The sequence below is a fragment of the Lytechinus pictus genome, chromosome 18 (assembly GCF_037042905.1).
Source record: "Lytechinus pictus isolate F3 Inbred chromosome 18, Lp3.0, whole genome shotgun sequence".
NCBI lineage: Eukaryota > Metazoa > Echinodermata > Echinoidea > Temnopleuroida > Toxopneustidae > Lytechinus > Lytechinus pictus.
In genome coordinates, this window is record NC_087262.1 from 14713532 (window position 1) to 14857710 (window position 144179).

General features: G+C 36.8%; 4 protein-coding genes and 6 non-coding genes across 12 annotated transcripts; 4 read left to right on the top strand and 6 right to left on the bottom strand.

Moving 5' to 3' along the window:
- Positions 1–9979: 9979 nt before the first annotated feature.
- Positions 9980–10876, bottom strand: LOC135157539 (uncharacterized). Its single transcript, XM_064113466.1, has one exon. The coding sequence runs from the start codon at positions 10874–10876 to the stop codon at positions 9980–9982; it is 897 nt and encodes a 298-aa protein (XP_063969536.1).
- Positions 10877–15565: 4689 nt separating this feature from the next.
- Positions 15566–31132, top strand: LOC129282241 (carboxypeptidase D-like). Its single transcript, XM_064113549.1, has 7 exons — positions 15566–16120; positions 16855–17048; positions 20422–20601; positions 21214–21505; positions 23395–23537; positions 24714–24837; positions 26072–31132. The coding sequence occupies exons 1-7, from the start codon at positions 15871–15873 to the stop codon at positions 26299–26301; spliced, it is 1413 nt and encodes a 470-aa protein (XP_063969619.1). The 5' UTR covers positions 15566–15870; the 3' UTR covers positions 26302–31132.
- An 8815-nt stretch (positions 31133–39947) lies between these two features.
- Positions 39948–40019, top strand: TRNAE-UUC (transfer RNA glutamic acid (anticodon UUC)). The gene has a single exon. It is a non-coding gene; the product is annotated as a tRNA-Glu (tRNA).
- A 722-nt stretch (positions 40020–40741) lies between these two features.
- Positions 40742–40812, top strand: TRNAE-UUC (transfer RNA glutamic acid (anticodon UUC)). The gene has a single exon. It is a non-coding gene; the product is annotated as a tRNA-Glu (tRNA).
- A 5370-nt stretch (positions 40813–46182) lies between these two features.
- TRNAE-UUC (transfer RNA glutamic acid (anticodon UUC)) lies at positions 46183–46254 on the bottom strand. Its single transcript has one exon. It is a non-coding gene; the product is annotated as a tRNA-Glu (tRNA).
- A 4826-nt stretch (positions 46255–51080) lies between these two features.
- Positions 51081–51152, top strand: TRNAE-UUC (transfer RNA glutamic acid (anticodon UUC)). Its single transcript has one exon. It is a non-coding gene; the product is annotated as a tRNA-Glu (tRNA).
- A 576-nt stretch (positions 51153–51728) lies between these two features.
- On the bottom strand, positions 51729–51800 carry TRNAE-UUC (transfer RNA glutamic acid (anticodon UUC)). Its single transcript has one exon. It is a non-coding gene; the product is annotated as a tRNA-Glu (tRNA).
- A 7686-nt stretch (positions 51801–59486) lies between these two features.
- LOC129281339 (mitotic spindle assembly checkpoint protein MAD2A-like) lies at positions 59487–74137 on the bottom strand. Its single transcript, XM_054917278.2, has 6 exons — positions 73776–74137; positions 73200–73538; positions 71121–71267; positions 68442–68562; positions 65610–65713; positions 59487–62928 (listed from the first exon to the last, which is right to left on the bottom strand). The coding sequence occupies exons 2-6, from the start codon at positions 73273–73275 to the stop codon at positions 62756–62758; spliced, it is 621 nt and encodes a 206-aa protein (XP_054773253.1). The 5' UTR covers positions 73276–73538; positions 73776–74137; the 3' UTR covers positions 59487–62755.
- A 9290-nt stretch (positions 74138–83427) lies between these two features.
- Positions 83428–99102, bottom strand: LOC129281443 (uncharacterized). Of its 3 annotated transcripts, none has more exons than XM_064113269.1 (10): positions 98645–99102; positions 96061–96685; positions 93028–93096; positions 91007–91466; positions 90498–90834; positions 88545–89331; positions 88111–88320; positions 86998–87231; positions 86034–86196; positions 83428–85452 (listed from the first exon to the last, which is right to left on the bottom strand). In XM_064113269.1, the coding sequence occupies exons 2-10, from the start codon at positions 96548–96550 to the stop codon at positions 84828–84830; spliced, it is 3375 nt and encodes a 1124-aa protein (XP_063969339.1). In that variant the 5' UTR covers positions 96551–96685; positions 98645–99102; the 3' UTR covers positions 83428–84827. The 3 variants fall into 3 exon arrangements, with proteins under 3 accessions (XP_063969339.1, XP_063969342.1, XP_063969340.1); XM_064113272.1 differs by having other exon boundaries at positions 83430–85452; positions 96061–96573; positions 98645–98867; XM_064113270.1 differs by having other exon boundaries at positions 83430–85452; positions 96061–96573; positions 98732–98818.
- Positions 99103–135669: 36567 nt separating this feature from the next.
- On the bottom strand, positions 135670–135776 carry LOC129282314 (U6 spliceosomal RNA). The gene has a single exon (XR_008586583.1). It is a non-coding gene; the product is annotated as a U6 spliceosomal RNA (small nuclear RNA).
- Between the last annotated feature and the right edge of the window lie 8403 nt (positions 135777–144179).

Here is a 144179-nt window from a genome sequence, read left to right on the forward strand (position 1 = left end):
AGAGAAGAAATTCATAAAAAGGTGGTCATCTTTTACTTTATTACATTAAGTATATCAGATATCATTCTAAAGTACACACATATATATATATATATATATATATATATATTTTGTGTGGATTTTTTCTTTCCTTTGCACTTTGATTTTGCTTTTTGTATACAAATGTTACGACAATTTCATGGAATATTGTATTGTACATATTCAACTTGTGTGTCATATACTGTGTTAATTATTTAATCATGTATTGTCAAAAAATATGTATTATAGTGATTTCAATAAAGGACCCCTGTGGAAGGGTTTAAAAAAAAAAAAAAAAAAAAAAACTATCGGATAAAACCATATGGATTCAACAGACATCTCTGGTGATCTAATTACAGTGGCGTATCTAGGGGGCATATGCCCCGGGCGCCACTTTCAGAGGGGTGCAATATAAAAGGGAAAGGGAAGCGGCGCAAATAAAGAAAAGTAAAACAACAAATGGAGAGAAAGGACAAAGGAATACCATGCACTGTAGGTATTCAAATTCAAATTCAAATTTATTTATTTCACTTCCATCAAACAAAAACAAATTGTATACCATATATAAACATAAATATTTGTATCCGTTGCAAAAAAAAAATTATAATAATACATATGTTGTGAAGAAAAAAAAAACACTTAGACAATTTGGGCAACACATTGTAGGTTTTAAATATGTATACTATTTTTCAATAGAAATTCAATTAAGATGGAAATGGAGGGACCCACTAAAAAGCAATGCTTGTACAATGTGGGCCCCTCAAAAATAGATAACACAACAAATAACAAAGTACAAATACAGATATATGTAATCAAATGAGAATGAGGTAATACCCCCATTCTATGATATTCCATGGTAATGCAGTTTCCAGCACTTATAGAAAATTAATCTTGCATGTCTTTATGATGAATATTCGTGCCAACTTTTGATTATATACTGACAAACTTATTCTCTTCAAGAATTGAAACAAACAGTATTCCTTTTTTCAAACGCAAATATCGTAACTTTTCACTTCTAGCTGCGGATTTAGATTTTGATACGTTACTCTTTATTAATTCTTCCAGACAGTTCTGGAAGACATATTTTTTTTATCACGCACGCTCTGATTCGATAAGGGAGATACAAACCCTCTTCAATAATTTTTATAATCATTAGATTGTCCCTTTTTAGGTGACCGTGAGGATATGGCGAGTATCTTTTTCATATAAACTCCTACAATAGTCCTTAAAAAATTCCGTATTTCAGCGGGTAAGTATATCAACAATTTCAGCTCACCCCTATAGTGCTTGCATTAATTGCTTAGTTAGTTATGAATCGTATTTCTCCCTAAAATGTCATGATTTCAGGTTGAAATATCGTTTAAATGGTGCCAGGTAAAATGGCAGAGGTAAAAATGGCAGAGGTAATAATGTCGACGAAATGGGCTATAAGAACTGATTAAATATTATGTTGTTTTTTGTCATTTTAGGTCTATACTTTGTCATTTAGATGACTAAACTCAACCATTTTCTTGCCAAAATGATTTCAATTAGTGACTGATGAAAGGATCTTAAGTTTGTAAGCAGAACAGCGTGTCACATGCAAACCCAACGATTTTTTTAATGTAAACACAAATGTGTGCAGCCATTAACCCTCCGAAACAAACAAGTTCGGGTTTACTTTGAACTACTTTCATAGTTTAACCTGGATAACAAAAAATAACTGAACATTCTGTAATAAAGGTAATTTTCTTTATTTCCACATCATGATGGTTCATGATGAATAGATATTGATGTCACTGGCGGATCCATGGGGCACAGCCGGCCCGTGCCCCCCCCCCCCCTTGAGATGTACAATTAAAATCTTAGCAAATATGCGGTTCTAACTCAAGACTGTGCCCCCTTTTTAAAGCGAGGCCCTTTTCTGCTTGCTAATCATTTTTGTGGACGAATTACCTTAAGTTGTAGGTGGAAAACTATTTTGCGTGTCATTTACGATTATTGTTCAGTCTTTAGAGCAATACCTCATTGCAGCTATAGTCCAAGTGGATGTCAGGTTCCCAAACTAGTGTATGGTAACTGTTACCACATGAATTTTGAAATGTTTAGCGAATTAGGGATTCAAATTTATGGGTGTTTCTTATATAGGTTATAATATGTACCATTCTCTGCATGGGGGCTGTTTTGAAGACGTAGTTCGCCCTAATGAATAATAAAAATAGCAGAAAATATATTGGTGAAGGTTTGAGGAAAAATCCATAAAAGATCAAGAAAGTTATTAGAAGTTTAAGTTTTAGGGTGTGACGTCATAATATATGGAAAGCTGCCCCATGACATTTTATGCACTACAGAATGGTTCATAATTGTTTTTTAAAAATATGTCAGGAGCGTAAGTGAAATGATCTTTTGTCATTTCACCAGATCAAGCTGGTTCGTGGTCAGCCCTTTCCCATTCTTAGTATTCCTCCTTTTATAAAGTAGTTATCTTGTCTTGTACTGTCCTGTCTTTTGTTTTGTCTTGTCTTCTATGTCTTGTCATCCCCTCTCTCTCTTTCTGTTTTTTTTTTTCTTTCTTTCCTTTCTTCTGTCTTGCGCAACACATCCTTTACTACGAAGACCTCTTTGTGTGAAAAGCTTTGCATTAGTTCAGTAATTATATTTGCATCCGTATGATTTCTTTTGTTCTCTTTTTCTTTCCTGTAATACATATAATTATGTACGCATATCAGAATAAGTCTACTATACTTTTTTCATTTCCAAGGGGGATCCACACTTTACAAGCTTTGCTTTTTAGTGGATCCCCCTCATTTCCATTTATGCTCTATATTATACTGTTTTTTTCTGTTTTGTTTTTTTTACGAAGTAAGAATGCCCTTCTGTAAAATTGTACTTGATTTGTATTACTTTATATTACTTTGTATTGTGTTTTTTGAATGGAAATGAAATAAAAAGAATTGAATTGAATTGAATGATTTGTCTCTTAATATATACTGAAGATATACAATAAAAACCATTTTGATTTTTTTTCTAGAAAATTACATTTCATTAGTATTCTTTATACACCAAATATGGGAAAACTGCTCGCAAATGACGTCATCATTAAAACATAAAAGTATAGCTTTTTTAATCTTTGATGGATTTCCTAAAACCCTCTCCAACATCATTTTACTTTTTTTTCTGCTATTCTACAATGAATTTTATGTGAGGTTGAACTCCCCCTTAAATGAATTGCGATCTAGAGTGTGCTTCAAATTTGAATATTAATACAGCGATTTGACATGAGAAGGCCGTCCATGATAGTCCATAAAAAATAAGATATTCCAACCAAAAGATTATCAATTTTGTGCAGACGATCTATCTATGATTTTAAAAATGTTACCCTTTCCATTATTTTTATTTTCTTAGAACCTTTCTTAGTTAATCTATGTAGGGCTTACATGCGGTGGCTTTTTGATATTTTTTGCATGGGGTTTTAAGACCATTTTTACCTCTACCATTATGACCTCTGCCATTGTTATGTAGCGGCCGCCGCTCTCGCTTATTTCTTCCATTCCGACCTCTACGTCAGGATGGTGTTCAGTCTTTGGTGGATCACCTGAGCTTTCCTCTATTTCCATTCTTGTCTATCTCAATATCTTCCGAGCATGCAGTTTCCAAGAGAATTATTATAAGAGTGGAAGAAAATGCTAGAGCGGCTCGCTATAGATTATTTGCAATCAAGGGTCGTTTCGTCAAAATATATGACTACGGGGGTACACAGCAAAGAAAGACACAGGGGTTTGTGACTCAGATTTTAGTTTCAATGGCAAAAAGAAAAATAATGGTGCACTTTATTATTCAAATTGCATAAATATATATACATGTACTTTACTTGACTCGCCACTGTTACAGGTAAACAATGTCTAATATTTACAAATAAGCTCTAAGATGTATTTGTTATCAGAGAAATATAATGGATAATTATTAAACTTTTATTTTGGGCCTCCAAGTATAAGAATTTTCCAAATCTAACCGGCGTCTAGCTTGTTAAGAGAAAAATTCTATTTCCAGCTTCCCAGTCTCGACATTCGTTTCCACATCTGTTAATTCCGGCGTTGACATATACACTGTACGAAGAGATTGATTCCTGGACTATTTACTTCAGGTCGCTCGCCCAAAATAATTATTAAGAAAATTTATATCATAGCAAGATCTATACTCTAATTAATTTGGACCTCTATTGGGGAATTCTCATATTCATACATATGGGTTAATATAGGGGCTTAATCAAATTCATATCGAGGTTTCCAGCGTCTATAGGCCTTGGCTATAGGCTTGTTTCCTGCGTCTTTTTACCTTTCCAAGTTTTCCAACGTCTTCCCCGTGGCAAGTCTTCTGCAGTCAGATTTCCGTTGTTGTGCCCGCCCCGCGATTAAACGTCTCTTATTTATATGGACAAGTTGCGGACGTAGGTGAAAACGGTGCGCCGAGCGAGTTTGGATAGCACACACACGTCTACGCGCAGCGTATAATGTATGGCAGTGAGTCCAAACTTCGCGCGTGTCCATACTTCGCGGACGGTCATTATCTAAAAAACTAGCCAATATTCTTAAAATCTGACATCATCAACGTGAAAAGCGACCTAAAATTACCCTTTGGTGTAAGTTTCTTTAGGATGAGTTCAGTATTCATGAAAATATTGGCAAAAGATCGGCAAATTTGTCACTGTTGGCGCCCGTTTTGAAGAAATCTGATATTTTCAACAAGCATCACGATATCACCATTTTGCAAGCAGAAATTATCAAAAATGTGAGTTAAATGTGGTACTAACCGATTCTATAGCATTTTGCCATCAATCTGATATAAATATTTCATTTTTTGAGCTTGAGTTTTTGTTTAAATGTCCACAAAAACTTTGGTCCGCGAAGTTAGGTCACACTTTTCTGAACGGTTTTCCAGCACAGCGCGCATTCGCCGATCGGAATAGAATTTTGAGATCGCGATACCGGCGAATCCCCTTGACCTACTTTACATTTTCGTCCATGATTTTACAGTTTACGATCTTGCCGTAAATGTGGTAACTATTTCTTGAATTGGTTTTGTATAAATTATGAATATTTTGTGAACAAATTTAAGCCTGATAAATATTTTTGAAAAGTGCGCGAAGTTTGGACACCCCATCATACAGAGAACTCGAACTGTGTTTTATTGAAGCCGGTTTATTCACAATTTCTCGTTCATTACTACAAAACATTCAATAAGTCGATACGTTTCCAAAAGGATATATCTCTTTGCAATGAAATATATACAGAACCATTCATATCAGTACTTAAAAAGATATGAATTCGTCAAAAATCTATCAAAACCTGCCAGCGCTGCGATCGGACGTGTGCACTCCAAACGCTCATCCGCACTTATGCAAATACGCCGCGGCTGCGCTCTTATGCAAATTACCATGTACGTACATAAACACAGCCAGTGATGAATTACCGGTATTCAATCTATATCTACACCAATTCTGCAAAATAACTTATCTCCTAACATTTCTTCATTAAAAATAGAGGTCTCATATTAAAACCTAATACATTAATCATTTTGGAATATGAAATCTTAAGTAATTTCTAATAATAACCGAAAGACATAATACTCACGGTTGAATAAATTCTCGCAACAGCTATGAATAATGAGTAAACAATAGTCATGCGCAGGGCTGATTGTTTACGTCACGATCCTAGTTGCAGGATCGTTACACAGCCCTCCTCTCTACGAAATGCGTCGTCGCATTTTCAAAACCTACATGGATAACCAAGTCCTTTTTCCAAGTAAGATATTAAGCATTACATCAGTCATATTTATTTATCAACAGAAATAGTCACAAAGATTCAAACAAAAAAAAAGTTGGTATTTGGAAGATTGTCAGCAATTGCTTCTTAACTCTTAATACTCTGATAGCTCACCTCTTCTCTCATAAATCTTTTGTACTAAAATTGGCATCACCATACAATCACCATCATCATCCGATCAATCAAACATTACTTTAAATTTTCAGCACTTATACTTATAGTTCAAGAAGCAGCGTCTGACTCTGCCAAATAAAACCAATTTCACTCCACTCATTTCAGTGGTGAATCTTTCTGAATTAATTTTAGAACTTGGAAGAAATCATTGGTATCCAATTCCTACTATAAGTTTATTAATTACTCTACTCAGTGGCGTTACAAAAGTGAACATATTTACAAATTCATTTTTATACAGAAATAGAAGGATAGAGTAAAGAGAAAGAGAGTGGGAAAGTAGTAGAAGGAGAAAGAGAAAGAACATTAGGAATAGATGAAAGATGCAAGAGAAATATATAATATACAACGTGAATATACATAAAATCATTCCTCTGTTCCACGTCCAAGTTCTTCGTATGAGAAGCGGGTATATCTCGTCCCATCTGGGAGAACTAGAGTCTCTACGGTGTGTCGTACGTTGTGGTTTACAGCTCTATCCCAAGAGTGGCTCATCGTCGTGGCTCCACCTGCCGATCGGATGGTATGGGCCTCGGAGAAAAGGTAATCCACCTCAGTCTGTGTCGATTGGTTATTGGAGAGAATTTCCTCCCAGGTTTCTTCCACGATCGAGACTGATCCCGGCTCTTCATCCGAGACTGGTCCTGGCTCTTCATCCGAGACTGTTCCTGGCTCTTCATCCGAGACTGGTCCTGGCTCTTCATCCGAGACTGTTCCTGGCTCTTCATCCGGGACTGTTCCTGGCTCTTCATCCGAGACTGTTCCTGGCTCTTCATCCGAGACTGTTCCTGGCTCTTCATCCGAGACTGGTCCTGGCTCTTCATCCGAGACTGTTCCTGGCTCTTCATCCGAGACTGGTCCTGATCCCTCAGCCGAGACTGGCCCCAATTCCTCAGCCGAGACCGATTCCTCAGCCAAGACTGGCTTCAGTCCTTTAGTCGACACTGATTCGGGCTCATCAGCTCTATCCGTCCTCAAGGGCGAGGCAAGGGGAGAAATGATGGCTGGCATCTCGAGATCGGTATGGGTGAGCTCGATCCTTCTCACTGGGGACTTGCGTCGATCAGACCTTCTGGAAGTCGATGAGGAATGGTAGCGAGGAGGGATAGGCTTTGTTAATGGAGCTCTGTCCTGCCGATGTATATCCTTTTCATGGAACTTTACCATCTCTTGTATCGTACTTCGGTATTCACAGTAACGACATCGGAAGCTTAATGGCCTGCGTTGGAAGTTTACCAGGCGTCTCACGTGGCGGTTCATCTATGCAGGAAATGAAAAGAACATATTATCAGCGCTTCCAATAGTGCGGGTATTATTATTATTTATCTTTTTTTTTTTTTTTTTTTTTTTTAATATCTTGGTTGATTGGACTTTGAACAGAAAACTTCTACAATCAATAAAAATAATTAGGAGGGCGGCGACTTCGTCTTGGATAGCGACCAGATCCTTCCTCACTTCCATTTGGTTCTTCGTCATTTCCCTCGTCTCGTTCTGTACTCTGGTCTGTGGTTTCATCATCATTAGTCTAGTCGGTGACCTGGTTCCAGTTACATAGTTCATTTCCTTCATACTTCTTTAGTCTGTCGAAGTGGACCACCTTTGCACGACATCTAGGACTTTTCTGGATGCGAAACGTGACCTCCGACATCTTCCTCATCACACGAAATGGACCTTCCCATTTGTTTGCGAGTTTAGGGCTCACTCCCTTCTTCCTTACATCGTTCCGTAGCCAAACATATTGCCCAACGTTAAAGGTTTCCCCAAACATAGTTGCATCATAGTTCCTTTTCTGTCTTCTCAAGTTAGTTTCCCCTTCCTTCATCACAGAAGAATACATTTCCTCCATTCTGTCTCGAAGATTGGCTGCGTAGTCAGTTTCAAGTTCATTTTCCTTATGTCGATCAACATACAAGTCCATTGGGTGAGTAACCTCTCGCCCAAACATCATCATATTTGGCGTCTCTTGAGTGGTTTCATGTACCGCACTTCTATAAGCGGCTGTCGCAAAGGGAACATATTTGTCCCAATCTTTCTGATGTTTGTCAGGATCTATCATTGTTCCGATCATCCCTAGCAAGGTCCTGTTAAATCTTTCCACCATCCCATCAGACTTTGGGTTATAAGCGGTGGTTCTAGTCTTCTTAATACCAAGAATTTGGCAGACTTCCTTGAATAACTTAGACTCAAAATTGCGACCTTGATCTGAATGTATTTCCTTTGGTACCCCATAACGACAGATGAATTCCTCAACTAGCTTATTTGCCACAGTATGTGCTTGTTCATTGCGGATGGCGTATGCTTCCACAAATTTTGTGTAATAGTCTGCCACAACTAATATGTACTTGTTCTCATTTTCAGTAGTTGGTAAGGGTCCCATTATATCAAGTGCAATCCTCTCCAACGGACCACCAGATCGTCTCTGTTGTAACGGCGCTCTTTTCTTTCTTCCATGGGACTTCCTTTTCCCACACATCAAACATTGTCGAATGAAAGATCTCACATCTGCCTTCATTCCCACCCAGTAATAGCGAATTTGGACACTTCTCAAAGTTTTCATGGACCCTAAATGTCCACCCAACTTGCCACCATGAATTTCTTCCAGTACTTCTTGTACTCTTTGCTTGGGCAACACAAGTCTCCGTCTAGAAGTTTTTCCATCTCCTGACTCCCAGTTCCGATAAAGTACCCCATCTACCATCTCAAGCTGCCCCCAGTGCCCAAGTAATACCTTCGCTCTGAAAGACAAAGAAGACATCTGTTCCTTGGTAGGTTTCCTGACTTGTTCCAATGCTTCTATTACCGGCTTAATACCTGTATCTTCAAGCTGAGCCTTCCTCATCTCAGTTCTGTTATTACCTGTTACGTCTGACATCTGAATAACACAAGTGCGTCTGCAGTTAGTGTCTGAATGCTCAATCCCGCAATCATTCTCTCTTCCACACTGTCTACATGGACGCCTTGAAAGCGCATCAGCATTGCCATGACTTCTTCCAGCTCTATGAATTATTTCTGTGTCATAAGTGGATATAACCTCTAGCCATCTGGCTAACTGTCCCTCTGGTTGCTTAAAGTTTGTAAGCCATCTTAAAGCTCCATGGTCTGTCCTTACTTTAACATGTCTACCATACAGATATTGCTTGAAATGCTTCAAGTATGTAACAACCGCCAAAAGTTCTCTACGGGTGACACAATAATTGCGTTCCGCCTTGCTAAGAACTTTGCTTCCATAAGCGATCACTCTTTCCTTTCCGTCTTGTACTTGTGACAGCACCCCACCTATTCCCTCTTTGCTTGCATCAGTATCCAGTATGAACTCTCCTTCGGTACTTGGATATGCTAAGATTGGTGCTGAGATCAGTCTTTGCTTGAGTTCATCAAAAGCGGTCTGGCAGACAGAGCTCCAAATGAACTGTCCGGCACGACCCTTCTCTGTCAATTGATGAAGCGGTTTAGCAATGGTTGCAAAACCCTCAACAAATCGTCTATAATAGGATGCAAGTCCTAAGAAACTTCGAACTTCTTTCACATTCCGAGGTGTAGGCCATGATCGCACAGCATCAATCTTCTCGTTTTGTGTTGAAACACCTTCATCTGAGACTACATGTCCTAAGTAGTCGACTTTCCGTTTGAACAGATGGCATTTCTTCGGTTTTAACTTCAAGTTGGCTTGTCGTAGTCGGTGAAATACTTCTCGTAGTCGGCAGAGTTCTTCTTCTACGGACTTTCCAAATATGATCAAGTCATCCAAATATACAAGTAACGTCTGCCAGTGAAGTCCAGTTAGAACTTTGTCCATTAACCTCTCGAATGTTGCTGGGGCATTACAAAGACCAAAAGGCATCACATTCCATGAGTAGAGTCCGCCGTCAGCCAGGAAGGCGGACTTTGCCTTTGCATCTTTATCTAAGGCTACTTGCCAATACCCACTTGCCAAGTCCAGGGTTGAGAACCACTTTGCTCCTGACAGAGCGTCCAAAGTTTCGTCTATCCTATAGGTAAGGGATATATGCGTCTTTGATTGTGGCAGCATTCAGCTGTCGATAATCTACGCAGAATCGCTGGGATCCATCCTTTTTCTTGACGAGCACAATGTTTGAAGCCCAAGGGCTGTCAGTTGGTTCGATAAGTTCCTTTTCAAGTAGATCATCTACTTGCTTCTTGATTTCTTCTCTTTGTCCAAATGGGTGTTTGCGTGGGCGTTGTCTGATAGGTCTCTGAGTTCCAGTATCAATCTTGTGTTGAACCAGATTTGTTCTTCCAATGTCGTCATCTCCCTTGGAAAAGATATCTTGAAATTCTATCAACAACTTTTCTATTTCGTGGTGATACTCAGTTGCCACTCCTTCTGTACTTCTGTTTAATAGGTCTCTTAAGTGGTCTTGTACCTTTCCATCACTAACAGTGGTGTATTTGGGAACTTCTTGGATCTCATTCCTATCTATTTCTGTCATGGTAGCGATAGGTGTATTCTTCATTATGACTTTGTTTGATGAAGAAGGGTTAAATACTCTAACAGGCACCAAATCCTCGCCCATTGTGATTAATGCCCTTGCAGTAATGATACCTTTCTTCATAAGTTGATGTTGGGCGTTTCCAGCCTCTATTAAGCCCAATGTGTTTGGTTTGATTCTTTCTTTCGTTGTTCCAAGGATCACAGCTTCGTTACCAGCTGGGATAGTAGTGGTTTCTGACGCAACTATACGACAGAATAACTTCTTGCCAGTTTCATTACTGCATTCGACTTTTCCCCATTTTGTAGTTAGTTGGAAATTATTAAGATCAATGCTGGCTCCCATCTTAGTGAGATTATCCAAACCGAGTATGCCATCACTACTAACATCTGCTACCAATACAGTTATTATTCCTTTGTTAGGGCCTATCGTCATCTCGTGAGTTATTGCTCCATATATGGCTAATGGCGAACCATCTGCTAAAAATGCAATGACATCTCGACTTTGCAGTGGAGGCCTTTTCCTTTCATCTAATTGTTCATAGACTCGTCTTGAAATGTAAGAGTCTGACGCACCAGTATCAATTAAAAACTTGTATTCTTTATCCTGAATATGTATTGGTACATATAGACCATCAATGTTATGATTTATACTTGGTACGAAACTTGTCTTCTGATTTCTGTGGGTCTTGTCTAATTCTGGGCTTCTGGCCGACCCATGACCCGTTGGGACGACCACTGGTCGTTTGACCGGTGATAACGATTAGCTCATGTTTGTTTTGGCCAAGGCGAATCAACTTGGTTTAAGTTTTGTCTTTGTACATCTCTTTGTTTCTTGCGACATTCCCTCGCAAAGTGGCCAGGTTGATCACAATAGAAGCATCTCATCTTCTCATCACGCGTTGGTTGGTTTGGTATCTGTTTGGTTCTAATCTTCCTGACATCTTCCTCTACTCTCTCATTCCCAGGTCGGTTTTCCATAGCTTGTCCTATGGCTTTGGCAACCTCATCTTTGATTATCTTTTCTAGATCAACATCAGAGACGATCCCTCTATTATAGGCAGGCTTCTTCCACCCATTTCGCTCAGCTTCCGTCTGTAGAAACGTTTCACTTGTGATTGCTGCTCGAATCATTTCATCTAGGCTAGTTGCTTTAGCATGAAATATCCCCATGCGAATCTCACTACTGCGAATAGAATCCGTAAAATGAATTCTAGCCAACCTATCAATTCCCTGACTGTCGAAGTTTGGGTATGCTTTGGCAGTTAGTTCTCTAATGTGACGACCTAATTCTTGGAGTGATTCTCCCTGACGTCTCCTACGATTCCTGAGTTCCATCAAATAGCTTTCTGCTTGCTTTGCAGAAGAGAACCTGAATGATAATACATCCTTTATTTCTTCAAAGTTCCACTTTGTCCCCCTCTGTTCTCCTAAAAGTCTCAGGGCTGGTCCTCTTAAGCTTGCGGCAAGATACTTAGCTGATTCTTCATCATTCCAGTTGTTGATTCCACAACAAGATTCGAAATGCGAGCTGTAATCTTCCCAGTCCGTACTTCCATCATACTTGTCTGGCATGATCAGTGGACGGGTGTTAGTTTCCTGAGCTTTCATCTCCTTGAAGCTAGATTTGTTATTTGCCTGTGGTTTGTTAGTTTCTTCCAGTTCCGGCATTTTCTCGACATCTGATTTTCCTTCCTCGTGTTTGGTATCTAGTTTTTGGACGATTTCCGGTCGTCTATTTGGTTTGAAAACGAATTCCACTTCACTATCGTCCAAGGAGTCTGACATTTCCTCTGTGGTAGATTCTGGACCTGCACGTCTTCTTCTTCTTTTTGTCTTCTTACTCAGATTCATCATTTGGGCCATTAAGTTTGATAATTGCTTCATAATGCGACTCTGTGTTTTCTCTGTTCTATTATCTATCTTTGAGCTTATTGCATTAGACATTATTTCTTCAGAGGAACAACTTAGTTCATCTATTTCCCTCTCTCTGTGCGGTACCCCCTCCATGTTTATCCCACTTCTGACACCAATTTTGTAGCGGCCGCCGCTCTCGCTTATTTCTTCCATTCCGACCTCTACGTCAGGATGGTGTTCAGTCTTTGGTGGATCACCTGAGCTTTCCTCTATTTCCATTCTTGTCTATCTCAATATCTTCCGAGCATGCAGTTTCCAAGAGAATTATTATAAGAGTGGAAGAAAATGCTAGAGCGGCTCGCTATAGATTATTTGCAATCAAGGGTCGTTTCGTCAAAATATATGACTACGGGGGTACACAGCAAAGAAAGACACAGGGGTTTGTGACTCAGATTTTAGTTTCAATGGCAAAAAGAAAAATAATGGTGCACTTTATTATTCAAATTGCATAAATATATATACATGTACTTTACTTGACTCGCCACTGTTACAGGTAAACAATGTCTAATATTTACAAATAAGCTCTAAGATGTATTTGTTATCAGAGAAATATAATGGATAATTATTAAACTTTTATTTTGGGCCTCCAAGTATAAGAATTTTCCAAATCTAACCGGCGTCTAGCTTGTTAAGAGAAAAATTCTATTTCCAGCTTCCCAGTCTCGACATTCGTTTCCACATCTGTTAATTCCGGCGTTGACATATACACTGTACGAAGAGATTGATTCCTGGACTATTTACTTCAGGTCGCTCGCCCAAAATAATTATTAAGAAAATTTATATCATAGCAAGATCTATACTCTAATTAATTTGGACCTCTATTGGGGAATTCTCATATTCATACATATGGGTTAATATAGGGACTTAATCAAATTCATATCGAGGTTTCCAGCGTCTATAGGCCTTGGCTATAGGCTTGTTTCCTGCGTCTTTTTACCTTTCCAAGTTTTCCAACGTCTTCCCCGTGGCAAGTCTTCTGCAGTCAGATTTCCGTTGTTGTGCCCGCCCCGCGATTAAACGTCTCTTATTTATATGGACAAGTTGCGGACGTAGGTGAAAACGGTGCGCCGAGCGAGTTTGGATAGCACACACACGTCTACGCGCAGCGTATAATGTATGGCAGTGAGTCCAAACTTCGCGCGTGTCCATACTTCGCGGACGGTCATTATCTAAAAAACTAGCCAATATTCTTAAAATCTGACATCATCAACGTGAAAAGCGACCTAAAATTACCCTTTGGTGTAAGTTTCTTTAGGATGAGTTCAGTATTCATGAAAATATTGGCAAAAGATCGGCAAATTTGTCACTGTTGGCGCCCGTTTTGAAGAAATCTGATATTTTCAACAAGCATCACGATATCACCATTTTGCAAGCAGAAATTATCAAAAATGTGAGTTAAATGTGGTACTAACCGATTCTATAGCATTTTGCCATCAATCTGATATAAATATTTCATTTTTTGAGCTTGAGTTTTTGTTTAAATGTCCACAAAAACTTTGGTCCGCGAAGTTAGGTCACACTTTTCTGAACGGTTTTCCAGCACAGCGCGCATTCGCCGATCGGAATAGAATTTTGAGATCGCGATACCGGCGAATCCCCTTGACCTACTTTACATTTTCGTCCATGATTTTACAGTTTACGATCTTGCCGTAAATGTGGTAACTATTTCTTGAATTGGTTTTGTATAAATTATGAATATTTTGTGAACAAATTTAAGCCTGATAAATATTTTTGAAAAGTGCGCGAAGTTTGGACACCCCATCATACAGAGAACTCGAACTGTGTTTTATTGAAGCCGGTTTATTCACAATTTCTCGTTCATTACTACAAAACATTCAATAAGTCGATACGTTTCCAAAAGGATATATCTCTTTGCAATGAAATATATACAGAACCATTCATATCAGTACTTAAAAAGATATGAATTCGTCAAAAATCTATCAAAACCTGCCAGCGCTGCGATCGGACGTGTGCACTCCAAACGCTCATCCGCACTTATGCAAATACGCCGCGGCTGCGCTCTTATGCAAATTACCATGTACGTACATAAACACAGCCAGTGATGAATTACCGGTATTCAATCTATATCTACACCAATTCTGCAAAACAACTTATCTCCTAACATTTCTTCATTAAAAATAGAGGTCTCATATTAAAACCTAATACATTAATCATTTTGGAATATGAAATCTTAAGTAATTTCTAATAATAACCGAAAGACATAATACTCACGGTTGAATAAATTCTCGCAACAGCTATGAATAATGAGTAAACAATAGTCATGCGCAGGGCTGATTGTTTACGTCACGATCCTAGTTGCAGGATCGTTACAGTTAGCTCTGCCATTTTTACCTCTACCATTTTTACCTCTGCCATTGTAACCTCTGCCATTATTACCTTGCCATTATGACCTCTGCCATTTTTACACCGAGCCGTTTAAATAATGCATTATGTTAATGACTTAGGCCTATTCAGTTTTTAAGATCTTGTTTTTGAAAAAAAAAATGCCACACTTCGCGGCCCCTCGTATTAGGTTGATTCATTTAAATGGTATACCTTGTTATCATCTCTATATATTTCTAAAAGAAAGGGTCTTTTTAAGTCAAGTTCAAGTTCAATTAATTTATTTTCTCACCAATATAAAAAAACAATATACAATATGTACAAGAATGAAAATTACATGTACAAGAGAAAAACGGAAACTTCTGAAAAGTTCATAAGAAATTGTGAGTTGTAGCACCCAGTAATATTCCTTTTTCAGCTCTGAATGTAAATAATTTTCAGCCCGCGCTTCGCGCTCACATTCCGTCCTATATTCGCACTCGCATCGATGATATGTTTTATTTTGACTGGTCGTGTGATTGCTAAGTGTTGTTATATAATTATACCATACACTTTGAAAGGGGCCCGATTTTAGCACTTGCCCCAGGGCCAGGCGCCGTTTGTCAAACATCCGACATGAGTGCAACGTCAAAGAACTCCGAGAAAAGACTACAAAAAATTGCCTTGCACAAGGCAAAATGCATAAATCCCTATTTAAAAAATGTCAAATTAATTAAAGTAAAATCAAAACGATATAATAAGAAAAGACTATATAATTGATTCAATTGATATGATGGTTTGAAAGAAATTTTAAAGAATAATCTCATGAAAATATTATATTTGTATATTCCGTTTAATTAGAAATGTATTGAAAAAGACCAATTTATTTTGACGCAAGTACCGACGTCAGCATCAACTGTGCATCTCATTTCCGGATACCACAGATTCATACACCATACACAACACATGCTCCACCGCGGCGCCGTCCGCCTGGAGTTAAGTTAGCTTTCGCTCGCTACGTACGTATTCGTAAATGCGCAGCAGCAGCATCAGTCGATCCATGTTGTGTTCAATCATACACAACCTTTTGTAACCTTCGAAGCAGCTGTTAGTTCTAATCATTCTTTTTAAACAATTGTCGCCGTCAATAACGATCACTGCTGTTTCCGAAAGATTAACAAGTTTGCAACAATGACCTCGATATTGGCCTTATTGGCAGTCTTGCCAATTCTTGGGTTGGTTTCGGGAGAGGCGTCGAGCGATTTCCCGGGACCAGATTATCAGTGGAAGCATCACAGTCAACAGGATCTGGAACAGATATTGGAAGATACAAAGAGAGAATGTCCTGACATTACCAAAACTTATTCTGTCGGGGAAAGTGTTCTGGGGAGAAAATTATGGGTTATCGAAATATCTGATAATCCCGGAGAACATGAACTCGGTAAGTCAATAAATAAATGTCAAATGAGAACCATTTCTTCAAAAATTTAAAATGGAAAAAAAAAAAAAAGGCCAATGATGAAGAAGGGGGTGCCATGTCTGCGCACCTAAAAGTTGAACTGGGGAATAGACATGAACTACTATATTACTATTATTAGGCTATTAACTTCCACATAATTTTCAGTTGATGATGTTCCTTATATTCTTATGAGTAAGTGTGCCAAAATGGCAAAAATCTCATTAAAAATAGAGAAATAGGCCTATATATGATTTTCTAGACAAAATCAGAAAAACTTTTTATTTCAACAGCATAGACATGCTTGGTGCTTTGGAAAGGGTATTAAACTATTATCATCCTATATTTTCCTCAAGTGTGGAGAATACTGTAAGTGTTGAAATACTTGTTCAGGGTACTCTGTGATTGAAGCAAGATCAATATTCAGTTAACTATTTCTGGCCCTGGCATTTCTAGTGGTTAATTTCTATTCCTATTGTTCATTCTCTGATATTTGAATTGTACATGTATTCTTTCTATGTTCTTTTCATTTTGCCAAATAAATAATAATCATAAAAATCTACCTTTGTTAATATGGTCCTTTTTAAGTCCATGGCCTTGCACATATCGTGTCCACTTTGTAATAAGTTAGCAGTGGTCCTGCTCCGATGAGTGCAAATGAGCCTTCCATAACCAGTTGTATCAGCATGACACATTTTGCATATTTTTGCATCTATCAGGTGAACCTGAATTTAAATACATCGGCAACATGCACGGCAACGAGGTAGTAGGTCGGGAGGTGCTGCTCCTTTTGATCTCCTATCTGTGTAAGAATTATGGGACCGATCCTGACATCACATGGCTGGTTGACAACACTCGAATCCACATCATGCCCACCATGAATCCCGATGGTTATGCTGAGGCCCTTGAAGAGGTAATTATCATGATGATGATGATGATGATAGTGATGATTTTGTTTTGATGATGATTTTCAATGTTGATGAGAATTGATGATGATGTTTGTGTAACTGTGTTGATGATGATGTGGTGTTGATAATTTTGATTCTGATGATGGTAATTGGTAATGATGACAACAATGATCATGATGGTGTTAGTGATGATGATGATGATGATAATGAGGGTAATGGTGAGGATGATGAGAATGATGATGATGTTGATGTTGTTTTGGTAATTAACTATTAGGATTTTGATGATTTTGATGTTGCTAATGATGGTTTGTGATAGTGTCAATGATGATGAAGATAGTGATGGTGGTGAGATTTGATGACGCTGATGATGGTGATGATAATTAGTGATAATTGATGTTGATTGTGTTGGTGATGATTTTGATGCTGACAATGGTGGTGATGAATAGATGATAGTAATGGAGGTGATAATGTTGATGCCATGGTATTGTTTTGAGGATGCTATTGATGCTGATGATGATGATGATGGTGAATGTGATGGTGATGGTGATGGCAATTATGTTGATGATGATCTTGATGGTGACAACAGTGATGATGATAATGATGATTGATGATGAGGAGTTTAATGTTGATAATAAGATGATGTTTTATATTTTGTCTCAAGGAAAATATAACTTAAATGTGGTAAAGTAACGTTGATTCTATGTACTAGTCAGTACCCGGTATGCCCTAAATTTCTTAAAACTCTATCCATTTTCAAATTTTACAAACTTGGGTTTAATACAGATGGGGAAATAATTGTCTAATTTGTATCAATTGATATTGTTAGTTGATTTCCTTTAATACTTGATGCAATCCTATCTTTAAATCCTACTAATCTATTTGTTCACTACATGTAATTTTAATTACACTACATGTAATTACACTACATGTAATTTTCAATGAGATCGAAAATTTGCCCTTTTAGCTCTGCTGTTGCCTGCTGGCCAATATTTATATGTGTATACCAATAAATAAAATATATAATATCCTCAAAGTTTTGTCCTACTCTATGCTTCGGTAATGGTTTCATACTTGGAAGAAATCACAAACACTAAAAAAAATTAGGACAAATTTAAGATTTGTTACATATTGACTGTACTGGTATGTAAATTCTATTTGTGAATATTAGAGATAGGGCCTGTGAAATGTGACATGTTTCATGTTTTCTTGTCAGTGAAATCAAACTTTGAATAAAGAAAAGTTTCTAGAAATGTTCTGCTTAAAATGAACACTAAAAATAGAAGTATTACAAAATCAATTGGAAGGTCTATGATTAGTTTACTTTGAAATATTAACAAAATATCAATAGGAAATGTCAGTTCTTGCCTTGAGAGAAGCCCATATGACGTTCAACACCTGGTGCACATGTGTCAAGTTTGGCACTTGATCTTAGGGCTGATTTTTACGATTGATTTCTTACAAAGTATGTAAATTGTGCAATTGATCATTCAGTACAATTGAAAATAGAAATGGATTGTATTATCACAATAGATCCATAGATCCATGATATGATGAATTGTTTATCTTTGTGTAACTGGCCCCAAGTATCCTTTTGTATAAAGTCAAATCAAGCGGTATGTAGTGATTGATTTCTAAATAGAAAACCATCTGTTCTAGACCCATGACGTTGTTTTGTGCCAGTAGGCCTAATCAGTTTGTTATCCTTTAAAGGTCACTATGTCTTGTAGTTTAGTAAAGAACTGATTGCATCTTTAGACTTTAATGGATGATTGAAAGTGTGGGTGATGCAATATGAATGTTGCAGCAAACGCCATTTTCATTTTTTTTTTATTTAAAGGTCAGAAAGTTAGAAAAAAAATATAAATTTGAAATAAATGATTTACACAAGGTGTTGCAACTCGACAAGCTTCCGGTTGAACAAAATTATTCTTTTAATTGATATTATTTCTGTAAAGATGCGATAGATAAGTCGTACTAGGCTGCGTGCATGTTTATTGGAAAGTGCATATGTGTACAATACTATGTACATGTAGAATGAACATTTTGAAGTGCCTGTGAGCTCATCATAATTTGCCCCTTTGACAAAGGACCATTTGTACTTTTTTCAAGGCAAATTTGCATTGCTGCAGTGTGCTGCTACATTGACCTTGGAGGATAGGTCAAGTTCAGGGGCAAGCTTTTTTTTTTTTAAGTATTACATTATGTTGCAATCTAAATACTGGAAACATGTATATGTAATTGGTAGTCGTTTGCAATCCCCTTCAAATGTTGTTCTAGAGAAATGCCGATTATACATGTACATGTAAATGCACCTCTCGACAATCTGAGGTCTTCAGTGATTCTCAATTTTTATTTTGAAATTTCAAACTCTTGTTGCTCATGTCATAGTTGGGTTTGTGAACCTTTTTTATGATTTTTATCAGTACATGTAGGTATCATGGTAAAGGAATATAATTTGATTTTATAATGATGTGAATAAAAAAAGAATCAAAGCCATTTTGTCATTCTGGAAAACATGACTTAAAATCTCTCTATATATAAGCCTACACATTTTCTGGATGCACTTGTACATTGCTGTTAAAGGTTTGTGTGCACAGTATCAATCAAAAGTGAGTGCTTTCATGTATAACTCCATATGGTACATTCCTCAACAAAAACAACTACATTTAAGTGCAGCTCTTCATTAAAAAATATATCTTGAACAGTAATTGAAATGACAGGCATGACATTATACCCCATTTATTATGATCATTGTTTCTAGGGGAGCTGCCTACAGTAAATAATGAATGCATAATATGATCATGAATTATTTGTTTCTAAGGGAGCTGCCTACAGTAAATAATGAATACTTTAGCCTTATGAATGCAATGGACATAACATTTCATCTTTTAATATTGAATGAATTATTCTGTCCATTGCAGGAATGAAATAACACTCATTATTTGTTTTATATGGCACCTAAAAATAATCCTTTTCATTTGACATTAATGAATTTGGATGCAGAAGTGCATGCAGTATTGCAGTGTATGCAGCTGAGCAAGCACGATCTGTTAATTGTCGCATTCATACATGTACATGTAACAGTAATACACTCTGCAAACACAAGTGTTTATACATGTATGTAGTGCTGGTGGTCTCTGTGAGCATGCAATGGACAAAATCATATGGATCTAAAATTGCACGATGAATGATGATGCGATTGTAAACTGGCCTGAATGATTGATATCAAAGAACATTCTTATGACAATAGGTGTCATATAATTATGCATATGGGGTGTATGCACATATCTTTGATTCTCTGTATGAAACTTTTGTAATGTACAATATGACCTGTCTTTACTTATGCTCCATATACATGGCCATTTTATCTTTTACTAGGTGAAAAAGACTGGAGACAACAAATGGTCAACGGGAAGAGCAAATGCGAACGGCAAAGATTTGAATCGGGACTTTCCTGATTTGGACACTATTTACTTCGGATCGAGAATGGGCAACTTCCCAAGGAGACATGGCAAAAATAACCACATCAGTATGGCTCTCAAGGGCAATCTGAAACAGGTATGAATATGTATTAATGCATTTTAAAAATTGAGGTAATTGATCAACATTTAGGATTATGTAAATCAATCGAATATTTTCATGCATTTAAAACTTGTAGGTAATTGGTCATCATTTTAGATCATTCTGATATCTTCAATAACTTTGGAGTTGCACATTCAGTCTATGAAGAGGAGAAGGAGAAGGAAGAAAAAGAATTGTGGAAAAGGAGAAGGGAGAGGAAAAGGAAGGAGTAAGGGAAGGAAAAGGAAGAAGAGGGAGGAGGAGGAGTAGGACTTACCATATTTTTTTCTTCTCTTTTCTTCCTCTTCTTTTTGTTCTCCTTTCTTCATCTGTCTGTTTCAGATTCTCCTTTTCATTCATCTTCTTCCTCTTCTTTTTGTACTCCTTTCTTCATCTTTCTGTTTCAGATTCTCCTTTTCATTCATCTTTTTCCTCTTCTTTTTGTTCTCCTCCTTTCTCCCCCTTCTCCTTCTCCTCCTCCTCTTCTTCATTTTCTTCTTCCCATTCATTGTTATTGATAATGACCATCATCTGCAATTTGTGAGTATAGTTTGTGTTCATTGGACTAAAGAATAAACTGCTTGCCCGCTGATTGTGTTATTTTCTCAGTTCCAACCCGAGACGCTGGCCATCATTAGCTGGCTTCAGGAATACCCCTTCTGTCTCTCTGCAAACCTCCACGGTGGGGACGTCGTTGCCAACTATCCCTTCGACGCCAGCCACAACGGCAAAGCCGAGTACGAGGCCACGCCCGACGACAGTATCTTCAAGCAGGTGGCTCTCGCGTATGCCCGTGAAAATCCAGTAATGTCGGATCCTAACCGCGCATCTTGTGACATGGGAGATGATCATTTTGAGGATGGTGTCACCAACGGGGCTGATTGGTATCCACTTAATGGAGGTGAGAATTGGGGAGCGTTTCATGAAGTGACTTGGTGGGGAATTTCACTGATAACTGTTACAAGCTACTGAAATTGCAATTATTTTCCAGTGAAAAGTGCTGTGATGATGCTTTCTGAAAGACTTCCTCTGTGGTTTTAAAAACATGGTGCCATTCAAACTGAATGTGCATGCAACAATATATGGTTATTGTCCTTTAGTGATTAACCCTTTGCACGCTGATGTTGCAATCTTGCACATTCGTACAATAAATTCAACAATCGTAATAATTGTTTTTTCCCCTACCTTCAAACAAGATAAGCTAAGAAAGGGCAATAGTTGATGGATAACATCTATATGATAATAAGAAGTATCATTGGTGCAATATGGAAATCTTGAATGAAAGAAAATAACATGGAAACAATTGTCATTATTATCCCCCAGAAATTAATTCAGCATTCAAAAGAGGTAGCTGCAATCCTTTGCTGGGAATAGTTTTCCTGATATTACACCACATTTTGCCTCACTTTTTTTAACGACTACAACACAAAAGAGTCTTAAATGTGGCAGATTTTTACACAGGACTGTACAGAACTAAGTAGAAAGCTTATGGCCCGTATTCTGAAGTCGGGTTTAACTTAAACTCAGGTTGTGGTTTAAGTATGGACAGCCAATTGTTACATAATCACTAACAGTAGAGATATCATACTTCAGCTCATTCGGCTCTCAAATCATTCATAATTGTGTAGGAAGTATAAATAGATGATTGTCTTCACCATCGATGAAGCAGGAAAGAGCACAGTAAACATAAGAAACATACAACTTAATAAAAATTTTGATACTTTTGGCTTCCTATACTTAAACCACAACTTTAAACCTGAGTTTAAGTTAAACCCGACTTCAGAATACGGGCCTTTGTCTTCTGTCCACTGCTAATCAAATTTGTGAAGCAAAATTTTTACCTGCTTCATGTTACATGTCGGCCTACATAGCCCTTAATTGTTAAAGTTGTCATTCTTTACATTTGTTCCATGTCCTTCAATTATTTGTTTTACATTGAAATTTATTTAAAACACAAATTTCAAGCAGCTTGTACCCTTTTGATGCACAAATAAAAACAATTACTCTTTCAATCCCTGTTTCACTGCTCTGAAAGACACCTGAGAGTGTTTTGTAAATGCCTATTTCAGAAGAATCACTGTCACAACCTTTAGTTTATTTCAATCCTTTGGGAGTAATGAATAAGCAATTCGATTCAATTCAATTCAACTGCTTGAATGAATGAATGCGGTAATTCCATTGTGGAAGACTCCAATTGACATTGGGGGTCAAAGGTTAACAAAGTCAACATTATCTCGTTTCATGCTGTCAGTTCGAGATGCTCTGTTTTATTAGATCACTACAATTTGTTCTTCTCCAGTGCGATTGAAGGTCGTTCCAACTGTGTGTAAATAAAAAATGTTGTGCCAAGGTGTCTACCTCTGTTGTGAGCTGCTGTCTCAGGCCTAAACTCATCAATTTTCTTCGATGTTACCCAACCGACCCTGATGAAACCTGCCATTTTTTTTCTTTTTTATTCAGTTTGACCACCCCCCCCCCCCAAAAAAAAAATGTTGACTGATACTAATTTCCATAATTTTTCAGTCTTATTTTTTTTTTTTTTTACAAAATAAAAAAGACAGTTAAGAGAGAAAGTGGTAAATGGCATTGCATATTTATAGCAGAGTACACACCTATTTATTTGGAGTGTATTTTTTTTATCACTGAGATAGTTCTGGAAGATGTAATGAGTGGGTACATATTACTGGCAGGAATATTCATTCTGTGAATTTCTTGTGCTGCGGTTAACATTTGGGTAATTAGTGACTTGAGCACTTCTATATTCTGAATGCTTTGTGTTTAATGTTGCAGGTATGCAAGACTATAACTATCTCCACACCAACTGCTTTGAGATAACCGTCGAATTGAGCTGCAAGAAGTTCCCCACGAATCCTTCTGACTACGATAAGTTCTGGAAAGAAAACAAAGAGTCTTTGCTTGCGTACATCCGACAGGTAAAACAAAACGGGTTCCTTTACGCCCAATCGCCGCCCCTTGTTGCATCTGTATACGCCGCACATTACATGATCTGTACTCTGTAAAGAATGTAATTTCTAACTGATTGTTTGAGAGTTTGATGAATGAATACCATTATTACAGTATCTGTTATTTTTTCAAAGACATACAGTACTAGCATCATGTAATTTGAAGTTCTTACCGACTTATTGTGTAAACATTGCAACAATCCGGAATATGTGGTCATTAATATGTAATCTATTATTACTTTATCATTTTTCTTACAAGTACTTTGTAAAGAATGTAATTTCTGATTGTTTGAGATATTGATGAATGAATACCATTATTATAGTTTATTATTTTCAAAGACACACAGTACTAGCATCATGTAATTTGAAGTTCTTACCGACTTATTGTGTAAACATTGCAACAATCCGGAATATGTGGTCATTAATATGTAATCTATTATTACTTTATCATTTTTCTTACAAGTACTCTGTAAAGAATGTAATTTCTGACTGTTTGAGATATTGATAAATTATGAATACCATTATTATAGGCTATTATTTTCAAAGGCACACAGTATCAGCATCATATAATTTGAAGTTCTTACCGACTTATTGTGTAAAAATTGCAACAATCCAGAATATGTGGTCATTAATATGTTATCTATTACTTTATCATTTTTCTTACAAGTACTTTGTAAAGAATGTAATTTCTGGTTGTTTGAGATATTGATGAATGAATACCATTATTATAGGCTATTATTTTCAAAGGCACATAGTGGCATCATGTATTTTGAAGTTCTTACCGACTATCTATTGGGTAAACATTGCAACAATCCAGACTGTGCTATCATTAATATGTGATCTATTACTTTATAATTGTTCTTGTACTCTTTAAAGAATGTAATTTCTGATTGTTTAGAGATTTTGATGAATGAATACCATTATATGTTATTATTTTCTAAGATACACAGTACTAGCATCATGTAATTTGAAGTTCTTACCAACTTATTGTGTAAACATTGCAACAATCCAGAATATGTGCTATCATTAATATGTGATCTATTACTTTATAATTGTTCTTGTACTCTGTAAAGAATGTAATTTCTAACTGATTGTTTAGAGATTTTGATGAATGAATACCATTATTATATGTTATTACTTTCAAAGGTACACAGTGGCATCAAGGGAGTCATAACAGACAAGGACGATAATGGAATCGAAGATGCCGTTATTAAAGTTTCTAAGAAAGTAGGAGATACTGGAGAGTACATAGATCACGACATCACCACAGGTAATTCCAGATAGAGGTCTGTAGCACGAAATCTAACAATTGATCATATGGTTGATTTTTATGATTGATCGTTCATAAATTCAGCCCTGTGATCGATCACTAGGTTTTGTGTTACAGGGCCAGAAGTGACTGAACAATTCAACTAATTTCTATGTTTGCATTTAAGAAACTGTTTGTTAAATCCGGTGGGGGGGGAGACAAAGATTTCACTCATGAGAAAGTGGCAATGTGTACTTTTTTGTCTGTTGGATAATCTCATTGAGCATTTACTTTCTAATCATAATCTGACTAGCAGAATTTTTTGTCAGACCTATTATCTGTGAAAAAGCCCACAGAAGCATTGTTTTAATTACACAATTGATGCCCCATTACACCTGTTTTGGGGTCGTCCATCCAACTGTTGATGGCATTTTCATGGACTTCCAACTCAGTCCAAGTATGCATATAAGAGGGACATTGAGCTGAAAAGATTTTGCAATCAAAAGGTGAAAGGTGACCGATTTCAAGAGGTCATTTTAACCTAAAATATCTTGGTTTAGCAAGAAATGTAGAACTGTTTGAGGTTTCAACTTCAAACTTGGCGCATATAGGCATATGGGAATGACAATGATCTGATTTGATTATGGGGTCATGAGGTCAAAGGTCGCAGAGGTTATTACCTACATTGAGTTATCTTGTTCTTGCTACAACTGGAGAATGTTTGCATGATCAGTTTCAAATGTATTTGCAGCTAATGTATGCATATGACAGTGATGTGATTGATTTGGGGGTCATGAGGACAAAGGTTAGAGGTCAATGTATGCTTTGAAATATATTTTTCTAGTGAAAGTTGAAGGACAGTTTGTTGGATCAATCTCAAACTTGGCTCATGTATGCATATGTGAGTGGCAAAGATCTTAATATGTTTTGGTGTCACAAGGTCAAAGATCACAGATGTCATATACAATGAAATACCTCATTCTTGAAGTAGCATTTGAAGAGTCATATTTTGTCTTAGTTTCATGCATGTATATTGGATGGACATTGACCTGATTAGATTTATGGGTCAGAAGGGTAAAGGTCACAGAGGTCATCTGAAGAAATTCAGAAGTTCGGTGTGTAATATTGGTCTTAACAATAGAGGAGGCATGCATATCAATTGCATGCAGTCAAGAACCACCATGGTATTTAATCTAGCTCGACCCGCTTGAGCTTATTCCTCCGTTTCCAATTTTCATCTTCTTTGCATCCACAGCCGAAGGGGGAGACTATTGGAGACTACTCGTACCGGGAACCTACTACGTGCGGGTAGAGAAATGTGGCTTTGAACCAGCATACAAGGAGTGTGTTGTCCCCGAAGGAAACGAAAATGAAGAGGCTAGTGACTGCAGCTTCCAACTTGAAGAAAATAATGAGATCTGCTCACAGAAAGAAGTCAAGATGGAGGAGGACCTCTTAAACATAATTTCCAGATACTTACAGTAATCCTTTATCTCATTCAATCTTGACTTAAAGCCATTACTGGGGGGAAGAGGGGGGGGGGCACTGTCATTACATGGTGGAAACCATGCTCATACATGGGACTTTCAACATGGACTCTAAAAAAAAAAAATCAGCCTTCAATCTGGGGGCCCTCTAAACAAGTATTTATGTCATGTTTTCCCTTCACGCAAATAAGACCTCAAATATGATTTTCATGATTAGGTTGAAAAGTATACAAATTTTCCTGATTTTGGCAATTTCGAACACTTTTTTTTTTCAATCTAAGGCATACATCGCCTGACCATGAAATGATCATGGTGTGGTGTCTGCATAGTAATGTAAGGATTACTTTTCTTGTCATAAATAGCACAAATGATTATCCCTGGAATTTGAAATGCAAGATTTAGTTACCTTGGTTATGTACCATGTACAGTAATGAAGAATGGGAATATCCAATTCATGTATCAGAGTTCCATTCAATGAAAGTCAACCTTTATCATAAAAATTATATTTTTATGGTTTGATAAAAGAAAAAGATTGCTTCTTTCTCTTTTTATTTTACAATTATTTTGGGGGGCCAGAGATGAAAGAAAGCAATAATCTATTTAAGGTGTGTTCAGTGTCAATTTTCAAAAAATAGTGACATGAATCATGATGCAAAATGCAATAATTACGAAACACAGTACACAAAAATGATTAGCGATGCACCTTTCAGTGTCAAAACTAACAAATTTTAAGCTAATTATACGTTGATCATTTTTAAATGCTCTGCTCTCAAAAACTTACATAATCATCACAAGAAGTGTCAACTCTGGCATGCACTTTCCTAAATGAGTAAGCTTCCACTGCAAGAGCACATTTAAAGTCGTTTGAAAACTCAGAACTCAGTTGCGTTCAGTGTCGCATTTCATTGCATTTCTGATGCTGGGGGTGGTGAAATAGAAGCTGATCGTCTTTCAAAAGGCACCTTTTCAGTGTTTAAATTTTCCTCCGAATCGAGATCTGAAAGACGTTTACGACCAAGAATGATGATTATCCTTTCCAACCTGTTTACAATGAATGTACTCTTTTGCTCGTTAAACTTAATACGTTTTGTAAATTTGTGTTTTGTATCTTGATTCAATTTGCTGTTGCAAATGAACATATCGACATTCAACACTCCCTGAGACCTATATTTATATATATTGATTATTTTCAATATCGTGTCACTATTTTTATGAAGAAAGTGCATTCCAATAGTATGATACCTCTCTTGACATGTGATGACTATCCTCACAGTATTTCATCTATCAATTTCTATTTCTCTCCAACGTTTCCTCTCCACTCTGTTTGCATCCTCTCACCCCCCCCCCTTGCATTGCACTTCATGCTGAAATTTTTTTTTCCACTTGTCGTCTTTGAAAAAACACTTTTCAGTCTTTTCTGTCCTTTTACTTTCAATATCGGTTATCCTCAGAGCAACAAGCAAGTAAAAATGCTTCTGTGCTTTGACACATACTAGTATTATGACTCCATTGCCGTAGATGCCTCTTTAATTAAAAATTATCAATCAAATGAAAATCAAATTTGAAAATTCCACTTCTGTATTCTGTATGTGGGCATTTTGATTGTACAAAATATTGGCCAAAATATTGACATTTTTAGTACTCGGTCTTTGATAATTGTATTTTCTTTTCCTTTATTTCAACTTGGTCCTTACGAACATTCCTGTATATTACTGGGACTATATTAGCTTGCCCTAATTATTTTGGCTATTTATATTAATTTGTATTCGAGTATGTTCAGCTGCGGATTATTCTTTCATTTTCTTTCAAGCAATCAGGGATATACTAACAAACTAACCAACTCTACTTGTATTCAAATTCGGTTGCATGCCATAATGAAAATGAATTTATCCATTTGTTTATATAGCTCTTAACGATGATTTTTATGTGGAGAAATTGCTGATTTGAGTTCATGATATGAGGCTTTCCAGAACGCAGCAAACTTTTGCAGAAACTTCCTGTGCTCATTTATTGGGACATGGGTTTCAATTTCTTATGTGTTTAATGACAAGACTAGTGAAATTGACATCACATTATTTTATTTGTCTTGTGTTAAGTTCTTTATCAGAAAAAAAACATTCATTTTTTTTTTTTCAATTTTATTTATGGAGGAGGGGGGGGGGGTTGTGGTGGAAACCTTTTTTAACCCTTTTGTCTGAATATTTCTGTTTCATGAGATTTTATAAGGTAAAAAGCACATGGACTAATTAATTGAATGTAGGATAATTTTCTTACATTTTTTATTTTATTCAAATGTTTTTTATGAGATGATATGGTTATATTCGGGGAAGGGGGTGTTGGCGACCTCTAATTATAATTATGTTATTATTATTCATCTAATTATCATTATTCTAATAAAGATAAGAGAAAGTTTTCTCTTATGATTTTGATCTGATTTTTTTTTCATGGCATATGTGAAATGCTGGTTTCAAATGATAAGTGGATAAAAATAATTGTTTTTTCTTTTTTTATCGTAATTTTTTTTTTCAGTTAGTGTAGATTTCTATTTCCCACATTACTTTTTTTTTTTCAAATGACAGTGAAGTCCATGCACATGTTATGATGGAGTCTTTTTCATAGAGTGTTATTTACAACTCATTTTTTTTCATAGAATGTCACTTAAGATGATCACTCTATGTATATTGTCTTCTTGTATTTTGAAGAAAATAGTAGTGTGTATTCTAACTAAGTTGTATAAATGTACATTAAAGATTATATACTAGTAGTAGCTGCTTTATTGCTAGATTGGATAAAAGTAAGAGGGTGTACACTGGATTATGTAGTGAGAACTGGGCTGATGTTAGGATATACAAAAATGCTGTCATTGGAAAGAAATATATTTATTGTACTTCATCTTTACAGGTTGAATTTCCTGAAATGGTGATAGGAAATACAATGTACAAAAATGCTGTCATGGTCGGAAATATATTTATTGTACTGTGTCTTAAAAGGGTAAATTTCCTGAAATACCTCCCTAGCTACTTATGAGAGACATTTCACCATTTTGGTGCAAGAATGCCCTTAGCAAATGATTTTTGCACCCCACATCGTTGCTAAAATGCCCTTATTACGGCTTACGCAATGCACTTATGCGTCCTGCAGAGGGCATTTTTGCACATATGCAATGTGCGAAAGTGTGGTGTTAAGGGTGTTCTTGCACCGACACAATGATTTATTATGTGAGTCACAGTACTGGAATATCTATAGTATAGTTGGTCTAGAGTACTGTTGGTCATTGAAAAGATCTATGTGAGGTTTTTGTTGAATGCCAAAACAATTGGAGAGTGGCACCCACTCCTTAAATTATCTTCTGTTGTCGTATTTAGGCAAGGGATACAATTTTATTTTTTTCCAATAGTGCTGTTCATTTTAAGTACAGAGATATTCCACCTTGTATTGGACTGTGCTATATATCATGTTTGCAGCTTTATGTGCTTCTAATCTACTTAATTGCTTTGTTTTGTTTAAAGTAGGTGCTTCATATTTTTATCTTCATGTTTAAATAGAATGTATGCAATTTATATTTTCAAATCATTGGGTTCTCTACATCTACTTAGGCATTATACTTGATGATTAGAATATAATAATCAGCCAAATATTCACAAAGTTGGTTTTGAAAAACTGTTGGTTGAACCCATGGTTTAAATGCGGATTTCCTGTATGAATTGCTTTTATTTTACTGAATATATTATTAATGTCCGATGCTGATGCGCGCTAAATTGACGCTTGTTGCCATGGTTGAGCATGCTGTTTTATGCATGAGTCCACTGTTTTGAATGACTGAATCCACTCAAGACGGTGAACTCGTGAATAAAATAGCATGATAAACCACAGCAACAGGCGTCAATTTAGCATACTGTATTTACAGAGTATGCATCAGCATTGGACATGTTTTTAATATGTGCAGTAAATTAATAATAATAATAATAAAGGTATATTTACCCAGGGTAGCCACTTCAGTTCCAAAAACTGTTCTCCCAGCGGGCCCTGCTATTATTACCCGGCTAAGCTAGGCTACCTGTTGGGTGCACACAGCTTTTTGAGGAATTACTTCCTGCCGGTACCCATTTACCTCACCTGGGTCGAGTGCAGCGCACTATGGATGAATTCCTTGCTGAAGGAAATTACGCCATGGCTGGGATTTGAACCCATGACCCTCTGTTTCAAAGTCCGGAGACCAATCCACTGGGCCATGACGCTCCATAACTTATATATGAAATTTGCACCATTGGTTCAACTGACGGTTCTCAGAACCACCTTTGTGAATCCCTGCCATAGTGTCACCATCAGTGGCCATCTGCAGATGATTTTGTAGTAGTCAAATCTGATTGAAACACCTCGGCCTCTTATTTTTGTGTGCATGGTTTTTGACATACTTAAGTGGGAATGAAGATGATTTCATATTTTCAGAAAAGGGAAACCGATGTTTTGAATTTGTACTTGAATTTCAAATCATGATGTTAGCAGAAAATTGAATGGTGTTTTGTTAATCAACACAGACCTCTATACCGCATTTGGTAATTCTCTCCCACTTTGGAGGGACACCAACAAAATCATCAAGTGAGGTATAGATGTATAGGGAATATGGTAGTGACTTGCACTCGACTTCAATCTTACACCACTCATGTGCTTAGAACTTTTACCATGCCTGTGTATCATACATTTGTCAGCTGTATATATGTGCTGTATAGTAAATTATTTTTTGTTAGTATGATCGAGGAGTTGTAGATTGTGTGTTATAGTGACTCCCAAGGGTTTAAATTTAGTATATTAAAAATGTACCCTTTTTATTGCTTGTTGCAAAATGTTTTACTGCCCATCTAACAGGTCACTGAGTCCATGTCCCAACAAGATTTTTATTTAATTATTGAAATGTAATGTAACATACAATGTAATATGTACAATTTTTATGTAGCCTTGGAAACAAGTAAAATGAAGTACTATAAAAAGTAATCAAGTACTAGAGATATAATCAAAGCGTTTTCTGACTATCATATTAATGACCAAATTATTTCTGAAGATTATTGATAGTGATGAATAATTGAATATTTAAGTGGAAAATGAATTCAGAAAGTGGACTTGAATCAATGCTTATATATATTTTTTCCCTTCAATTTTATTTTCTTTTTGCAAATGACATCATGTTTTGACAACTTTAGCCAATTATGACTCACCTTAAATTCTTGATATAAAAATGCAGCAGTTGTACAAACAAAGGATTATTTAACCCCATAGTTCTTTTTGCGATATAAATATGCAAGCCCAGAATTATCATTTTAAGTAATGACTAGTTTGTACCAAGAAAGTATTTCATGTTATGTTTAGAGAACATTAATATATGTTTTGTTATGCACTGCTTCTCTCATTCATCATTTTTGTTTTGACAAAATCTTTTTTCACTTAAACAGCATATTTTTCAGCTCTCCTTTTGTGAAGCTTTCCTTTACTTCAATTTTTCTCTTCTTGCAGTCATGTTCTCTCATTATTTAACCCCCTCTTTAACCTTTTCTCCCCTTCTCTCCCACTCTCTCCATTTATGTCGTAAATTTTCCCTCTTGTTTATCCCCCTCTAGGCTCTTCTATCACACACACCAACATACTCTTTCTCTTGCTCTCTCTCTCTCTCTATTTTTTTATCTGAACAGTCCCTCTCTTATCCTCTCTCTCCTTTTCTTTTGCCCTGTCTGTATTCTCTCTCATTGGCTCTATCTTTTCTCTCTTGCTCTCTCTCTCTCTTAACCTATTTTGATCTTCAATTGCCACTACTCCTCACATCATGCTTTTCATTGAGTTGAAGTTCAAAATTTAGAAAGGTGAATGTATTTAATAGGTGTTGAACTTCACTCTATTTTGTGCAATATTTCTGTTTCATCCATCATTCTTTCATTGCACTTGGAATATCACGCAAACTTTCAAAAACTATGAAAACCATGTTGGTTCTTTCTGCCAGATGCATTGATATTTGTTCATTTATTCTGCAGTGAGTGCATATGGTATTTCAACCCAATGAGGAATTTTGTTCATTTGATTCAGCCAGTGATTCTCCCCCTCCCTCACTTTTCCTTAAATTGCGACATCACAATAACCTGATTACTTTTTCAACCTCGGCCCTGAAACATAGATCTTAATGATCAATTGTATAAACATTTATGACTGATTGTTAGGACTTGATGCATTGACCAACATGTGCAATCATCGTACACAAGAATTGATCATAAGATGAACTTACTGCCGACTTTGTTTGTGATATGGTTCTGGTAAGAAATGTTCAATGCTAATGAGATTGACCAAAGAATTTCACACTTGAAAGCTCATCACTTATTCTTATTTCATTTATGAATTGAATTTTAATCATGGTTGATTGGTAAATTAATCATTTCATGCTGATCATCTCGCTTGCTGCTCTATGTGACTTCGTCTCCCCCTTGTGATAATTTGTATCTAGAATAAATCACCTGCATATTTAGTGAAAACCTTTTGAGTTCTTGTGTTTTTTATTGGAAAAGAAAAATAAAGTTTCATTTATTGCTACATATTTTATGTGGACCGTGATAGATATGATTTGATGATGATGTTGGTGATTATGGTGTTGATCATGATGATGATGGCGGTGGTGAGGGGTAGGAGTGGTGGTTGTGTTGATGCTGGTGGTGGTGAGGGGGGTTGTAGTTGTGGCTGTGGTGATAATGCTGCTGCTGATGATGATGGTTACAATGATGGTGGTGATGATGATGTTGATGATGATGATGAATATGGTTACAATGATGTGTTGGTGGTGGTGGTGCCAGTGGTGGTTATGATGATGATGGTGATGATGATAGTGATAGTGATTATGGCGATATTTATGTTTATGGTGATTATAAAGTTGATTGTACTGGTGTTGGTGGTTGGGTGATAACTATGGTAATGATGAAGTGATGATCATGATGATGATGATCATCATGATCATGGGTAGATAATAATTGTGACATTAATTAAAATTGTGATGTGATGGATGGAGATCATGATTATCATATTGCGAAAGTGAAAAAAGGTGATCGAGTATCCAATGTGTTGGCCTATACTTCAAAACCATTTCCCAATATGCACCAAATTAAACATCGAATTTTAAAATCGGGTTTTATTGCATATATTTTGTTTCCATTGAGTTAGGTTGGTAACTATACATTTACATTAGGCACGGATCCAGGAATTTTTTAAATGGGGGTGCTATTTGTCCCAATTATTTGACAATTGATCCACGACCCCCCCCCCCCCCAACAAAAAAAATGTCATCACTAAAAAATGATGGGCATTTTGGTCTTTAAAAGAATACATATTTGCGCCCTTCCCCCTGGAGCCGCGCCTGAATATGTTTTATACCAGTTGTCTGTGGTGTACGCCAGTATTGTAATTATTAAACAATTATAGTTCTCGTGCCAAAGGTTGAGTAGTACAAAGGAAAGATAACTACCGTGTTTCCTCGACATCGCACTCAAATCAAACTTTGATAAAATAGCGTTTTAGATTTAAAAAAACTATCATGTTTATCGGCATAGGTAAAATGTAAAATACAGGGGCGGTGTCGGAAGGCAAGGGGGCGTCCCTAATCCCTATGGGAAATCGCCCCGAGGGGTTTTCAAGCGATGAAAAATACAGATTAAAAGAAAAAGTATGAATAGAGGATCATTGACTGAAAAAGTATATACAGTGGACGGGCAGCTTTTAGACTCTTACCCCAATATTCCATTGACATGAACTAAGGGCAGTCACCTAGCGTATAGTTCAGGGGCCGATTGCACGAAAGGGTCTTTCCAAGGACCGTCTTTCGTGTCGCCCATCTTTTATGATGCGCTATAAGCGGGGTGTTTCTGAAATTTATGATAAACAAATAAAATTCGTAAGCTAGCTTTTAAATCAAATTTTATACAATTTCATGAGATATCACATCATTTGATAAAAAAATATTTTTGTTTATTCTAACGGACAAATAAAATATATTTGCAGATAATTTATTTGAAATGCGTTTCACATGGCGTATCATAAAAGATGGGCGACACGAAAGACGGTCCTTGCAAAGACCCTTTCGTGCAATCGGCCCCATATTCCTATCGTTCCTGTGATCCCTATATCCGACACCCCTGGTAAAATATCAAAGGTCATATTAAGACTAATAGAATAGACAAATCAATCTCTCCAAGAATAATTTTGGGTACCGAAAGGTCCGAATAAAAGAATGCTAAACGAAAATGTGAGTTGCCTCGTACTGATATAGGCCCCCGGGTATATAGGCCTACAGCAACCATTAAAGAGGACAAATTTAAATGCGTTTTAATAGAGATCAATTTCCATCTTAGGCCTAATAATTATATCTCATCATTAGTCATATAGGCCTTTTATTTAATATACCAATCTCTGATCAGGTCTATATTACTTTTAAGGAGGGACATATTTTGATTCCCCGCCCCTTTATTGTATGGTAAAAACAATCAGATTCCCGTCAGTAGATTCATTTCGTTTTACAAGATATTTTTCATTTTCACAAGAATTTATATAAAAATTCCCTTTTATATAGGAAGGCCCCTCTTGTAGCTGCGTGTATTAAATTTTGGGAAGACTAGTTTTGAATGTCGACAAAGAGAGACGTGGGTCTGGGAGGGGGCAGAGACCTCCTTTTTTTCTTTCTTTTTTTAAAAATAATTTCTGTGGTATTCTTATATATATTTTTTTAACTGGGCCACCGCCCTTGATTAATCATGGTTCTGCTTCTGAGTGCAAGGTTGTGTGTATTTTTATTTGTTGTCTAATTTGTATATCCATCAGCATACTCACTTGATAGTTTGCAGTACTGGAGCAAATATTCGCCGAGAGCACAAAGGGTCTGTCGTATTTAACAGACAAGCTGGAACAGAGTGCTAGAGATCGCCAAATAACCTCGTCATTGGATGTTAAAATGCTTCCTTCGCTTTCATGAAAATGGCCTCCATTAGGGTGTTGTGAAGAGCTGCTTCCCTCATCGTAGACTCGATTGCATGCCCACACCTTATCAGGTTTTTTTTAGAATATTATTATTTTAAGTATACCTATAACCTACGTCTCCAGGAAGTAAAAAGGCTAAGTTTATCCTAATGATTTCTCAGTTTCCCAAATTGAATTCAGTATAGGATCTTGCTACATGCAAAAACTATAGCACAGCTCAGCCGCTATGCCATAAATTTTAAACCTCGAGCTCCGATTCTTATTTATGTTCCAATATGAAGTCAATCCTTTTCTCCATTGTATCTATGAATCCTTTAACCTTCTTTTCTGTCATTTTTTATGGTCGTTGCATGGCAAGTAAATAAAGTAGTGATGATTTTTTTTTATTGCATATGACGGCCTCCTATTTTGAAATCGTTCATCCACCCACTATATCTACATTAAGTTATGACTGAAATCACATCACAAAAATAAAGGGGATGGAGAAGAAATTTTAGTTTATGGCCCTTGTCGGGTGATCAAAGGGACAGAAAAAATATAGGCCCTATACATCTAATTATGAACACTTACGTGGAAGATCATGATGTGAGCAATGCATCCCGGAAGTAAAAGGTAGCGACGTGTTGTTTGTGAAAATATCCGGTGTCCACCCAACCAACCCGAATGGCCAGAATTTCGAACTTGATGGCGAAAAAAAATGATGACATTAATTTCTCACCAAGTAAAACGATATCTGGTACAGACGGGATCCGAGAGAATTGGTTTGGTGGCCAAGAGGGCATCAACCCACCACCCCTTAGCACTGGCGGACAGTGATGGCGGGGTTGCTGCGGTGGGAAGCTCCCCCATGACCGGTTCCAAGCGTTGCGATCCACTGCTAGCATTTCTTGAGAGCTAGCGGCTTCTCACAACACCCAGAGAGGCAAAAGCCTGAGTAGAAACTCAGGCAAAAAGCGAAGTAAGCATTGATATCATCAGATGAGAGGTTGTTTCACGGTAGCTAGCACCCATTTCCAGTCTGTCATGATGAAAACGAGTTGTCAGCGGCCTCCTGCTCTCTCGAACAGATCTCCCAGTTAGCCTGATTATACCCCGGCGTGTCCCCGGTATTTATAATCTTGAAGCGGTGATGCCGCTCCCAAACAATGCAGACGACACTATCTAAAAATAGGAACAAAACAATAGCATTGGTCACGTCACCTCGTTACGATCTTTTCATTGGGCGATGTACCAGACGTACTGGCGTCATAGCAACAGCTGTAGCAAAATAAAGGTTATGCATAGTCTATCAACGAAACCTTTTTAGATTTTAGATGCTTAACTAAATCAAATTCAATAATGTTAGACGATTTTTTTTATGGACGGAATGGCATTATGAAAGTAGACCATGATTGTGGTAAGTGGACGCGTTGGCAGTAGACGAATTGGCAATTTACCCTATATAAATAACCAATATTATTATTTCAAATTCCTGAGCCTATTTCAGGAACTAGTATAAGGAACAGCAGACCATTTACTGAAAAACGATATATACGCCTCTGCCTCTCCTAGTTCCACAAGTCCTCAAATATAATGTTGGATGCATTGCTAATCTCTATTTTGTTGCTGGCATAATTACTGGGCATACTTATTGTTTTGAAAATATAATAGGCCGAAGTAAACAGGAGTAAATGATGTATACTCGTATCCCGCATGCAGAGGACGGAAAATGTTTAGATACAGACTACGGATCGATTCTTGCCGGTTGTGTTGCAATACTTCCTTTCGTACTTTGCACCCAAATCCAAATATAAGCATATGCATGCCCTTGATTTTGAGAATAACAATAACGAATGTATGTACATGTATTTATAAACAAACAAACCGCATATATCATAGCCTTATATTAAAAAAAATGCTCGACATATAAAATACGCTAACGTATAAGTATACAAGTTATAACAAAATATTATGTTCATTGCAATTAGAGTTGCTATTGCATGTTTATACATTTTAGAACACAAATCGACATTTTATTTCATTGTCATTAGAATCCCGGGTTAGAATCACTGAACTAGAAAGTTCAGTGGTTAGAATCCCTGTCCCCCTCTCTATCTCCCTCTGACATGGCTAATTTAGGAGAGGTCAATGGAATAGCAATTCAATGATGCAGGTTTTATTCTTTTAGTAACCATGGTGAAAAGATTGGGGTATCTTTTTTGGTGACCTTTCGACCTGAACTCAAAACGTATAGGCCTATTAAATTTCAAGGATATGATATAAATCCAGATTTGGGCTCCGTAACACAAGGGTTAGCGATTGATCGCTAAATGAAATGGCCTATCAAGATCATCGTTGCATGCGCATTTTGCTTGGTAGACTGAATAGGAACCAATCAGAATTATTGTTCTTTCAAATTAGCGATTAATCACTAACCTTTATGTTACGGAGCCCTGGTCTGAATATTGACCAGCCGAATATTGGATTTATTTTGTAATCTTAGGGATTAAAGTTCATTGTTGTCTATAGGGCTACAACTAGGTAGGGACCCGATTCTCGATGCATTGCGTGCGAAATTCATGAACAAAAGCAATTGTATATCGTTTATGTTTGGGATTTACACCATGTACACACACACACACACGGGGGGGGGGGGGGTAGAAAAAAATGACAAGCAAAGATAAAATTTGGTTTAAAAATCTATCAATTTTCTCATAGATTATGTCGTAATATTCAGAAAATAATATGTCATCATCATCTGTGACATGCGCTATACAAGAACTGCGTTATTATTATTATTTATCATTATCATCATCATTTCACCATCATCAACATCGTTTTTCTCATTATTTGGTAGCAAGTTTTTTTTCCTATGTCGATATAACATAGTAATCCATTTTTCTCATTATTATGTTTCGGTTTGTCATATTTTCAAGCAATTTTTGCTTGCAATGACAAAGTGATTTCATGTTCAATGACATAAATATTTCTGATTTATTGTCAAAATGTTTTTATGAAAGTTATGTTAACATAGATGTTGCTATGAAGAAGAGAAATGAATAAATCAAATCAAATCAAATATTTCACCCTTTATCTTTTCTTCCCTTTTTTCTCATTTTCTTGGTCGTGATAAACTAATATGCAAGTTTGGGGGTCCATGGACCCAAGTAAACTTGGATTAAAGCACCCCCATCTGTATGCCAGGGGCGTATATGAGTAACTAAAAATGGAGGGACACAACATTTTAGACAGAAAAATGGTCACCACTTTGATGACTACCCTTTCAAAATATACCGACTCTGAGCCCTGTCATCAAAATTAAGTGTGTGGGGGCACTCTGTCCCACCCCTCCCCCGCTACATAATGTACTTTTACCTTTTAAAAGATAAAATCTAAAATGTGAGGGATTTTAACACAGTTTTCATCAATCATACTTTACCCCCATTTCACTAGCGTACCTGAGGGGGGGGGGGCAGGGGGACAGACTGCCGGGCAGACTACCCCCCCCCCGACGAGTCACAAGCAAAAAAAAAAGCGCAAAAAGGGAAGGAAAAAAGAAAAGAGGAAAAAGGAAAGAGAGAAAAAAGGGGGAAGGGAAAAAGAAGAAAGAGTTTAAGAGGAATGGTAAAACAAAAACTGGATTGCAGACTGTCGGAAAAAATGTCGGGCACACGGGGCTGTTCCAAATGATTCGGTTTTTTATTTCCACCATCTTTGTTGGTAAATGTCAATTAAACTGACACTTTTATCGGTAAATTGTGATCTTTACGCAATGCGACTTTTAGTGCTCTCTGTACCGATAGTGAGGACGGACTGGGCTGACCAGGGACAGGAAAAGGTAGAGGACAACTTTTAGGTAATATAATTATAACAATAAAAATTTCGCTCGCGCTACGCGCTTGCATCAATTTTTTAGTTGGATATCTAAGATAAATGTCTACTTTTCAGGTTGAAATATCAAAAATTTCAGCTCGCACCAATTGATTAGTTAGAAACCAATTTGTTCACGGTTACAAAAAGTGCTTATAATATCCAGTTCTTAGGCCGGAATATCAAAAGCTTTTGCTCGCGCTTCGCGCCCACACGACTGTTTAGATACCCATCCTGTAAAACTGCTTAGAATGTCTAGTGTCCAGTTAGGAATATCAAAATTTTTAGCTCGCGCTCTGCGCTCGCACAATATATTAAGGAAGATACCCATCCTATTCATAATTAAGTGCACAAAACGTATCGTTTTAGGTCTAAATTTTTATTTAAAAAATCAGCTCGCGCTTTGCGCTCGCAATTATTATTTATATATATTATTATATATATGTTATATCATATTTTAGTGTACATTGACCTAAAATGGTGAAGTTGATATCTGGGCTATGATAATCAGCCCCCCCCCCTTAAAAAAAGTGTGCCATACGTCCATGCCTACTACCCCCCCCCCCCACACCTTGCTCATGCTTGTCGCTTTCCCCCCTGACGAAATATGCCAAGTACGCCACTGCCCCATTCCCTTTGTTTCCCTTTACCTTCAACCGAAATCTTCCCGTTCAAGGGGCTCGGAATATTGTTATCTTCGTTACAACAACAAAAAAACATCAAAGAAACCTAAAAAAAAAAAAAAAAAAAACACACACACGGTAAAATATCGTCGACAATATCAACACAACGAGTCAATCCCGTGTGGTCTAGTGGTTAGGATTCGTGGTTTTCACCCACGCGGCCCGGGTTCGATTCCCGGCACGGGAGGCTTTATTTTGTTCTTTAAAACCATTTCTTAAAGGGAAAGTCCACCCAATGCAACAAACAAAAAGGTTGATTTGAATAAAAAGGAGAAAAAATCGTACAATTTCTATTTAAATCGGACGTAAATTTTAAAAAGTTTTGATACTCAAAGATTCGTTTATTTTTCACAAAACAGTGACAATTCAGTGATAAATATTATGCAAAATGAGAGTGTCCATGGCATCCTCACTCACATATATTTTGTTTTTTATTGTTTGAAATATGAAATATGATTATCATGTAAAACAAAATTTTATTCCTCTCTGAACATGTGGAATATCCATTGTCTTAGAGGATCATGTTTGTCAAACCTGTAAAAATTGTGTGATATTCAAACCATAAAATAATCAAATAAATAATGGTGAGTGACGTCATCACCCCTCTCTTTAGTTTGCATACACTGAGTTGTGCATTTAACTGAAATGTAATGTGAAACTTGAAAATTCCACAACTTTATTATTTTACATCTGATTTTGATGAAATTTTCAGCGTTATGCATTACTGCCTGTTTGAAATCAATTTTATACGAGGTGGTCTTGACCTTTCAATTCAGATTACAATTGTTACTACGATTGTTACCATTTCATGTAAATAGTATTTGTTTCATCTCTTCTTTAATTGAATAAAAGATCAATTAAAAAAAACACTGTAAAATATCGTCCACTATCATTGCACTACAAGAAAGTCCCGTGTGGTCTAGTGGTTAGGATTCGTGGTTTTCACCCACGCGGCCCGGGTTCGATTCCCGGCACGAGGCTCAATTTATTTTGTTTACAATTTTAATTTGTCTCAAGGATGACTCCTATTTCATGAAAAATCATTTAGTTTAAACTTTTCCCTCAACGAATCAATTTTCATAGGCCTAAAGGCCACCGCACACCTTACGACTGTTCGCGATCCGATTTTGGCACAAATCGCATTTTGCTCATTTTCTGAAAATGTGAATGGAACGTATCGTTTTATTTGAGGTTAAAAATAATTGAAAGAATACTAATATAACAATTTTGAAAGATTGCAAGCCTTTATTTTGGAGTAAAGGCCAAATTAGTTTCAAATCGTAGCCAATCGTACGACTGCTTTGACGTCATTACGACTAGATATTAAATTCGCTTTTATTCTAAGGATGATAGCATAGTCACAGATTTGAACATAGGTATTCGTACGATGATTTAGAACATTGCACAGTAAGATATTCCAAGTCTTAATATTAGCATCAAATTCTACTACATTTTATTCTGAAATCGGGTCGCAGACCAATCGTAAGGTGTGCGGTCGCCTTAAACGATTTTTGTATATAATCGAACGAAATGTGGTGAGACCAATGGCATAAAACTCTACACAGCATGCCCCTCATAATTATTATGATTGTGTAAAACACTCTTCATTTATTCAAATGGTAGCGTTGATGTATCGAGTGTTAGTGGTACAACAAAAATGATGAAGCATCACATACTAGTTGATATTCTGGAACAATTATTATAACAGATTTATTATAACAAAATCGGATGAACCCAATATTGACCTCTAACCACACGAGTGGTGGTCTGCATGGGTTTTAGAGTCAGGTCTACACATGATGAAGGTGGGAAGTAAGATTGATGAAATTCCTATTAAAAAGTGAACTAAAATGGCAAAGAAAAATCACTTTTTTTCAAAAAGGGTTAGGTCCATTTCAGTTAAGTTGCAAAAGGGGTTAGGTCCACACAGATTTTTTTGGAAAAGAATATCTTAAAAAATATGAAAACAGGTAGATTTATTTTATACCCAATTTTATGTTCTCATGGTAGGGTATCATAAAAATTCAGTTTCGTATAAGAATATTGCAATATGGGAGAATTAAAATAAATGATTTCTTTGGAGTGGACCTAACCCCTTTTGCAACTAAACTATTCTGAAGAACTCATTTGTCAAAAGAAATTTTATTGTTTTCTGTCTCTCAACCTTTAAATTTGTAGTCACTCTGATGATACCAAAGAAAATTTGAAATTCAAATGAAAATGTGAATGAAGTGGCAAAGAAAAATCACTTTTTTAATAAAAAAACATTGGATTTATTTCAAGTTTGCTTGCAAAAGGGATTAGGTCCACAATGATAAATTTTTCAAAAATATATAGAAAAAATTGAAGACAGGTAGATTTCTTTTATACCCAATTTTATGTTCATATGATAGGGTAGTACATCATGGCAATTTAGTTTCTCATAAGAATATCGCAATAAGTGAGAATAAAAAACATGGTTTTTCTCGGAATGGTCCAAAGTGAACCTAACCCCTTTTGCAACTAAACTCTTCATATGTTAAGTGTGAAGAGTATAAAGACCTTTTATATAAAACAACAGCTTTACTTTATGAGTTGAGCTAAGGCTGCACCAAGTATTGTGTTCTAAATCCTAGTATAGTATTATGCTTTTATTCCCTGAGTATTGAGTGTTACTCATAAGTAGTTCATTGTTATACCACTGAACTCATAGTTCAGTGGTTTATACTGTACAAATTGTTTACAGGTTTTCTTAACTTAAACTGAAATTAAATGGATATGTCACTCTTACAATTGTATTTGCCCATATAATACTCAATTACATTCATACAGTTTCAAGAATCTATATTGTTTTCATCTTATGTTGTTCAGTACATTTTGTTCGATAGTCAATTTTGATTTTGTTTGGTTTGGTTTGGTTTTATTTACCGTATAAAAATCACAATAAAATACATTGCACAAGATATGAGATTAATATATAAACATGCACATAAAAACATATACGGATGGATCACTCTATTCAGAGCCATTGATATAATGGCTCTGTTCTTCCTAGAGGTTCAGTTGTTGTTAGTATTAATCTGGTTAATTCTTTACTCCTTTATTTTTCATCCCTCTGCAGAATAGTGCATTAGGCACAGGCGTATACAGAATGGGGGTAAGTTAGGGTTGGGGCCATCGATTGACCCCCAAAATTTTCACGACCGAGATAAGGAGGGAGAAATATTATATTATTTTCTGAATATTATGTCTAAATCTATCACAAAAATATGATTTTTGTAGTAAATTTTTTTAGAAATTTTGCCCCATATATAGGCCTATACGCCATGTTTGGCCGGTCAAAATTTGTTGCTTATTACTATACTGTTATAAATGCTTTGTTCTCTCATTATACGCAAAATATATTTTTTAAATCTAATGAAAGGTGTTTTAATTTGATGTTCGGATCTCTCTACCTGTTGTGCAATGCCGTTGCAATGTTGCTTCCTCGTTTTAAGGGGACTTTCCAATGCTAAATGTTTTCTTGGAGAAAGTGCTGATTGCGACACCCTTCTGCCTTTTGAGGAACGTCCAATTTAAGCCAAGCATGTATTTCCTTATCATTTTGATTGATTAATTGATTGATTCTTTATTTCCATGCAAAAATAAATCATACAACAGAAAATATATTGACAATATCTCATGGTAAAATAACAATAAACAATCATTGCATGGGAGGGAACAGTCATAAGCACAAGGCTTGAAAAGGACGCCCCTCAAGAAAGACTACGGCCCTGAATAAAATCAATATTTAAAAATTACAGTAAAAGCAGGGCCAAAAGGAAAACACATCAAGCATGTCAAGAATAAATCAAATGATAATAACACACCAGCCGTGTATCGATTGATATTACTATGTTTAACATAGATACGTCGTATAAAATAATACAAAAAATAAAGTATGCAATATGATGAAAGTCATGAAACTGATGATAGAACAATATCTTAACTCAAATAAGTGCTAATAATGGAATGCTTAAACTCAAACTTAAATTTGTTCAATGTAGGAGCACCACGTATTGTTAAAGCTATATCATTCCAGGTATCTGGACCAGTATGTCTTACCTATGGGCTATAAGGCAGTTAGCGGATTTGATAAATGTAAATTTGTTGAAGTTCTCATAGGATAATTATGAATAAACGAATTCAAAAGGAACATATGATCAAATGTTAATGGTAATTGGCGACAGTGAAACTTAAACATAAACAAAGCAATTTGAAATTTATGTATATCATCAATTTTTAAAGTCTTGAAACGGTTAAAGAGGGGACCAGTATTTTCATAAAAACCAGCGTCGGCACACAAACGAATAGCTTTCTTTTGAAGTAAAAGGATATGGTGATTTTTTTATTTGAATGAGCCCCATACAATATTGCAATAAGTGATATGTGGAAGTAAAATAGAATTATAAATTGAGAGTAATGCTTGAGGAGGTAAATAGTGTTTAACTTTAAACATTATACCTATACATCTTGATACAGACGTCAATATTTTAGATACATGGTCATCCCATGTTAAAAACTCATCTAGAATGACACCTAAAAATCTCACATTATTTTTTTGTCCGATAGAAATCCCACTTATCTTTATTTCTTCTGTATAATGATCAGCTATTGTTTTGGAGTTCTTGAAATCAATATAATATGTTTTTGCAAATTTAAAGACAATTTATTACTTTGGAACCATTTTGAAGTGGCTTAATGCACATTTGGTCTACACCCGCGTTGTCTACAATCCATTTGGTCCTTTCCCACTTGGTCTAATCATTCATGACCTATTATTTTGTCTACTATCCATTTGGTCCCCTCCCACTTGGTCTAATCGATACATGTAGTTTGTCTACTACTCATTTGGCCCCTTCCCACTTGGTCTATCATACATGTAGTTTGTCTATCCATTTGGTCCTTTCCCACTTGGTCTAATCATACATGTAGTTTATCTACTATTCATTTGGTCTTATCATGGACTAGTAGGTCCATGGTCTTATTTAATTAAATTCTTTATTTCATTTCCATTCAATAATCAGAAACATGAATCAGAAAAATATTAGTGAACGGATTGTCACTTTAAAGAAAAGCATTAATAGAGCATTATGGAAATGGTTACCCGGTGGCCCACTAATAAAAGCAATGCTTGTGAAGGGTATATCCCGTTGAAAAATTATTTCCTGAGTTAGACTCCCCATTTTGTATGATATCCATTCGGTCTAACGCCCCTTTGTCTATATGATAAACGGTTCATGAATCAAAATTATTTTGATTTGACAAAGTGCTAAAAACTTATGAAAAGGGGAAATTAGACCAACTGGGTATTAGACGGCAGAGAAAGACTATGGGTAAAAGAACAATTGAATAGTGTAGACTAAACAGCAGTAATATTGCAGACCAAACTGTTAATAGACCAAATGGGTTTAGCCCATGTGGTATTAGGGTATTAGACAATCTGAGAAATATTCCAGCGCCTGTATAGTAGATCAAGGGCCTACGAACTGTATTTCAGATGCAGTGTGCTGAACGTACATTTCAAGACTATGGTGCAATACAGATTTCTAGGCGCACGCCCTCGATCAGTCCATGGAGGTATACTATAGTAGTTCTCCCTCCAAGATCAGTCCAAACACGAGTCCACAATCGATGCATTTGTTTTTACGCCTACCATAGGGGGGAGGAGTGTGATTTGTGTTCTAATTTGACCTGAAAAAGGCACAGCAAATAAAAACCTGTCCTTTTTTATTAGACCAACTTGTTGTACATATCAGATTATGTGTCTAAATGAAAACTGCAAGAATAACTGATTTTTTTAATAATGAATTTATATAATATTCATTTTCAACAATACTGAACAAAAATAGCACATTTTCAAAAATTGAAAATAAGCACAGAAGTTTCCATCATTTCACATTTTAGGCTTACATAATGAGTAAGAAAACGACATGGGATAATCTAAGTCTACAATTATCTTTGTAAATAAATTAATGGATCGACTAAAAGTAAAAACGCATTGCTCGTAAGCGTGGACCGTCACAAACATATTAATGTAAACATTTTAATAATTATAAATATACATAATTATTAAAGAAGGTGTAATTTATTCATTTGGTTATGATATTTTCATTATCATATTAATATCAGTCTATTCCCTGTTATAACTGAGTGGGGTTTTACTTGTAGCATGATAGTGGCCTATAATATTATTGTCAGTAAAGAGTATAATGTAGTATTGGATTATCCATTTAGACGCTCATCTTATTCTTTATTTCTCACTATTATTTCAATTTCACTGAGGCAAGTATTACTAGTAACAAATTCTAAAAAAAAAAAAAAAACTAGGTCTCCCGTGCCGGGAATCGAACCCGGGCCGCGTGGGTGAAAACCACGAATCCTAACCACTAGACCACACGGGATTGCCATGTACTTTGGAGAGCATTATTAAAACTAATAGCCCAGATCGTGTCCAGACAATGAATCACATACGTAGGTTTCGATGAAGTGACGTCATACGACAGAGAGAGAGAGAGAGAGAGAGAGAGAGGGGGTAGTCTGCAGGCACAGACCCTTGGTTTTCGCAGTTCGCATATCGTGCATAATGCAGAGTAGTGAGACTAGATTCACTATGCATTGTGGCTGGCTCTCTTATTTGACACAGGCAGAGGCTTTGGGGTCTAAGTCTAACAATTACTTTCTCTAGACCTATTATTAATATATAGATTAGGGGGAGGGAGTATCATGAAGAGATATATAGACTAGCTTAGCCCCTATACAATTTGTCAAATGGGGGAGGGTCGAGGGGGGGGGAGAAGAAAGATTGATTTAACCAGAGAGGATTATGTCGTGTAACTCTCTATTATAAAGGCCTATAAACCCATAGTTAATGACATAAATATTGGTTATGATGAAGGGTAATAGAGTTCAACCAATACTATGAGAGGTACTATGGTTTGCTTGATAAAATATCATACTGATATACATTTAAAATGTGAGAAAGAAATATATCAGTACTTCAAGTGTAAAATTGTCTATCAGTAGGCCTACTTCAAGTGTAATGTAAGCAACTCTTCAAGTGTAAAATTATATGATGGGATATAAAGCCCCCCCCCCCCCATTCAAAGTGTATATGCATGGTCATATTATGTAATAGATATCCCTGGAAACGCGAAGTAATTCAAAATAAAAAGAAGGTAAAATGAAATCGCCAACAGTGCATTTCAACTGATGTTGAAATCAATTGAAGCTGATATTTATAACAATGACATCATCTGATAAATGGATGCACCGCGTTACGTAGTCGTTGGTAAGCAGACTCGTGTTCTACAAGACACTGTATTATTTTTGAAATATATTATACTTTCTGAATGTTGGATACTGTGTTGTAAGAAATCCAGAATTAAGAAGTAGCATCATGAAATAAACAGCCTCTTCCAGTGGCGTCAAAAAATCGAGGACAATTTGTTATGGATCAGCCTTCAAATTCGGAATTTTACACAATGTCTGATCGAGTAGACTATAATTCTCGTGGGCGTATGCGGAAGTAAACAAACAGACTGGGCAGTGAGCATACAACATTTCCGTGTCATAAAAAGCATACAACGGCAAGCCTATATAAAGGCAGACAAATCAATTTTTCAGCAGACAGCAATCGAAGCGCTCTTGTGCCGTGCGTTTCTGGGGATCCAGCCTGCTGCCGAGAAATTCATCTTTCGTGATGGAGGTCTCTGCATGGGTGCTGTTTCACAAAATCGCTTACTTCGCTACTGATCAATCGTTTCTACGAGATCGGTAACGTTAGTGCCGTGCCCTACCCAGGGGTGGAGGGCACGTTTTTCTTCTTGGGGTCATCAACATGGGAAGAAACGGCGCTAAAAACTTCGGCTCTCGGGGATTGAATTCACCAAAGCGGCCTCGCTGTCACCCACTCGGTGCTCGTAGGTTGGTGGAGGAGGTCCCCGGGGCCACCAGGCCTAGGCTCCGCTCAGGCTGGAGGTATACGTCGGGTCTAGGGTTCGAAACCATCGGCGAGATTTCGTCTCGTTGTTGGTGCGGATTCTTTTCCCGCGATTAATGTACTCCAGTCTTGTGGATAGGCATGGTGGCAAAACTGTCATCGAAGACTTTCATCATGTGTCAACGGTCACCAGCCAGCAAGTATATAGGGTCTGCATGCAGGGATATCTTATACAGGATTTTTTTAAATATATAATGCCTTTCCTTTAACGGGGTGGCATTTAGTTTTAAAATACCTTAATTTCATAAATTTGTGTTTTTGTTTCTTTCTATAACTGAATTCTTATCTGTGAGTAGGTCTAGTTTGCACCATATTCCGGTTGCGGCATGGTTTTCATTTCCATTCAAAACATAATACAAAGCAATATAAATCAGATACAATTTTACTCCGGGGGGGGGGGGGCACTTGACGAGTGGATACCATGCGCGACCATGGGGTCTCGGAAAGCATCCTAAACACGTATTTTCTATATTCTGAAAATGCACCCCTTAACAAGTATTGGCGTGTGAAACCCTGCTCTTAATAAGTATTAGAAACAAAACGATACTCTTGGCAAGAATTCCCTGAATTGAACCCCTAAAGGGCCTAAACAATTAGTAATTGTAATGTCACGGACGTTGGTCGTCGGTTTTACCTTTACCTACAATCAGTGGCGTACCGTGGGTCATGGCATTGGGGGGGGGGGCACTAGCAAAAATTTTGAGTCACTTAGTGAGCGCGCGAAGCGCGCTCAGTTGCTAGGTATGCTGACCTAATAGAGACATTTTAAGGACAGTGTCATTAAACAGATATGTATGTCACTGGTCACATAATGCAAGCGCGAGCTGAAAATTTTTGATATTCAGACCTAAAAAGGGACATTATAAGCAAATTTTTGTAATCATGATATGTACCTGTCTCGCTAAACAAACAATGCGAGCGCGAAGCGCGAGCTGAAATTTTTATACATTGACCCCAAACGGACATTTTAGGGACTATATTTTAGGAATCTATTAAGAGTATACATATCTCACCATAAAGTAATCTAATGCGAGTGCCAAGCGCTTGCTGATTTTGTTAGAATTTTATGCATGCAAACACATAAATCACTTGTAGTCATTGTAATCATGACTAACATGCGCATCTCACTAATCAAATATTGCGAGCGCGAGCTGAAAACTTAGGAAATTCAGACCTGAAGAGGGTCATTTAAGGCTTGTTTGTAGGAATTCACGAAGACCATACGTATTTCACTAACCAAATGAAGCGAGCGCGAAGCGCGAGCTGATTTTTTTATATATTGACCCCAAACATGGATATTTTAAGGTCTATTTTTAAAAAGAATCCATTAAGAGTACATTATATCTCACCATAGTCTTCTAATGCGGGTGCCAAGCGCATGCTGATTTTGTTAGAATTACACCTAAAGACATACTTTTTGTAGTCATTGTAGTCATGATTATCATACACATCTCACTAGTCAAATATTGCGAGCGCGAAGCGCGAGCTGAAAAATTAGGAAATTCACATCTGAAGAGGGGCATTCTAAGGCTTGTTTGTAGGAATTCACGTAGACCATGCGTATTTCACTAACCAAATGAAGCGAGCGCAAGCTGAAATTTTTGATATTCAGATCAGAAAAAGGGAAATTTTAAGGACTGATTTTAGGAATTCATGAAGAGCAGACATATTTCACTAATCCACTAATGCGAACATAAGCACGGACGGGAAATGTTTTATATTAAGACCTTAAAATGATATGTCACTACATAAAACAATTATAATTCGAAGTGCGAGGAAATATATTTGGTGTATTGACTTGAAAACGGGAGGTTTTAGTACAACAGGATTATATATCTCGTTAAACAGACGATGCGAGCATCAGGGACAATGAAGACATAGGCCCTGAGCAAATTATGTTTCATAAGGTTATGATATTTTTTTCATTTCTATTTAATATAACATGACATAATTAACAATAATTTCTTCCTTCCCACTACGTTGCTCTCAGTTTCTCCCTCTTTTTCTCTTTTTCCCCGTTTTTTTTTTTTTTTTTTTTTGCCAGCCGATTGGGGGGGGGGGGGGCACGTGCCCCCCCATGCCCCCCCCCCCCCGTAGTTACGCCACTGCCTACAATATTGGGTTTAGTAGTACTAATAGTACGGTCCCACCTCCCACACCTCGCGCAAATCGTACTCTAAACACGTAGTGTTGACTGTTGGGGCAAAAAGTACATCCTTTATAAAACATTTTAGTCTTAATTTTTTATACCCTCGCAAATCTGACCCTAAACACGTAGCTTTCCTAGCGAAATAGATACCCTTTTTCATTATTTTAGTGTTTTTGACACCCTTATTACGTTACGTATACGTAACGTGCCCTATCTTGAAAAAGACATCCTTTTTACGTGTTTTTTTGGTCGCGAATGGTATCCACTCGTCAATGTAACTGCCCCCCCGGGATTTTACTCTTATACTTCGTAAAAAAAGAACAGTATAAAATTTAGCATAAATGGAAATAAGGGGGGCCACTAAAAGCAAAGCTTGTAAAGTGTGGCCCCCCTTGGAAATGAAAGTTTAGGGGCCTAATTTGCATTATAAGGTGTTTTTTAATCCTGTTTTTTTTTTGTATGATTGATTTTTGTCAGTGTCACGTGTATAACCATAAGCAGCGCTATATAGTTGATCGTCCAACAATCATTTTCACTATCTTGAACAGTATAGGCCCTACTAGTTTCTTATATAGGGAAGATAGTGAAAAAATGCCGCTACGGAAAAAAGATGAATATTAATAGAGTATGACCAATTTCCTCATCAATTAATTTTTGTTCTCTCAAGTAAACCTTTTATTTTTAGAGGTAAGAGTTTAAACCCTCATTAATCTGTTAATCAAAAACGTTAGTCCGTGCACGATAACTATTTTTGGGGGCATCCCTTTTTCAATAGTCTAATCTAAGCATTTTTACTCATTCTCAAATCTAAATATGTAAACTTGAGCTATTGGTTGAAAGCTTGAACAGTATTTCTCAAAAAATATGAAAATGTATTATTTTCTCTATTGGTCTCTCTCACTCTCGCGCCTAAAAACTGTAATAAAATTATATAGGCCTCTTGCAGTGGGGGGGGGGGGGGGAAACGCACGCAATAGATGTACCTGGCATTACTTTCCTGAAGGATTATCCAATTTCTTTGTCAATGGATGAAATTAAAATATTAATAATTCACTTTTAATCAGTTTTGATTACGGCAGTCCCGTGTGGTCTAGTGGTTAGGATTCGTGGTTTTCACCCACGCGGCCCGGGTTCGATTCCCGGCACGGGAGGTCCTTCATTTTGGGGGATAAGCACTATTTTTTTTTCTGGGGAAATGTGAATATTTTGACTAGATCCCTATCATTATTCCGTTTTTTTAATCTTTGGGTGGAGAAGAATTCAATTTGATATTGATTTGATGCCATGCAGGTTATCAATGAAAGCCATGATGCCCATTGTACATTGAAACTAAGTAAGGAGAGATTTAAGAACTGGTGAACCTGGTTTTCCCTTTCATGGATTTGAATAGGCCTAAAAATATATAAATTTGAAATAAACTCTTTTTTTTTTTGGGGGGGGGGACATCGATTGTTATCTCGACACGGTCTTACAAACACTGGCTGCAAAATGCAACAGGCATGCACCGTGGACGCGCATAATTATATCCCACAAAATGGGGGGATACTTGGAACGCCTGTCGAGGCCTACAGCTGCTCAGGGGAACCCAGGGAATTTTAAAAATAATTTTCTTTATGATAACAGAAAACAAAAAAAATTTCTCTGTGCGAAGATTCACCTTTTTACGGTCGGTCCATACACTCCTCCCCCCCCCCCCGAAATGTAATGAAGAACAAAAAGTGCATGGACTCCCGTGCCGGGAATCGAACCCGGGCCGCGTGGGTGAAAACCACGAATCCTAACCACTAGACCACACGGGATTGCCGTGTAGATGAAGAAGAGCAATGACAACAATATTATGTGCGTCCTTTTATGTCAATCCACACGCACTGATATATGGGTAAAAGGAAGGGAGTCTGAAATCATGGACCTACTAGATAGGTCCATGCTGAAATCCAAGTGTCAACTGTGAAGGAGAAGCTCACAATAACGATGAGTTTGTTTTAATAAAAACAGGAAAATTTGAGAAAAAAATATTTAATAGTTTGATGAAAATCAATCAAAGAACAAAAGAGTTATCTGATGAATTCTAAATGTGTTTAATTTGTGACGTCATGTGAGAGCAGCTTCATTTTTGTAACATAAATTCAAGAATTAATTTTTTTTAGGGTCGGATTTATTTATTATGGAACATGATGAATGCAAACGATTTTCTAATGGAGTATGAAAATGATACTACCCCCTACAAATAAAATCACTTTCACTTTTTTAGGCCGATCGCTATAAACCTTTCGAATGTTAGAGAGAGATATAATCGACATTAAAATATAGAAAATTTTGTGTACAAAATAATTATGATGGTGGTTGTAGGCTATACTAAACCACGGAAATAATTTCCGTGTACTAAACCTACCATTTCGAAGAAACATTGTCAATTTGAGGAACGCCAAAGAACTATTTCAAAAAAATGTTCATAACTTTCCTTTTCATAACCGACTTTGATGGACTCCATTTTAATTGCTTCCTCTATATCCCCTGTTTCATAATTTTCCCAGAGTTTCATTTTCGCTCAACTCTTTGAACCGGGAGTTCAGAGTAGAGATACACAACAGTCAAGTCTATATGCAACTCGGGGCTGATTACATTCGAATGTCGTTAACATGCACCCTGACAAAAATTTAATTATAAAATAGCAGAATAATGATAAAAAATGTTGGTGAAGTTTTGAGGAAAATCAATCAAAGAATAAGAAAGTTATTAGAATGTTATTTCTTGGTTTGTGACGTCATATGCGAGCAGCTTTCCTATAACACATCGTATGGCAAAAAAGAATTTAAAAAAAATATCATTTTCTCAGAAGATTAAAAATATTTTACCTCCTGTTTATTATGGATAAATCATCTCACACCCGCTCCTGAAAGAAATAAATGGGCCTTCACGAACCATTAAACATTTGGGATTTATGCATTTATGGGGCAGCTGCTCGGATATGACGTCACAAATAAAAAAAATTCTGACAACTTTCTTAATCTTTGATGGATTTTCCTCAAAAGTCAAACCATCATCAATATTTTTTCTCCTGTTTTTGCAACAAACTTTTCGCAAGGGTGAAGTACCCCTTTAAAAATTTGAGCAACGTAACAATACCACTTGCTCCTACCACAAATTTCTATGAAAATAAGTATTAACCCCCCCCAAAAAAAAAAAAAATGAGTGCTCTTTGTTTAAGATTTCTATATGGGGATTAAAATAGCCTAATAGGGATTATGGTTAATGGGCATTTGGGCTTACATTTGGCTTAACATTCAAGCCGTTCATACACGATACAATTAAGTTAATACTATACAGCCCACTATTGTTATAGCATTCAACATCATACGCCACACCCACAATTAAACGAATCTTTGTTTACCCTGGACCCCGTCTTACAAAGAGTTACGATTGATCCGATCAACATCAACTAAATGGAAATTCATAAATGTCATTATTTTTTCCGCAGGAAATGTCCACATCGTCCTTTGTAAACAAAAGAGAAGCACACTGAATTTTAAAGAGAACAATGGATGTATCAATATACATCATGTCTAGAAAATATTTTAAACAAACATTATTTTTAGATGTTGGGGTTGCTGGCTTTCCAGCTTTTGATCGGATCAATCATAACTCTCTGGTGTAGCACATAATCATGCTATTACTAGACAATGTGAAAAGGCAATCGAAACAGGAGTGTTGTCGGATTATTTTGAGAGAGGGTAAGTGGGGGGGGGGGGGATACGAAAGGTGATTTGTGGAATTTTTTTTCTTAATTGTATTAGAGTTTCACTGCACACATCTCTCCTTTCATACCCCCTTTTTTTTTTCCTTTTCTTTTTTCTCTCCCACTACTCCCCTACTACCTGAAATAACCCGCCAGGGAAAAGTCCGTAGATGGGGGCCTTTATTTGAAAATAAACAAACCCCCAGAAAGAAAATAAACTTGGCAAGGCCGGAAGTATATTTTAAACTATTTTCAGGTAGGCCTATAGCTTAATTTCAGTGCACATAGTGCCTGGTGAACAAACACTCACCATTTTCTAAATTACAACAGTTTGGACTTGATGATGATTCATGGATGTAACTGCATGTTTTCATCAAAATGATAAAACTTAGACAGTAAATGCTGCAATTCTGTACAAATATTTAATCACTTTATCTACACCTCACAAATAATTTTCATCTTTTATCATGGTAATATTGCTGACAGTACTAAACTCTGAAGATTCATGACCATAGCCTTGTCATGAAAATCCGGATCAAAGTTAAAACATGCATATATTTATTCAATTCACTGTATCACTAATTGTTTTGTTTTAGTTATACCTGTTTACCTATCCTATCTCTTTCTTTTACATCATAATGAACATTGCGTGTGTATGTTCAAATGGATATAAGGCTTAGCAAATCGTTACCTATATGATTGTATCACAATAACTGATGATGAAAATAATGAAGATAGCAATGATATGGAATGTAGTAATAATAACAATATAGGTAATAATCATCATTATCATTATCATCAGGATCATCACCATCACCACTATTACTATTATCATTAAAATCTTTCTTGCTAACAACAGTATACATGGAATTATGATTATTTTATTCAAAAAATTGTACATTACGAGAAATGATAATGTATAATACACATGTATTTTTTAAACTTCAAATCATGGGAAGATTTAATCATTCAAGTTATAGTTCTATTTACATACAATACAATATAATATTACATTTATTATTTATAACACCTACATGTACATATTGAGTAGATCAGAAAACAAATATCTTTTTACTGGAAACTAGTTACTAGTTACCATAATGAATGGAGTATTGCATTAAAAAAAAAAAAATTTTAGTAACTATCAACAATATTAATACTTATCAACAATAGAGGAATGAAACAATCAGAAAAGGTTAGCTTGTGTGAAAACAGAATAATAAAAGAGACAAATCAATGAAAGTTTGAGAAAAATCAACAAATTATGAGCATTTGAATGTTTAGATCACTAATGTGGACCTCCTCTCATTGGCAATGCGACCTAGATTTCTGATATCCACTGACCTGTATCCCTCTAACCTCCCACTTCCCTGTGTATACTAACATCAGCATACAGATCAGTGTTGATGTCACACTTAACAGCTACCCAATTACTTTCCTACATTTACTTAAACTTGGAATTTTATCAAGTTTATTGATAGATCTGGGTCCCGTATTACAAAGATTTGTGATTAATCACTAATTTGAAAGAGCAATTCTGATTGGTTCCTAGTCAGTCTACTGAGCAAAATGTGCATGCAACGATGATCTTGATAGGCTATATCATTTAGCGATTAATCGCTAACCTTGTGTGTGTATGGGACCCATGTATCTTTTCATGGGATAACAGGTAGTAGAGGTTTCACAATATATATCATGGACTAAGAGTTTGCACTATGATCAGAATGAGCAAACGTGTGTGGGTATATTTTCAGTGTACTAACAGGAGAGTTGCAGTTCTGTGACATCACAAATCTTGGTCACATGACATTGCCAGAGTGAGGATGTCCATTACACATAGTGATCTAGAAAATAAAATGCTCATAGCTTTCTTATTACTTGTCAAATTGTTCTCAAACTTTCACTGACCTTAATTGGTGATTTGTTCCTATGGGTTCATTTTCTTTTGATACATCCTTCATAATGATGAGAAGCTTAACACAACATACAAGATTAAGCAAATGTAAAAAAAACAATAAATAATCGTGAATACAAGTTTGAAGAAGCAACAAATATTGATAACCACATGTTAATCACTAATTAGATCTTCCATAATTATGAACTGTGAAGACTATTTCACTTATAAGCAAAAGAAGAATAGAGTAGACATACTGAATGTGAGAGCACATCATATCGTAAAGAGCTGTAACCAGATGCGAAAAAAGAATTTGAAAAAAATAAGAGGGAACAATTTTTTTCTTCTAATGAATGTTCCAACAAGGTAAAAGGAACAAAAAAATTAAAAAAATCATCAAGAATCAGACTATCAAAGGAAGGCACAACATCAATTTTGGATGATAAGGGGGAGGGAACATGCTACCCCCTTTTCCTTCCAACTGGATCTTTAACAGTGATATCATCACCAACGAAAGGGGGGGGGGGTCGGGTTCACATCTAGAACCTCTGAAACAACTGGATCGATTTCAAAGTTAACCGGATATGTTAATGTCCTTTTGTATCTGCCTTTTGTTAAAATGGGTCGGGACAGTCTATTAGGAAGAGTGCATTTCCTGTTATTATCCAATGGTAGAAATGACCCGAACACTAAACCTGATGTTACTCTACCCGTCTGTCCACACAAACGTTAGGCATATACGTGACCTATACTGCATTCTACCTTACCTTACCTTACCGCAAATACTGGAAGAATGCTGAATCAGCAGTCAAGCTTCCTGGGGAGCGTTTCATCAATATTTTTATCCGACAAGTTGTCAGATCTGACATCTTGCCCTGATTTTGATTGGCCGAGAGGCACTGTTCCCATGGTAACTGTCGGATAAAATGGGACTTGTCGGATAAAACGTCCGACAAGTCCTTTCATGAAACGCCCCCCCAGGTCTATCTACTTGTCAGCTTCCTTCATGCTTCAATAAGTTTAAGGAGGCAGTGGGGCAAGTTGGTGAAAATTGACTTCTTATATCTAATTAAGAGTAGTGGGAATCATAATGCTTATCTTTCCAGTGTCGGTCTAGCCTGATTTTGAAGGTGTCTACTGTGGGAGCTTCAACTACCTCAGCTGGGAGAGAGTTCTAGTAACTCTACAACATTTTGTCTTCAATCATGTACCTGGAACATGTTACGTTAATGGTTAAATAACTCCTTCAACACCAAAGTTCTGATCAACTGCTCAAAATTATCTTTCTAGGAGTAAATTAAATTATTTACCCTGAACAAAATTGGGCAAATGAATTCTGCTGAGGAATGCGCTATACTTTTAAAGACACATAGTTTTCTATGAGGAAGTGGTTTCAAACCATTCTGTGCCAAAGCTCATCAACAAAATACAGTTTGAGCAAGATATCTAACAAGGTGGCAAAGTTTTTATTGTTGTACTAACAGTAAAACACTTGAAGCTTTGTAGCTTACATACTTGGCATTATATTGTTAAATTAATTCACCTGTTGCAACTGCATGGCACTAAATGACTATATTCAATTAGTCTACATAGTCTACATTCTTGCGGTATGGATGCTACATGTACATATATTATATATATATATATATATATATATATACAAGGCTCCACACTAACTTTTTTTCTTGGTGGCCCAATCGGTCCACCAAAATCATCAATTTCATATTTTTTATGGCCCATAAAGCAAATTTAGTGGCCCTAAAACAGTAGAAACCAACAGAATTTATCAAAACTTTGGTAGCCCAACTGGGCCACCAAGTGTTGGCTTTTACATAATTTTGGTGGCCCGACTTTCATTTTTGGTTGCCCCGGGCCAGTGCTGTCTAGCCCTGATATATACATATATATATACATATTCAAACATTTAGTCTAAATTAAATGACAAGAGGGGAGGGGGGGGGGGGCTTACACACCTTATCCGTGTAACTAATGATGAACACAGGACATTGCAAACATGCCGCAAATTTGTCAAATTTTAATGATGTTCATGAAAAATCAAAGGATTAGAAGATAGTCCACTGAAGACTCAGAGAATGTGCATTTTTAAACATAAATTATAATCCTAAAAACACATCCCCAGAACAATAGGACCTAATTACACAACAAAATATATTAATCAGCTGCAAATTACCATTTCCCCCCTTTTTCTAGTTACAATCTATTCACATCAGTGGCGTAGACAGGTTCTTACACCAGGGGGGGATGATTTGCCGTTCACGAGAAATCGAGGATCAATTTTACACACACACGCACACGATAGTAATCGTCATTTCAGTCACATTAACGATGATTATGATGATGATGATAACTATTATTATATTTTTATCATAATAATAATAATAATAATAATTATTATTATTATTATTATTATTATTATTATTATTATTGTTGTTGTTGTTGTTATAATAATAATTATCATTATTGCTGTTCCTATCATTTCTATAACATGTTAATTCAATTTAATTGTAAGCAAACATCCTTCCCTAAAACCTGGGGGGGATGATTGTACATGTCATCCCCCCCACCTTGTGAGTTGGGGGGGATGCATACCCCTCATCCCCCCCGCTGTCTACGCCCCTGATTCACATACACCAATAAAATTATACATAAGCAAAATATGAACAAAGTACATGTCTAAAGTTTTAGTACAATTACATTAATATTTGGCACATAACATTATAACAGGTTGCAAAGGTTTCATGCACAATGCAACCTGGATCTCTGGTGGACTGAAAATTCAGACCAATTTCAACAAACCTAGGTTTGCGCCTGTGAGCCACATGTACAGTGAAAACCACCCTCCAAATATACAACTCTGCTTTTTTTCCATTCATATATCATTCATGACTTAAATATAGCTTGTAAAAAATACAACTAAATGTTGAGCACTACTATGTCATTTTGTGAAAACTGGCTAATTCCACCAGGTATTTTGCTACACTGCACTAAATGAAAATAATTACCAGTGAGATGAACAATGAATAGCCCAGGTGAGGGCAGCAGACATGTCTCACTAATCACACTACATTGCAATCTTTAAAGGTCAAGTCCACTTCAGGAAAATGTTGATTTGAATCGATACGGAAAACTCAGACAAGCATAATGCTGAAAATTTCATCAAAATCGGATGTAAAATAAGAAAGTTATGACATTTTAAAGTTTCGCTTACTTTTCACAAAATAGTTATAGGCACAATTTAGTCACATGCAAATGAGAGAATCGATGATGTCCGTCACTCACTATTTCTTTTGTTTTTTATTGTTTGAATTATACAATATTTCAATTTTTACATATTTGACAATAAGGACCAACTTGACTGAACCATAAAATGTTGAAACAATGGTATTTCCACATGTTCAGGGAGAAATAAAACTTTGTTTCACAGGACAATGAGGAGAAAATTAGAATATTTCATACTTCATATAATAAAATACAAAAGAAATAGTGAGTGAGTGATGTCATCAGTACCCTCATTTGCTTACCGCCCCGAATGTGCATATAACTATTTTGTGAAATTAAGCAAAAATTTTAAATGTCATAACTTTCTTATTTTCCATCCGATTTGGATGAAATTTTCAGTGTTATGCTTGTTTGATTTTTCTCTTTTTATTCAAATTAACTTTTCGTTGGGGTGGACTTTGTCCTTTAAGGTGGAAAGCAGTAGCACTGGAAATGTTCTGTCAAAACAAAGCATTAGGAGGGTGAGCTATTGTTTGCAAACAATGCTTTGACCCCTAACCTTTCGTCTGCTCAGTTTCGGCGCCACTAATGGAAAGCCAATTTTAATTTGTAAGAAATTTTTTTATATAGTACAATTTCAGGCAAATATTCATATTTTTTTGCATGAGTCAGAATGGGATACCAGAGATAATCCAAGAGTTAGGGCCAATATTGCATGAATCATAGTCTTTAAAGATGAGTGCAATGTTGGTGCTAACACATATTTATGCTATTCCATGAAATAAAGCCATCCAATAGTATCTATCCCCCCAAAAAAAAAAAACACCAAAGTTATTGAGCAAAACCATGCCACTTGCCACAATCAATTAATATGGCCTCACTCCATAAGACTGTAATTCAGTTTGATTATAAAACTGCGACTTACATGTAGCTCGTTATGACATCATTAGCATCATTAGTGTCACAACGCTCTTTGTTGTGCATTGCAATGCATTGATTATTGTGCGTATTGCATATTTAGCACAGACTGTTCATTATGGTACCATATAAATATTGAACAGCAAGTTTTGTGCAGTAGCCTACTGGATTTGGGATAGATTTCAAGGGGAAGTTCACCCTGAAAAAAAGTTTCTTGTAAAAATAGCAGAAAAAAATTATAAAAAATATTGCCGAAGGTTTACAAAAGATCCATCAAATAATAAAAAAATTATTTGAATTTTAATTATTTGACTTGTGATGTCATATACAAACAGCTTTCCAACTTATTGTATAGTAAAAAAATCAATTAAATATCATTTTCTCAGAAAATTGAAAACAAATTATTTCACCCCCGTTCCTAAAAAGAAAATAAGTCATTACAAACCATTAAAAAATTGAAATTTATGCATTTTATATTTTATTACATATTACATATTACATCATTATACTCCATGTATTAGCAGTACCTACTGGATATTTACGTGGTTTGCAAAAAGGTTGCAATATTTCAATTCAGGCGAATAAATTAACACTACGTGAAATTATATAAATAGAAATCTTGCATGTAAGAAAATGTTGAGAGTAATTTGATTTACATAAATGCAAAAACAAACAGGTAACTATTACAAGCGTAGTACAAAAAAATAATGTTAAGGCAAAATGTAGGCACTTAGAAATATTGAATTTAGGCTATCAATAATGATTTGTTGCGATCTTGTGCTTAAACTTCATTTAATGACCTCATTCAAAGGCAATCCATACTATTTGAATGGCATGCCAGCTAACAAAATGTGGAATTGCATATGTAAGCCTAGATAGATGGCAGCAGTCTGTTTCGAGGAGTGTTTCAACATTTTTAATTTTTTTTTTCTCCTTGTACACAGACGGCTCGCGATCGTGCAGCTGCCATTAGGGGATTAAAAATGCCAAATCCCCACGACGTGGCACATCGATTTTTGTCTTTATTTCATAAAAATATATAAAAAGAACTGGTCTGAAATGCACCAAAACGGAGAAAACTAAACTTAAAAGGAAAAAAAAGTGACTTACATCGGCTGTCGCGCAACTCCCAATCCCTGGTTTATCGGGAACTTAATACATAAACATATGGCCATCGAGTCCCTGTACAGATCGAGTTAGAACTTCGGTCTCTGTAATTGGTGAGTGGAGCCAACGGAGTTCAGCGAAACAACTGATATAACAGAGACCAAAGCTTTTGGTCTAATGTAAGCCTTACAATGTATTTCTTGTTTGACTTTTATATGTTGTAAATCTAATCTATGCAATTCAAAAGTTTTGTTGCCATAGAGACTTCATTAAAAACCCTTTCAGCCAAAGAGAAGGGCAAAGACAGGATTACGGATAACTAACTCCCAGATCCAGTCTCTTTTGTCACCGCAGAAATGTTTCGACCAAGAAATATTGGTAAATTGCCAATTCCACCATTGCCAACTCATCACATGGTCTACATGTACCTTCATTAAGTCCAATGCCATTCCGTCCATCAACATTTCGTCTAACAACTATTTGGTCCAATCATCACTTTGTCTAATCACCAGTCTGTCTTTGACCACTTTGTCTCATAACCAGTAGGTCTTTTCATTCATTTTTCCGAATTAACACTTAGTCCATTAGACCAAATGGTATATGGACTAAATGGCTATTGGACCAACTGGTTATTAGATGAAATGGTGAGTGGACAAATTGGCAATTAGACCATGTGGATAGTGGACGAACTGATGGTAGACCAAATGATAGTTGACGAGTTGGCAATTGGACGAATAATTGGTACTAGACAAATGGGAAATAAACCAGAAATTTCTGTTTTGCATATATCTGAAGGTGAAGACTTTAAAGGGAAAATGAGCCAGCAGCTTTAATAACTTCACCCTAATTCCTCAACCACTCATGTCTGGGCAGGTTCATTACCCATGATGCAACATTCTGTGCAGAGTAGTCTAGTGATATAGGCTCATTTTATTGATAAAATACGCATTCACTATCCAATATATTCATATCGCAATTATTGAGTTACCAAGTAAGGTACCTTTTCCTCTAAAAAATATTTTAGTTTCTCTACACAAATAAAATAATAGACTAATTTATCATCTGTATTACTAATAAGCTCAAAGGTATGATTTACGACTAGCCATTTTATAACACAAAGTCAATGAGAGATAATACAGTGTTGGTCAACACAGTACACTCCCCCTATGTATCCTATTAAACAAAAACTTTTCTGTAGAGATTTTGATCTTTGAAGTCAGCTTCTGCAAAATCATTCTCCTTCTCGACAAAACTGATTACTACTGACCACAATGACCAACCACTGACCAATAATTTGCAACTCAGTGATGATATGGCAAGAACCTTACACTTGATTGGCTGATACTTCCAGGCTTCCATTCCACCGTCCAATCAAATTGCTTCATACATGTACAGTGAACAGATACTGTATAATTTACTATTTACTGAATAAATACCCCATTTGAAAAATGCCCATTTATCAAAATGTGCAGTAAATACACAACTACTAAAATAGTACCATGTCCCCATGACATAGCAGAACATGAACGAGGCATGGGGAAATGTTTTACCATCATAAGTAACGATAAGGCATAAAATGTTCATATCTGCAAACGTTTTCAAATCTGACAGATAATGGCGTAAAACCTGGTCACACCCTTGTTCCATCCCCCTGAAAAATAGGTGTGACGCAAGGAATTATGCCAGTGCACCCTTCGAACAAAGGCAATGGGAAATAATGTAATTCCTCACGTTTCACCATTACAAGTTAATAACGGCATAAAATGTTCACTTAACTGCGTAGGCAATCAACTCTGACAACCCACTCTTCACAGAAAGCACACAAAATGGAGCATATCATCCTACTTGAAATTTCATTTTTATATACCATCCATGAGTTTGTAGGATACCATAGCATTGACCTTGTGTATTGATGTTGTGAACGACCTCAGCCTGACCTCTTCCGAGTTGTCGATGAGCGACGGTCCAGACTCCTCCCACTTTTCCGGAGTGTTCAGGTCCTTGTCGGTATAGATGAGCAGGTTGAATTTACCTTGAAAAATAGAATATGAGAAGAAAAACAAACATAAATGAGCAACTTTTATGTGCAGTGACATATCTACAAATGCTTTAATACCCGATAGCCATTTTTTAAGTAAGCATATTTTTATGAGTGACTGGAATAGGGCAGGCGATGTTGGTCTTGACATCTTTAATCACATTCAGGGAATATGGCATACAAAATAAATAGCATTTTTGGTGGGAGGAGAAAAGCTCTCAACCAGGTTCTGTACAGTGTACAAGGCTGAGTAAATATCTGCTCCTACACAAAATAATTTTTGTATAGCAGTCTTTGAGAAATGTGGGGCAAATTGCAGTTCTACACCAGGAAAAAATAATTTCAACATTAGCCGCAGTTAAATTATGATTATGTTTACTCTATTAATACACATTGGGTGATTTCAAGTCCAGTGTTGGCATTGGTGTTAGATTGCTTCCCCTAGCTCCAAAACCTATTCTGAGTCTGTAAAACTGATCCAGATCACATTATTGACATCTCTGAAACTAGTGAGTGACTTTTCAGGACCATCTTCATTTTATGTTGGTATTATACTCATGTAAAAATTGACCTAACACCAACACCAATAAGTCAACACTGAACTTGAAATCACCCATTGACAATGCAAACTGTTTCAAAAATTTACAAGCTTAATCTTTTAATAGCTTCTTAGACTAGTCGAAAGCGCCCAGCGGTTTCCTCTGCATTACACAATTCAATATAGCAGTAGTGCCAACTTTGTGACATGGAGATATCGAACATGTCCTTTTTTATTTACTTAGAGGAAATCTGAGCGGAAAGAATAAACTGAGGATCAATGAAAAAGTAGTATTATTAAAGTCAGTTATAAAACAAGAGAGTTAAGGAGGTTTAAAAGTGTTTTTGTACTTCCTATGGGGATCCTCAAATTGGCAATGGCAAACATGCTTTCAAAATAGCTGATTTTGTGGACAACCCTCCATTTGTTTTGTGCACAAATTGCCAGATTTTCCCCATTATCTTTCAACTCGCATTTTGCCCCCCTTCTGAGCACAATATACATACCGTAATGGGAAAATATAATTCACATCATAATGTCAAGGTCAGGAGGAGATAATCAGAAATATGAAAAATAAAGATGGAAATTTAAAAATCTGTGTAAAATACAGAGTTGTCCACAAAATCAGTAAATTTGAAGCATAATAGGATCCCTATAGAAAGTGTTGCAAGACTTTTCTAAATTGCATAAAACGTCTTATTTCTAGCCAATTTTGAGGAAACTTGTTTTAAATTGTTCCTTTCATTTCACTCATTCCAATAAGATTGATTCTGGCCTCGGATTTCAGTTTCTTTTGATATTCAAAAGTCACGAACGGCTGTGGATACCCTGTTGAATGGCCTTGGGTGCTTTTTGCACTGTATTGAATTTACCCCAGAGACAAATTGACCCTGTTTTAAATATTCTTGAAATTTAAGGCCTGAAATTTGATCTAATGTGAATGTCAAGTATGTATACATGTACACTTGAAACTACACGACACCAGCTGGGGTTATTACAAAACAAAACAAAAACAAATGCCATACCTGGTTCTAGGAATTTCATAACAAAAAAATATCGGATATGACCATTTTTTTTTATTGCTAACTAGGAAATAGATATTCATCAAATTTTATTATTTCAACTTCGGAAATACCAGCCTCGGCCTCTAGGCAAGCATGCGAGTGCTTCATAAAGCTGTTCGTAAAGTCATGCACGACTTTATGACTGGAATATGTTGTTAAGGAGATGCTCCGGGCTGAAAATATTTATATTTAAATAAATAGAGAGTAAAATTCAGAGCAAAATGCTGAAAATTTCATCAAAATCTGATAACAAATAGCAAAATTATTGAATTTCAAAGCTTAGCAACATATTGTGAAAACAGTTATATGCACGTCATTATGAAGATCCATTAGATGGGATGATGATGTCACATCTCCACTTTCTTTTTTTGTTTGTTATTTATACATGAAATCATAATTGCTTCATTCTTTCATGCATGTGTGAATGATATGTCTCCCTTATAATGAAATAAGTTCCAGCAATGAGTATCTAATGCACTTAAAGAGTTGTTATTCCAATATTTATGGTTCTTGCAGGAAAAAATTGAGTTTATAAACCTAATTTCCTATAATAAAATACAAAACAAGTGGGGATATGACATCATCCGTTTGCTCACTGAATATTCATGAAGACATGCCTAGAACTGTTTCACCGGAATAATGCAAATCTTTAAAATGCCATAACTTTGTTATTCTTTGTCCAATTTTGATCAAATTTTCAGTGTTTTGTTTGTCTGATTTTTCTTAATCTGTTCAAATCATATTAGTTTCAGCCTGGAGTACCCCTTTCAGTGCCAAGTCAACTGTATAGGGATATATCATTTATCACAAGAAAGGGTCACCAGTCATGTGTTAAGTCATTCATAACTTACAAACAGCTCTATGAAAAACCCACCAGGGGCCCCATTTCATAAAGAGTTACAACTGTTGTAACTTTGCAATTATGGCAACTACCGTGGCAACAGGGCTCAGCAGCCAATCAAAATCAAGGTTACCATCCTAGTTGTCATAATGGCAAAGTTACAACAGTTGTAACTCTTTATGAAACGGGCCCCTGGCCTCCAATACAACACTGAGATAAAACACTGACTTACATGCTGTTTCTAATAAAGGAAGGAATGTGACTGAAGCTGTGATTTGTTTGATGACTGCCTGGATTCCTTTGTGAATCTCTGCTTGTGACTTCTCTCTTGGCTTACTGCAAAAGATGAATAAAGACATACACTTCATTAGTGGTTTAATGGTGATATAACATGTAGAGCCCTGGCACGGCAGTTACATATATATACAGTGTAGATGCCGGACCAACTCGGGTCAGATCCAAGGTGATCCGGCGGTGAGGTCCGTGTAGACACCTTAGGCATCCTTGGAGGTCTGTGGACATCCAGGAGGCTAAAACGGTAGTGTTTGGGAGGACAAAAACATCCAGCATAATGCATAGACTGCTGGTTAGCAGAGAAAACTGGCATGGTCCATGTACAACCCCGAGTTCTCAGTAGATACCATGCCAGCATGATCAGTGGATTACCATGTAGATCCTGGAGGGGTGACACGACATTTGCTCCTGCGACATTTGCTCTGGTTGTAATATCTCAGAGGGCAGAGGGTTAGAGTTAGGATTGTAATAGAGTTTTTGGTTCAGAATAATGTAAAGATTAGAATGTGTATAATAATTAATTTTAATGTTACTATTGTGGCGACGCATTCCAGTACTCTATTCTATTTTTGTGAATCGTTTTCTATTTTCATTCTTGTTTTATTCTTGGTTTCCCTATTTTCAAGCCTTTGAGGCTTTCTGGGATACCTTTTTCTTTCATTATTTTTTTTTAAATCTCACCTTAATGTCTCATGATTATATTTGTATATTTATGTTAAAAATAATGTATGATATTTGTATGTTTTTACATGTATTATGATGTATATATTATTGAAAGAAATAAATGAGAGTATTATTTTCACTCTCCCTAATTTTAATTAGGGTTTAGTTAGTTTTCACAATGTAAGTTTGGTTTAAAGTGCAGATTTTTCATCAGAGCAATTGTCGCCGGAGCAAATGTCATGGAACCCCTAGAGGATCTGTGTAAACATATTTTTGACTGGGGCTTGTAACTGCTGATTGGTCTACATCCACTTTGTCTATAGATGGTTTCCATTTGGTCTCATCCCACATGGTCTAATCCTAGTTCTTCTACAACCTGGGGGGTGTTTCAAAAAGATTTAAGTGTGACTTAGAGTCGCATTTAAATGCCGACGCGTACATGATAATATCATATGCAACGCGTAATCTTATTGATCAATACATAGTAGTGTGTGTCCTCTCGGCATGATCTGACCAATGCGGTAATGCCTTTTATATTGCATGCAACTAGGCATTTAAGTGCGACTCTAAGTCATACTTAATTCTTTGTCAAACACCCCCAGTTCATCCACTAAGCATTTGGTCTAATTGCCATTTAGCCCCTTTACCATTTGGTCTCATTTCAAGTTGGGCAATAGTGCGCAATACCCATTTTGTGAAATATCCATATGGTCAAATACTACTTAGTCTACATGTTGAACAAGATTTTGATTTGACAAAGTGATGAACAATACATTGACGAAGTAGAAATTAGACCAACTGGACATTAGACCAAATGATGAAAATTGTGGGTGCATCATGGTCTAGTGGTTCTGACTCTCGCCTTTCAAACAAAGGGTCGTAGGTTCGAATCCTAGCCATGACGTGTTTTCCTTCAGCAAGAAATCATCCACAATGTGATGCACTCAACCCAGGTGAGGTGAATGGGTACCTGGCAGGATTGATTCTTTGAATGCACGAGCGCTGAAAGGCAGCTTGAGCTAAAGCCGGGGTAATAATAATAATAATAATCACAATGTGCCTCGGACTAGATTGTTTCTAGATAGATGGCGCTATTCAAATGCCTAACTTATTATTACTGGTAGACTAGGGTGGGTGTTAGACCAAGTTAAGTGTAGACCAAACAGCAATATCACATAGAAATACCATACAGATATTTCATATTGATCAGGTACTCCATCAAAATTAATTTTCATGTAAAACAGCAAAATTTATCTGAGACAAAAAAAAAGTCATTACATACTTCACATTATAACTGTTTTATGGCATACACATATATTATAGTAATGAATTAAGTCATAGCAACATTTGGGGGGATTTACTAAAGCTAAAGACATGCTTAAAGGTAAATACCAGTTGTGGCAAAGATCTCTAAATGAGTTCGAACAGAATCCAATGAAATTACCACCAAAGTGTTTGTATGTATATGTGCCAAATGGCTCTGGAAAAAAATGCGTATTTGGTGAAAAATGAGCAAAATCAACACGGAATTCCATCAAACATCGGGTACTTTTCGAAGCAATATTAATACACTGTCCCACATATGCTTTTCTGCGTTAGTGATCATCGATTTGGAGCTAAGACTTCATGATTTTACAAAGATAAGTTTACATCAATGCACCAGGTCTAGATGCATGATAATATTTTGACAATTAACCTTGATTTAAACGACTTTCTCATGATATAATTATTTGCTGCAACTACTGTATTATTGTATTTGTGAAACACCACCAAGCAGAATCTTTCACAAAGATTGAATCGTGACTTAAAATCATGTTGAGTGCCAATGTGCAAATGATATTCAACACGCAATCTCATTGTGAAGTCACATTTAACTTGTTGTGAAACTCCTTCCAGGGGACCGTTTCATAAAGAATTACAACAGTTGCAACTTTGCCATTATGGCAACTACCATGGTAACCTTGATTATGATTGGCTGCTAAGCCTTGTTACCATGGTAGTTGCCATTATGGCAAAGTTACAACAGTTGCAAGTCCTTTATGAAACGGGCCCCAGAAGTGAAGTTTACTATTTAATGGCAATGAGCACAGGTTAGGATCATACTTACCTATCATGTGTCATGGTCTTATCACATTCTATATCAAACTGCCATCTTTCCATCACTTGATCTGTTTCTTCACTTGATATCGTCAATACCACCTTCTGTACAATCTTTTGATTCAGCCATTCTGGATAAAAAGCGATAAAATACATTAAAAAAGAGAAGATATACTATTCCATTAAAAAAGATAGTATAGCATGACGATCGAGGATCTGACTAAAACTATTCACATCGAAGGAACATCGATAGTTCCCTCCTCTCAAGGGACAGAAGGGTACTATTGACGCTCCTTTGATGTGAATAGTTTTAGCTTGTTTCGAGAATGAGCCACTTTACACTTGTTTTATATCCCTCCCACCACATACACCATTCTTCATCAAATGAAAGAAGACATAATAAAGAAAACAGTCCATACCAAATGAAAATTTTTATCTAACTTTTCAGATATCTAGCTTTGCAGGCAACACGGGTAGGGCGCAAAGAGGTGTCACGGAGATGCAGCGCATTGCAGAGCTGTTACAATGAGTGCGATGACCTGCGATGAGATTGCAGAGATGCGATTGGCAACTTATTGCAATAGGATCTTTACCCGGCGGGGGGGGGGGGGGGGGGGGGGCACTCACCACATGGACTGCTACCCACCCGTGTCCGACAACCTCAGAAATGCACCCTAAACGGCGTAACTACATTAACTAAATTTGCAACCCTAAATGGCGTAACCCATGAGAAAAGCCGCCCTAAGTGGCGATAACAGGGATAAGCAGCCCTGCCAACCTCTGGGAATGAAAAACTGTATTCTGTGATAAAAAAACTGTATTTTTCCAAAAAAAAGTGTATTTCATAATAAAAATGCTTGGCGCACTCGCTCATCGCGGCGCTCAAGCTGCATGCAAGCTAAAATGCGCACTGCTCTTGCAGATGAAAAAAAAACAACATTAAAACATGTGTATATCTTCACCCTGGTTTTAACAAAATGATTGAAAAAAAATAAGTTACCTGAAATTCCATTGATCTAATAACCATATTTGTGTACGTTTTATGAAATAGAGACATATAGAGATTATTTTTCTCAATAAATTACGATTAAGTTTTAAAAAAAAAACAAAAAAAAACACGTATTTTTCAAAGAAAAAACGTACTGCCGTATTTTGGTTGCAAAAACGTACTGGTTGGCAGGTCTGGATAAGCCCCTAATTTTATACCCTAAGTGGCGTAAACATATCGAAATTGATTAATTTGATACCATACTGATTTGATGTTACATACAACATATATAAATTTTCGGCATTTTTAAAAAAGTTATTGCAAGTAAGGCCAGCATAATTTACTCTCAATGACACTTCTCTTAGCCACTTTGAATAGCCATCTTTTAGCCTAAATTAATGAATGCAAGTGAAAAATGTTGCTTGCCTTGACTGACTGATGCATCACTTACCATTCGTTTTACCAATTTCATCAAAACTTGTAAAAATGGAATCCATATATTTAATGTGTTGAAAAATACATACATTAATTACACCTGTATCTTTTTTTTTTTTTTTTAATTGATAATAAAAAAAAAAAAATCAATATAGGAATCCCCGGTATGAATCAAACAAAATGGTATAGAAAAATAGGCCTAAACCCTAGGCGTGCTGCCTAGTATAGAGCCAGGTGTAAGACTAGAGACTATACTGTACGGGGGTATTCTCTCATAAGTGATGCGCTGGCCTGCATGTGCGAGGATTATTTTGTATCCCTTAAAGTCACGCCCTTCATGGTGTTTATGTCTTAGGTCTGCTCCCAAATCTCAAATTTGCAACCCTAAATGGCGTAGATCTATTCATATTTGCACCCCTCAATGGCGTCATCTTCATAGCCAAATTAGCAACCCTAAATTGCGTGAAGAGAGAGAGAAAAGGCTACCCTAAAAGGCGATTTACCAGCGAATGGTGCTGAAATGCAACCCTTTTTTGCCAAAGACGTCGACGACGCCCGAGTGCCTGAAACGGGACCCTTTTCGACGCTTTTTCTGGACGCAGGTGCGTAGCAGTCCATGTGGAGAGTGACCCCCCCCCCCCCGGGCTTAGTACAATCGCATCGCATAGTGTGCGCTGTGCTTAAAGGACAAGTCCACCCCAACAAAATGTCGATTTGAATTTAAAGAGAAAAATCCAACAAGCATAACACTGAAAATTTCATCAAAATCGGATGTAAAATGAGAAAGTTATGACATTTTTAAGTTTCGCTTAATAATACCGGTATTAGTTTATATGCACATTCCGGTCAGTATGCAAATGAGGGAACTGATGACATCACTCACTCACTTTTTCTTTTGTATTTTATTATATGAAATATGATATATTCTAATTTTCTCCTCTTGTTTAACATTATATGGTTCAGTCAAGTTGGTCTTATTGTCAAATCTGTAAAAATCGAAATATTGTATAATTCAAGAAATAAAAAACAAAAATAAATAGTGAGTGAGGGACATCATCGATTCTCTCATTTGCATGTGACTGAATTGTGGATATAACTATGTTGAGAAAAATAAGCGAAACTTTAAAATGTCATAACTTTCTGATTTTACATCCGATTTTGATGAAATTTTCAGCATTATGCTTGTCTGATTTTTCTCTGTTGATTTAAATCAATATTTTTATGAGGTGGACTTGACCTTTAAGACATGAAAGGGGAGAGACAAACCTTTGAGTTGATCCATGACCGTTGACAGGTAAGCTTTGAGGTGTTCATCTGTGGTCGTCAGAAGGGGTAACTTATACATGTCGCATCTTGCAAATGTCTCTGCTGGATAGATGCCACGCTGGTACAACAAGTTATTGATGCCATAATCTAGAGAAAGAAAACACAATTACTAAACCCATTTTAACTGGGCCATTTCAGACCAACATATACTGGGGGGGGGGGGGGGAATTTCACCCCCCCCCCCCACTCAGATCTCGGCTGTTGATTGCGTGATTGCTGTGAAAATTTGCACGCACATAGAGCCGGATGTAAACTGCAAGATTATAAAGTAAAATTTTCAAAAAATTAATTGCTTATATTTTTTATTAATTAAGCAAATAAGCGTATGAAATTTGCCCTAATTTTGGTTTTTGTGTATGTTTTTGCCTTTAATAACTCAATTTATATAGCTAGTAGAATGCAAATTTTTGGTGAACATATAGATTTTTACATTTCTAACAAAAATCTACAAAAAAATTGCTGAAAAATAATTAATTTCCTATAGTCTATGTAGATCTATCTTAATTTCTTATTGTTTTTTTGGCATTATCGTGGTTTATGTCACCAGTCCATTCATTGCCTTTTATTTCGTCAGCGGTGGTGACATCTTTCCACTCCCATTGACTTTGTACACAACGATCGCACACACACCGACACACACGACAAGAGAGGTGACAAATTTCACGATAAGGCCGTTTTTTTTTATTCTTATGTATTTATTTGTTTTTTCAAACCTTTGTTTTTTATTGTTTTTTTTTATGAACTCTGTCTGGGACCCTTTTGCATTCATAAATATCATAAAATAAATCCATCTACTGATCTAGGTCTAACGTTAGACACCAACAAAAGTAAAAATAATCATTTATGATGATGATTTTTGGTTGAAAAACACAATTTGCATTGACTTAATCACGTTTTTGAGCAATTTTTGGACCGCCATGCACTTACAAAATATCGCGTAATTTCGGAAACGGGTACCGTAAGGGCACTAGTATTGAACCCGTTTGGAGAGTTTCCTCAAATATATAGAAATATAGAATTAACCTGAATTTCAGACCCATCTTATTTCCAAGACTAAAGAGCAAATACTGCATACTGGTTATTCTTTTTCCGTTATTTTTTCCTTCAACCCATCAACTATGTGTGCGGGCAATCGAATTATACAACGATGGTTTTTGGCACTAGTATTCAACCTAGCGATGAAAGATGGCCCTGTCTCTCAATCTGCCCTTGACCTTGTCCCATCCGACAATGGACTAGATCATTTGAGACGAGACCAAACATAAACAGGTAATTAATCAAAGCCAGCGCCAGAGACTTACATAGATCTAGTTTAGCAATCTAAACCATTTTGAGATTCGCTATCTATCATCACTAGGTTGAATACTAGTGCAATTCAGTGCAAAAGGTCATCGCCGCATAATTCGATCCTTCACGCATACAGTCGACAGATTGATAACTTTAAAGAAAATACCGACAACAGATTACCCTGGAAATAGTCAACTCAAAGGTATGATTCTGAAATTAAGATGAATTCCCTAATCAGACCTATTTCTAAATATTTGGGGGAATTTGTCAAAATCTTTGAATTATGCCGGGTTGAATACTAGTGCCCATACGGTACTTGGGCGAGGCAAAATCGGTCTCAAAAGATGAGCAAGACTTGAATTTGAAAGTAAAGTCAGCGAGCGACGGCGACGCGTTCAAAAAAATTTGCGCTGCGGCATAGCGGAAAATTCGAGGGGGGGTCAAATTAAGAATGCCACATTACAGTCTAGTACTCTAAAAGTTACATCTGTAGCAAAAACTCAATTACAATATCAAGGAAATTGACAGGTCGACAATAAATTAAATTTATGCAATCAGCATCATAAGATTTTGAACATGGCACAATTCACAACGAATGGGACTGAACTAACTCCATGCGCGTAACTCTCCCTCGAGCGCTCCACTGAACTAAACTTCTTTAAATTCATCGCTTCAACTGGGAATTTACCGTCATCTAAGGAATAATATCGCTTGAGTTGGAAAGATACTCACAGAAGAATTCTGCAACAATTTCACTTGATCCTTTCAAGGTAATTGTGTTTTTAGTTTTAGTAGCTGTCCCCGCCATTTTTCGATCTTCTCCGAGCTTGTAAACAACGTGATGTGATTGGTCTATATATCCAGCCTCCAGGGTCGTACTAGTCTAGACTCTGCAGGCATGTCACGTCAGACCTTGCCTTGATTCGAATAAAAAGAGAAAAATCCAACAAGCAAAACATTGAAAATTTATCAAAATCGGATGGAAAATGAGAAAGTTATGACGTGTTAACATTTCGCTTAATATCACAAAATAGTTATATGCACATCCCGGTCGGTATGCAAATGAGGGAACTGATGACATCACTCACTCACTATTTCTTTTGTATTTTATTATATGAATTATTAAATATTTTGATTTTCTCGTCATTGTCATGTGAAATGAAGTTTCATTCCTCCCTGAATACGTGGAATTCCATTATTCTAACATTTTGTGGTTCAGACAAGGAGGTCCTAATCGTCAAATTCGTAAAAATTGAAATATTGTATAATTCAAACAATAAAAAACAAAAGAAATAGTGAGTGAGTGACATCATCGACTCTCTAATTTGGATGTAACTGGCTCGTTCATATAACTATTTTTTTAAAAATAAGCGAAACTTTGAAATGTCATAACTTTCTTATTTGACATCCGATTTTGATAAAATTTTCAGCATTTTGTTGGGGTGGACTAGACCTTCAACACATCCACAAGTTTTCCACGCAAAGACTAACTTGCTGTTTCAATTCCCGAGTGAGAGGGCCTTCAGTGCACAATGCATCAGTTAGCTGCACATTCAGACCCTTAACTTGAGTGAAGGGTTTGCACAGCATACTAATCTCTAATATTCAGGGCCCTGTGCTATAGAACGATTTTTTTTACTGGGGGTGCTGATGTACGTAATTTGACAAGCAAAAAAGAAAAAATATGTTTAAAAAAAAGGTTTTCACTACATGAGTGTAGGTAATTATCGTAACCTTTCTCCATTAGTTTTAACACCTAACATAATTCCTGGGTTGCTGCCCCAGCAGCACTCCCAAAGAAAATTTTGGGGTGCTTCATCCCAGCGCCCCCGCTTCCCAGGGCCATGCTAACGGTAAATTATAATTAGAACATCTTGGCGGTATACACCCATGCTTCCGCGGGCGGACGGGATTTATTTATTACCCTTCATAATGCAATAATGCAGTAATTCAAGTGTTACCGTTTCAAGTCAGCATCTCGCTCATCGATCGCATCGATGATCGCATCGTGACCATCCTGAAAGAGGAAATAACTCGTCTAAAACTTCAGCTGTCTGAAGAGATTATGGATAATAGAATACTGTGGGATTATGTTAAAATGGAAATTCGAAATTTCACAAGAAAATATTCTAAGAAAAAAGCTAAAGAAAGAAAAGAGAAGGTTGATAAGTTAGAAAAGGAAATTATGAAATTGGAAGAGAAAGTTCAATTACAGCAAACATCATCGAACACAAATTATATTTTGATTGATCTTTTGGCAAGAAAAAGAAGTGAGCTAAAAACAATATATGCGTACTTAAATGAAGGTATTAAAATCAGATCTCGAGCCCCATGGTTTGAAAGTGGAGAACGAGAAACTGCATATTTTAAACAACTGGTAGATTATAATGGTCGGAAAGGTTTTATTAAAGAACTTAAAGTTAATGGAAATGTAATTAATGACGAAACTAGTATTTTAAAAGAAATAAAAGAATTTTATTCTTCCTTATATTCTAAAGGAGAGGTAGAACCTGGTGACTGTTTTTTTCCTAGTAACTTACCAAAACTAAGCGAAAACCAAAGAAATCATTGCGAAGTGAAAATAAACCAGGGGGATTGTATTGAAATTTTAAAAGAAATGCAATTAAATAAATCACCAGGAAATGACGGTTTAAATGTCGAGTTTTATATTACATTTTGGCAGGTAATAGGTGACCTAGTCTTAAATGCTTTTAATGATGCTATGAAATATAAAGAATTGTCACCTTCACAAAAACAAGCAATAATTACAATTATACATAAGGAAGGTAAAGATCCGATGTTTATTAGCAATTATAGACCAATTTCCTTGCTTAATGTAGATTATAAAATCCTAACCAAAATACTTTCTAAAAGAATTAAGACCATTTTGGATAATATTGTGTCAGGCGACCAAGTAGGTTACTTAACTAATAGGAATATTGGCGATGCTGTAAGAATAATAAACGATATGATTTTTCATACATCAAATTTTAATAAACCAGGATACTTAGTTGCAATCGATTTTGAAAAGGCGTTTGACTCAATTTCACATTCCTTCCTTCAAAGGGTGCTTAAATCGTTTGGTTTTGGGCCGATTTTTAGTAACTGGGTTAATGTTCTTTATACCAACTCGCTGAGTTGTGTCTTTAATGGGGGGAAATCGACCGGTTATTTTGCAATCGAGAGGGGGCTAAGACAAGGGGATCCCCTCTCCCCTTACCTTTTTATACTTTGTATAGAATGTTTAACGCATTGTATTCGTAATGATAATTTAGTAAAGGGTATTCGATTTGGTGAAACGGAAGTTAAACAAATACTTTATGCTGATGATATGACTATATTCGTAGAAGATTTAGATTCAGTATATAGACTAGAATTAATTCTTGAAAATTTTAGGAAGACATCTGGACTTAGGATGAACAAAAATAAAACGTTTATTTTGCCTCTAGGACCCTCTGTAAGCCTTACTCACCCTTTCCCTTTTGGGAAACAAGTTGATATGGTTAAAATTCTAGGTATTGTCTTTTCATTAAATCCTGACGTTGCTGAAGAAATGAATTATAAAGAAATATTAAGCAAAATTAAAAAGTTATTAAATTGGTGGAAACAAAGAGATCTAACTTTGTTTGGAAAGATTCATCTGCTAAAAACATATGCATTTTCTAAATTGATTTATGTAAGTTCTTTAACGCCTATGCCGGAATGGGCTTTTAAAGAAATTGAAGAAATTTGTTTCGACTTTTTATGGCGAGGAAAAGATAAAATTAAAAGAAACACATTGTATCTGGGATATAAACAAGGGGGAATAAAAATGCTCAATTTTAAACTTTTTGTAATGGTACAGAGAGTGATGTGGGTCAAAAGACTGGTAAACGGTGACCAGAAAGTGAAATGGAAAAAATATTTCAAATTTCTGCTAAGACCATTAGGTGGTAATTTAATTTTTTACTGTAATTTTACACCTGATATGATCAATATAAAAATTCCAAAGTACTACCAGGAAATGTTAAGTATTTGGTTTGATATAACTGTGTTCATCAAAAAGGACATAAGTAATAAAAGAAATGAAATTTTTTTCAATAACAGGTATATTAAAAATGAAGGAAAAGCGTATTTTCATGAAAATATTTTCTTAAAAAACACATACAAATTGCACCATATTGTAGATGAACACGGTGAACTTAAATCAAATACTTATTTTAGATCTATGGGTGTAAATGACGACGAAATAGTAACAATTAATGAAATATTTGCACATGTTCCTGTAGAATGGAAAGTCGAATTAAAAAATAATACCTTAGTTGATGGTTTGAAGATTGAATTTATTTTCTTTAAAAATGTTTTCCAGTTTGAGTCAGTTTGTTCAAAACAGCTGTATAGATCATGTATAAACAAGATTGCCGACACTCCTGTCAGTTTTTACAATCTCGAATCGTCATATAACATGTCTGAAAAAGAAATTGAAAAAGTATTTTATCGTCCAAGATTTTGCACATTAGATAATAAGTTAAGAGAGTTTCAATATAAATTATTATACAATATTATCTTTGTTAACCACCATTTATATAGGTTTCGATTTGTATCGAGTAATGAATGTTCTTTTTGCGGTAAAGATGAAGAAACTTATAGACATATTTTTTTACGAATGTGAAATGGTTAAAGTATTATGGAAATTGTGTAGCAATATATTAAAATTTCCGATTCTTAAAAGCTTACAGTGGAAGGATATCCATGTTGGATTAGAAGAGACGACAGAAAATAGACAATTATTAAATCATATCATTTTACTTATCAAATTTTTAATATATCACGGAAGGGGGAATCATAAACTACCAACTGCTGAAGAGATAAAAGTAAAGCTTTTTAAAAGTAAAGAAGAAGAAAAGAAAATTGCTATAGAGCGAAAAACATTAACACAGCACTATAAAAAGTGGGAACACCTAAAAAGCAATTAATTAAGTAGGATGAGGAAGGGATGGCTTTATCCGGTTTGCACACGTGCGGGGTTGGCTGGTCTGTCTGTCACTATAAACTGTCCGCTTTTCTTTACTTTGCATGTCACTTATCTCCTTTCTTTCTTTCTCTTTTTTTTTCTTTTTCTCTCTCTCTCTCTCTCTCTTTCTTTCTTTCTTTCCTTCTTCCTGCTTTTCTTATTTTTTGTATTGTTTTTGTTTGTATTGTCTAATTGTTTTGTGTCTTGTCTGTGTGTGTGTGTGGGGGGGGGTTGGGTGTGAGAGCGATTTCGTTATTTTATGGACGTGTGTGGGGAGTGAGCTCTCGAACCCTTTCCGGTTTTTTTTATATTATAAATTTCATTCAGTTTAATCAATGTCGAGCAATCAATTTTCTGCATAGCTATTGTATGATTTTGTGAATTTATATTGGTTATTAATTGTTGATTTTTGTTACTGAATTTATCCACTGTATATCATATATGTTAATACCATGACATGAACGATTATTTGTATTATGGATAATTATTTGTCTTTTGTGAACAGTGTTTTGTTAATATTGATTTGTAATATTTTACAATGTACCATTACTTTGAACTGAATGATTAATAAATATTATTACAAAACAAAAATCCTGTTCATCGTTTCAAAAAGTGCATAGAATCTGAGCTTTGGGGTCCGGATATCTTTTTTTTTGCTCGCGCTTCGCGCTCGCATCAATTGTTTAGAAAGATACCCATCGCGTTCATGGTCACAAAAAGTGCTTTAGAATCCTCAGGTTTGGGTCGGAATATCCAAAATTTTCACCTCGCGCTTCACGCTCGCATACAATGTTTAGTTCGATAGCCATTCTGTTCATGATTACCAAAAGAGCTAAGAATGTCTAGATTTTAGGTCAGATTACCAAAATATTTCAGCTCGCGCTTCGCGCTTACATCAATTGTTTAGATAGATATGGGTATACCCATCTTGCATGTTCATGGTTACAAAAAGTGCTTTAGAATATCAGGTTTTGGGTCGGGATGTCAAAAAAATTCTGCTCGCGCTACGCGTTCGCATAAAATGTTTAAGTAAATACCCGTCTTGCTTGAGGACCAAAAGTGCTTAGAATGTCTAAATTTTAGGTCAGAATATCATTTTTTTCAGCTCACGCTTCGTGCTTGCATAAAATGTTTGTATAGACACCCATCCTGGTCATCATTCATGTTCATGGGGGCCGCCATTTTTCTAAAAGTACACAAGGGCGCCAAACTCAGGTGGGGCCCACGGGTTGCAAATCCTGTAATGCGTCTGCCTTATTAGATATCTCATCTTGTTTGTAAGGAAAACTAAAACTTCAGACTTTAGTGTGGACTACCCCATAAACAAAAATATGAAGAAAATCAGCTTTTAGCAGCTGACTGGGAAAATGTAGGTGAAAACAGTTTTTCCGCTCCGCCCCTAAATTTTGATGCTTCCGCTGCCAATGCATGCTAATATTCAATATTATTAATCAGCATAGATTTTGTACGGGTACAAAAGACCAACAACAACAAACATGTTTTTCATCAATCCTCTCATGAAAGTAAAAAGATCACGAGTACACAAACGAGCATCAATATCATACAGTGAAATAAAATCACACCGAGAAAAACTCGGCAATGTAATAAAGAAATGAAGAAAGAAACACATTTTACATTTATAAAACGTTCACATGAAACTATGAAATTAAAAGTTGATAAGAAATAAAACAAATACACTAAAATGGAATTAATGAAATAAGTATAGGGGCGCTATTGTTATAGGAACCATAATCTGAAAGAATCGAGTATAATTATGACTACCAGAGTTTAGACTGCAACTGGAAAATGTAGCAAGACTTTTAAAAAAAATAGCTTTTAGATGTACACCAAGCTTACACCGCATAAATTGTCCCACCATCACACAAGGAGCAGTTTATATTATAATAAATGCACGTAATTCAGTTGACAGAAGTGTTACATTTCAAGATGAAATTACCAGGGCCCTGCATGGAACGATTTTTGTTTTAAACAGGGGGTGCTGGTTTAAATTTGACAAACACACAAAAAGGGTTTACACTACAAAATGAAGGCCATGTCAATCACGAGAAAATTGACAAGTCCCCCAAAAAATAACAGAAAAGAAGAGGTTTTGCTACAAAATAGAGGTGATTTTGTTCCAGGAAAAACACGACAAGCGGAGCGCGAAGTTTTTGATATCTCATTAAATTTGAATCAAAAGAAGACGTCTCTTGCGTCTCTAATACCCTTATCAACTCGAATTCATTTGACTTGCTGTGATTAAAAACAAAACCTGTTTTCAAAAGAAAAGATGAGCGCCCCAAAAATGGGAAAAGATTGAGGAATTCAAAATAATTCCTCTTACCGCGCGAAGCGCCAAAGCTAAGACGTTTTATAAAAATAAATTGAGAACAGAAGTGGTATAAAATGCTACTTAGTCACATCAGATTTTATTGTAAAAACTTTAGCCACATTAGATTTCTTTAACTCGCAAAACAGAGTAGATGCGGGTATGTGCAGGGAGGAAATAATTCTTCCCGCGAATGGCGTTGAAGCTCTGAATTTTATGTCTCTGAAACTTTAACCTGCTCTAATTACGAAGCAAAATGTAGCTCAAAATGTGAAAGGGATGATGCCCAGATGATGCAAGCTTGAAGAGGGACTTTTCCTTTCCCATGCACGCGAAGCACGGAAACTTCTGTAAGTTATTTTGGAAGAAAAAAAATTGTGTAATTTTGCTCATAATATTAAGCGCTTCCTTTTGTATGATTAAGAAACTTCTGTGATATTCAAAATTTCAAATCAACGGCGCAAAACAGGACAGGAGATGGATGTGCAGTGATATAAGAATAGAGTTTCATCGTACCAACGTTTGCATATATAGCACGGCACAAAATCAATGCTCCCTCTTTGAGCAGATACTTTGCCAAAAAATTGCTTGCTGAAAAGCGGAAGAAATAGCATTTGGGGACTTTGGGGTCGAGTGACGGTAAAAATGTTTACCCGCTCTGAACAGAAGAGCCGAAATGTTGTGTCAGTGCAATTAAAAAATACTTCTCATACTCTTTACACCCGTGTTAACTTTATAATTTCTAGCAAGAATGCGATTCCCATGGCCGGGAAGGGGAAAAACGGAGTTGAAAACAAAGGTGTGGGAAACAAAGGGGAAGGCAAGTTTGATATTTTTCCAGCGCAAAGCGCGGAAGCAAAATTTTGTATGAAGAGAGAGAACATCTCGTTTAGGTTTTTATTCTTTTGACAAATAAGAAAGAAAAAACAATAAAGCTATACCCTTCTTCCTACGCTTTTTCTTTTTCTCCCTTTTCCCCTTCTTTTTGGGGGCGTTTTTTTTTTGGCCCCCTGGCTGGCTACGCGCCTGTGTTTAAACGCATGTAGTGAATCAAGCCTTTTTTTGGCACCATGCTATTCTTCGCAAAATATCGAGTGGTAAATAACAGAATTTTAGATTTCTTTTTCATTTTCACAATAGTCTACTCTATCAAGATTCGAGTTAAACATGCTTGTTTAATGTTTGTACACCGATAAAGGCGGTTCCAATTTTAACATGTACAGAGGAGAATCCAATTTGAGCATTTTGGTAAGGCACCATGCTATACTTCTCTGTACACGTTCAAATTGGAACCGCGGCAACCGCCTTTATCGCTGCGGCAGAGATTTGGCCGCGCGCGCGCCGATGCCTGCCATAGAAGGGGCGGGGCTTGGGCGAGCATGGAAGGAAGAAGATCGTCTATCGGGTTCGGGGGGGGGGGGTGGGGGTCGCTTCGCTGGGTCACGTGACTTCGTTACGAAAGATGGAGGAGAGGGGAGTTAAGAAGAAAAAAGATGTAAAGAAAGAACGATGAACAGGGGAGAGGTGGAGATTTGTAATGAAAGTTTAGATCAAATTTGTTTTTGATGAAGTGAAGTTTAAGATCAAATTTGTATGTAAACATTGCGTGGTTGTATTCATTTTATTCTTATTTTATTTTTAATCTATTCATTAATGAATGAGAGAGAGAGAAAAAAAAGAGAGGGAGGTGGAGATAAGTGAATAAGAGGGATGGGGAATGAAAATTGTTTAATATTAGTTTGAAATCACATTTGTAATGAAAGTTGAAAAAAAAATGAAGGAATAATGTAAAGAAAGTTTAAAGTTCTTTTCTTTTAATTAAATGTAGTTTGAAAATTAATTGTTTGCATTTAAACAGTACTTTGACTGTGTGCTCATTGCATTCATTTCGTTCTTTTTTAAAATTTATTTATGAAGGAGAAAGGATTGGTAGAAAGAAAGGTAGAAAAGTAATTTAGAAAGAATGAAGAAACCAATAAAGTCAAAGAAAGGGGAAGGATGGAAAGAAGTAACTAAAGAAATTAATTAAGCAATTAAGTAATTAAGAAAGAAAGGTGGAAATTAAGAAAGAAATAAAGAAATTAATAGGAAATATTACAAGAAATTTATGAAGAAAGAAAGAAAGTGAGGAAGATGTTACGAAAATATTGAGGTCGGGAATAAAGACAACTGAAAAGAAAGAAAGAAAGAAGGAAAGAAATAACAAGGGATAGTAATTAATCTTAAATCAATCAAGAAAGTCATTAAGGAAGAAATAAAGGAATAAAGAAAAAGTAGTTGGAAAAGAGCAAAATAAAGAAGTAATCAAAGACTAAATATAGGGGGGGGGGAGAAAAATGATGAAAGAAAGAAATTAAGAAGAGTTTTTTTTATAAACAAGCAGTTTGATGACATCAAATTGAATTGAATTTTATTTGATTTTTTTTTGCCCTTTTCGTTATCTTCATGTATTCCTTTACGTATATTTCAATATTTATTCTATCCTAACTTTTTGAGGGGTCCACATTTTACAAGCTTTGCTTTTCAGTGGACCCCTCCATTCTTCTCATGATATATAATTATATTGATTTAATTATATTGATTATATTGATTTAAATTTGACATGCATGTTAATTTATATTTGAATCACTTATTGAATATGTATATCATTTATTCAATGTTGAATTTTGTTCATGCTTTTATTTCAATTGAAATAATTTATCTTGTATTTATTTGTATTATGTTGAAGAATTAAAATAATTGAATTGAAAAAATTAAATTGAATATTTCTTGTTGGTATTTCTTGTTGTATTTTATTCAATCTTTTTATTTGTACACCCATACAAATACATACACCCATACATACTTACACAATACAAACATTCATCCTTCCTTTCTTCATTCATTATTTTATTTTATTTGGGGGGGCATCCTATTTTCTTCTCTATTGATTTGTTACTTAAAAATAATAATTTTTCTAGATAAATGATGTAACCTTCCAAAATATTTTGTGGTAGTTTATTCATGAATTGAGTTTTTTCAACAGTCATGCATTTGTGAGTGTGGTAAAAGGCTGTAAGCCACATTTTCACTACTGAATGATATGCGCCATAGAAGCTTAAACAACAACTAAAAGGTCGTAAGTCGCAGTTGTGAAAATAATTTTTCTAAACAAAGTCATATGGATTGGAGTGTGTGTGGTAAAAGGTTGTAAGCGACAATTAGACTAAAAGGTTCAAGTAATATTTGTGCAAAAAGGTCATAAGTCACATTTACACTAAAAATGTCACATATCCCATACTGCTTAAAGGTTTTTAAAAAAATCTCAAGCAAGTCCAAATGTTACAAACTTCTCATTTGATTATTAACCTATTCATTTATTTACAAACTTATTTCAAAAAGAAATATTGCATTTCTTTTTCACTTACTCTTTGCTCTCTCTCAAAAGAACCCATACTGCTCAAACTTTGCAGATCTCTCCTCTGCCCCATTCCTTTCAATCTCATCCTTTCTCATCCTCTCCCTGCATTGTCCACGAAATATTACTTGGTTTTCCCTCTGCTTTTGACAAGGGCTTGGGACCTTCAAAACATCAACCAATTTTCAATACAAATTGCCAGAAATAAACAATTCGAAGAAAGTTGGTTGTTTTGGCAGCATTAAAAACAAACTAGTTGACATTATCACACTAGTTTTAAGAGACCATTCCACCAGGTCATCGCAGGTGATGCTCAACATATTTAATATGGAACGTCACAAGGATACCCGTGAACGATCGGAAAATAAATAGTCACCTTAGGAGTTGCTTGTCTAAGGTACAGTACTTTGTTGTATCCCATCCAACATTTTTTTTTTTATATGTTTAATTTTGACCGAAGTCCGTTGTACATTCCACTAAGTCCTCAATGCTTATCCATCATGGATATCGTACTATAGCACTGAGACGTCGTGAATGCCGATATAACTTGAGTCACCACTCGAGATGCTCAATGATTACAAGAACCAGAGCTCCTCGGGGTACTTCGTGGCGGTGAAAATGAGTTTCTATCCAATTTTAGCCAATCATCCATCGGTCCATTTCTCAGAAACTGCTGAAGTATCTCTTCTGCTTTTGTAGTTGTCATATTGAATGCATTGTTTGCAAAATTGCTGAAATACTCGCTACACTCCACTTGATCTTTGCTAATCTGCTGCCGCTGTTGTCACTCTCCTCTAATATGCTTCCTCTATTCTGTATCTTCCACATGGCTTTCACTGGAAATCCTGTCCTTTTTTTTCAATGAATGTATGACCCTGTTTTCATCTGTTCTGATGTAATAATCTATGAAGCTCTCCACGGTCCTCTCTCTACAATATGGTTTTGTTTTCTCTCTCCTCAAATCTTAACAATTGTCATTGTTCTGTATCTTCTCGTTCCTCCCGGTTTCTCATAGGTGTGTTCTTTTAAATCTATAACATGGACGTCATTCGTGCCTGACTGGTCCAATGATTCATAATATACCTAGCTGCCCTCATACTTGTGATCACGCTGTAACAGGTGGAGCGTTGTGGCCCAGTGGATAAGTCTTCTGACTTTGAAACAGAGGGTCGTGGGTTCGAATCCCAGCCATGGCGTAATTTCCTTCAGCAAGAAATTTATCCACGTTGTGCTGCACTCGACCCAGGTGAGGTGAATGGGTACCCGGCAGGATTAATTCTCGAATGCATGAGCGCTGAAAGGCAGCTCGAGCTAAAGCCGGGGTAATAATAATAATAACAACGCGCCTCGGAATAGAATATTTCTAGATAGATGGCGCTATATAAATGCCTATTATTATTATTATTATTAACAGGTCTTGTTTTTCATCCAGCAGGAGGTCTGAATCCCCTTTCCCATTGGCATAGATGCTTCCAGTAGGTGGCGTTGGTTTAGTTGCCAGCAACCCGAAAATGAAGTGGTGGTACTGTATTATTGTAGCAACATGTCCATGCTGGCCATACACTATCTTTCAAAAGTTTTGAGATTTTAAGTTGTTCCCTGCCGTCTTAATGAACATATTACGTCCTCATTTACATTGCTCTAGTCCTTCTTTGCTTTCTCCTCCTCAGCTTTCAACTTTGCTAGTCGCCGTTCTGACATCATTGTCTTCCACTCAGCCAAGGGTTGGTTCTGGGATCTCTTGCAATACCAGCTGCCGTAATATTGGGTGTGATGCTCTTGATCCCTTGGTTGATGGCACTGGCTGCAAACAATCGGACCTTTCCGGGGCTTGTACACCTTGGTTGAAACCTGGCCTTCTCGTCGTTGCTGTGCTCTGCGCTTCCTGTTGTAATGGGTGGACTTCGGGAGTGATGAAGGTGGTGGTGGACTCGGTTGTGCTGCCCGCCAGTTAGGAGGTGTAGGCTGGATGGACCGGAATCCAGGGAAGGAGACTGTAGATGGGGCAGGGGTGGATACAGAGGTTGTTGGTACGGCCAGTACAGGAAGCAGAACAACTGTTGGTCGTGCTATTGGTGCCTTCATCTTTGCCTGACCGACTGTGTTGGAAATCGTCGGGGACTGGACAGGCCTTTGGATGGGAAGTGGTGGCAAGGCAGGTGGTTTCTCCTTTGGTGGCGGCACAGATCTGCGGGCAGTCTTGCTAGGTCTAGGTGCAGAAGCTCCCTGTGCACTTCTCTCCTCACCTCTGGACCTCCGCTTATGCCTATACAAGAAGAACAGAACAATGGAATAAGAAAATGATGAGACACAAATGATAAGATAAGCTTGATTTCATAGGGAGACAAATTGACTACAGATACAATCCAATGATATATCAAAAATACTTTGTAATACCAAAAATACATTTTGATACAATTAAAGACATAATTTCCTACTACTGAAAATTTTAATAATTGCAGATTTTAACAAAAAAATCTTGCTCTCATTGTATGAGAGCATGTTGATTAATCTGTAATAACTGTAACTGGGTGTTGGAGGTGACACAAATAGAGGCAAGGACCCTACTTCTGATGTTCCTGTAGTCACGTACGATTCTTCCACTACTAGTTAAGTTGCTTTAATTATAAGTTGATTGATATAAACAAAGATTAGACAAACCAAAAATTAATGGAAAAAAAAATTGAAGATGCATATCACGCACAGTAACATTTATGAAAAAGTTTATGTCGATACTTCTAATATTCTATATATCTAATTTTCTAGCAAAATTGGACAAAGAGGAAGCTCTTGATTGCATCAGTTTCAATCACCAAGAATACAAAATAAAGAGTTGAATGTACATACCTTTGTGTGCCTCTGGCTTTATCCCTTGGGGAATCGGGTGCCCGGGAGACAGTTGCTGGTGCTGTTCTCCGGATCCCAGGGGAAGTGGGTGGTGGTGAATCTGGAGCACGCGATACTGTTGCAGGTGCCTTGGACGTGTGGGATCTGTCTGTCCGTGGTTTTGCTGTTGATATAGTTAAAAGGTAAAATACAACTTACTTTTATTGTTGGGAAGTCAGTGAGAAGCTCTATTATTGGGTTTTGGCAAGTTTATTCAATTGTTATTATGGAATATGTAACTTGGCAATGATACATCAACACACGAAATGATACAATGACAGATGAAGAAGTGATGTAATGAAAAGATGCAACGTTATCAAACGCAACATTAACGGTGATCGAACTGTAAAACATCTGAGCTGTAGTGCAAGCTCCTATTTGCCACTAGGATCTGTGATATGTTGTGGAAATGAAGCCCTTGGCCGGTATTCCATTAAAAGTATTGATTTTGTATGTTTTTTTTTTACTTAGCATTTTACTTGGCTATAAAACAAAATGCTTGAACTCGTATTCAAATCAATTCTAAGTATTTTACTTCAAGCCAAATTTAAGAAAAATTCTTACTAATAACCATTGTGACTTCATAAAATTTGAGCCAAATAACATGCAATGTACGAATCCATCTGTGAGTAAAATGTATGACTGCGCGTTTCAAGTTTGTAAACTGCACACAATCCAGACTTAAGTCTGGTAGGAGGCTTATTTAGATTTAGGCAACAAAATATGCAATTGAATAGATGGATAAGTATATTTCTTAAACAAAATACCAAGTAAAATACTTAAATTTTGGCTTTAAATTTAAGTATCGAATTGATTAACAGCCCTGAAAATACAACTATTTTGTGCTTTGAAAGAGTAAAAATGAACTGACCAAAAAAAAACACATTTAAAGATATGAATATGAACATATATTGCAAATACTTACTGCTGACGTCCTGTGCTACTGGTTGCTGGCTTGACACTGTCGAGGAACGTTGGGATGAAGCAGGCCTTACTCCAAACTCTGGGGGTGGCTGAGTCGGGTCCTCTACGTCCTCTTCTTCCCAACGTCCTACCTCCTCGCCATCATCATCTCCTTCAACCATGCCTTCATCAGGATGCATGGGAAGGAGCTCCTCGTTGGTCTGATTGAAGAGATATTCCAGGCCGATAAGCTCCCCTGTAATGAATGAATGAATTGATAGAAAGGAATAAAAATTCTGGGAATAAAACAAGTTTATACTATTCATTTCATCACAGTGGCATACAGATTGGGGGCTTGGGGGTAAAAAAAGTGTCGCTAAGGTGAGCACATAATACACCCACCTGTAACGCGGAAAATGGAGTTATTGGTCAAACAAGAAAAGTGGAAGGTGGCGACTTCACCATTGATTTTCTGACCTTAAAAATCAATAGAATTGCTGATATCTATGCTAGTATCATACACACCAAATTAAATGAGCCTAGATTAAGTTAAACTGAAATTATCCCGTTTACAAGGACTGCAGAAGGGCAAGATGAAAATATGTCACTGTGACCTTGACCTTTGACCTCAAAACCAATAGGCTTCCTGGGATCCATGCTAGTATCATACACACCAAATTATATGAGCGTAGGTTAAGTTAAACTGAAGTTATCGTGTTTACAAGGAAATGTTGACGGACGGACGGACACCAAGCGTGATACCATAATACGTCCCATCAAAGACGGGCGTATAAAAATTCATGACCAAGAAAAAAAGATTCACGACCAAAAAAAAAAGAAAAGGAAAGAGAGAGGGTGAAATATGATATTATTTTCTGAATATCGCAAAATTTGATTTTTGAAATAAAAATGAGGAAATTTTTGTTCGCAAGCTTCGCTAGATTGCAACTTTTTATTAATTTTACGCAATACGACATATCTACCCCCTCAAATTTTTCAGCTCATTACGCCACTGTTCCATCATTTCATTTTATATTATATGAACACTTTAAAATTCTATGGAGTATTGATATACTTCACAGACTATTGGGAGTCACATTTGATTGGACTATATTTAGAAAATAAATTGGCATACCTGTGTATTCCAGGGGTGCAGTCAGTGAAGGGTTGAGCTTCCATCCGAAAAGCTTCTCGGTCAACCGGTTGACATCAAACTCATTGTAGGTGCCATATGATGCGTGAGAAGGCGCAGTGGCAGCTTCAGCATCCCTTGCACGATCGCAGTTCCATCTATGTACCCCCTCAAGAAGGTAGGCCTGGAAGTGGACGTTGTTGGCCGATGTCCCTGAACAATAAAATGAAGAAAAGTATTTTGAATTTATTATGAAATGTATCCATCCATCGCCAGTTACTTCCAATACAGAAGTGGAATGTAGACAGAAACCTGTAGAAATAAAGACAAGCAAAATAGTTGCATAATGTTGTAGCATCAGCATGATCTAACATTGAAAGATCTGTCATTACATTTCACTTGTCTTACATACAATGTGATACAGGACATGAACTTACCAGGGATGAACCGGCTCATGTGGAGATGGAAGGACTCCAATGATGATAACCCTCTAGCACATCTGTACACAGGCAATGTGATGCCACCTTTCACCGTCTCTCCTGTCTTGGTGTAGAGCTGCACCTCTGGTGGATCTTGGATGCAAGCGATGTGCTTCTGCTGTGAGTCCCAAATCTCCCACACTCTGTCGGAGTCAAAGAGGGGAAAACCGTGTGTGTTATGTCCTCCCTCACCATCCAAGGAAGCCAAGAGATCTCCGATGAGTTTGGTAGTCTCCTCCGTTCCTCTGGTCACTCGTCTGCAGTGTCGAGCCATCTCCTTCCTTTCGAGGTGCTTCAGGATGACCTCATCAGAAGTTTCAGCGATGCATTGGTCCCTGAGTTCACCTTTCTTTGCAGCGATGAGTTGATCCAGGTCATCTGCGCTCCATGCAAAGATACAGTCTGACAACCGTCTCAGAAAGAACGGGTAGAGCTGGTGTTTGGTGCTGGTGCATCCTCTAGCAAGCCTCCTCATGAAGTGCCAGATGTCGAGTCGGACAGGCATGTCTGGCCACTCCCTGAAGATCATGGAGTCCGCACCACAGCAGCCTCTGTCCACGTACAGAAGCTCTGGTCTAGGTTGGCCCGCTGCTGCATACCGTCTCTGGATGCCCTTAATCATCTCATCGAGACTGGCTCCCTCACCAACAGTCATCACGGACATCAGAACTTGTCCAGACTCGTTGCCAACGTTGGTTGCCCATGCAGCAGTCCCTGCTGACTCGCCTCTCAGTTTCCTTGTGATCTGTGACAAAAAGATGATAAATCGAATTTTAATTCATCTCAATGGAATGAATTTCAATTACATTTGCATATAGATATATATAAGTATAAGAAATGGGGGAAGTAATAAACAATAATAAAAAGGACAGGGATTACCATTATCCATCATGTCTTAATTTTAAATCCAGAAAATTAAATGCACAAGCAGAATGTTTTTTTTTCAGTCACAACTTTACCACACAAGCAAACATGTTAGGTGCCATTTATGGACTAAATTACACTCAATAGTATAAAAAGAAACATGATAGAATTTCTGGAGGAAAAAAAATCACTATTAATATGCAATCATATTTCAAAACATGGAAAATTAAATAAACAAATTAACGAAAGATTTAAACAACATAAATAAGTAATAAGAAAGTCATGAGCATTTAAATTGTGACATCACTAGTGTTATGGACATCCTGAAAAGGGCAATGCCACCAAGATATGTGATGTCACACTTGTACAAGCCAACTCCCCTCCCCCATTCATAGTGTACATATTTTACTTCAATTTTTAAAAGTCTATGCATAGATCTCAAGCCTGTTACACAAAGGTAGCAATAGATTATAGGCTTGATTTTCATGATTGATTGCACATTGTAGTCAAGCAATCAATCGTAAAGAAATTCTTCTACGATCATTGCTGAGCTTTGTGTTACGGGTACCAGGTGTTCTTTTCATGGTTGGGCAGTTTACAAAAAATACATCATGGTCTAAGAGTTTGTTCAACCTTTAGAGAGAGCAGAAAATAAATGTTTTTGAGTATATTTCTTGTGTTGAAAATTGGAGACTTGTTCAAAGGTGACATCATAAATATTTAATAGTTGTATTGCCAATATTTTGTATTTGCCAATAGTTGTATTGCCAATATTTTGCCTCCAACGAAGATTCTGCTAGGATCGAAAGCTTAGGCCCCTTTTGACTCTCTAATTTACTTCATTGGCTCTCTTTTATTAGATAAGCAGTTTTCAGCAGCTTTTTTCTGCCAATATTTAAATGCTCAGAACTTTCCTGCTGTTCTCAAAAATTCATCAATTTTATTCTTTAATTTATATGTTTTCTCACAACATCCTTCTTTTATAATACTAATCCACTTGCTACAGTTGATTATATAATATCAACTGAAGGACACATTTCTACTCACCTTCTTGGACGAGTCCACCTTCAGAATACGGCCGAATACAGATGTGATGCTAGCCTTCACTTCATCAATGCGCTCCAGCACATCGTTGCAGTACACCGTGAGGAGCCAATGATACGTGGGAAGAGAAGGCATGGCGGGTGGTGGTGGGCAGTTTGGTTGATCGATGAGGCCCCTCTCACTGGCATTGAAGAATTCCTCAACCGCAGAACAATAGAAGGCAGTCTTTGCAAGCCAAGCATCGGTGTGGACCTCTTTGAGCTTGCGGATCATCTGGAATGGTCCGTTGCCAAGTGTCCTGTCCCGCAGCATCACAACAATTTTCTTGTCACAAGCACCTCTGTAGCAAAAAGAAATTTAGGAATCAGTATATCAGTGCAAATTTCCATCTGTCATAGGATTTGGAAATATTTTGTTTAACATTGCATTTCAAATTACAACCCAGCATGAACCATTTCTATCTGAAAAAGCAGAGCAGTCTCGGGTGCAATGAAGTATAAGTGTGCACGAACCTGCATGTGAGCACCACCGGGAATGACAGCCGGTGAACGGTGTCCAGTTGGTCTAAGATGGGCTTGCTCCAACTGATGAACTTCTTGTGACACCTTCTGCATTCCAGGTACTCAGCACCCATGTTGTAGAATCCATCAATGTCAACGACCTGTTGCACGTGGGAGTAGACACCGGCTAATGTAAGCTCCTGACAGTTGCATTCTTGGTTGGGACAAAGAATCTTCACTCCCCAAAGCTTGTGGGGCATCCACATCAGCAGTTTGGTTGCATAGTAACGTGCTGGCTTGGGAGCTTGGCCTTGGACAAACTGTGGTTCAGGTGGGTAGAACCAAAGTTGGGTTATCCTCTGCATGTCGAATTCAGGCTTCCCGCGGGAGGATTCCTTGAACAAAGCATGTGACACCCACTCGTGGTCATGACATGGTAGTGTCTGCTTCCATCCTTCGGTCAGGAGGTACTCTACAAAAAAATGTGCAAAGAAATTTGTCAGAAACGCACAGCATAAACTTGTCTTAATCTATGAATCACAACATGCTTATAAAAATATGGCAACCTACATAGAAATTGTGAACAAGTGGAGCGCCTCTGGCAGTCGCACCTGCATTCTGCGATTCAATATAGCAGCAGTGCTGATTTTGAAAACTACCATAAAAAAAAATAATAAAAAAAAAACATTCATATAATGAAACAATACTACGTTCATTGACCCTAAATGACATTTGACATTGATCATGTGACCAAAGACTTGTCAGTGATACTTGATTACCCCTATGTCTACAATTCATAGACTATATCCATAAAATTTGAAAGTTATGACAGCAATTCAACAAATACCCCCAAAATGGCCAAAATTCAATGACCTTAAATGACCTTTGACCTTGGATATGTGACCTGAAACTCACACAGGATGTTCAGTGATACTTGATTACTCGTATGTCCAAGTTTTATGAATCAGATCCATAAACTTCTTAAGTTATGATGGTAATTCAACAAATACCCCCAACTTGACCAAAGTTCAGTGACCTCAAATGACCTTTGATCTTAGTCAAAGTGACTTGAAACTCAGGCAGGATGTTCAATAATATCTGATTACCCTTATGGCCAAGTTTCATGAACTAGGTCCATATGATTTCTAAGTTATGCTTTCATTTAAAAAACTTAACCTTCGGTTAAGATTTGATGTTGACGCCGCCGCCGTCGGAAAAGCGGCGCCTGTAGTCTCACTCTGCTGTGCAGGTGAGACAAAAGTGAGATCAGCAGGAAAATTAAGTCCAAGCGAAATAAGGAAAACACAAATTTTCCTTTTATTTCAACCCACAAGAAATATGAAAGAATTTGATTAGGTGAAATAAAAACAACATTTTCCTTTTTTTTTCAACCCACAAGAAATATGAAAGAATTTGATTAGGTAAATGATATGCAGGTATGGTGATGCTGCAGTGATTCTATTATCAAGTAACTCTATACAGACATCATACAGTCATTGTTCACATCACTAATAAATACAATCTCAATAAATGCAGATGTGCATATGTTAACTTTCGAATTGCAGGTGCCAGGGGAGTCAGTCTCTAATAGAAAAACATATATATTAATTTCTAAACTGGCCAGCAAAAGAAAGTACCCACTTCTTTCAAAGGCTGCACACAAAAATTCACCCCATAAAAATAAACAATTTTTGTACACAGGTGTTATTACTAATCACATGCACATAAGCAATTGAATATTGGGTATGTGATTACTAATGGATATTGCACCATACCTGTGTACAAAATTGTTTATTTCTAGGGGTGATTTTTTTTGTGTGCAGCCTTTGAAAGAAGTGGGTACTTTCTTTTGCTGGCCAGTTTATATTCATGTGCTTTCTAAATACTCACAATCACTATATCTCTAGTGCACAGTAACAAAAGGATATTTAGTGGCTGACTTTATGAAATTGATATGGCAGTACATATTTTTGTTGATAAGTTCAATGTCTAGACAAGGAGCAACATCCATTATAAGAATGAACCATAGATACCTGTCTTATCCTCTTCATCTACTGCTGCTCTTTGGCAAGTTGAAGTCACTGTTCCTGATGTAGTGGCTTCTACAGGAAAACAAAATAAAAAGAAGAAACAAGCATTGTTTATTAAAAGAGGAAGATAACAAATTTGTATAAAGCCAAAATATATCAATGAATAAAATGAATGCTCACAATTGCTGCAAAGCTCATTAATTTTTTTTAGACACTAGGTCAGGATATATTAACCAATACAAATACATAAACAGAGCTGCCAACATTGGGATGATAGAATCCAGTAGATTTCGCGGAGGTATGATTTTGTGAGGGAGCGGCGGAACGTTGTCCCACGGATGGGAGTTTTGGGTAGCAAAACACATTAAGAAACAACATTTGATAGTAACCGACAGCTGTCTAAAGTAAACCATCAAAAAAATTCCGATAGATGAAATGCACATTAGAGAGAATTCATGAATTGTCATTGACTATAAAATATACACTTCAGGCAATACAGTAGATTTTTTAACTAATTCATAAAAGAATACATTCAACATGAAAATACCTTTAATTGGCCAGAGGGGGAAGGGGCTGCAGTAGTGGTAAACATGGTAAATGAGCTTTATATGTGGACTGTTGAAAGTCTCTGAGGGATTCCTGTGAAAACTGTCACACAGTCCCATTCTGCTTGAAAAGTATCTTTATACTTCGACAAGTATTTTGTCGTCTTGGTCTTGGATGACTCCATCTCCATGATCTCCATGGTCACTGGCGATGCGATTGTAGTGTGGATAAATGGGACGGGGCGTGCTTCGCACAGCTCAGCCAGCCACTGAGCCAGCGCCAGGCTAGCTCACTCACGAAAGAGAAAATGTTCGAATCCGATCAACCCAAGTGAAAGTAGGCGAAAAAATCTCCACTTTGCTTCTAATTTTTCAGGATTGTCAATAAAATTATTCCTGAAACTGAAAGTCGAGGTGTAAAAGTAATCCACTTGTTAATCCCATCGTTGATCCACAGTTTCAGCTCGAATAAGGCGCACGCAAGCTTACGAAAAATGCCTCGCAGTGCTCGTGAACTTTCCTTCTCGGAGCTTCCTGGCTCAGCGCGGCCGGCTGGAGCCCCGCCGGGGCGCATCGGGGGCCATGTGCATAGAGTACCGCTGAAGAGTTTTCATCACACATTGCAGAACCCGGAAATAAAATGGCTTGTTAGACTACTTCACCAGTCGTTCAGTAAAATTATCTTCATTTACATGGGAAATCAATGTACGATTATACAAAAACTGGTAGAAGTTACTGGGTAAAATGAAAATGTGATAAGGAGGTTCCACGTGGGTGTTCGGGAGTTGAACATGCTAGACTCATTAAACAGTCGTTTGTATAAATTTTACAATTTAACAGCTAAAAATCCTGATTATCCGGGAGATTTTGGCATGGGGTCGGGAGAACGGGAGATTGGATCGCAATCCAGTATTCTCCCGCAGGATCCGGGAGACTTGGAAGCTCTGCATAAATCATTCATAATTCAGAATTGCATCACATTATAATCACCAAACAACTCCAAACCCTTTAAACAGATTAAAAATAGGTATCAGGAGAGGATAAGCATTTTTTCCTTCAGCACACAAGAGATGCTTAGGCAGTGATTAAGCACTCAAGCTATACAAGCACTTGTGTATTATTATTTTCATTATTACTATTACTTACAATATAAGTTACTAGGCGGTACATTTCTTAAGGAACATATATGAAACTAACATCAGAATCCTCATTGTAATCAATTAGTTTTTTCTACTCAGAGGCAATTTTGTGGTACATAAATATCAACTATACGTTTCAGCTTCCCAACAATCTGGAATTCTATTCCGAAATTTGTTCGCACATGCAAGTATCTTTCCCTCTTTAAAAGAAAATTAAAACAATACTTTTATTCAAAATATTACTAATTTTTGCAGCTATGTTACAATATTATAATTTGTTTTGCTTATCTTATACCGTATGTCCGTTTTCTTAATCCATTTACTTTTGTAACCTAAGTTCTCATATATGCTTTGATTATTGTATATACCAAGTAGCCTCCAAATTAGCATTTATTATTTTTAGGAGACTTTAACTCACAAGGCCACTATTGGCTTTATTTTAAGTCCTCCTTTTCGTTTCTCATAATATTACTGTACACAGGCCTAATTATACACGAATATCATTGTATTTATTTTAAGTAGTTTTTTGCATGTTTACATTTTTAAAATACTGATGTATATATTCGAAGTGTATTTTTCTATGTATATATATCTGTACTCATTGCCTTTTTTAGAAATGAATAAATGAACTGAACTGAACTATCATGACATATAGATTCACTTGCAATGTAGTACCAATGATGAGGAGGATGATAAAAATAAAAGAGAGCTTGCTATAAAAGGTGGCATCTATGTATTTTACAATCAATTACATTCATTTACATCAACTCCAATAAAAAGGATTCCCATTATATATATCTGCAAAAACATCCCAATTGAATTCTTTGCATGCCGTTTTGGTTGATTTCAAATTGGAATATTCAGTAACTTCACCATCAATATACAAATATAATGAATGTTTATGAGTGCAATGGACAGAACACTTCATGAGGTGAAAGATGAAATGATCCATTCAACGAGGCGTAGCCGAGTTGAATGGATCATTCATTTCATCTATCACCAAATGAAGTATTCTGTCCATTGCATGAATGAAAAGAACATTCATTATTTGGTTTATATGACACCTAAAAATATATATTTTTCATACGAAATTTATCAATTTCGTTGCAAAATATGCTGTCAGTTGATTGTCACGTACATACATCATGCACGCTGCAAACACCTATTCTTGTAGAGCCTGCAGCTGTGCGCGCATGCAATGGACAAAATCGTATGGATCCAAAATTGCAGTTGATGTCATTGTAAAATGGATTGAATGATCGATATCAAACAACCAATCAAATGACAAGGATCTATCTAGGTGTCATAATTTAGAATAGGTGAAACAGTGAGAAAACTTTATAAGGCCATACCTTGATCTTTATTGGATCCAGTCATTGGAGGTGGTCCACTCAGACTCTGGCTGCATCCTGCTGTCTGGCGCTTCCCCTTCTCTCTTCTTTCCTCATTCCTCTTCTTCTCAACAGCGGCACGCCCTTCGGAAAATGCTGTGAGGTACTCCTTCAGGGCAAACTTGTTGACAGACTGGTCACTCTCTGGGACAAACTTCTCCCCAGTCCGCTCCAAGCTGCATACCAAATCGGCACACCATCCCAGGGCATTCTCCACCAGCCACTTGAAGGTCTGTCCTGGGAACTTGCCAAACTGCACTCTGGAGAAGGCCAGCACAGACAGACGATGACTTGGGTCTCCACCAAGGCGTTGGACCTCCCTCTTGGCCTCCTTCTCAACGTCTCCTGCTGGGCGTATCTTGAATCCCTCTGGTCTGGTGAAGGCTCTGGCTCTCGTTGAATCCCCCAGCCTCAGGACGTTGCCATCGTAGGAGAACGCTGGCTGAAACATGCCTTCCTCCTTCCTTCAAAGACCTGAAAAGAATAAAAGTACTAACACACAAAGACACACACAAAAAAACGAAAATAGACGGACTACAGAACAAGAACAGATAACAAATCGATGGCCAGATGACTTTGGAGATTGCTGCGGAGGTAAAGAAAGAGAACATACCAAAAAAAATATTAGCAGGAAGCAGGAGCCACATTTAACTCTTATGTCCAAGTTTCATGAATCAGATCCATAAACTTTCAAACTGGTAATTCAACAGATTCCCCCACATGGCCAAAGTTCATTGACCTTCGACGTTGGTCATGTGACCTGAAATTCGCACAGGATGTTCAGTGAAACTTGTTTACTATTATGTCCAAGGTTTATGAACTAGACCAATAAAGTTATGATGGTAATTCAACAGATGCCCCCAATTTGCATGGCCAAAGTTCATTGACCCTTAATGACCTTTGACCTTGGTCATGTGACGTGAACTCAAGCAGGATTCGATAATACTTGATTAACCTTATGTCTAAGTTTCATGAACTAGGTCCATATATTATCTAAGTTATGATGACATTTCAAAAACTTAACCTTAGGTTAAGATTTTGATGTTGATTCCCCCAACATGGTCTAAGTTCATTGACCCTAAATGACCTTTGACCTTGATCATGTGACCTAAAACTCAGGCAGGATGTTCAGTAATACTTGATTAACCTTATGGCCAAGTTTCATGAACTAAGTCCATACGCTTTCTAAGTTATGTTGTCATTTCAAAAACTTAACCTTCGGTTAAGATTTGGTGTTGACGCCGCCGCCATCGGAAAAGCGGCGCCTATAGTCTCACTCTGCTATGCAGGTGAGACAAAAATCCAACTCAAATGGTGGAAAATATGGAATTCCAGCTACTTCATGTGACGGCCTCAAAATGCAACCTTTCTTTCTGAATCTTGGGGCCGTTTCATAAAGCTGTTCGTAAGTTAAGAGTGACTTTAAGAACGACTGGTGAACCTTTCTTATGTGCCAAACCATCGCCAATGAATATACCATTTACCACAAGAAAGGATCACCAGTCCTTAAAATCGCTCTTAAATTACGAACAGCTTAAAGGAAAAGTCCAACCCAACAAAAAGTTGATTTGAATAAAAAGAGAAAAATCCAACAAGCATAACACTGAAAATTTCATCAAAATCAGATGTAAAATAAGAAAGTTATGACATTTTAAAGTTTCGCTAAATTTCACAAAACAGTTATATGCACATCCTGACTGGTATGCAAATGAGGAGACAATGACGTCACCCACTCACTATTTCTTTTTTTTAATTATATGAAATATGAAATAATCTAATTTTCCCTCATTGTCAAGTGATACAAGGATTAATTTCTCCCTGAACATGTGGAATTAGCATTGTTTAATACTATATGGTTCAGTCAAGTTGTTCCTTATTGTCAAATCTATAAAAAATGAAATATTGTATAATTCAAACAATAAAAAACAAAAGAAATAGTGAGTGATGGACATCATCGACTGACTCACCTAGTTGTGCATATCACTGTTTTGTGAAAAATAAGCGAAACTTTAAAATGTCATAACTTTCTTATTTTACATCCGATTTTGATGAAATTTTCAGCACTATGCTAGTTTGATTTTTCTCTATCTATTCAAGTCAGCATTTTCCTGGGGTGGACTTGACCTTTAAAGAAACACCCACCTGTACATGTAAAGTGAATGGATGCATTTTTTTCCTTGTTGAATCTGAAATGACTAGCACTGCCACAATTTTCTTCCAAGAAATTCAGAGTCTTTATCTCTCAAATCTTCTGAGAAATTTGACACACTTAATAGTCATAACAAGTGGAGTGCCTCTGGCAGTCTCACCTGAATCACGCGATTCAATATAGCAGCAGTGCTGACTTTGAAAACTACTATAAAATAATTATTCACAAAAAACACCATTCATATGATACAATACTACGTTCATTGACAATAAATGACATTTGACCTTGATCATGCGACCTAAGACTTGTCAGTGATACTTGATTACCCCTATATCCACATTTTATAAACTCTATCTATAAATTTTGAAAGTTATGACAGCAATCTAATACTAATACCTTGGTCACATTTGCTCTACGGCGAGTCGAAAAACAGCCGTTTTATTAATTTTGATTCAAACCACCTGGGACGAATGTTAATTTTACCATTCGATTAGTTCCTGAAAAAACAATCGATTAATCGATTGATCGTCGGAAATCACGTCTCCTAATCCAGTAGTTGACCTACTTGTGAAGACTTCCCGAATAGGGTTTTTCAATTATTGAACATGTAGGGTAGAGTACTATCTGTTCCTTATGAATTGAATTAGGCCTTTTATTCCCCCTTCTTGATTTCTATTTCAAAGAAACTCTATGAAATGGGATTAAAACGTTCACTTCATTGTTCCACTGAAAAATCTATCCCAAATCATTCTTGTATTATGCATCCCTCCAAGTGCAACACCCCTGCATATGAATGAATCCGCCTACAGTCTTGGGTCCAATTTACGTCTCTGTAAACAACTCATTCATGAAGTATTCTTTGAGACAGACGTACCCCCATGTGGTGCTTTTTACTTATTGAAAATTTTCATCCATTGCCCACACCATGCCCCAACCCTCACCTGTGGTAGTGCCCACGATGTTAAAAATATTTTGCGAAATATTTTTCATTTGAATTACCTCTCAGAATTACAATTTCTGATAATTTGAACCTTTAACGGGGTCTGTTTTGGGAGACTAGTCGACATTTGGAATTACGTGATGGTGCGTGTTGGAATGTTATTTTGATTGAGTGAGAGGGATCGAGAGGCCGTGCTAAAAGAGATTGCATTGTTTTGAAACATGAAAGAATTCCCACCGCTATCTTTCTTTCTCTCTCTCACTCACACCATGCTCACACCCACACACAGAGATTGGGGAGGGGTCAATTTTTTCTGGAGTCATGACCTTTAATGGGAACGCACATGGCTTATTCTTTGTCTCCCAGAAGTTTCATTGGCCATTGAATGTCCAATCACATATCGGCTCAAGTCAGCTCCTTGTGTGTGTGTGTGTGTACTTTGTTTTAGGCACACAGACATGGAACCATAGAGTTATTATACACCTATGCATACAATATACATTGTGTATCGAGGGCATGGAAGGCCGGGTGGGATTAAGATATTCAGACCTCTTTCAGGTTGGTGTTTAACTGTGAATGTGATACAATCATTGTTTATGTTTGACGAATTATATCGGTAACATAATTTTCTAAAGCTGTATCAAGTACTTAACAATTGTTATCATTAACTTCATTGTTATCTTGTGATTTTGTTACTATTACTTGAGTAATCGAGTTATCCCAATTGTCTAATCGGGATCTGCCGATTATTCGATTAGTGTAAATTTTGCTAATCGATTAGCGATCGGCGGCAAGCCATTCGAACCATTCGATCAATCGATGTTTACTCCCAGGCTAATATGTAGTTGGACAAAATATGTAAAAACGGCTGTGTTCGACTCGCCGTACGGCCGCCGGAGGATAATGTGACCATGGTATTACCTCCAAAATTGCAAAAGTTCAATGACCTTAAATGACCTTTGACTTTGGTCATGTGACCTGAAACTCGCTTGAGATGTTTAGTGATACTTGATTACTGTTATGTCCAAGTTTTATCAACTAGATCCATACATTTTCAGAGCTGATGGTTATTCAACAAATACCCCAACATGGCCAAAGTCCATTGACCTTTGACCTTGGTCATGTGACCTGAAACTCACATCAGAGATACTTGATACTCTTTACATTTTCCTTCATGTTGGAGAGTACTTAAAAGGTTCCCGTTCGTGTCAGTAAATAAATACTTTCAGCTATAAACAAAATTTTAGGTCGCACTTTGCGCTTGCAAAAGTTATTCATTGCTATGCCCACCTTTTTCATGGTTCAATTCAACTCGCTTTATATTTACTGTCTTTTTTATTAAAATGTGCTTAACCACCTAGTTTTCAGCTCGGATATCTGAATTTGTTTTTTCAGCTCGCGCTTCAGACTCGCTCTATTTGATTAGAGAGAAATGTATTCTATTCATGAGTAACTGCAAACAGTCATTTAGTGCATTAAGTTATCATTCATAATTAGTGTTTATAAGGCAAGTCCAAGAATCCGCGAGCGTTACGTATGGGACATTTCAGAGGCTTTAATGACCTGGAAAATAGTGTTAAATTACTTTGATCAGATTGAATTAGATATCCAGAAGAATAATCATGCAAAAAATGATGAAATATGACCTTGACTTTGACCTTTTAGAGAGAAAAGATGAGCCATTATGTATGGGACGCAGAAAAAAGACAAATTTTTCAACATTTTTTCAAGATCAGAATTCTCTGAAAGTATTTCATTTGACAACTTGTAACTTAAGTCTGATAAGAGTCATAACACTCTAGTGTATCTAAAGGCAAGTTTCATGTCATAAGCCCGATCCCTCTTATTACAGACTCTAATTAAACAAATTAATGACATGTTACATATGGGACAGTTATGTATAGGACATTTTGTCCCATAGAGAACATAATCAATTTTCCCCATTATTTTACAAATAAGAAAAAATTAAAATATGGAAATAACAAGTTTTTTTTCTTTTAAAATGTTCTATTGAGACATATTTGACTAAACAGGAAATTAGCCATGTCAACATTTTTTTTTTTTTTTCATATGTATTTCTTTTGTTTTTATTTTTTTCACATTTTTTTTATTTTGACAATTTTTTTTGCTTCAATCGTTTTCATTAATTAGTATTTATAACATTAATCAGTCTTTAGAAACTAAAGAAAAGCTAAATAAATCACTTTTAAGAACACTCTTGATATTTGTTTTTCTCTATTCACTTTGTACACAAATCTGCCCATTGACATTGTGTGTCCCTTACATAACAATTTTTAATAAACTTTTACTTAAAAAGTAAAATATATATTTTGAAACTTTTTGTGGTATTACATTTTCATACTCATTTAGAAATTCCCAGAGATGTGCCCATACAAGTATTGTATTCTGAGAAATAACTTTAAAAAACATCCTCAAAATGTTACGTATGGGACATTCCATCATTGGACAAGACCTAATTTGCATATTTAATTAGATGACACCACTTTTTCCAAAAAAGTAATAAGATGTGGGATCCATGTCCCACCTGTGAATTAATCTCACAAGTTTTGTTTTGATTTTCTATGAGTTTTTAAAATTGTCCCATACGTAACGCCCATTTTACCAATTATGCAAATTAGGTGCCCCAATTTGCATATTGTCACAAATTTTATAATTCACATTTGGGCTTTCTTACCCCCATCAAAGATAACTTCTTAAAATAAAAATGAAATTTCGTCTTCTCGGGTGACCTTTTCTTGGACTTGCCCTATAATGTCAAAATTTCAGATCATATATCCATCCTCTTCATGATTACAATCGAGTGTTCATGTCAAAATATAAAAATTTTCAGCTCGCACGAACCGGTCATTTATATTGAGGCCGCAACGGGGACAATGAGAATGAAATAATTTTTTCCCGCCCAGCTCCCCTTCAAGTGATAACTTGAGCTGGATCTATCCCTTGGTATGATGTAGAAAATTCTGTTTGAGGCATCTTTTCATGCCTGAAAAAGTGAAATTCACTTATTCATCCAAATATTTTATTCAAAAGAAATAATAGATATGTATCTAGAATAAGATGGCCTTTGTGTCTTAGAACCTTTAACATAGGGACTTGCAGACGGATAGTTTTGTGCCAAATTTGATTTTTTTGTTGTTTTGGCTTCAATAGGGTCCCCTTAGACCAAAAATGATGGGGTTCAAATTTTTAGACCCCTCCTTCCCTTCGTTGGGGGGTCCTTTTTGGCGCCATATTTGCCTGTACAAAGCCCAATAGGATCCATTGTTTTCAACCCTATATCTCACTTTTCTTCGCCAATTTTATTTTTAGTTGTCTGAGGTGTATAAGAATGAATATTTTGATGTTGTGATGTCAATGTTTTTTCACTTTTACCATATGGGGGCAGACTTTACAAAAAATGCCCAAAAATTGTAAAATATTACCAAAAAAATAATATTTTTCCCTTTTTGGCACTAGAATTAGGACAAAAGGATTACAAAATGAAATGAATGTTTTGTTATACAATCTAATAATAGAGGAATATATAACATGTAATTGATATCATTATTTTTGGTCAATTGATGTAAAAATCAACACCATTTCAGGACTTTATGCAGTGAAAACCTTACTACAACACTAGAGGGCGCCATAACTCATGACAAGCACTTCCCTAAAAAAATATCAAATTCTAGGAACTGAATTTTATTTCATCAATGAATTTGAAAGCTGACACATTTCCCCGGGGGGGGGGGGGCACTCAGTATATAATGCATAGTGGGTATGTGCCGCGGAGGGGACCCCCATTTTTACACTCAAATTTCCGTTCCAAGGCATAGCATTTCTGTCTTATTGAGAAAAAGAACAAAGAAAGCCGCTCCAAGGCATAGCATTTCCTTCTTATCGAGAAAAAAGAAGAAAGAAATCCGCTCCAAAGCTTCACATATTTTTCGTTACGCCGTTCCGGTCGCATTGATAAGCGGCCGTAGAGCGCTTTTCGACCATCGCCTAAGCGCGAGCGCCGTGCACCCGGCAGAGGCCGCGCTAGCTGCGTCATGCACGATTGCCCGTTTCATAGGGATGCACACGCACTCACAGAGATACGGAGATCCGTTCCGAGGACCCCCGTTTTCACAAACATTTGTAGTTCCGAAGCCCGTTCCGAGGACCCTCCTTTTTACAATAAGCCCGCTCCAAGGCCCCCGTTTTTTGCCTCGCCCGCGGCACACCCCTACCACTTTTTTGGTCGAGTGCCCCCCCCGGGCACATTTCAAGAGCAATTACTTCCAATGCCATTTCATAGTATGGGCATTTAATTTGTTTTGAATCTACCCCCCTCCCCCGGGGGTGCCCAAAATGGCTGCCTTAGGCTAAAAATCCACGATTCATTTTTTTCCTTAAAGGGGTGGTCCAGGCCAGGTTTAATTTATATCCACTAGATAGACAAAAACCTTCTCTTTCCTATACTATATTTTTTTTAAGAAATAAGAGGCACAGTTATTTTTTATTGAATTTTCAATTTTGCCAAAATCATATTCTGGCACGAGTCTGTACGATCCCAGAATGCAATGCGCAGCTTTTTCTGTGACGTAGCATCTCCACTTTGGCTTCGCTGGCTGCTGCTAGTATGCTACGAGCGCGAGCGAGCTAGCTAGCTAGCTAGCTATCGCTCGCACGTATGCGTATAGATCATCAGCACCGGCCGCATACGTACGGTATTAGCTACATGTAGTTTTCGACTTGCATTGATTGCAGCCACCGTCGACCCTGTAATTCACAATTTGTTTGTTTCTCGCCGTTTATTTCATAATTTGAACAATTAATATGTCGGGTCCTGCGGGATATGCATTCCAACCAAGGTGGAATGCGGAAGAGTTGGAGAACCGTCGAAGAATAGAAGAAGAAGAGGTGGAGGAAGATCCGATCGTACCGCAGCCAGCGGCCGATCGAGTGGGGAGAAATGACTGGTGTCGGTGCGGGAACTGCCCGGTGATGCCGACGGCCAGAGAGAGCATTTGGTCCTCGCAAAAGACTCTACTCGCGTTATATTTGTATGTTTTTATGTCAAACTTGTCAGTCCCAATATTGTGAAGCCACTGGGCACATCTCTCTCGATCTCGGATCGGATTTGGTATAGAAAACGCACTTTTATGGTTATTTTCTCCTGGCCGAACCGAGCAGCCGTATGCTGTGCGCGAAATTTAATTCTTTTTGCCCCAAATAACCGTTACAAGAAATGCTCTTAAAAATCTCCAAAGTCGAGTAAGGAGATAATACTTTTTGAAATGGCTCCTGTAATTATTTACTACGGGCTAAATATTTTTTGGAGCTGGCCTGGACCACCCCTTTAAGTGGCCTTAATTTGGTTTCTATTCAAAGGTTTTTAAGGGTGAAGAAGTATATCGTGGAAAAGTTACAAGGACAGCAAGTGGTCTCGTGAGTTCAGAAATCCAAGATTTATGGACCAGGGTGCTACATAACTTTTTAGAAGCACTTGCCCAGTTGGGCAAGTAAATTGTTGAATAGTTCAAATATACTGGCCCAAAAATCTATTTCACTTGCCCTAAAAAATCCTTGAAAAAATTGCGGTTTTATAAACCATTGACCCTTTTCTCTCTTTTGACATGAACTGATCTACCTTGTTATTGCCATGACCAAAACTAGGGTCAATATCATACCATATTGACCCTAATTTTGGTCATTCTACTGTGAGAATTTTGCTTGCCCTATTCGGGCAAGTAGTTTTGGTCTTCACTTCAAAACAATTGCCCGACTCTAACTTTTACTTGCCCCGGGCAATCGGGCAAGTGCTTTAATATGTAGCACCCTGTGGACATAGCACATTTTATATCAACCTGAGATAGATGGAATTGGTGTCTAGACCATGGTTTCAATGATCAAAATTGGGACAAGTTACAAGGACAGTCAGTAGTCCGCTCTGTTGAAAAATCCAAGATGGCTTCCACAAATGGAGTTTGAAATTGCTGTTGCTGCTTGAAATACCGATATAGTTTGATCAATATCCAGGAATATTTTTTTTGTGTCTACCATGGTAAAATGGGTCAAATAATACATTAGAATAAGTTACAAGGAGTCGGTCAAGTATGTTAAACAATGGAGTATAAAATAGCCACCGTTATTTACAAATGGACATGTAATATCCATCAAGGATATGGTTTTGATGTCTAAATGGTTTAAACCATGAATTTTAAAGTCAGAAAATTAGTTACAAGCGTTGGAGCGTTGTGGCCCAGTGGATTAATCTTCTGACTTTGAAACAGAGGGTCGTGGGTCCGAATACCAGCCATGACATAATTTCCTTCTGCAAGAAATTTATCCACATTGTGCTGCACTCAACCCAGGTGAGGTAAATGGGTACCCAGTAGGAAGAAATTCCTTGAATGCTTGAGCGCCTAGGCAGCCCATCTAAAGCAGGAGTAATAATAGCAGGGCCCGCTGGGAGAACAGTTTTCAGAACTGAAGTGGCTTTCCTAAGTAAATATACCTACAGTATATTATAATATCATATTATAACAAGGTCAGTCTGTGGTCTATGTCCAAAAATCCAAGATGACGTCAAGAAATCTGAGTCTAAAGTGACTGCTGTTACTTAAAAATGGATATAGTTCATTTAAAATCCACCAGGGACATATGATTTTGGTGTCCACTCAATGGTTACATGATTAAAATGATACTTTCGACTGGTTACAAATAAATGCACTTGTCCATTTTGCCTAAAAATCCAAGAAAGTTTTTTAAATGGCATCTAAAACAACTCCTATCACTCAATAATGGTAAGAGTTTATACAATATTAATCTGTGAGAAATAATTTTGGTGTCTACACATGGTGGTATAAAGGGTCAGATAATACATTTGACAAGTAACAAGCATATCTAGATTTCCATTTTGTCCAAAAATCCATGGTAGATTAAAAAAAAATCATCAAATGGGTGCTGTTACAAACTCATGAATGAATATAACTTATCCCATTCATTTTAAAAGTGTAGGCCCAAAATATTTCTCACAGGTGGATATTGTATGAATGATGTATCCACTTTTAAGCATTACAACAATAGTCATTTTTCGAACCCATTTTTGGAAACCAACTTGGATTTTAAGGCAAAATGGATAACTGCATAATCATTGTAACCAGTCCTTAAGTATTTTTAACTCTTGAAATACTAGTGTAGACACCAACATAATATCCCCAGGTGTATGTTTAATGTTCTTTATCCACTTTTAAGTAACAGTAGTCATTTAAGACCCCATTCTTTATGGTTGGTAGTAGTGCTGTAGCCGAACCGCCGAACCGAACGGTAGTTCGCCGAACATGGCACTTCCGAACCGAACCGAACACTAAGACTTGGTTCGGAAGTTCGGCAACAAAAAAAAAAACGGCTTTCAGCTAATAAATTTATAAGTTTACACCCTTTCTAATCATTATATTTGCGCATTCTCTATTTAATCTTCTTTGCAATTGTATGTTGGAAGTATGCGCTTATTTTGCGGTTACTAGATTTTGTTTTCATTTTCATGTTGACATTGTGGTTTTTACGGCCCTGATTAAGAAAGGAGATCCGATGAATGATGTTGCGCGAACTTGCGCTATAATCATTTTACTGGCTTTCATCATCTCTCGCTCTGTGGCCGAATCGCCGAAGCATGGTAAAGAAAACCAAAACTGTATGAGTGTTCATTGGTTAAATCTAATTATCTAAAATATTGTTGTTTTTAGGTGGCGAACAAGATTCTTGTTTGAAAATCTTCAAAGTATTTTGAATGAACGAGCTCAATAAACTGAAAGTGAAAGATGAAGTACCATTGATATTACGAATTACGATACGATGTGATTAAGATCGTAACTCGTGTATTGTTCCGGCGGAGAATAAAGATCTGATTGAGGTGATTGACATTATTATTGAGGTGTCGGCTCGATACTGTCTAGTTTTCATGATTTTAGAGAGAAGTAAAGAGTTTTGAAAACGAGAGATCCAGTGAAAGTGGGAAATAAAGTGAGTGACTGTTAGAGATGGAAAGGAGAGACGCAAAACAAATAATATAGAAATGAGATGAGGTGAAGTTATCTTTTTTATTATTAACAATCAGATGAAAATAAAAATCAAACACTCATGAATGATTACGGTATAGCATATAGCAAGATCCCCTTCCCCTCGTTGACAAGTTGAATGAAGAAAAAGCCATGCGGAAACATTCATCTCTTGGGGGAAAATGACCCCCAATCTTTACTTTTTTTTCCCTTTCTTATCAACTTCTCAAATTAACCATAAACAATTCGATGATAACTCTACTCCCCCTGTCCCATTACAGTCGTAAAACTTTGCATCCCACTTGGTCTGTATGTTCATGGTCGAATGAAATCTGACCAATGAAATCACAGAAATCTCGGGAATTGCTCTTCAATCAGTGAGCTGAGTTTCGCGAGCAGACAAAGCACGTGGCTGCATGTACCGATGCGACAATCAGCGACATGCGATTGGTGGTTTAGTTCACCCATCGAGCCAATTAGCGAAAGGCGCATTACATAAGCACGCTTTCTTCGACACGCCCCTGGCCCTACTATGCCTACAGTTCAGTGCACTGGCGCTGGTCGCCTCGTATGTGATGCAATTGCCAATCACGTTTGGCCGGACTGTATATATAAATATTCATGAGCTCAGAGTCCCGCTACAAGCCTAGCCTAGCCTAGCTGGTACGAGTGCGAGCGCGAGCGTAGTTAATTTGGGAAGTATCCAAAGTGTGGTCCAGGTATGGACGACTAGGAAGAGTCGCCATTTTAGAACTGTGAGTTACCCAATAAATTAAATCTGTCATCAGATAATCAAATTCGAGATAACAGTTGATTCGTTGAGCGCTATAACTTTCATAGTTTCATGTCAACAAGATAGAGATAAAATGGTTTGATGTGACAGAGGTACACGCGAGCACATGCAGTCAATCAAGTACAAATTGTCTACCGGTACGCTACGTATACCTGAATGAACTATAGCTTTATCAGTCTATCATTACCGAACCCCGAACCGAACCAATGTTCGGCAAATTTCTGCCGAACCTTGCCGAACCGAACCGAACCCGAACATGGCGCCTGACTTGCAGCACTAGTTGGTAGGATGGTCATCTAACTGGAATTCTTCAGATATAAGCATTCTAGCTGTCTAGGGATGATAAAATACCATAAAACAATTCAATTTTTTAACCAGGCACAAAATTGAAATTGAAAAAATAAAAATAAACGATAGAGTAAACGGACTGAGCTGCTCAATGGGGCGATTATTTTTTTTACAAGTGTAATATTTAAAAGTATTTGGTGCACATCTCACATTTTTCATGAAATGTTAAGGAAAAAAATGTGTCGGGAATTCCCCCCCTTCCTCCTTGCTGCGTACGACCATTCCCTGAAGTCCACCTAAACATATCTCATTATGACAGAAAATATACATCAATTTAAACATATAATCTTTCTAAAACATATATAGAGATTGAAAAACTTATTAAAGAAACAAGCAAAAAGTTTATATGTTTATTTATATGACTCATGAGATAGAGACACATATCTCACCAACAAATTAATAAGAGCGCGAAGCGCAAGCTGAAATTTTTTAGTTTACTGACCTGAAAACAGGCAAAAGGTGCCTGTTTAGGACCATACAGATCTCACTACACAGATAATGCGAGTGCCGAGGGCGAGCTGAAATTTCTTTATATTCTGACCAGAAAGCTTGATATTCTAAGCATTTTTTGTACCAATGATTAAGATGGGTATCTAAAAAACAATAGATTCGAGCGCGAAGCGCGAGCTTAAAATTTTGATATTTCGATCAGAAAAAAAATGAGTTTAATGGACGTTTTTAATAGAGAACAAGATTATATCCAACAAAATATTATTGAGGTTATTTTGAGGTTTAGAACTGAAAACGGGACATTCTATTCACCTATTTAATCATGAAAAGTATGGGGTTTTGCTACAGAAATGATGTGAGCGCGAAGCACGAGCTGAAAATTTTTATATTCCAATCTGAAAAGCGGACAATTTGAGCACAATTTTAAATAAAGAACGAGTTGTGTAGCTCAATCTCGCTTGCTGATTTCTCTGTAACATTACCATCTTATTTTATTTTTGCACATGCAGAATTATTGGGGGGGGGCAAAACGATATGTTATCGCCCCCTGCCCCCCCCCCCCCCCAGGATCGACGCCTCTGTATATACAATGATACTACATCATGAATCATTCGGAATACATCACCAATCCAGGTTTATATATTATCATTCAATTTTCATGTACATGATGTATCGGCCTATATACAGAATTTGGTATATATTGTGATGCTTTTCACTAAATCTAATGCAATTTGTAATGATGAGTAATTTTTATCTAATTACTTTGATGAAACTGGATATGATGCTTATGACCTGAATTCAGAAAGAGATCCTTCAAGACAGAGCTTTGGAAATAGTTCTCCAGCTTTACAGGTATCGTTATCTTTGTTTTTAACTTCTTCCTGAGTGATCAGATGAATAATATTTAACTAAATGGAAGATGAAAATAAATCAAATTTTGTGGCGTAAACATTTAAACGTTAAAACAAAGGTATTGACAAACTGTATTTATACATTGAAAATGATATTTAGTGGTTTAAGGTCTAACGAATATACGTCTGGTTGCATAATTATACACTCCCGGTATTAGCAACGGGTTTTAGCAAAGTTTTGGACTAAAATATCGAATCATCTTCATAAAACACTATAGTAGCTGTCTTACACTAAAGGCAATAGAGGTGGCACAATGTGGAATGTGTAAAGAAAAGTGACTGACCTTTTTTTATTAAAGCATTGGAAAATAAGACCAAAATAAAGAATTTGCTCTACGCTTTTGTATGATTCTGAGATTTTTTAAATAACAAATTAAAGATTTCATGCCCCACCCCAGTCCACTCTGTAAGGGCATGCGATAAGCTTTGTTATGACCATTCAACAATAAAATGTATAACCAGGTGCCGCTGATCATTCTTGACCGGCGCCAATCTAGATTTGGTTGGCAATAGGCCCTTCTACCGGCGCCTATTTATTGGAACCAGGGGACGCTGATTATTCTTGACCGGCGCCGATTTAAATTTAGGTGGCGCTGGTTAAGACAAAGGCAGCACCAATTTGTCTTGACCGGCGCCGATTTAGAACAAGTAGTGCTGATTATTTTTACAGACGTCACGTAAGATTCAGGCAGCGGCAATTCATAATCGACTCGCGCCAATTTTTAACCAGGTGGTGCCGATTGTTCTTGTTCGGCGCCGATTTAGATTTAGGTGGAGCTGATTATTCTTGATCGGCGCCGGTTAAGACTCAGGCAGCGCCGATTATTCTTGACTGGCGCCAGTTAAGACTCAGGCAGTGCCGATTTATAACCAGATGGCGCTGATTATTCTTGACCAGCCCCAACTTAGATATAGGTGGCGCTGCTTATCCTTGATCGGCGCCGGTTAAGAACTCAGGCAGCGCCGATTTAGATTTAGGTGGAGCTAATTATTCTTGATCGGCGCCGGTTAAGACTCTGGCAGCGCCGATTAATAACCAGATGGCGCTGATTATTCTTGTCCGGTGCCGATTTAGGTGGCGCTGATTATCCTTGAACGGCGCCGGTTAAGACTCAGGCAGTGCCGATTTTTCTTGACTGGCGCCGATTTATAACCCATTGGCGCTGATTATTCTTGACCAGCCCGATTTAGATATAGGTGGAGCTGATTATCCTTGATCGGCGCCGGTTAAGAACTCAGGCAGCGCCGATTTATAACCAGATGGCGCTGATTATTCTTGTCCGGTGCCGATTTAGATTTAGGTGGCGCTGATTATCCTTGATCGGCGCCGGTTAAGACTCAGGCAGTGCCGATTTTTCTTGACTGGCGCCGATTTATAACCAATTGGCGCTGATTTAGATTGTGGTGGTGCTGATTATTCTTGATTGGCGCCAGTTATATGCAGGCAGCGCACTGCTGATTATTTTTAACCGGCGAAGTTGTTGGGAAAAGGGTAGTTAAAAGAAAAGATAAGATGATATGACTGTGCTTTGTTGCAAATATTATATCAGTGTATAATTTTTTTAAGCGGCGCCTTTTCTTTCCTTTATTTTTAATTCAAACAGCGCCTTTTCTTTCTTTTACTTTTTTTTTTAGTTCGGCGCCGCTCAAATATTAGGGGGGGCGCGCGCCCCCTGTGCCCCCCCCCCCTGGATCCGCCACTGGTCTTGATATAGGTGATTCCCCCCCAGGCAGTGGGTAAGGGTCGGGATTTGCATTTCATTTTGTAATCTTTTTGTCCCAAGTCTAGTGCAAATATGGGGGAAAATTACATTTTTGGGGCATTTTTCGCAAAATCCGCCCCCATATGGTAAAGTGAAAAAACATTGACATCACAACATCAAATATTCATTTTTGTACACCTCAGACAACTTAAAAATAAAATTGGCGAAGAAAAGTGAGAAACAATGGATTATTCTATAGACCTTATCGTTCGTCGCGTGAGGGCGTATGTCACCGCAAAGGATCACAGGAATGAAAAGGGAGCAAACGCAGAATCGGCTTTCGGGAAGCCATACAACGCAATATGTTTTGTGTAGTGTCACTCAAAATCCAGGCTTTTTTTAAAGTCTGATTTCTTCGTATTGAAATTATTTTGGATACTTGAATGTGGATTTATAGAACAATCTTTGTATCATGATTGCACAGTGAAAGTATGAACTCAATACTCACCGTATTTTCCAAGTTTTCTGGGGCTAAATTTGGGAAGATTTTGTGGGAAAAGTGAGCATGGTGATTGCGGGCATATGCCGATCGACTTTAGAAAAGAGTACGTCGGTGATCCGAAGAGAGCCTGAGGCTATTTTTCCATTAAAGAATATGGATGAGAATCATAATGTAGACCATAATATATATTTTATCTCCATAACTAGTAAATTTAGCTAGTTTTAGTTATTTTGGGGGAAATAGTCCTTTGCAAATGGGCTGTCCCTGGGCCGAGAGTGCCCGCAGTCCGTGCCAGAGGTCTGTGCATACAAGCGCACTTTGCACAGTCACAGCTGCACAGCTCAGAATACGCAGACAGTACGCGAAAATGAAACAAAATTGCACTTGTCTTCATAAAATCTGTGGTAATTCTTGCAGCTATAGACAGCACATCTATCTCTGCCACCCATTATTAAGAAGAAAAGTGATATTAGTTTCTGAAACAAAATATGACGAGCCGTTTACTTGAAGAAAGCAAAAAGTTGGCTGCGGGCGTCGATCGTATTTTGATACACTATGGAAATCGTACACTTTATTGTCTGCAGCTTGCGTTCGCATGGTCGCATCCGGACAATAGTGGCGCTTTTGCTCCCTTTTCGATCCCATGATCCTTTGTGTGAATCTATTTGCTATAAGGTCTATTGGGCTTTGTATAGGCCAATATGGCGCCAAATAGGATCCCCCGTCGAAGGGATAGAGGGGTTTGAAAATTTGAACCCCATCATTTGGTCTAAAAGGACTCTATTGAAGCCAAAACAACCAAAATATAAATTTTGGCAAAAAAATCCTACAGGATTACACACCATACCGCACTATGACTGTGAGCTGACACAGGGCCATAACAGGGCTGCCAACTCTCACGCAATCTCCGTGAGTCTCAGACAATTCACCCGATTCTCACGGTGATGATATGAATTCTCACGCTGAACCCCGAAAATAGAGAGGAAAAAAAGTTTATTAGCCTATATCCGATATTTACCGTAAGTAACAGTCTATTAATCGCACCTTTTTCTCGGCGGGATAGAAGCAAAAGTCGGGGGTGCGATTTATCCACGGTGACGGGTCTGAGCCAGCCCGTCGTAACCCCTCTCGAACATGTAAGACGTCTGCCAGTTCACAACACATCGAGTGGCCGGGCGTAGCCGCCCAGGGCAATGTCGTTTAGAGGGGTATGAGCCGCGGGTAATGAGAAGCGATTATTACGATCTTATCAAATATTGTCCATAACAAACGCACCCACCTTCATGACACTAATTTCGACTTTATTCTCGGTTCAAAGTCAGCGAAGTTCCCTTTCAAAGAGACGCCAAGCATACTCTGTAATATTTTGTCACAGCCGAGCGAGTGCGAGAGTTGAGTGAGCTGAGCTAGCTTGCGTTGTATTGTGGTTATAGTGCGACTTAAGCTGGCGCTATTCATTTTAAACCTCGATCCCCTCGAAAGTCCCGTTTCGCGCCAGCTATCTTTTCTTTCCCGTTTGCTTTTCATAAGATACCATGTACACCACGCACGAGAGAGACGACACGAAGCCTTAAAAACTGTAAAAAATGCAAATTTCTTTGTTTCTTGAACCTTCCTGTAATCCCGTATCCAAAATTCATGCTAAGACATCGTATGCTAGACAAATTCTGAAAGTGATTGTGAGTTTATGATGCAAGAAATGTGAATGTTTCTTCCTCCTACGCCGGGAAAGACACAGATCATTATTTGATAAGATGTACTGGTAGTGGTACCGTATCGTAGTTTGCAATGTACAAGAACGGCAGTGCTGTGTGTGTGTGTACACTGTGACTGTGAGGTGAGTGAGTGTGCAAGTGGCCAATATTGTCGGGACCTTTCTTTCTTGCTAACATTTGTAGATGAATTGATCAAGAACAGCAGATTTCCGCATACCGGTAATCTCTTTGGATACTTTGAAATCTTTAACTTAGTTTTTGTTTCTTCATACCTCAAATATAAATGTGAGTTTTTTTGTTGTTTTTTTTAGTCCAAAGTTGGGGGTGCGGTTTATAGTCCGTTACTTACGGTAATAACATTACAACCAGGCCAGGCAAAAGTTTCTGTTTTTTTAACCACACAAGCGCCAAGCTAAACCATAAATGCAAATTGGTTTCGGTTTGCCGCGCAAAGACAAGATATTGAGTTGCGATTGGCTTACTGTGTCCCGCGTGTGACGTCGAAATTTTACTATGAAGCGGGGTTTTTGTGCGAGGCACAACGAGCGATCGATGTCAATGCAATGCCATGGCGATAGCCCGCCGGGCGCTCTGAATACATGATAGCTTCACATATGCATTTGCACTGGCGTAAATCCGTGTTGATGGGTGGGGGGGATGACTGAAATATTTTGGCTTTTTTTTTTGCAATCATGTTTTTAGATATGCAAGGAATTGTCATTGATATGTCCACAGTGGCGTACAGTGGGTCACGGCATTGGGGAGGGGGGCACCAGCAAAATGTTTGAATCACTGAGTGAGCGCGCTCAGTTGCCAGTTATACTGACCTAAAAGAGACATTTTCTGGACAATGTCATTAAACGGATATGCATCTCACTGATCAAATAATGCGAACGCGAAGCACGAGTTGAATTTTTTTTATATTCACACCTAAAAAGAGACATTATAATCAAATTTGTGTAATCATGATAGGTACCTGTCTCGCTAAACAATACGAGCGCGAAGCCCGAGCTGAAGTTTTCGTATATTTTTACCCCAAACAGCGAGATTTTGAGGAATATATTTTAGGAATCCATTAAGAGTATGCATATCTCACCATAGTCATCTAATGCGAGTGCCAAGCGCTTGCTGGTTTATAAGAATTACATCTGAACACACGAAACGAAACACTTTTTGTAGTCATTGCAATCATGATTATCATATGGGCATTTTCACGGTAACTGACATTACACGGCACAATGTTTTCACACCTTTCATTGTGTGTATCTCTAAAACAACAAATGATGGGAGTTTGCTTTTGATAGAGTTAATAAAGTGAACCTTGCTGTATACTCTGATACTAAGTTTTCCTATGTAACCACATTTTTTTACGCATCAGCAAGCAAAAATGTGTCGGTAACTGACATTACGCAAAAGGACATGCAATTTCAGGGTGTTCATTAAAATTGAAATATCTCATGTCCCTGAGTAGATAGAGTAATAATTTGAATATGTAAATATACCTCCGTTACTAGGTTAAGATGTGTCAAAATATAAAAAATATTTGTTTTTGTCTTTTGGGGACTATGATAATTTTTCCACAACCATGCTGGTAACTGACATTACGGTAACTGACATTACACTTAATTTGCCATAGAGATAACACATGGAAGTCAAATGTGTGGAATCATTGCATTGTATCTTCTGTGCATGGCTTCACATGAAAGTGAGCTTGATGTGGAAGTATACCCGAGTTTTTAGGAACACTTCAATGAAAAACTTTTTTCTTTTTCTTAATTCCTTTCTTTGATTTGAACATTTTTATCATTACTTGTCGGTAACTGACAATACACATTAACATTTACCAGTGCTATATGATTTTCAAAGGCATAATTTTCTTGGTACTTATATGTAAGGCTTTTTAAAATCATAAAAGTTTCATAATACTTCACATTTTTAATTATCAAAAGATAAGAAATGTATGTTTTACTTACTTGGGGGGGGGGGGGGGTGGGGTCATAGCAGCTACATGTTTTCCTATAGTTATTTAATATTGCATTGACTGTACACATGGATTTTTCTGACTATACACCCATAATATATTCATCAGTTTTATATTGACTTTTTAAACCTTTTCCTTCTCCAACCTCCCCCTCCCCTCAAAAAAGGCAAAAATGAATAAGGGTCTCCTCCCCTAGGCTACATGTACCCCTCCCCCGAATCTCATGCAGCCATGTAGTTTTATTGATTTCTATTCTGGTCAGTGCAAGCAATGCTTGTTCATATCTGTCGGATTTCAATTCTCTTCATGATTTGTTTAATCATTTTCTTTGCAAATTTCTTTTATAAGCTGTCAACAAAAAATAAACTCCAGCTTCTAAACTGAAACTGAACTATTTGTAAATTAGAAAAAAACACCACAGTTTTAGTAGATCCATGCAACATTGATCAGAATTGTCAAATTTCACTTTTCATCTATACTTGTAAACCAAAAACAAAATTGTATCACACATCCACACTACTAACAGGTATAAAAACCAGGAATTTACTTTTAGCGAGGCAATGCTCAAAAGAATCCTAGAAACTAAAAAAGGGACCCTGGAAATCCCCTTCATCACAATGTTAAGCTTTAAAAATGTTGCAGATTTAGGCAATAGGTTGGGAAAAGTACCCCCTACCCCCCCCCCCCCCCCCCGAAAACCAAACAAAAAATTGTCTGATACAAACAATTAGGTACTTGGTAAGTGCATGTACAAAACAGTTTCATAGTAATTTTTTTGCACGATGGGAATGAAACTTCCTTCATAATTTCATATATTATTCCTTGTGAACTATACCTTTTAAAAGTCAATAGCAAGCTCCTTCTGGTGTGACTTGACTTAAATAACAAGTATACAATATTTCTTCACCATAAAATTGACCACATATTTGCATTTCAATATTGGTAACCAACATTTTATCATGGTAACTGACATTACATCTCGGCAACTGACATTACATTTTCCACTTGGTAACTGACATTACATATATTTAATGGTACCCTATGGCTTCATTGTTAATTGGTAATCTTTAATTTTGGTGTAGAAGGGAGGGGTGTTACCTAGAGAAGAAATCTACCAAGTTTCATATAATATATCCTCTTTTCCAGGAAATGAGAAAAAAAGTTCAAGTTTTCGGTAACTGACATTACATACCATATCACATACTTCATCAATATTTTTATCAGATGAATGAATTACTGGTGTTTCTTTCTGTGGGAGTTTAAAAAGTGTTATAATAGCAAGCTAAATCACAGGCGAAAACATCATGATCAAACCTGTTCTTTAAAAATCTGTCAAAACAAAATATGTATCAATATACTATTTTCAACACTAATTTGTATCCATACTTTGGCAGCCATTTTGAAATAAAAAATGGCTGCCAGAGTAGGAAAAAAATTTTGTCTCAGAAACTTCAGGTCTTGTTTTATTAAAAAACATAAAGCATTTTACATGAATATCAACTTGATTTTTTTGCCTCTGTGTCCATCTGTGGTGAAAATGCCCATTATATGCATCTCACTAATCAAATATTGCGAGCGCGAAGCGCGAGCTGAAAATCATAGATAATTCAGACCTGAAGTGGGGCATTCTAAGGTTTCTTTGTAGGAATTAACTAGGACCATAGGTATTTTAATATCCAAATGATGCGAGCGCGAAGCGCGAGCTGAAAATTTTTGATATTCAGATCAGAAGAAGGGAAATTTTAAGGACTGATTTTAGGAATTCATGAAGAGCAGACATATCTCACCAATCCACTAATGCGAACGTAATCACGGACAGGAAATGTTTCATATATACAAAGACCTTAACATGGGGCAATCACTTTTTGAGTCATGAAAAAAGAAGCATATGTCACTACATAAAACAATGATAACTCAAGTGCTAGGAAATATATTTGGTCTATATTGACTTGAAAACGGGATGTTTCAGTACAACAGGATTATATATCTCGTTAACAGACAATGCAAGCACCATGTAGGAACAATGAATACGTAGGCCCTGGGCAAATTATGTTTCATGAAGTTATGATAAAAATGTTTCTTATGTAATATAACATTATAATGAATAACATTTTCTTCTTTCCCACTATACGCTTCTCTTCCTTTCTCCCTCTTTTCTCCTTTTCCCCTTTTTTTTTGGTCAGCCGATGGGGGGGGGGGGGGGGGGCACGTGCCCCCAATGCCCCCCCCCCCCCCCCCCGTAGTTACGCCACTGTATGTCCATATGGCAAATATCCCTCCAATATTATTATCTTTGTTACCCCATGATGGTTTAATGGTTTTATTAGAGATTACATTAAAAAAGAATTGACATTCCATCTTAATCCCTTCCCAAAGACCCCAACATTGTTGAATTGGAAGAAACGGGAGTTTCTCTTCAATGTTATAATAAGGACATAAGTATTTTGTTTGGAAATGGTGAACTGGCTCTTTATTTGCATTTTATGATTCAATAATATTGTTTTATTTGTTAAGCGGTATTTCAGGAAGAATTTTCACCAATAAAACAATTATCTCTTGTGATTTTATTTTTCATTTCTTTCGTAAAAAGTGGGGGGGGGGATGTTTGTACAGGCCATCCCCCTCCTCGAAAAGTGGGGGGGATATATCCCCCCATCCCCCCAGGGATTTACGCCAGTGTGCATTTGTGTGTGTTGATTTGGTTTCTTTGGTAGCTTTATTTTAATTGAGCCAAAAAAGAAACTTGATTATTTATGATGATAGTTTTAGCTCTTTCTTCCCGTTTTCTTTTTCTCCTTCTTTCTTTTCAATCTTTCTTTGTTTCTTCCCTCTCTTCTTTCATTTTTATGTTACTGTCTTCTTTTTTTAATTTTCCTTTTTTTCTTTGTCTTTCTGTCCTTAAATTTTTTTTTTTCTCTATTTCTTTTTCTCTTTCTTTCTTTTTGGATTTGATTTCTTTCTTTAATTCTTGGGTCCATCCATCCTATATTTATATTATTCCTTAATTTTTCTTTCTTTCTATACTTCCTTCTTTTTACCTTCCTTTCCTTCATTCTTAGTTTCTTTCTTTCTTTCTTCCATCCATCCTTTCTTAACCCTTCGTTTTTTTATTTCTCCCTTCTTTCAGCCTTTTCTCTTTCATTCATTCCTTCCTTTCTTCTTTCTTTTTTCCCCTTTGTTCCATCTATCATTTTACCTTTTCTTTATTTCTTTCTCTGTCTTTCTTTTGTTTCCTTCCTTTCATCTATTCTTTTATCTTTTCTTTTTTATATTGCTTGCTTGCTTCCTTCCTTCATTTTTTTCCTTCATTCTTTTTTCCTGAAGAGAGCAGCAGATAATAACAGGTTGAGGTTTCACTGCTAAGCTTATAAAGACAGATGATTTTGAATAATGCAGTTTAAAATGTGGATTTTTTTCAAGGTCAGTGAAATTCATTAAAAAAGTCAATTAACCATTTGAATCCTGTCTTATGACGTTATGTATTTATGGATCAGAGTTAAAGTATGTGCCAGATCGCACCATTTAAATTGTAAAAGCTCCTTACCGTGGAAGGGGCGACATCCCCCTTCCACACCATCCCCCCTCGCCTCGGGCTCGGGCGCTCCGCGTCCTCGCAATGTCTCACTCCAAACTCTTCTCAAAAGTTGGCAGCCCTGCCATAATTGATTCAATCACAACCAGCTCATTCATCACCACGTGCACCGTACCGGTATGATACACGTGTGTAAATCTCACTTGTAATACACGTGTAAAACAATAGCTGTCCCTCGTCAGTGCACTTCAACCGACAAATCGCGCCAATCGCGACAAACTCGTAATATTTTTCATCAAAATTTTCACTAAACAGCACACCAAAACATCACAAAAGTTACCAGAATTTCTGCAATATTAACCATATTAACATTCAACACCAATAACGGAATGAGAAAAGGCGAAATTACCTGTAAAATGGATTGCAGAGGAGGTTCGCAAAAACTTTCTTTCGAAGTTCGAGAGATCTTCGTCAGAAAGCGAGGTAGCTTGTGATGACGTCATCACCGAGCGTGCTCTGGAAAAAGCAATATGCGCGCGACGAAAGATGCAAAATGGACGTCTCTCATTGGTCGGATTGTTCCAATTCTGTTGGAAATAACAGCGTCCCTTGGCACTGTGCTATTCTTCTCTGTATACGTTCAAATTGGAACAGACTTTATACTATGCCCGGGGGAGTCACTTTCATTGACGTGTGGATACCATGCGCGACCCCAAAAAACACGTAAAAGGGTGTCTTATTCAAGATAGGGCACGGTCCGTACGTAATGTAATAAGGGTGTCAAAAACACTAAAATAATGAAAAAGGGTATATCTATTTCACTACCAAAGCTACGTGTTTAGGGTTAAAATTGTAAGGGTATAAAAAGTTTAAAATGTTTTATAAAGGATGTACTTTTTGCCCCAATAATCAACACTACGTGTTTACAGTCATTGGCGGTGGAAGCCAACAAATTTAGGGGGGGGGGGTCCACCTGAAATTTAGGGATGGATAGATAAGCATAAAAAAAGGTTATCAACCAAAATTTTAGAGGGGGACCACAAATTTTTTAGGGGTTTCCACCTGAATTTAGGGGGGACGCAGGAAACAAAATTGACAATAAAAAAAACAGAAAGAAAAAAAAAGGTTATCAACAGAAATTTTAGGGGGGTCCGTCCCCCACCTCAAATTTAGAGGGGACAGGACACCCCCCCCCCCCCCCCAGCTTCCACCGCCTATGTTTACAGTCCAATCTGCGCAAGGTGTGCATGGGAGGTTGGTCCGTACTAAACCCAAACGATGTACAGTCACGTAGGTAAAGGTAAAACCGACGTCCGTGACATATAACAATTAAAATATCGCTGTACTTGTTATTGGGGTTCAATTCAGGGAATACTTGCCAAGGGTATCGTTTTGTATATACGACAAACTCGTCATATTTTTCATCAAAATTTTCACTAAACAGCACACCAAAACATCACAAAAGTTACCAGAATTTCTGCAATATTAACCATATTAACATTCAACACCAATAACGGAATGAGAAAAGGCGAAATTACCTGTAAAATTGATTGCAGAGGAGGTTCGCAAAAACTTTCTTTCGAAGTTCGAGAGATCTTCGTCAGAAAGCGAGGTAGCTTGTGATGACGTCATCACCGAGCGTGCTATGCGCGCGACGAAAGATGCAAAATGGACGTCTCTCATTGGTCGGATTGTTCCAATTCTGTTGGAAATAACAGCGTCCCTTGGCACTATGCTATTCTTCTCTGTATACGTTCAAATTGGAACAGACTTTATACTATGCCCGGGGGAGTCACTTTCATTGACGTGTGGATACCATGCGCGACCCCAAAAAACACGTAAAAGGATGTCTTATTCAAGATAGGGCATGGTCCGTACGTAATGTAATAAGGGTGTCAAAAACACTAAAATAATGAAAAAGGGTATCTATTTCACTACCAAAGCTACGTGTTTAGGGTTAAAATTGCGAGGGTATAAAAAGTTTTAAATGTTTTATAAAGGATGTACTTTTTGCCCCAATAATCAACACTACGTGTTTACAGACATTGGCGGTGGAAGCAAAAAAATTTAGGGGGGGGGGTCCACCTGAAATTTAGGGATGGATAGGTAAGCATAAAAAAAAGGTTATCAACCAAAATTTTAGAGGGGGACCACAACATTTTTAGGGGTTTCCACCTGAATTTAGGGGGGACGCAGGAAACAAAATTGACAATAAAAAAAACAGAAAAAAAAAAGGTTATCAACATAAATTTTAGGGGGGTCCGTCCCCCACCTCAAATTTAGAGGGGACAGGACCCCCCCCCCCCCCCAGCTTCCACCGCCTATGTTTACAGTCAAATCTGCGCAAGGTGTGCATGGGAGGTTGGTCCGTACTAAACCCAAACGATGTACATGCAGTCACGTAGGTAAAGTTAAAACCGACGTCCGTGACATATAACAATTAAAATATCGCTGTACTTGTTATTGGGGTTAAATTCAGGGAATACTTGCCAAGGGTATCGTTTTGTATATACGACAAACTCGTCACATTTTTCATCAAAATTTTCACTAAACAGCACACCAAAACATCACAAAAGTTACCAGAATTTCTGCAATATTAACCATATTAACATTCAACACCAATAACGGAATGAGAAAAGGCGAAATTACCTGTAAAATTGATTGCAGAGGAGGTTCGCAAAAACTTTCTTTCGAAGTTCGAGAGATCTTCGTCAGAAAGCGAGGTAGCTTGTGATGACGTCATCACCGAGCGTGCTATGCGCGCGACGAAAGATGCAAAATGGACGTCTCTCATTGGTCGGATTGTTCCAATTCTGTTGGAAATAACAGCGTCCCTTGGCACTATGCTATTCTTCTCTGTATACGTTCAAATTGGAACAGACTTTATACTATGCCCGGGGGAGTCACTTTCATTGACGTGTGGATACCATGCGCGACCCCAAAAAACACGTAAAAGGATGTCTTATTCAAGATAGGGCATGGTCCGTACGTAATGTAATAAGGGTGTCAAAAACACTAAAATAATGAAAAAGGGTATCTATTTCACTACCAAAGCTACGTGTTTAGGGTTAAAATTGCGAGGGTATAAAAAGTTTTAAATGTTTTATAAAGGATGTACTTTTTGCCCCAATAATCAACACTACGTGTTTACAGACATTGGCGGTGGAAGCAAAAAAATTTAGGGGGGGGGGTCCACCTGAAATTTAGGGATGGATAGGTAAGCATAAAAAAAAGGTTATCAACCAAAATTTTAGAGGGGGACCACAACATTTTTAGGGGTTTCCACCTGAATTTAGGGGGGACGCAGGAAACAAAATTGACAATAAAAAAAACAGAAAAAAAAAAGGTTATCAACATAAATTTTAGGGGGGTCCGTCCCCCACCTCAAATTTAGAGGGGACAGGACCCCCCCCCCCCCCCCCAGCTTCCACCGCCTATGTTTACAGTCAAATCTGCGCAAGGTGTGCATGGGAGGTTGGTCCGTACTAAACCCAAACGATGTACATGCAGTCACGTAGGTAAAGTTAAAACCGACGTCCGTGACATATAACAATTAAAATATCGCTGTACTTGTTATTGGGGTTAAATTCAGGGAATACTTGCCAAGGGTATCGTTTTGTATATACGACAAACTCGTCACATTTTTCATCAAAATTTTCACTAAACAGCACACCAAAACATCACAAAAGTTACCAGAATTTCTGCAATATTAACCATATTAACATTCAACACCAATAACGGAATGAGAAAAGGCGAAATTACCTGTAAAATTGATTGCAGAGGAGGTTCGCAAAAACTTTCTTTCGAAGTTCGAGAGATCTTCGTCAGAAAGCGAGGTAGCTTGTGATGACGTCATCTCCGAGCGTGCTCTGGAAAAAGCAATATGCGACGAAATATGCCAAATGGACGTCTCTCATTGGTCGGATTGTTCCAATTCTGTTGGAAATAACAGCGTCTCTTGGCACTATGCTATTCTTCTCTGTACATGTTCAAATTGGAACCGACTTTATACTTTGCCCGGGGGAGTCACTTTCATTGACGTGTGGATACCATGCGCGACCCCAAAAAACACGTAAAAAGGATGTTTTATTCAAGATAGGGCACGGTCCGTACGTAATGTAATAAGGGTGTCAAAAACACTAAAATAATGAAAAAGGGGTATCTATTTCATTACCAAAGCTACGTGTTTAGGGTTAAAATTGTGCTATTCTTGTGTGAAGACCCACTTGTTGATCAAAGTTTCAATAAGGGTCTCGTGTAGACTACATGTAGGGGGCAATGTTCTCTTAACATGTTACTAGTATTATATAGTGGCAGGTTCTCACATTAAAAAAACCCTTGACATTTAAAGAAAAATGAAAAGTAGTGTAATGCTATTAAGTTTTATTTTTTCACGTTGAAAAGCTTCATTTTGTACATAATGCTCCATCATGTTACTGGATACATAAACATGTACATACTGTATAATGTACTTATGTACAGTTTGATGAATATTTTATATCCTGGGCAATTTAAAGAAAGAAGAATAGTTTAAATACAAATGGAAAGTATAATATTTGAGGATATCAATTTATGATTATGTATTTTAAAACAGAATTTATCATTTTTTGTGAAAAATGAAAATTCCCAAAATTCCCGAAACTTTCCATGGAAATTTTCCAAAATTTCCGGAAAGTTTCCGGCCCTTTGCAACCCTAGACAGACCCCCCCCCCCCCGCTTCCGCAGTCCAATCTGCGCCCCAGGGATCTGCGCAAGGTGTGCATGGGAGGTTGGTCCGTACTAAACCAAACGATGTACAGTCACGTAGGTAAAGGTAAAACCGACGTCCGTGACTGACATATAACTATTACTAAAATATCGCTGTACTTGTTAAGGGGTTCAATTTAGGGAATACTTGCCAAGGGTATCGTTTTATATATACGACACACTCGTCATATTTTTCATCCAAATTTTCACTAAATGGCACACCAAAACATCACAAAAGTTACCAGAATTTCCGCATTATTAACCATATAAACATTCAACACCGATATCGACATGAGAAAAGGCGAAATTACCTGTAAAATTTATTACAGAGGAGGTTCGCAAAAACTTTCTTTCGAAGTTCGAGAGATCGTCGTCAGAAAGCGAAGTAGCCTGTGATGACGTCATCACCGAGCGTGCTCTGGAAAGCAAACGACGGAATATGCGACGAAAGATGCCAAATGGACGCCTCTCATTGGTCGGATTGTTCCAATTCTGTTGGAAATAACAGCGTCCCTTCCGGGGGCTGGGGGAGTTTATTCAGCTAATCGGGTACATAAGGTTTGATGGTCCCAACATGTTGGCATGATATCAGTGGTCAAGAAAATGTGTTGCTGCCGGGTCATATCCTGTACGGAAGGCCCACAGGACCCCATTTTTGTCGGCCATCTTGGATTTTTTTCATGAAAATCATTTTTTTTCATATTTTTGCAGAAACAATGGGAAAATATTCAATGAATACGCATTTCACAATGATTTAGACAGTAGAAATCGATTGCAATCATTTTCTGGACAGTCCGGTTAATATTTTTTGAAAAATATAAGAATTTATGCCAAAATTTCCATGTTTTTAGGCAAAAATGTGCATGTGCATTGATATCTTTCTGTTTTGTCATTAATATCAACAATAATATAGTGCAAAATATCAGCATTCTACACGATAGATGATATATTAACGAGAACGTTGATATGCTTCATGACAGTATTAATGTCTTAACTTGCTTAGATATATAAAGTATATATATGTGTATTCACCAATATTGCGATAAAATTACACCAAAAAGCAACCTCCGTCACTGGTCACACTAAAGCGATACCGACTTCAATGCGCTCGCTAGCTTGCCTTTCAAAAGAGTACAATAGACTCAAGACTCAATCGGTCTTGCCTCGCCTTTGTTGGTGTGACTATAGCAATGAGCGTCGCGATAGAAAAGTATATATTACATAATATGGGTATGAGGGCAAAAGGCGTTTTTTAAAATACATTTAAGCAACTTTTATGTTAATGAAACCTCTTGGAAAAGTTAGAGGAGGGATTGCTCTGCATGTCGCAAGCAATTACATTCAGACACCTCAAAAACATAGTCCCGCAAGAGCCTGTCGAAGGTACCCCACCCTCATCCGAAGTTTGACTATTAAAATATCTTGCCTTTTGGAGCCCTCAATGTGGCAAAATGATGCTTCGGTTAGGCAAAAAACAACTTTTTTTTTCTTGAAATCACTTGCAGACGAAAGAGTAGGCTTTCTCTATCAGCTACATTTAAAGAAGTGAGGGCACAACAAAGCCTACCCTCTCAGGGAGGTGCCCCAAGTAACCCACCCCTTTTTCATATTTTGCCAATTTTTCGGAAAATTCATCATTTTGGAACCACATTGAAGTGAAACCACTTTTATTGTTTTAAACCACTTGGAGACAAAAGAGTAGACTTTCTTCTATCTGCTACATGTATAGAATTACTGGAAAATTGAAGCCACCCCCGTCAGTGGGATGCCGAAAACACCATCCCCTTTTTCCGTATTTTTCAAATTTATGGAAAATCTGCAAATTTGGAGCCCCCACTGAGGCAAAAAGGTGTTTCTCCTATAAAACATACCACTTTCATTGTCTAAAACCCTTGGAGACAAAAGAATAACATTTATTATATCAGTTGCATATAAAGAGGTGCTGGTATAGCAAGGCCTACCCCCGTCAGGGGCTCCAGAAATTACCCACCCCTTTTCCGTATTTTACATTTTTATTAGAAAACCTGCGAATTTGGAGCCCACATTGAGGCAAAAAGATGTTTCTCCTATATTGCAAACAACTTTCATTGTCTTAAAACCACTTGGATAGGAAAAAGTAGTATTTTCTCTGTGCTACATAAATATAACGAAGTGCTGACACATGGAAGCCTGCCCCCTCAGGGGGTTCCTGAAGTCACCCGCCCCCTTCCCGTATTCTGCCAATTTATGGGAAAAATCTGCCAATTTGGAGAAACTGAAGAGGGTAGGCGTCGATGTGCCAGCATCTCTTTATATGTAGCTGATATTAAAAAAACTTTTTTAATTTCCAGGTAGTTTAAAAAATAAAAGTGACTTTACTATTATATCAGAAACGCCCTATGCCTCGATGGTGACTCCAAAATACGAATTTTCTAATAATTAGACAAAATGGACAAACAGGATGGGGTGACTTAATATTCGGCAGCCCCTGAAAAGGGTAGGCGTCGATGTGCCAGCACCTCTTTAAATAAAAAGCCTACTCTTCCATCCCCAAGCCCAGGGGAGTTAAAAAAAAATAAAAGTCGTTTTACTTCATAGCAGAAATTCCTTTTTGCATCAATGGGGCTAAACACTGCGAATTTTCCAATAAAGATGGAAAATAAGCAAAAAGGTGGGGTGACTTCAGCAGCCCCTGAATTGAGTAGCTTCGATGCGCCAGCACGTTTTTTGCATGTAGCTGATAGAAGAATGCCTATTCTTTCATCTTTAAGTTGCTTCCAAAAAATAAATTGGCTTCATTTTATAGCAGGAATGCTAATTTGCCTGAACGAGGGGGTCAAAAACTGCGAATTATTCAATGAAGTGGGAAAATAGGCAAAAGGGTGGGGGATTCAGAAGCCTCTGTTGGGGGTAGGATTCTGTGTGCGAGCACGTCTTCAAATGAAGCTGATGGAGAAAATCCTACCTTTTTGTCTCCCACGAGTTACAAAAAAAAAAAAAAATTAAAGTGACTTTCTGCAAAGCAGAAACGCCGTTGGTCTCAATGGGGCTCCAAAATGGCGAATTTTCCTAGAAATGGGCAATATACGAAATAGGGATTGGGTGACATTATAGCCTGCCCTGAGGGGTAAGGCTTCGATGTGCAACACTTTGTTATAATGTAGCAGATAGAGAAATACTACCTTTTCGTATCCAAGTGGTTTAAAGACAATGATAGTGGTCTGCTATATAGGAGAAACATCTTTGTGCCTCAATGTGGGCTCCAAATTCGCAGATTTTCTAATAAAAAGGTAAAATACGGAAAAGGGGTGGGTGATTTCGGGAGCCCCTGACGGGGTAGGCTTCAGTGTGCGAGCGCGTCTTCAAATGAAGCTGATGGAGAAAATCCTACCTTTTCGTCTCCTGGGATTTACAAAACAATAAAAGTTACTTTTCTGCAAAGCAGAAACGTCATTTGTCTCAATGGGGCTCCAAAATGGTGAATTTTCCTAGAAATGGGCAATATATGAAATAGGGGTTGGGTAACTTCAGCTGCCCCCTGAGGGGGTAGGCTTTGATGTGCCAGCACTTTGTTATAATGTAGCAGATAGAAAAATACTACTTTTTTGCATGGTTTTAAGACAAGGAAAGTGTTTTGCTATATAGAAAAAACATCTTTTTGCCTCAATATGGGCTCCAAATTCGCAGAATTTTCTAATAAAAAGGTAAAATACAGAAAAGAGGTGGGTAATTTCAGGAGCTCCTGACGGGGGCAGGCTTTGCTGTACCAACACCTCTTTATATGTAACTGATAGAGGAAAGGCAACTCTTTCGTCTCCATGTGGTTTTAAGACAATGAAAATGGATTGCTTTTTAGAAGAAACACCCTTTAGCCTCAGTGGGGGCTCCATATTTGCAGATTTTTCCATAAATTTGCAAAATACGGAAAAAGGGGATGGTGTTTTCGGCATCCCACTGACGGGGGTTGCTTCGATTTTCCAGTAATTCTATTTTATGTAGCAGATAGAAGAAAGTCTATTCTGTTGTCTCCAAGTGGTTTAAAACAATAAAAGTGGCTTCACTGCATAGTAGAAACACTTTTTTCATCAATGTGGCTCCAAAAAATGACGAATTTTCCAAGAAATTGGCAAAATACGAAAGAGGGGGTGGGTGACTTGGGGCAGCACCCTGAGAGGGTAGACTTTGTTGTACCCTCATTTCTTTAAATGTAGCTGATAGAGAAAAGCCTACTCTTTCGTCTGCCAGTATAATTTCAAGAAAGTAAAAAAAAAAAATTTACCTAACCGAATTAGCATCATTTTGCCACATTGAGGGCTCCAAAAGGCTTCGGATAAGGGTGGGGGTACCTTCGACAGGCTCTTGCGGGACTATGTTTTTGAGGTGTCTGAATGTAATTGCTTGCGACACGCAGAGCAATCCCTCCTCTCACTTTTCCAAGAGGTTTCATTAACATAAAAGTTGCTTAAATATGTTTGAAAAAAACGTCTTTTGCCCTCATACCCATATAATTATGTAATATATACTTTTCTATCGCGACGCTCATTACATGCATTTATGCGTGCTAGTCACACCAACAAAGGCGAGGCAAGACCGATTGAGTCTTGAGTCTATTGTACTCTTTTGAAAGGCAAGCTAGCGAGCGCATTGAAGTCGGTATCGCTTTAGTGTGACCAGTGACGGAGGTTGCTTTTTGATGTAATTTTATCGCTATATTGGTGAATACACGTATACATACCCTATATATCTAAGCAAGTTAAGACATTAATACTGTCATGAAGCATATCAACGTTCTCGTTAATATATCATCTTTCGTGTAGAATGCTTATATTTTGCATTATATTATTGTTGATATTAATGACAAAACAGAAAGATATCAATACACATGCACATTTTTGCCTAAAACATGGAAATTTGGCATAAATTCTTATATTTTTCAAAAAATATTAACCGGACTGTCCAGAAAATGATTGCAATCGATTTCTACTGTCTAAATCATTGTGAAATGCGTATTCATTGAATATTTTTCCATTGTTTCTGCAAAAATATGAAAAAAAAATGATTTTCATGAAAAATCCAAGATGGTCGACAAAAATGGGGTCCTGTGGGCCTTCCGTACAGGATATGACCCGGCAGCAACACATTTTCTTGACCACTGATATCATGCCAACATGTTGGGACCATCAAACCTTATGTACCCGATCAGCTGAATAAACTCCCCCAGCCCCCAGACTATATGCTATTCTTCTCTGTACATGTTCAAATTGGAACAGCGGCCTTTATAATCTTTGTAACGAAGAGTCAAGGCATTACTGAAAAGATGATTGAATGGTTAATGTCTTATTCACCTACACCTTCGACATGTCCTCTTCTCCTTTGCACACAAAACCGGTGGTGGTGTGGAGGAATTAAGGATATCTTGGACAGCTCGTCTTACCATTGCCCGATCATTGCACAAAAAGCATCCACCTCATGTCGAATTCGGCCCTGCAAATCATCAAGATCTTGAGGAGGAAATAATTTCGCGTGACGGCTACTCGTACTCTCGACCGGGACTAACAAAAACATTTGCGGGGCTTTTCCTGGGGATTCTTATCAGTATTTTTTTTCCAGAAATGGACCCATGTCTAAGGATTATTCAGTTGAAAAATAGGACCCATGTCTAAGGATTTTTTTTATTTCTGCAAAAAACGACCCACTGGAGCGGCGCATCCTCGAATGGGATACTGTATACACGCGAGTAACCCCCCCCCCCCCCGTGGGGGGGGGGGGTTGTCAGACGTGTATCGATCACATTATGATTTTCAATCTGGGACCGACCTAACGTCACCATCCGAAAGACGCAACCAAGGCTCAAATCTCTGCTCTACTATAAATGTTTTATTGATATTAATACTTTTTCTTTATTTTCATTTGTTTCCCGTATTTCATAATTGTTTTATTGAAAAGTTCCACTGTCTTACAAATGTAAAATCAATAATTGTTTATGATGAAAAATATATCGACCGACCTTTGTGAGAGCTACCAACTTTTCTATTTTTAACTAAATTTGGGGATTAGTGTTTTTGTCGACAGACCCCAAATTTTATATATATTTTTTTCTTATTTCATTACCTTTGTAACAAATGGAATTGATATAAGAAGAAACAAATGGTGTGGTTAACATTTGAACAGCCGTTAATATCCATCATCCATGTATAATAGATTTACGAGCTAGACAAAAGACGTACTGATCATGATTTTTAATCCTTTACGGCGAAACAAAGATTTTTTCTGCCTTATCGATCCTGAGATATGTAATCGATCCTTAAATTTTGATTAAATTTAAACTTGCAGACGAAATACAAAACACTCACTTCCCATGTAAAAAAAACCATCCCCGCTAGGGAGACCAAGAATCTGAAAAGTATTTGTGAAAGTTCGAATTAAATCTTAGAAACAACACGGAATTTATTAATTCTTTACCTTAAAAAATACCTGCGAGAATTACTAACCAATCAAAAGCAATTTTTTGTATTAAAAAGTTTCTATATGATAATGACATCAATTCTTGACATCTACATAATAAAATAAATGTAACAAATGAAATATCATCTCTTTTACAGATGAGTAGATATATTAACATCATACTTTTTTTTCTGTAAGCACTAACATAATACATAATTTATTTAGCGTACTACTTATTTCTTGAAAAAAAATGTATGTACTAGCACAGTAATGTAATTGGAACTCAATATCACATTATCATCCAGTGCGTTATTGATAGATAATACTGATGGTAATAATGTATATACATCAAGTTTAACCTCTACTTATAACTCGACATAACTCGAATATTCACAACAAAACATTAAAAAATCAAAATAATATTTTTTTTTAAAGCTAGACAAACTGAAGCCATTAAAAATTATTTTCTTCATATGACCTAATCGATCCTACGATATGTAATCGATCCTTGAAAATTAAATCAACGGTTAGGCGAAATACAAAACACTAACTTTCTATCCGGGCTTCCAATGTAAAAAAATACTACTACCATCCCCTTTTCCATCAATTGATTACTTTTTTAAAGGATATTGATTTTTATTGTATACATTTATTTTTTGGTCATTTATTTAATGATTTTTTAATTTCTAGATTTTATTTGTTTTCATTTTCATTTCAATTTATTTATATTTATTCATCTATTATATTTTCTTCATTCATTCAATTATTTGTTTAAGTTGATTAATTCTTGTTTTTTTAATTCATATTTATTCATTCATTGTTTGTTTATTTATTCACTTGTTTACTTTTTTTTTACTAATTTTATTGATTAATGTTTTTAAATGTGTTTGGTAAGATTTCTTAGATTTATCATACTCGGAGGTTGAGGGTTGTTCAAAAGAAAAATTGTTCTGCTTACAATGGAGATGATTTTCTTCTTCTCCGATTTTTATCAATTTTAACCTTTTTTCGCAAATAAAATCGATAAAAATCGGCTTATGGTAAGTAGAACACACTTGTGAACAACCCTCATAAGCTTTCACAAAAACATAAATTTGAAAAAAAAGATAGATAAATTTATAAATAAATAAAAAAAGAAATAATTTTTAAAAAATACACACAAATATTAAAAATTAATGAATATGAAAATAAAAATGAACGAAAATAATAAATGAATTTATAAATAATGAATAAATAAATAAATAAATTAATTAATTAAAAAATAAATAAATAAATAAAAATATATGAATAAATAAATAAAATATTACAAAACTTACCAATCGATCGATCCTACTTTCCCCAGTGTTGTTGCAAATAAACATTTGATTTTTGCCTTGTTGTTGGTTGGTTTTTTACGGCGCTTATATTCATGAAGAATATATGCCCTTAACAAGAATATTTGCGCCGAAAAATTTATTATATCTTATCAGTATAATATTTTTATTTTCATTATTTTCTGTTGGTTAGGCCTTATATTCCCCTTAGAAAATGAAGTTTTCTTTTGTTTGAATAGCTATAAAAATTAGATTATAAAATTTTTGAGGGTAATTTTAATTCAAAATATTACTGGATATTTTATTCTAAACTTACGAAAATTATAATGAAAGAGCAACTCCCCAGCTTACTATCGATACCCGAATTGTACCTCATACATCACTCAACTAATTGATGCTGAACACATCACGCATCGAATTCCATTTTTCCAGGCTTTTGCAAGAATAGGGCTGAGATAAAATTTTCGCGGATGCCCAAGCTTAGATATTTCTTTGATGATTTTAACCAAACGAGGACAAATAGAATCTGTAGAACTTGTCTTTCAGATGAACTTATATAGCCATGCATGTTGACAACGGTTCAAGCAATATACACATTTTTTATAATGAGTTGCTCTTTTAAATTCTGGTAATTCAAAATTGTATTTTTTTTCCATTCCTTCATTTTTCGCACTGTGTAATCGATCCTTACAAAAATTTCCGTAGCTCTGATTGGTTGAATCGGTTAGTAAATTTGGAACATTTAGACCAATCGTGAAATACTATTCGTAGTCTTGATCGGCAAACTTTTTAAAAATGCTCAGGATGTCAAATTAAATTCCATTCCTTATTTAGGGCCTATACGTTCAATAGCTTTGAATATATGTCCATTCTTAATAAATACATACTAAATTGGGGCCTTGTTTTTTTTAGATCTTATTATCAATTAATTTCAAATTCCTTTGCAACTTTCTTTTTTCCCCTTAGGTTAAAGAATTTTAAGTCCAAGTTGACATTTGACGAGTGACTTGGACCATGGACATGGCCCTGGGAAGCGGGAGAACCACAAAATGTCATTGGGGGTGCTGCGTGTATTATTCTCCATACAGGGGCAGCGGAGCAAAGTTGAAAGTGGGGGGGGGGGACACAGGGGAAAAGGGCACTTTTCTTTCAAAAAGGGTACTATCTTAAAACAAAGAAAAATAGACTTATCAACAGTGGTGTAATGAGCAAATAATTTAGAGGGGGTAGATAATTATGTAAGTTGTATCACATACAATTTATAAGAAGCTGCGAGCGAGCAAAGAATTTTGACATTTTTAAAACGAAAATCCGATTTTGTGATAGATTTTGACATAATATTAAGAAAATAATATTACATTTCACCTTTCTATCTTTCCTTTTATTTCCTTTTCTTTCTTTATTTTTTCTTGGTCGTGAAAAATGAGGAGGGGAGGGGGGGGGGCGAGAGCCCCCCATCTGTACGCCACTGCTTATCTACCCCACTCACAAGACTCATGAAACTTTTTTTTTCCTTCATAGAAGTAACAACTAAAAATTAGAATATTGTTTTCTTCTTTCAAAGGGGCACTCGATAACACATTCAACAGGTCTTTCTCAGGCGAAGGGGAACAGAACACGATCGTGAAGGGCACTTTTCTTTGTCATACAAGAAAGGGCACCTATAAGAAGGCGAAGGGGCATTTGCAAACGGCATATGACAGGTCCTTCTCAGGTGAAAGGGGCACAGAACACATTTGTGAGGGGCATTTTTTCTTGGGTAAAGGGGCACTGATTCAAGAAAGGGCACTTACAAGTAGGCAAGGGCACTTGCTCAAACATAAAATGAGTCCTTCTCATAAAATGAATCCCTCCAGGATCACCGCCCCTGTCCCCATAGGCATCACCCAGGTATTCTCGAAGATTTGTAGTGATACCTTTTTTTTTTTTTTTTTTTTTTTTTGGCTTTTCAAATTTCTCGGGATCAAAATTTGACTTTCATTTTGTAGTGAATACCTATTTTTTTTCTCTCTTAAAAAAAAATCGTTTCCAGGGCCCGGACCATGGACCTTGTACAGAGGCGCCGATCCTGGGGGGCAGGGGGGCGATCGCCCCACCAATGAAAATATTGGGGGGGGGGGCAAACATATCGTTTTGCCCCCCCAATAATTCCGCATGTGCAAAAATAAAATAATGAGATTATAATGTTACACAGAAATCAGCAAGCGAGATTGAAATACACAACTCGTTCTTTATCTAAAATCGTGCTCAAAATGTCTGCTTTTCAAATTGGAATATAAATTTTTTTCAGTTAGAAATGTCAAAATTTTCAGCTCGCGCTTCGCATCTATTGTTCATTTAAATACCCATCTTAATTATTGGTACTCAAAACGCTTAGAATATCAAGCTTTCAGGTCAGAATATAAATAAATTTCAGCTCGCTCTCGGCACTCTCATTATCTGCTAGTGAGATACATGTCGTCCTCATGAGTTACTACAAAAAGTCCTAAACAGGTACCTTTTTCCCGTTTCCAGGTCAGTATACTAAAAAATTTCAGCTCGCGCTTCGCGCTCGCATATTAATTTGTTGGTGAGATATGTGTCTCTTTCTCATGAATCATGTACATATATATATATATAATTATGTAGGCCTATATATATATATAGGCCTATGTGTGTGGGGGGTGGTTTGTTCATTTTGTGTGATCGAACGCCTTTGGAACGTTGATTTATGATTTTGCCCCCCCCAATCTGAAAAACGGATCGACGCCCCTGACCTTGTAGATTCATGCTTGAATTAAGTAAACTTCTCGGTCAGCACGTTCAGTGCTTTAATTTTCGATGATTAACCTTGCTACTTATTAGTCGATAGATAGCGCTAGTGTTCTTCACCAAGCGGTGGGGATCGGTACTGCCAACATCATTGTGCATAGAAAGTTGAGAATGTTCATTCTTCTTTTTTTCATAATGTGGCCCTAGTTTCACTGTTATAATGATTTATTAAAGGACAGAACATAGAAGAATTCCAAACAAGAAACATAGCTCCCTTACATCATCTTAGTATCTTACCCATAGTGGACTTATATCATAGAGATGTATACATCTCTATGACTTATATACCCAAGAACTGAATAAGAAAACGATAACAAAGTTTCGCCAATAGATGGCGCTAATCCAGTCTAAGTAATGGATCTTGCTTTGGGCCAAGATTCGTTTCAAATTTGCTTTTTATATTCATACACTATTCTCCAAACATCGCATAGTTCACAAGTCAGATCAATTTTTTTTTCTTTGGTGTGAAAGTATGTTCCTCCACTTTTTTATGAATATTTGAAATCTCAACACAGCAACCGAACTTATCGAATGTCTTATAAGGCGAGTATATATGCCGAATGAAGAGTAAGCGCGGGGGCTAGTGGAACCGGGGGGGGGGGGGGGGGGGACCATGTACAAAAACATAAAAATGATCGGCTGATTGTGATTTTTTTGCATGGTCAGTCCCCCCTCCACCAGTTAAAAAAAAACAGTTTCAAAGCCGTTCCGTGGCCCTGATTTTATTACACGTAAATAATGGTTCTCAATTGATTAGGCTTATACTAAAAGGTGGACATTACAGATGGCCTTATTTTCACAATGTTAATATATGATCAAAGATTATATGGTTCTTGAATGCGATTAAATTCAAGGAGAAATCAAGTTTTTTCAAAATCATAAAATGGGGATATATCTTTCCTTTCATACTCATTGATTTTCGCAGTGTTTATAACCTTTATAAATCATACGAAAAAAAATATTGTAGTAGAAAGAAAGAGGGTTTTAAGAATAAATTTATCTAATTCATTAATATGAAAAAAATATATGAATAAGAAAAAGTAAAAAATATAACTAAATAATTTATAAGCGAAGGTGCGGAACGTCATAAGATATAAAAAGGTATAACGTTTGATGTTATACGCTTTGAACAACTGTTATTAGTACTCTAGCGTACTAAATAATGATTTTAATGATATAAATAACGTAAAATATTGAAGAAAAAAATAAAAATATGGAACGCTTCACGATTTTGCGTGTCATCCTTGCGCAGGGGCCATGCTAATCTTCTCTGTATCGTTCCAATTTTAATAGATGTGTTGCCGAAGCGAACACGATAGTGTATCAGAGCCCCCACCCTTTTATGGCTCCCGGTGCCGAAAATCATACTTCTTGCGGTTGACTTTTGTGAGACATTTGGGTGAAATTCATGTAATTTTAGAGTATGGAAGGTATCTTACATTCATTGACGCTTTCAACCTCCTACAACAACAAGTAAGTATTAAAAAAGAAAAAAAAACAAGAAAAGGGGGCTTTTTTATAATAAATTATGTAGTAAACTAAAGATTTGAGAAAGAAAAGGGGTTCTTTAGACGTCAATAATCGTTTTAAGCTGTCCAAAATAATCGATTATAAATATTGATGCATTTTCAGTTTTTGTTTTTATTGATAAATTCTTTAAATGCCCCTTTTTGGGGGCGTTTTAATGGCCTGTTAAAGCTGATGTGCCCCTTTAAATTCTACTTTTAATTCACCTGTGAGAAAGTTTGGATTCGTAGCAACTCGGCCAAACATACTACTCGGATTATTTGCAACTCGTTCCACATTATCCGAAACATAGACACGACTGGCTAAACGGCATATCTTGGATGAATCGATTACTGGCTCCATTATCATTAGGCATATATTTTCAAAATGAATTCGATATCAGAAAAATACCTGCAGTGATTTCATTTTACTTTTCAAACAGTACTAACAATTATTTTGAAAAGGTGATTTGGAAATTCTTGGAGCGTTTATCGTGCCGGTTATTTGTTGGCCGAGTCGACTTCACGTATCACGTGAGAAACTTCTCACAACTACGTCATCATCATAGTCAGCTGATCAGTGCCGTATTCCTTCTGTTTTGCGAAATTTCCAAAGTATGGGTGCTACCTCGCGGTTAATATTCACTTTTGTTATTAAGGAACCATTAAGAAACGCTGCAATTCTTCAAATTCTCACATAGAACTCATCTCCATCACGTGTATAAATGTTTTATTCAAGAATGTTGTAATTTATTTCGAAAAAATAGAAGTTCTCAATCTGTTCTCCATCTCATGTTCTGCTTGAGACGATGATCTTCCCACCAATTAATGTGATGGGACTCCGCGGAGACCACTCATCGTTTCATGATCCAGAACAAGTTTGGTACCGGTATTTGGTTAGTATTAGTATTTCTAAGCAAGTCAATTTACTTTGCATATAATTGTTTGATTTAATTGTTTAATGTTAGTTTTATTTGCACACCTTGTCGTCGACGGTGTACTGACTACTGTAATCATTGGATAATGAAGCCGCTATTGTGTTTGTGCAGTAGGTTAAGACGGGTCGAACGAAAGTTTCATCAATCGCATCCGGCCCGCTTCGCTTCGCTTCGCGGGCCGGAGCTCCCTGGTTTACATCAAGCAGGTGTGTCTCATTGCTAGGCCCTTGATTATTCCAGTAGAGTTCTATTGCAGCTCAGCGGGGCCTCGAGCTCTCGCGCCCCGGAGCTCCCCAGACTGTCAGGCTTGTATTTGCCTGTGGCTGTTGATCGGTGAGCCCCTGGTTTGGTTTTTATCCCAGCCTAGTATTAATTATGGCTGCATTCTTTTTCATACACTAATCATTCCAATTTTTTAAAGAGCATGAGAAAATGTAAGAAAATTCGATTAAAAAAAAAGGGTGAAATAGGATTAGGATATTATTTTCTGAGTAGGCAGTAGCCTAGACTAGAGTCTCTAAAGACTCTAACAGTTAGAGAGTTTAGATAGCTGAAATCTGTCTATTTTTTGAGGGGTTTTAAACATCTAAAAAAAAACTTACTTTTGCCTCCTATAGATCTAGGTCTACGTGGGAGATAGACCTCGGTACTTGGAGGAGGTGTATTTAGGACGTTAGTGTACACAACTGAAATCTGTCTTGTCTGTTAGGGTTTATTTCCAACTTCTGTCATTTCTTCAATTATCAACTTTTCTACTATCATTTGGTCTATCATCAATTTGTCCACTATCCACATTGTCTATTTGCCATTTCGTCTAATAATCAGTTGGTTCAATAGCCATTTAGTCCATAAACCGTTTGGTCTAATTGGATAAGTGTTACTTGGGCGAAATGAATGAAAAGAAAATGGGTATTACACTGACTGGTTATTAGACGAAGTGGTGATTATACAAATTATTACCTTTATTACCTATTACCTTTATTACCGGATCTACTGGAAAAATGCAATTACTTATGCAGTCGTGTTTCCAGGTCTATCACTGTTGCTATCTCCATCTAACTACTAACTATTAAAATAACGTAATAAATTGATTATTGGACCAAATGATTTTTGGACGATTTGTTGATGGACAGATTTGCATTAGACTATATGAAGGTAGACCATGTGATGAGTGGACGAGATGGCAATAGACGAATCAGCAGTTTACCGTTTGTATGTTTTATCTTTGTATCTTTTTAAAAAATACTTTCTCTAACACAGGTGTAAAGAAGCAAGACGTAATCAGCAAGACAACTGAAAAAACATAGTCTGACACTTTTGGTCTAGATGTAGTGCAGCAGAACAACCAACGAAACAGATATCAAACCCAGGGGGGGGGGGGCAGTCACATATATTGCTGTAAACTTGCATGACCCAAAAACGTGTTTAAAGGGTTGTTTTTTAGTTTTGGACCCGGGCTGTGCGTCCACTCGTTAAGGGTATCAAAAACATCGATTTAAAAAAAGGGGTTTTGAAAGACTGGTCAATGGTCAATCGCGGGGTCAAACATATTTAGGGTATTTTTTTTAAAGACTAGCCAAACGTGTTTAGGGTATGTTTTTCCCCCCAGGGCTTTATCCTCCTTGTTTCTGAAAAGTGTTAGGATTCTTCCCGATTGTAAGCAACGACCCTGGGAACAGGCCTGGGAAACAGGAAAATGGTCGTGAATTTGATTGTCACCTCTTTTTCCACGCAACACCTTGTTTAGGGACCAAAATGTATAGGAAGCCTGAGAAAAACTTGTTTAGGGTGTTATTTTGCACACAGAGAAAAGGGGATACAGTTTTCCAGTCCATCTGCTAATACGGTAAATAAAATGAGATTGCCTCTTAAAAAGGTCAAAATGTTCCCCTGTTGATTTGAATAAAAGAAAAATCCAACAAGCACAACACTGAAAATTTCATCAAAAATTGGATGTAAAATAAGAAAGTAATGACATTTATTATTAAAGTTTCGCTTAATATCACAAAACAGTTATATGCACATTCCGTTCGGTATACAAATGAGCAGAATGATGACGTCACTCACTATTTCTCTTGTATTTCAATATATGAAATATGAAAATTTCGAATTTTCTCTTCATTGTCATGTGAATCAATATTTTATTCCTCCCTGAACGTGTGGAATTACCATTATTTTAACAGTTGATGGTTAAGTCAAGTTGGTCCTGAATGTCAAATCTGTAATAAGTGAAATATTGTTTAATTCAAACAATAAAAAACAAAAGAAACAGTGAGGGACATCATCGACTCCCTTACTTGCATATCACTGAGTTGTGCATATAAATATTTTATGAAAAATAAGCAACACTTAAAAATGTCATATCTTTCTATTTTTACATGCGATTTTGATGAAATTTTCAGCATTATATTTCTCTATCAATTTAAATCAACAATTTTTGGGACTTGACCTCATATTGCCTCATACGCCATAATACCATGTTCGGCCCCCCTCAAAAAATTTAGTGCAATTTTCTTCTTGTTATTGCTGATCTGTAATGAAAGTGATTTAAGCAATTTTTTTAGAAACTTCAATGTCATTTATTTTGATAAATGTAAATTCTTTGTAAAGTACTGTAAGTGAAAACTTGGATCTAACTCATGCTACAAAAATTTCATTTTCAACTGACAGAAGTTTGTCTTCCAACAGTTTATTTTGGTCAGAGCCTAAACAGTTTATATTCCTAGATTTCAAAAGAAATTGAGGTTTATTCAGCTCAAGATCACACTTGCAACCTGCCAAGCTCATTGAGCAGTTTTTAAACCAAAATGCTGTACTCTGATTTGTCACAAGTATTCCAAGGCCACAACTGGCTGGCTATGAATTCCATTGTTTGGCCTCAATGCCCTTGCATTGACATTGGATGTTTTCAGTTTCAGTTTAGTTTATTTATTTATTTATTTATTTATTTTGTTTTATTTATTTTATACTGCAGGATAGGCCTGTTCAGTTCTTAAAACTGCTTTACAAAGGCGCCCTGCAGTTTAAAATACATGTCAAGATAACTATGAACAACAACAACAAACAACATCAAAAATACAAAATACAAAATATCTAACATCAGAAACAATTAACACCAAAATATACAGTGGGAAGTGACAATTTAAACATACATAGCATTGTAAATCAATGGAATATCATTTCGCTCAATTCGTATGAAAGGCTTTGCATAATTTTTAAAAAACTAACAAGGAGGTACAAACTTGTAAATTTGAAGGAAGTGCATTAAATAATTTGGGTCCGACATATGCGAAAGATTTTCTTTTATGTTCAATTCTAGCTTTGGGAAGCTGAAGGGGGCATCGTAAAGAATACCGTGTCCTGTATTTCACGGGCCGTTTACATACTAAAGGTTTTAGATAATTTGGAACTAAATCATTCATTATTTTATATACAAGAACACAATACTGATATTTTATACGCTGATCTACTGATTGCCACTTCAGTGACTGCAACAAAGAAATTTGTGATGTATTATAATCTTTTTTCAAAAGCATTCTGGCATATTTAATTTCACTTCCATTTTCTGATAATAAACATAACAAACATATATACATATGGATGAATGTACATAACAGAATAAGTGTCATAAGAATACTTCAATAATTAATTAACAAATTGGTAGGAAATAGTTGGAGTATATATAATTCTTTTTGTTCCAAACACATTTTGATAATTAGACAAATTATAGATTACAGTTAGCATGAGAAAATGAAGATGAGGGACTTATTAAAAAGCAAAGCTTGTAATGGTAAGTAATTATGTTTATCGTCATGCCCTTTGGTATCTTTCTCATTTACATTGTAAAATACAAATATGACCTGAGGTAGTCTTGCCCTTATAATCTGGAAAGTTAGGGGGAAAATTACATGGGGTCGGGGGCGATTTGGTTTCGAAGTGCTCAAAAGAGCCCTGGAAATAAACAGGGAGCATTGGAAATCACCATTCATCACAATGTTAGAACTTATCAAATGTTACAGATATAGACAGTGAGTTGTGAAATTTAGCCTCAAGAATTTTTTTTTTAATTTGCCAGACAAGACAGTGACTTGGAATTTGTTGAATACCCAAAGCCCCCCCCCCCCACCCCCACGATCTCCACTCATCCTCATGGTTGATGGTACATGGCACTGGCGTAAATCCTTGTGTCACCCCTATTGTTCAGGAGGGGATGGGATAATAGATCATCCCCCCTTGAACAATAGGTGTGACCCAAGGATTTACGCTGGTGGGAGAGTGGTAGGCAGTATCTGTTTTGTCTTATTCCGCTGGTCTACATCTAAGGCCTACGAGCTACACGCAGCTATATATAGCCTCCTGTAGCAAAGAAAAGTATTAAAAAAAAGTTTTAAAAAGTATGTTTGAAAATTGCAAACAAACAAATTTCAGCTCATGAAATATGTCTGGGGTAGAGTTCCTTTTGCGACAGCCACCCAAAGTGAAAGAAAATATATCAGGGTTAGGATGGCTGTCACTAAAGGAACTCTTTCCCAAGTCTACTGTGCAAATCCTTCACATGAGATTAGGGGTCTGAATGTGCAGCCTAAATTGAAATCACAAGATATTTGTGCTAGTATTGTGTGTAGACTGACTTGTTGATCAAAATTTCAATCAGGGTCTAGTGTGCAAACCCTTCACTCAAGGAAAAAGGTCTGAATATGCAGCCTGAGGTCCCTTCCAATGACTTGTGTACAGAAGGGCCCCTCCTGTACAGGCATTGAAACAGCAAGTTGAAATTGTGCTATAGTTTGAGTGAAGACCACTTGTTGGATAAAAATTTTGATTAGGGTCTGTGCCTGCAGACTAGCAGAGAACCACGAGGGCCTAATGATATCAGGGCCCGTCTTACAAAGAGTTGCGATTGATGCGATCAATCACAACTATGGACGGCCAGCAATGTCAACATCTATTATGCATGTTTGATCAAAATATTTTCTAACTATGATGCATATTCATACATTAGCGGTTTTCTTGAAAATTCAGTGTGCTTCTCTTTGTTTACAAAGGACATTGTGAATATTTCCTGTAAAAAAAAATTATGACACTGATAGATTTACAGAGAGTTCGATTGATTGGATCAATCGTATTTCTTTGTAAGACAGGGCCCTGGTATCACAGACCTAAAACATTTCTCATAGACTCATGTGTTAAAATGGCACTTTTGGCGCGATAGCTCAGTCGGTAGAGCGGGGGTTTCGGATTCCGGTGACCCGGGTTCGATTCCCAAGTGGTGCGCTAGTGCCCTTTGGTAAGGCATTTATCCTCATTACCAGGTCCCTCGGAGAGGACCTTATGCCGTTGGTCCCCTGGTTGCTTGCTCACAGGCATTCGTACTTTCTTAGCAGTCAGGTAAAAAAACCTCGGTATAATTAAAATAATTGAATTAATTAAAGAATTTATAAAAAATAAGGATGAATTCAGGGGTAGAATGTTTACTACCAGTGGATAAGATATATATCTGACAATCCATATCTGACCAGAAAAGGGTACCTCGACTGGCTGATTTTTAAAATAAAATTGCATTTATAAAAAGGAATCTCCTGAGGGATCAAATTCATCACCTGAATCGGTAAAATAGCCATTATCCTTCCACCAGTCAAAATATAGTTCCAGAGTTAGTGATATTTCTTCCCAATTGGGAAAAGGAAGTTCAGTAATTACCAAAAAATAGAATTAGTGTTAGATGGACAATCATATTCACACACTTTGTCAATCAGTCATATCAAAATTTAAAAAAAATTGAGAATGGGTTGGCTCAAATGAATATCTGTTGCCTTCCCGATGTTAATAGGCCTGTGCGACCATCTGGGTTCTTACAGGTGCTTGAAAATCTGGAAAGTCCTTGAAGTTTGCCTTTTAAGTTTTCAGACCTGAAAATTCTAAGTCCCTAAATTCCTAGAGATTCAGAAATAATCCCCTTTAAGTACAGTCTGAGAATTGAAATACCGTAGGCCAATATGTTCTTTAACCAAAAATGTTGTTTTCCCCTTTATAAACTTTATGAACTTCTACACAGAATTTTGAAATTTTGACTAAAAAAATTTTATGCTAATTTATCCGAAATTAATTTATGCATATTTTTAAAAATTCACATAAAGTGCTTCTCTCAGTGATCACAACAAATTTTGTTGATCGATTTTGATATTTTTTCTTCCATCTTATAGAGCTTAATGAGGTTCACCAAACTTCTACACAGAATTTTGAAATTTCGAGTAGAAAATTATTTATGCTAATTTATGCAAAATTTATTCATAAATCACAGAAAATGTCTCTTCTTTATTTGTTGACCGAAGTTCAAAATGCTTCTTCTTCGCCATTTCAAGTCCGATTTCAATTCTACAGTGCGTCCCAGAAAAAACAAAACCGAGATTTATCGATGATTTATCATAATTTAATCACAAATACAATAGACAAATGACCTACCATTGTAAAGCTTAGAATCTCCTCTTTCATCTGAAATTACTTAGATTATTTCTCATTCACGAATGAGTGAGCAAAAACAATTTGAAGAGGGGATACCAAAAAGTCATTTGGCGGGCTGTATCTGAGTTTCAAAAAGAAAACCACATTTTTAAAAAGTTCAATATCTGCTCTTTAATTTGATACCTCAATTACAGAAAATGGTCAAGAAATAACAAAGTTCTGGTTATTTGAAATAAGGCTTGAATTTCAATAAATTTCATAAAATGAAGAGGTTCTACAGGCTAGCGTTCAAACTCACTTGACACTCCGTTTTGTTGACGATCAGCCATGCATTAAGTCCTTTGTTAACCATGCGATAGCTTCTGTGGGAAACCGGTGAAAACACGTTTATTTAATGAAATTATGGAAATACAAGCATTGTTTCGAGAATACATAACTTTTTACTTCTTGACCATTTTTTGTGATGAAGGTATCAAATAAAAGAGCAGATATTGAACTTTTTAGGCATGTGATTTTCTTTTTGAAATTTAGATATCCCCCGCCAAATGAGTTTTTGGTATCCTTTCTTCAAATTGTTTTTGCTCATTCATGCGTGAATGAGGAATAATCTAGGTAATATCAGATGAAAGAGGAGATTCTAAGCTTTACATTGGTAGGTCATTTGTCTATTGTATTTGTGATTAAGTTATGATAAATCATCGCTTAATCTCGGTTTCGTTTTTTCTGGGACGCACTGTATTTGCTTTATATGATAGCACTAGGTTGGGGATTCAAAACTGCTACACAGAATTTGAAACTCATTAAATATTCTA

What these genes read in the sequence shown, in the direction of transcription:
- LOC129282241 (XM_064113549.1), top strand. Translation starts at nt 15,871, where the DNA reads ATGACCTCGATATTGGCCTTATTGGCAGTCTTGCCAATTCTTGGGTTG. An exon ending in TCAAGGGCAATCTGAAACAG is followed by an intron (nt 20,602 to 21,213) that starts GTATGAATATGT and finishes TTATTTTCTCAG; the next exon opens with TTCCAACCCGAGACGCTGGC. An exon ending in TGCTTGCGTACATCCGACAG is followed by an intron (nt 23,538 to 24,713) that starts GTAAAACAAAAC and finishes TTACTTTCAAAG; the next exon opens with GTACACAGTGGCATCAAGGG.
- LOC129281339 (XM_054917278.2), bottom strand. Translation starts at nt 73,275, where the DNA reads ATGGCGGGGACAGCTACTAAAACTAAAAACACAATTACCTTGAAAGGA. An exon ending in AATTGTTGCAGAATTCTTCT is followed by an intron (nt 71,268 to 73,199) that starts GTGAGTATCTTT and finishes TTCTTTCTCTAG; the next exon opens with ATTATGGCATCAATAACTTG. An exon ending in AAGACCATGACACATGATAG is followed by an intron (nt 65,714 to 68,441) that starts GTAAGTATGATC and finishes CATCTTTTGCAG; the next exon opens with TAAGCCAAGAGAGAAGTCAC.
- LOC135157539 (XM_064113466.1), bottom strand. Translation starts at nt 10,876, where the DNA reads ATGACGATAGGCCCTAACAAAGGAATAATAACTGTATTGGTAGCAGAT.
- LOC129281443 (XM_064113269.1), bottom strand. Translation starts at nt 96,550, where the DNA reads ATGTTTCAGCCAGCGTTCTCCTACGATGGCAACGTCCTGAGGCTGGGG. An exon ending in AGGTGGACTCGTCCAAGAAG is followed by an intron (nt 89,332 to 90,497) that starts GTGAGTAGAAAT and finishes TTTTTGTCACAG; the next exon opens with ATCACAAGGAAACTGAGAGG. An exon ending in AGTAGCACAGGACGTCAGCA is followed by an intron (nt 86,197 to 86,997) that starts GTAAGTATTTGC and finishes CTATATCAACAG; the next exon opens with CAAAACCACGGACAGACAGA.